Here is a 139,034-nt window from a genome sequence, read left to right as displayed (position 1 = left end):
GCCTCGCGGCAGGGAGCAGGGAGGAGAACCCGCCTGTACCCAATGCTGGCTCTCCGGGCCCCACCTGGACAAGGCGCTGGGTCTCTAAGCGGCCTCGGTTTCCCGCGTGGCCTCTTCGCTGGTCCCTTGCTCCCAGCTTTCCCCCATCGGAGTGAACTTTCTCCAAGTCCCTGTCCTCGTCTGTCTTCGGCCTCAGGTCTTTCATTGGCTCCTTGTCACCTGCCTGCCGCCGTAAGCCAAAGTTCAAGCTTCTTAATCTACCCCAAGGGTCCTCAAGACCTGACCCCCGGGGCCCATGAGCCGTTCCCTCCGGCTCCCGTCACACTCCACGTTCTGCCACCGCCACAGGCCCCTGCTGTCTCATGCCCCCACTCCTAAATATGCTAACCCTTCCTCCTGGGACTGTCCCCTCTTGCACCGCCATTGGATGGTGTGTATTCTACGGTTGTGCTCATCCCCTCGTGTTGTCATCTACTTGCTCTGCTCTGTCCTTCCACCGGGTTGTGGGCTGCTGGAGCGCAGACATGACGTAGCCATCTCGGGTCCCCGTACGGCACCTGGCACCCCAGAGGCGCTTGGCAGGTACTTGTGGGATGGATGCCCTCATGGGTGATGCTGGGTGACGGGAGTCCTACAGGAGAAACAGGGTAGCCCTGGGACAAGGTGGCTGAAGTGTCGCGTAACAGGCCCTGGAGGAGAGAACCAGCGGCCTCTTCCTGAGAGCCCAGGACGTCGCGGGGTGGGGAGGACGAGCTGTGGCTGAGGCCAGGCAAGGAGCCTAAGCCAGAAACGGGAATTTTGGGAAGCCACGACCACCTCTGTGGGGCCCTTTCCCGTTTCTTCTGGATAAGAGGCCCTCAGGGGGGCAGCCGGGGGAGCCCCTGTGCTCCGGGGGTGAGCACGCGGGATGAAGGCGGCCGAGAGCGAGGGTCCGGATGTGCACTTCGCGGTGGACAAGCAGAGCATCTCCCTGTGGCCCCGAGGCAAGAGCAGCCTCTGCTCCGGATCTGCCTCCCGCTCTGTCCTGCTGTCGGCGGCCCCAACAAACGCTGCTTCTTCTCCTGCAGAGCCTCGTCCCGACACAGGCCCGTGTCCCGTCCCGAGGACGCCGTTGGTGGTCCGGGCCTCGGCCGTCGTCCTCCTGCTGGGCCTCAGCGCATCCGTCCTGCTGCAGGCCGCTCTCTGTGAGTCCTTGGGGTTCACCGTCCCAGCTGGGGCCTTCTCCACAGCCAGCCAGCTCCCTCAACACCCTGACCCTCTCCTGCCTGCTGTCCAGGTGTCCCCCACCTCTGGCTTTTCCGTTGGTCTCATGTCTCCTCTTCCCAGGTGCAGTCACAGGGTCCCCTGTCCCCAGTGAGATGAGCTGCCGCTCTCTCCCTCCCGGTTGTGGGGACACCCTGATTGGGATCAGCACCTGCATGTTTGTGCTCAAGGAAATGCTCTTTTGTGCCCAGGCAACATTCACCCATTTCTTCATCTCACATGTCCGCCCGACCCTAGCTGTGCCCCTTTTATTTGGAGCCTCGTGGGCAGTCGCTAACAGTGAGTGAAGCGTTTCCTGGCCCCACCAAAGGACTCCTGCCTGCATCCTCAGCCTCAGCTGACGAGGTGGAGAATCTCCCAATGAGCTGACCGATGCCACCAGGACCTCCTCACGCTCTCTTCTTCCTTCTTCCCATTCCTGCAGAGGTCCCATCAGGGGAGACTTCCTGCTCGTTCACTGGACGTGTGGCTTCTCTCTCCTCCTCTTCTGCTTTGCCAGCCCCTCATGCTCTCTGCTCCCAGAGCCTGCTCCCTCCTACCAGGTCTCCAGAAAGCAGAGGGAGGGAACATCTGTCTTATCCCTTCAAGGCTTTGGGATGTATTTGGTCTCAGACCTGGAGCCTCTGAGCAGAGTTTCCTCTTGGGTTGTTGTTGGTCTCTCCTATCTGGCACCCAAGCCTGTGACCTAGCAGAATACGACGGTGGGTGGGACACGGGAAGGGAAGAAATGGTTTCCTAATTCCCTCTTTCCATATTCGCTGGAGAAGAAGCCACTTCCAGATTGGAAGTCCACATGGCTGGCCCCCATCGTGGCCACAAGGGGCCTGTGGGCAGATGTGGGAAGGGTGCGGCCTTAGCTGATGCCCCTGCAGGGCCTCTGAAAGGAGAGAGCTGGGCTGCAAGAGATGGAGCCCCCCGGGATGCAACCAGGGGGTATCTAGGGCACCCTCTGTGCCCTGAACATGCAAAGAAAACTTAGGACTGGGTACTAATTCCCACTTCTTCTCCCCTGGGAGGTCCTCCAAAGAGTCTTGTTTTAGTCGTCTCTGCATTATCTGCATCTGCAAGAGTTCTCAGCCAGGGCTGGGCGCCCATTCCATGTGTGTTGACATGAGCACATTATGAATGAATGCAGGGTGAGCAACAGGTCTTTGGGTAGCTTGAGCCTATCCCCTCCTTTCCCTTCCTTTTATCATCCTGACAACACCCCCAGTCCCTGGGAATCCCCTCGGCTGACCTCTTGACTTTCTCAAATCCAGATCCCTGGTTTATGTGCAGAATGTCAGACGTGAAGACCAATGCCCAGTTGCTCAGAGGCCGCGTGGACAACATCAGCGCTCTGGGTTCTGAGGTTAAGAGGAATAGAGGCGGCGTGGAGGCAACGCGCATTCAGGTCCAGATGGCGAATGCCAGCCTGGATCACGTGCGTTCTCAGGTCCGGAGGCTGGAAACCGGCGTGAAGGAAGCCAAAGCACAGATCCAGATGTTAGCAAGAAGACGGGAGGAGGTCAATGATTTAAATGCCCAAGTTCCAGAGTTAAAAAGAGAGTTGGACAAAGCCTGTTCTTTAAATGCAAAGGTCCGGGGACTCCAAAGCAGTTTGGAGAATATCAGCAAGTTGCTCAAACAGCAAAGTAAGTGACTCAGAAAAGCAGCTGAAAGCCGCCCCATGGCCGTGGAGACTCAGCAGCCTCCGCGAGGCCATCGGGTGGGCATTCGTGGAGGGAAGGGGTTGGGGCCGAACGGGCGGCCAGCACTCAACGGTGGGGTCGGAGGACGAGGGGTTGCTGGGCAGAGAAGGGCCAGGCACCAGCACGGCCCTCACACCAACGCGCTGGGGGTGAAAGCGTTAGGGAGTCTCTGTTCTGCCCCCAAACTGGCCATTTACCCGTTAAGTTCCTCCCCGAAGCTGGAGGCTCAGCCACGTGTGATGCCCTGCGGAGAACGGCTTCCCCTCGGGGGAGAGACAGACTCTCCATCAATGTTTCTACCTTTCCCTTACCGGAGCCCAGAGACTCGACTGCTCTCAGCCAGGCCTTCAGCAGGTGAGGCAGGGGCCCTGAGCCCGCACCCCAGGACCCCAGGACCCCAGGACCCCAGGGCCCCAGGGCCCCAGGGCCCAGCCCTATTCCCTGCTCCACTTGAGAGCCACCCCCAACACGGATGCCCGTGTTCACGTCTTGCCCTTATTCTCCAGATGACATTCTGCAGATGGTTTCCCAAGGCTGGAAATACTTCAAGGGGAACTTCTACTACTTTTCTCAAGTCTCAAAGACCTGGTACAGTGCCCAGCAGTTCTGTATGTCCAGGGATTCACAGCTGACCTCAGTGACCTCACAGAGTGAACAGGTGAGTGCTATTGCAACGGGCTCCGGGAAGGGGGCGCCTTAATAGCTGTATAAGCAGGATGGGCAAGATTAGGGTGCAGTGGCAGAATCCCCAAGTGTCAGCGACCTAGCAGTGGAGGCTTGCTGCTCAGTTCCACGGCTTGTCCAGCAGAGGCCTGCAAGGGGTTGTTCCCATGTGCTTCCCCACGGACCTATGCATCCCGAAAGGGACGTCATCCCAGCGCGTGTCCCCACGATTCCGAAGCAGGGAAAGGGAACGCGGCGAGCCCTGTGTCGGCTCTCAAGCTTCCGCCTGCAAATATCAGACACGTCTGCTCACAGCTCATCGGCCAGAGCGAATGATGCGGTAGTTCCAGCTTCGGGAGGGCGGGAGGGGCCATCTTCCCACGGGCCCAGGAAACAGACGCGTTTGTGAACGGGGTTAATAGCCCCACGCAAGCCAGGAAGTGTCCTGTGTGGCCAGCGGGACACTGAACCAGCCCCTTCATCGGGGAGGTGGGCTGGGAGAGCAGCAAAGAGGTGTGCTCTCGAGCCAGAATCTGGAGCCCAGCCCTGCCCACAGCTAGTCCTAGAGCCCCGGGCCGCTGACCTAACTTCCCGAGCTTCGCCTGTTAATCAGCGAGATGCACATGACACGTCCCTGCTTCCGAGGACCGCTGAGTAGGTGCCTACGCGCTCACAGCATTCAGGCGTCGTGATCTGGGCCCTTCTCCCGGGGCCCCTGCTCTGGGGTTCCGCTGAGTCCTCCTCGTGCTCTGGCACCTGTTTCCTGAGAAGAGCCTCAGTCTGTTACTTGTGGGGCCAAAACAAAGCAGGATTTGGAAGGTGGACTCTGGCTGGGGCTAGGAAGGGACTTGAGAGGGGTCAGTGTGTGGTGTGTGGGGCGGTCCCCGAGGACAGGCGGAGGAGCTCCAAGGGGCCGACGTGCCAGCTGAGCGGAGCGGCGCCTCCCCCTCTGCCCCCTGCAGGAGCTCCTGTACAGGACGGCAGGTGGACTTTCCTACTGGATTGGCCTGACCAAAGCTGGGAGCGAGGGGGACGGGTCCTGGGTAGATGATGCCCCATTTGACAAGGTCCAGAGTGCACGGTAAGCCCGGGGGCTCCTTCCCAGCCTGGCCTTCCTGGGCCGGGGCCAGGGCGCACAGGTGGGGTGACTCCGGGGCTTGTGGTCCTTCCCTGGCCTCGGGCGGCAGGAGCGCTAAGCTGAGATCCAGCGCACCTGTGCCACTCGTTGCCTGTGGGACTGGGGACGAATCCGTGGCCTCTCCGTGGCCTCCTCGGGAGTGGAGTGACCTCCCCTGGGGGAGTGACGACACATTTAGAGGTTGACAGCTCACCAGCCCCCTTCCTCTCAGGCATGTGTGCGAAAACGTGATGCTTCCCCCCAGGACCAGAGCTGGGACTGAGGTCCCTCATTTCTTCGTCGGAAACAAAATTGTTTTGTTTTTTTTTCCTCTGGCAGGTTCTGGATTCCAGGTGAGCCCAACAATTGTAAGAACAATGAACACTGTGCTGATATAAAGGTGTCCTCTCTTGAGTCATGGAATGACGTCCCTGTGACAGCACGCTCTTCTTCATCTGTAAACGGCCCTACAGCCCATCGGAACCATGACGGGCCTGGCCCCAAGCTCGCGTGTTCAGCTGCAATGCTTGTCAAACTCGAGAAAACGCCCCTCTTTCTTCCAATCCCAGGGGGACTTTGCACCTTCATCTTTCTGGCTTCGGAATTGTGCACAGAGGCGCCCTGGAGGTCACCGGCTGTGGCTGGGAGCTCTCCGGTCGGTGCCATCGAGGCAGCTGGCATAAAGGGCGAGGAGGGCGGAGAGGACTTAGAAGGTCACACTGCCCAGGACGGCCATCGGGGTCTTGGGTTCCAGGTCCCTTCAGAGAAGCCGCAGTTTTATCACATGAAAGTGGCTTCACAACATGCAAACAATGTCTAGGACTCTTCCAGTTCGTCCCACAGAGTTCCCAGCTGCGTGGGGGCCGTGCTGTTCTCAGCGGGAAGAGCTGTGCGCCCGGTGACCCCGTCCAGGCCCCATCCCCGTTGCCTCTGCATCCACGTCCCCTGACGTGTGAGCCCCTCTCTGAGCGGGGGCACCTGGTTCAGGTCGGGGGCTGGCGTGGGAAACAGGGCCCTTTGGAGCTGGACCAGTATCCACGCTCCTTCTCGCTCCCGCCCACTGGGCAAGCTCTGTGGCCCGGCCCTGTGTTCTGCGCCCCCCGTGCCCCCGCGCCCCTGTGCACCCCGAGCACCCCTCTGCATCAGCTCCCGACATCCCCTTCCCGTGGCATCTCGTCTCTGCCCCGCGGGTGCAGAGGAAGAGGTTCCCCGTCCCCAGAGGGCTCGCCTGGGAGCCGTATCAGAATCCAGCGTGTTGTCCCTGTGAGTGGGTCCCTGGCTGTCCGGGGAAGCGCGGGCAAGGCCACCGGCTCTGCGGGCATGAAGCTCTGGGGGACCCCCAGGAAGAGCTGGGAGCTCAAGGCGGACAGGCGGCAGCCAAATGCCCACACTATGACGGCGCGTCCCGAGGCTTTTACTGAAATAAAGGAGCGCGAGCCCTGCAGTGTCTCGACCCCCTCGGAGGTCTTCCGTCTGCGATGCTCCCTGGACCGTGTTCCGTGGCCTGGCTCTGCTCCGGGGAGGCCCGGCAGCGTTGCCCTCCTCACGAAGACCCTGCTCCCGGGCTTCGGGTCTACACCCGCTCTGCGGGTCGAGGTGGGGATGCAGGCGGGGCCGTAGCCGCCGGGGCGGGAGCGGAGGGGGCAGGAAGGACGGGGCGTGAGCACAGGGGTGGCTCCGCGGGGCGCCCCCGTCTCCCTAGGGCCTCGGCAAGCCCTCAGCAGGGCCCGGTCAGGACGTTTTTCTTTTACTGGGACCAACGGGCTGTGTCCTGGCTGCTAAGGGCTCAGGCTCAGGGCAGAGGCATTCGGAGGAAGCTTGAAGAAACACGGGCTAAATGGGATTTCTAAGATCCGGCCACGGATAAGGGATGGGCGGCGTGATCGTGTCCACGCAGGAGCTTTTGCGGGCGGTTCCAGAGACCGCTGGGGTCTGAGGGCCCGGGCCTGTCGCCAGGGAGGACGGGCGAGCCGAGGCGGCCACTGCGGGCGACAAAGAACCCTTGTGCGCGTTCACCAAGAACGATCTCGTTCCTCCTCGTGATTCCAAGTAGCCAGTCCGGGGAGCACCGAGTCCCCTCCCGGGGCGGCTCCGCGGCCGGAGCTCAAGCTGATGCGGAAGCCAAACAGCAGCTGCTGCCAGGAAGCTTTCCCGTTGTGTTTCCGCCGGCGCTGCCCTCGACGCCTTAGTCCTGAGGCCTGGGCTGCCGTGTGAGAAGCACGCGGCCCTACTGCGCGGCCCCTGTGCACCCCGAGGTGGCACCTGTCCCCGGGGCTGCCGGCTCAGAAGCTTGCGCCGTAGTGCCCGTCCTTCCCCTAACTAACCGAGAGCCCCCTGTTCTCACCCGACGTCACCCTGCCTCGCTACTGGGCCAGCGACATCCACCCAGCCTTCAGCCTAGTGGCTTCCCCTAACCCACCTGCCCACCCACCCAGGAAACCACCCCAACAGGCCAAACATATCCCCCTGCAGGAGTCAGGGCCACTGTGTCGTCTTGTCGCCACCACACCTGCCTCCACGGTCCTTGTGGGTCCACCGTGCTCGCAGGTGTAGCCCCGTGGGCCCCTCGGTGTGGGGTGGCCTTCTCCTCCCGCCTGCGAATCACAACTAAGAGACGACTGTCAGCCTCCCCGTTCGGTGTGAGACGTCGTCATCTGTTTCATCAGCTTCCTCTGTGTAGGGCAGGAGACCCCCCTCGATCCTATGGGCTGAACGCTTGTGTCCCCACAAAATTCATATGTTGAAATTCTAACCTCCAACATGATGGGGTGGCAGGTGGGGCCTGTAGGAGGTAATTAGATGATGGACTTCGGTGTCTGTCTCAGGTGTGGGTGGGCATCCTCAGCACCTGGCTCCTTGGCTCACGGACACCATAATACTCCTAATGAAATTCTAGGAATTTTCCTTTGTCAGATGGAAAGTTGGGAGCCAAGGACAGGTGAGACCTTTGTCACATCCAGCCTGTAGACTTTTTTTTTCAGATTTATTTATGTATTTATTCATAGAGATGCAGAGAGAGAGAGAGGCAGAGACACAGGCAGAGGGAGAAGCAGGCTCCATGCAGGGAGCCTGACGTGGGACTCGATCCCGGGTCTCTAGAATCACGCCACCCGGGCTGCCCCAGCTTGTAGACTTCTTGGATCTTGGTGATTTTTCTTCCTGAATCGGTAGGCACGGTCCTGGACACACCGTCCTGCGGTGTCCTTCCACGTGGGAAGAGGGACAAGCAAGTGCCTCTATCATAAGGGCACTAATCCCGCTTATGAGGGCCCCACCCTCGCAGCCTCATCCCTCCCAAAGGCCCCCCCCTCCTAACACCATCGGGTTGGGGGTTAGTGTTTCAACACACAGATGTTATCACTTCAACGCACAGACGTGCAGACCACAGCCATCCCCGTGGCAGCGCACGGCAGGAGTGGGGAGTTACGCTCCACTTTCCTGAAGATCGAGTATCTACATGAATTATTTGGAATTTTTTCTGCATGGGAGATATATGTAGTTGTCTATTTATCCGAATATTTATTTTGTCAGTATGGATTCATGGGGTTTTGTACTTTAGGTTATAGTGCAATACAACCTTATTCATTTTCTTGCTCAAATTGTCCCAGATTTGGCAAATAGGAGCGCTTCCAGATGGCTCCTGTGTGTTTTTTGATGTTCCTTCATCAGTTTTTAATTTTATTTATTTATTTATTTATTTTTTCTTCATCAGTTTTTTAAAAAGCATCTCTTGGGGATCCCTGGGTGGCTCAGAGGTTTAGCGCTGCCTTTGGCCCAGGGCCTGATCCTGGAGTCCCGGGATCGAGTCCCACGTCGGGCTCCCTGCATGGGGCCTGCTTTTCCCTCTGCCTGTGTCTCTGCCTCTCTCTCTCTCTCTACGTCTATCATAAATAAATAAATATTTAAAAAATAAAAATAAAATAAAAAGCGTCTCTTTACTTCCAGGAACAACATGATGCTCCAGGTTCATTTTGTGTATTTCTTGCCCTGGTCCTAGAATCAGCTATTTCTCCAAAAAGCCCTGGTTTCAACTTTTTTTCTTTCTCTTTTCTTTCTTTCTTTTTTCTTTCTTTCTTTCTTTCTTTCTTTCTTTCTTTCTTTCTTTCTCTTTCTTTCTTTCTTTCTTTCTTTCTTTTCTTTCCTTTTTTTTTCCTTTTTTTTCTTCTTTTTTTTATAATGATATTAGAAACCAAGGTCTGAACGCTATGTGTGGCCACTGCAGCTGGGATGTCGTTGCTTCCTCTTGGCTGGGGGAGCTAGGTAATGTGTATGTGGATACCTGATGTTTTAATTTTTATTTATTTATTTATTTATTTATTTATTTATTTATTTAAATTTTATTTCTTTATTTATTCATGAGAGACCCAGAGAGAGAGGCAGAGACACAGGCAGAGGGAGAAGCAGGCTCCATGCAGGGAGCCCGACACGGGACTCCATCCCAGGACCCCAGGGTCATGCCCTGGGCTGAAGGCGGCACTAACCACTGAGCTCCCCGGGCTGCCCTGATGTTTTTAAAGATCTTTCCGCCCGCCGTGTGGTGACAAGACTTGATGGGGGCAAGACTGGGGGCAGGGGGAATAGTTAGGAGACGAACTGGGTGAAAGCGGGTGAGACGGGGCCCTGGGGCTGCGACGGGAGGGACTGTCACTGTTGTTGGACCTGCTGTGGGATGCAGAGTTGGGACCCTTTGTGTGGCTGGCCGCTCACGTCATGCCCCGAAGCTGCCTGTCTCCGGCCCCTCGTGCCCATTGAGCCCAGCGGGAGGGCCGGGACCACCCTCCCCAGAGCCGCCTCAGCAGTTCCAGGCCTACAACCTCACAGCTTTGCAGCTTTGGAGGAGCGAAGTCCCTTTTCCGACGGTTCCCACAGAAGTCCAGCATTGGCTCACGTGCCCCGGCCTGAAGCGAGAACAGGCATCGGGGGGCTGGACTACGCTGATCCAGCCACGATCTCGTTCCTGGGGCTGGGGGTTGGGTGTGGCTTGGCCTCCCCTCTACTGGACAGACTGAGCAGGAGGGCAGGGTGGTTCTCAAGACGAAGGCCCAGAGAGGGATGCCGGGGAGCTGACCGGAGACCGAGCTCTCAGCTGCTGAGGCCCAGCGTGCAGGCTGCAGGCCTCCCCCTTCCACCCAAACTGCGGGATCTAGCTACGTCCTGGAGGACAGCTGGCCTCCCTGTGCCATTAGGGTTGACATGGGTGACTGAGAAGCTTCTGCACCAGGGGTCTGAGCCTCTAGGGGTGTGGCCCTGAGCCCTTCCATAGGTCAGGAGAAGCCAGCGTGCAAGAGGTGCCAGCGGACGGGTGGCTCTGGTAGTCACGTCTAACATGTCCGGAGAACGGAGCCTCTCGGCAAGGCTGTGGCCACCTCGGGTGTTTGCTGCCGGCAGACAGTGTTCTTGCAGCACAAAGAGGAGCCTGTGACCGGGAGGAGGACGAGGACAGAGAATTAGGGCAGGATCGGGAGCCCCACTGGTCACGCGCGAGGCCACCACCTCTGTGGGACCGTGTCCTCGCCCGGCCCAGGCTGCCCTTCCAGTTCTGCTTTACAGGCTCCCTCAGCTCTGAGGCCCCGGGAGGAGGCAGTTCCTGGGTGGGCCTGGCCTCGGCCCTTCCCCAGTGTGGGGAAATGGAAACCAAGGCAGGCTCCTGCTTTCCTTCTGTGACCCCAGGGCCTCTTCCCAGAGGCGAAGGGGCTCACTGGACTTCCGGGGCGTCCGGAGGGGCTGCTGACTGCTCCAGAAATGGGTGCCTTCACGTTCCTCCTGCGTCCTTTCGTCTCGGGTCAGATTTCAACGGACAGGAGGTAGCAGGCCAATGGGTGCTCACACACACACCCACACACACGCACACACACACCACTGCCGTGGCGTCATGAGCCGGGTGTAGGCAACCACCCCCTTCCTGCACAGTCAGCTGTGTACTCAGATGGTTGCTGGCTGAGTTGACGGTGGCATCCACCCGATGCGGGGCTCCAGGGTCATGACCTGAGCCAAGGCAGATGCTCCACCGCTGAGCCCCCAGGCGCCCCCCCCCCCGGGGAAGTATTGATTCCGTTCACCTTTTACCCCCTTGGGGGCTGGGGACTCTGGGCTCACATGGCTCCACCAGGACACCTCACTTCCCTATCTTCTAAGCCCAAGCCCACAAGCAGCAGGGAACCCCCATCCCCGCCCCGAAGCAGGGAAGTTACTCACTGCAAAGCAGCTCGGTGGCTTACCCCTCAGTTTCTTTTTAGTTAGTCCCAAAGCGGATCAACGGAAGGGAGCGTGGATCCAAGCAGCTAGGGGGGCTAAACTGCATCAAGTTGGGGCCTGTTTGCTGTTTTCTGACGCCAGTCACTTCTCTGACATCAACTGTGTGGTCTGCGCGTCAAGTCAAATCTCACAATGACTTTTGGAGTTAGCACAGACCCCCTAGGTTAGGAGCCCAAGCCCACGAGATCGCCCCCACTGCAGACGGCACCTGCGGGTGGGGTCTCCAGGCATCCCACACTTCTGCACAGCCAACCACAAGTCTGGGGGCTCCCATGAGCCCCCCTCGGCTTTGAAAATTCACTAGAATGACTCAAAGAACCCAGAAAAACACTATGCTCACTGTTACAGGTAATGATGCTAGGTCCTAGCAAGCCCTTCCTTTGGTCTGTAGATTCCTACTACGCTGACCTGGTTCCCCCCGCCCTGACCTCCTGTTAACTTGAGAGCGTCTGGGGCTGTGGTTAAGAGTCGGGCACGGGTCACACAGACTTTCTGCAGCGCTGAGGAGGACCCCACCGCCTCCCGAGTGGCTGCTGAAGTGTTTGTGCCCCGGGGCCGAGGCTGGCTTTGGGGCCGTGCTGAGCTGGTGACCAGGGAGTGGGGCCAGGACCGGGGCTGACCGGCGCCTGGGGACCCGGAAGGACAGGACCCTATTGGGGCCCTTCTGCAGAGTCAGCGTGGGGGAGGCCCTAAGTCCGGGGCGTATAAGTCCGGGGTGCCGCAGCCTCACTTCCCTGCCCCGGGCGCACCGCACAGCTTGCCCATGGGGGGTGCGTGGTGGGGAGCAGCGCCGGAGGCCGAGGAAGAGATGGGTGGTGACAGGGTGCACTTCTGCACAGGCAGCCAGAGGGTGTCCCTGCGCGCCCCAGGTGAGAGAACCGGGGCGTCAGTCAGCGCATCCTCATTGGGGCGGCGCGCTTGGGCCCCAGCCCTCAGCATCTCCGCCAGCCCCTGGCAGGCAGGGCTCGGCCCCTCCCCAGCCCAGCGTCCAGAATCATAGGCAGGGGCTGAAGGTGAATCCGGTGGGGGCAGAGAGCCTGGTGCACCCCCCGTCTCTGCGTGAGGCCTCCCCAGACCCTTTCCCTGGGGGTCAGCACGGACCCCGTAGGGTAAGGGCTCCATCCCACGAGGTGGCCCCCTGTTCCGGTGGCACCTGCAGGCAAGCCCCACTTCTGCACAGACGACTGCAAACCTGGGGGCTCCCAGGACCCCCCTCAGCCAAGGGACCGGGAGTCCTGCTCTGGTCACGGTTCGTGGGCAAGCCCGGGCCCGGGGCTCAGAGGTCGGGCCCCTGCTCTGTCCCTCCCGCATCCCCCCTTCCGTCTTCCATGCAAACTCCCTGCCCTTGCCTTCCTTGCCGCCCTGTGCCCCGCACCCTCCGCACCCTCCGCACCCTCCGCACCCTCCTCCGGGTTCTGTGACCTCCCATTGCCCTTGTGCTGCCACCACGCCACGTGCTTTACTCCCCATCTCCGCAGTAAGCGTGGCCGGAGTTCTCATCCGCACCAGATAGGCCAGGCCCTGAGCCCAAGGGCTGGCCCCGTGCACCCGCTCGGGGCGTCGGGGCGGACGCTGGCTTCTCTCGCAGGGCCGGACTCGGCGGCGGGGGCTCCCGCGGCCCCCAGGAAGCTAAGGCTCGCTCAGACCACCGTGGCAGTTATGGCCGTGACTCTTGTCTCCTCGCTGGTGGCTCTCGTTGTTGTGGGTAAGCTCCCAGGTGACCTGAACCCCACTGACTCTGTCTTCCTGCAAAGGGCCCCCCGTAGTCGCATACCCTCTGCATACAGGCTCCCTGGGGCCCCAGGCCTGACCCAGATCTACCTGGGACTCCGCCAAGGCCCCGTCCAAGGGGCGTCTCCCAAGAGCAGAGAGCCACGGAGTGAAGTCTGAAGGGGCCATCGCCCCGTCGGCAGCCTGACGGGGCTGGGGCAGCCTCTTCCGCAGCGGCGGGGAGTGCTGACCCAGCGATGGGGGTCCCAGTCCTGCAGAAGCCAGGATCCCCGCCCGAGCCCTTTCAGCAGTTTCAAGCCGGGACTCCGGGAGACACGGCCGCGGCCCAGCTACCCGCGGAGCCGCACGGTGAGTGCACAGGGCGGTCGGGCTCTCCCTGGCGCCTCCTTTGCCCCTGCACGGGTTCCAGTTTTCTCACAAGAAGATACAACCATTTTTTAAAAAACAGCCTTATTAAAAAAAATAAATAAATAAAAAACTGAGGTGTCCCTGGTACCTAATAAAGCACAGTATTTAATACACTCTGATGAGCTTTGCTTCCTGCATATACCGAAAGCCTCACACGGTCAAGGTAAATATGAGCATATTCGTCACCGCCCCGTAAAGTTTACTCGTGCCCTTTGTCCTCCTCCCCTCTCCCCGCCTCTCTTCATCCCCAGCCCACCACCTATCTACCTGCGGTAACAGAGATTAGTAGGCTTTTTCTGGAGTTTTATATTAAAGGGATCCCGTGCTATGTACACTTTTTGGCCCTTTATCAGTGTGTAATCTGCAAATATTTTCTCGCACTTAATGGTTTGTCTTTTCCTTCTCTGAACAAGATTTAAATCTAAATAAAGTCTAATTTATCTTTTTTTTTTTTTCTTTTATGGATTGTACCATTAGTTCCACACTGGAAACCTATCCCAAGGTCACAAAGACATTTACCTACGTTTCCTCCGGGAAGTTTTACACTTCTTGGTTTTTATGTTTCAGTCTATAATTAAATTTTGAGTTAAGCCTTATATGATGATGTGAAGCCTAAAGTTAATTTTTATTTCACCTGTGGATATAACAGTTGTTACGGCGCCATTTGTTGAAAAGATTATCATGAATTACTTTTGTGTCTTTGTTGAAAATCAGTTGTCCATTTATCTGTGAGTCTATTTCTGGATTCTTTATTCTGTTCCACTGATGTATTAGTCTATCTTTACAAGACAGAGTATTTGGATTTATCTTCAAGGGCCACCTGGCCCCACCTGGCCTTACCTCAGCATAGGGGCTGAGACCTCATACGTTTACTTAGGTAGGGCATGAGGAATGGGGCAGGAATCTTCCAGAAGGGGTCCCTGCCTACTTAGGTTCTTCTCCCCATCCCTGAGGGAAGGCTGGAATCAAGAGTCTTAGACCATAAATGTCCAAATTAAGGTCTCAGCTTGCGAGGTGAGCAAAGGGTGCTAGGCGGACCTGAGGCAGCTGCGGTGGGTCTCGGGGGGACAGTCAGGCAAGTGAAAGGAGCTACCAGTTCCCTGAACGACCCTAGTGACCAGGGCTTTCACTCAGGTCTCCATCCTCAAGCGACTGTGTCAGGCCCCTTGCTCTATGTGACACGGGATGTGCCAGCCCTTTAGAAGGCCCTTCGCTCAAGGTCTGGGGTCACCTGGAGGGCCTCCACCACAGCCCCGGGTGCAGACTGAGCTCAGTCCTTCCTCTGCAGGGACCTATTTGGTTTACTTTCTGGACTTTGTGATCAGAAAACTCCTTTTGTGGTCTACACGGTCCTCAGGAAGTGACGGTGGTGAATCAAGAGGCCTCGTGCTTGGTGTACGACTATAGGGGAGCACTAAACATGGGCTTTATTCATACCTGATTTTTTTTCACAATGGCCTATTTAATGGTGAAATGTCAGTGGAGTTCTACTCCAGTCGCTTTCAACGATGTAATAAATTACCTTCAAGTTCAATTACGATGGCAAAATAACAAGCCTGACCAGCGTGACTCTAGTGGGAGCTAGTTTACAGGAGGCAGGGATTTCAATCCTTCCATCCCTCAGTTCATGGGGGACAGTTAAGTAGACCTTTATTTATTTTATTTTTTGGCTCAAAATCTCCGGTGGCCATTCCCAGGGTCTGGGTGGCTGCAGTGAGCAGGAGGCTGCTTGATCACCAGGGCTGTGCCTTAGACGTTTCCCTTAGAAAATGTAAGAACACAATAGTTGGCCCATATAACAAATGCTTACCTGTGTAATAGGCCTCTGTGGCTGCCTTCTCCATTTCCTCCCTCCAGATCCCCACCGCTCTGACGCGCTGGCAGGGTTGCAAGAGACTATCCAGATGTTTAAAAGCCATGTGGAGAATTCCAACACCTGGAGCACAGAGATCCAGATGTTGACTTGCAGAGTGGACAATGTCAGTTCTCAGATCCAGGTGCTCAGTGGGCATCTGGAAGATGCCATTGCTGACATCCAGATGGTAAAAGGCATTCTACAGGATGCCAATACCTTGAGTTTCCAGACCCAGATGTTGAGGAGTTCGGTGGAAGGGGCCAGTGTGGAGATCCAGAAGCTAAAAGGAGATCTGGAAAATGCAAATGCTTTAAATTCCCAGACCCATAGCTTCTTAAAAAACAGTTTAGAAAATGCCAGCATTGGTCTCCACATGCTGAGTGGAGGCTTAGGAAACGCCAACACTGAAATTGCAATATTGAAGGCAGGGCTGAAAATGGCAAATGCCCAGGCCCAGTGGGCAAACAGTAGTCTAAAGGATGCTAATGCTCAGATCCATGTTTTGAGAGGCCAACTGGCTAGTGTTGATGAGTTAAGGGCTAAAAACCAGGTTTTAAGAAGCAGTTTGGAAGGAGCCAATGCTGAGATCCAGAGGGTCAAGGGAAGCGTGCAAAATGCCAATGCTTTAAACTCCCAGACCCAGACTTTTCTAAGAGGCAGTTTAGACAACACCAGCTCGGAGATTCAGTTATTAAGAGGTCATTTCAAAAGGACTGGTGATGAGATTCTCTTGTTAAAAAGAGATTTGGAAACAGTCACTGCCCAGACCCAGGTAACAAGCAACCATCTGGAGCGGACAGATGCTCAGATCCAATTATTAAAAACAGAGCTTGAAAATGCCAATGCCTTAGATCCCAAGATTCAGGTGTTAAGCAGTTATCTGAAAAATGCCAGCAGTGAGATACAGTCCCTAAAACAAAGAGTGGAAGCTGCTGCATCGTTAGTTTCCAAGACCCAGATGTTAGAGAGCAATCTGCAGAAGGCCAATGCCGAGAACCAGCAGTTAAAGTGGGATTTAGAGAACACCAAAACGCTAATTAAGAAAATCCAGGAGAAGCAGAACGGCCTGGAGACAATCCGTGAGGCCTTAGGTTCCCAGGAGCAGCTACAGAGGACCCAAAGTAAGTGGGATGGGAGAGTGTGGCTGGGGAGGTGGCCTCTGGGCGGGCACAGTCTTCTGTCCCTTCAGCCTTTCGCTTTACTTCATGCATTCTCCCCGGGAAGGAGGGTGGGTTCTGGAGAAGGGCTGAAGTCGCCTGAATAGGCTCAGAGTGCCTAGGCAGTGGTGGAAGCGGCATAAGGTAGTCATCCCTGCTCTCAAATGGCTTGTCATTTGGCCAGAGTGACAAAACAACACTCGAGAAACGAACGATGTGTGGGAGGCATGCAGGGAGGCGTAAGACGTGTTCTATAAGGGGCAGGTCTAAGAACTCGGGGCGGGGTGGGGGGGGGGGAAGCAAAAAGAAGGGAGAGAAAGGACCTTCCGAGGTTGACGTCCTCTGATAGAGAAAAGGGATCTTTGGAGTGGGGGAGAAAGGTTTTGGGGGAGGCAGGATCAAAAGATGCTTTGTGGAGAACCGAGTCCTGAAGGATTAGTAGGTGTTTGCCAAACAAGTAGGGTAAGAGGTTGGCAGGTACACAGGCCTGAAGATATGAAACCATGAGGTTCAGGAAACTTCCAGCAGTTCAGTCTGACTGGACTGTGGCCAAGAGGGCAGGTGATGATGAGGTGCAGGCTGAGAGGATAGCAGGCAGGGGCCAGAATGGTGGCTTTCAAACTGTTTTGAATAGAAACCCACAATTCATTTATACCGTGACCCAATATAATTTTGTGTCGCACACACACATTTCAAAGCCAAAGTTTTTACCACTCTGATATTTTATAATCTATTCTTTAATAAAAAAAACACACCTTGAAACTTCCCATGAATGGGTTCATGATTGTACTTTGAAAATCACTATGCTAGAAAGCTAGGTAGACTTGGAGAGACACCAGATGGATGTGGAAGGCCTCTGAGTTTGGGTTTTATCCTTTAGGAGATGAGGGTCTATTGGAGGGCTTCAAGAAGGCTGACCAGATGGGTCTCCATACTGAGAGGGGAGAAAAGAAGGGAGAAGAACAGTGAGATTTGGACATGCTGAGCCTGAGGTGCTTTGGGGATATTCAAGTGGCCGTCATCTGGAGGCTGTTTGGGGTGTAGGGGACGGGCGCTGGCTACAGACACAGCTGGGGGAGCCCTGGGTTCGTTGGTTCTGGTTATGGCAGTGGGAGTGGGGGGTTGTGCAGGAGACATATTGCTTTATGGGAAGAAAGCTGAGGGCAGAAACAGGAAGCCAAACTTCAGGTGGCAAGAAGGGAAAGCAGTGTTTTTTGAGGAGACTATCCGGGTAGGCAGTCTTAGAGGCAGAAGGAGAACCAGGGGGTGTGCAGTTGGGGAGGCTACGGAAAGAGAGAATTTTGAGAAGGAGGTGGCTAGTGCTGGTGAATGAGCTCATGTAAGATAACCCATATGTGCCCACTAACTCTGGGCAATTAATAAGTCATTGGGAATGAAGTTCCTGTGGGGAGCAGGGTGGGCCCTGGGGGCAGAGCACCCACAGCAGGGTGTGAATGAGAGGAACGTGATGAGGCTGAGGTGGGGCATGGCATGGCAGAGGGAGGGATTAAAATACACATATCATTGTTATTTACATCGTAAAAACTCCGTATTAACAATAGACAATGTGCAGAGATTGAAAAAGAAAATGATGAGAAAATAACCACTTGTATATCCATGAACATTTCTATATTTTTAAGAAGACTTCTTTATTTGAGAGAGAGAGAGAGGGAGCAGGGATGGGGCAGAGGGACAGGGAGAGACTGAGCACAGGGCTGAGGTGGGGCTCGATCTCATGCTCCTGAGATCAGAGCTGAAACCAGGAGTTGGAGGCTCAACCAATTGAGCCACCAGGTGCCCGTCTACACTTCCTGCATGAGTCCACCTCTGAAATGAGTAATACATTATATGTCAATTAAGTGAGTTTAAATAAAAAGTTTTTTAAAGCAGGGTGTTGTAGTGGGGAGGGAGGGACGAGCTGAGAGCGAAAGAGGCTTGTGCTCACGGGATGAGCTTTCAGAGCTTGAAATTGGGGGGGTCAGATAGAGCAGGCCAGAGTCGGTGCTGGTGTGGGCAGCCGCAGGGGATGGAGGTGAGTGAAGGGAGTGGGGGTGCAGCGGGAGGGCGGTGCTGCCTCTTAGGTAAGGGAGAGGAGGGGAGGTGCAGGGGTAAGGGTGCAGCGGGGGGGGGGGGGGGGCAGGGGAAGGTACTGCCTCTTAGGGAGGGGTGGGGGGGTGTGAGGTGCAGGGGGCTGCGCAGTGATGGCAGCGAGTGGTACGAGAGGGCGGCGGCCGGGGGAAGCAGTCTGGGCAGCGAGGCCATCAGGGCACCCCGGGGTGCAGCCCGGTGTCCGGCCAGGGACAGGGGTACTGGGCTGGGGCTGGGGGTGCAGCCTCCCCGCGGCGCCTCTGGGGCCCTGGGCCTAAGCACCGTGCCGGCGCCTGTCCCGGGAGAGGTGGTGGAGCTCCTGGCTTCCCCAACCAACCGACCGACTGGCGTCACCTCCGCTCCAGATCAGCTTCTTCACCTGATCCTGCAAGGCTGGGAGGCCCACGGCGCCAGCTTGTACTACTTCTCTCACGTCAAGAAGTCCTGGCACGAGGCGGAGCGCTTCTGTGTGTCACAGGGAGCCCACCTGGCCTCGGTGACGTCGGAGGAGGAGCAGGTCAGCTTCGGGGTGCAGCTGTCGGGTGAGGGTGGGGTGGGGGGGTTTCGGGGCTCCGGCTTTCTTCCCCTCCCAGAGCTGGTGCAAGGCCTGCGTGCCTCATGTCACTCAGGGGACTCCCGGTGACTCAGGTCCCAGGGGCATCTTGCTCTGGAGGTACAAGGACTGACAGCTGACCTTGCTGTCCTCGAGAATGAGGGAGGCACCCAGAGCCCGCAGGTGCCCACAGGGAGGGAGGGCATTGGGGACTGTCCTTGGTGTGTTGGGGGCATCCTTCCCTCCCTTCCCCCCTCTCCCTTTAGCTTCTGCTCGGGTGTCAGTCCTGATGTGACATCCGTTAAGGCAGTGGCCGTGGAAGGCCCAGGAGCAGGGGACCCAGCCCCTTGGGACAGCCGGACACAGAGTTTGAGGACCAGCAAAGGCAGCGTAGCTGTGGGCCCCGGGGCCCTCTGCCGACGGCCCTACCAGAGTTCTCTAGGCCCTAAGCTGTTTGGTCCATCTCTGGAGCTGCCCCCGCTGTGGTTCTCCGGAGACCCTCCTCGTACGTCTGTCGAAGGACATGCGATGTTTTTTCAAATAAAATGCTTCTGGGCCGCGGCCGGGTCAGCGCTGTCTGGTGAAGCCGTCCTCAGGGCCCCGTGGGGAGGCTGGGCCTGGCTGAGGGGACGGACCCCGGGGCCTGCAGGGCGGCGGGCCTCACGCGTCGCCAGGGAGGGGACAGCAAGTTCCCCTCCACAGGGCTGGGGACCGGCTCCTGGCCCGTGTCTCACGGCCCCGCCCTTTGTCACAGGCCTTTCTGACGCGGTTCACGAGCGCGTCCCACCACTGGATCGGCCTCACGGACCGGGGCCACGAGGGCGTCTGGCGCTGGGCAGACGGGACACCGTTCAGCTCTGGCCGGAGCCCGGCGTGAGTCTGGCAGCGACCCGGCGCTCGGGCCCGGCCGTCTACACGCCGCAGCGCTGTGCTGGGGGCACACCGTGGGTCCGACGCGGGCGGCCGTGCGTGTGTGGTGGCGTGATCGTGGTCCTCGCTTGGACACCTCCACGGAGGGGCCTCAGTGCGGGATGGGCCTGGGGCCGGCAGGCAGCCTATCAGCGGGTCTTCCTGTGTTTTCATTGCTGTTTGTTGTTTGCCTGTCCTTTTTTTTTTTTTTTTAAGATTTTATTTATTCACTTGAGAGAGATTCAGAGAGTGAGCACGAGCGGGGAGGGGGCAGAGGGGGAGGCCGAAGCAGACCCTCAGCTGAGCAGGAGCTCGATGTGGGACTCGATCCCGGGACCCTGAGATCATGACCCGAGCCAAAGGTGGACACTTCGCTGCCTGAGCCCCCAGCGCCCCTGCTCTTTCCCTCCTAAGCCCTTCGAAGGCCCTGCCTCGGGGCGGGGGCCTCACAGCTTCAGACACCCTCCCATCCCTTGCCCCCCGGTAACCACAGACCACCTCGGCAGGGCCACCCTTGGGCTCCCTTGGCCCGGCTGCGTCCCCACCCAGGGCTTCCACGAGACGAGGGACCCGTATCACCCCGGCTCCTTATGTTATGGTCGGGGCAAGGGGCCCTTTCTTCGTCTGGCCGAGCCAAGCCCTCTTACTTCCAGGTTTTGGGGAAGCCATCAGCCAGACAACTGGCAGCACCAGGACGGCCAGACGGAGGACTGCGTCCACATGCAGCACAAGTGGAACGACATGCTCTGCGACACCCCCTATCACTGGGTGTGCAAGAAGCCCATCGGCCAACTCGTGGCCTGAGACGGGCCAGGAGGGAGGGCCGCGGCCACTGCCAGCCCTGCCCCCCCCCCCCGATGCCCTGTGGAGACCGCTGCACCCAGCCCGCTCCCCGGGGCTCCCTGTTCGGCCCTCTGTGTCCCCTGCTCGCCCTTTCATTTAGTCCTGCACACCCGCTAACGTCGCGTGACCCTGGGGGACCCCAGGGCTCCTCCAGGCCAGGGATTGCTGTGCCCCTGCGTCCCCCTCAGCTGCCAGCGCGGGCCTGAGACAGCGGCTCCCCAATAAACACTGACTAGTGCACGAGGGCTCTGGCTCGTCTGGCGAGGGCCGCCGCACCCTCTCCCCCTGGCGCGCTTCTCCTCCCTCGATGTCCCTCCTGAGCACGAACCGGGTTTCTGGGTCTGGCTGGCCTGGGGAAGAGCTGCGGAGGCTCCCTGGCTGCAGGGGTGAGGGCATCCCGGGTACCGACACCTCCCCTGCGGCCGGGCGCTGGCGCCGGACTGTGCGAGGCCCTGGAGCCACTCCGCGTGGCTTCGTCCTGTGGTAGCCCCCCTCATTTCCCTGCTGCAAACCTCGGGTGCTCTCTGGCTTTGGCGTCTTCTTGGGGCCCTGCCCCATGGACTCACAGCCCGGGAGCCCAGGGCAGGCTTCTGGGGCCCCGGCCTTCACGACTCCCTCCCCTCCGTGCTCCTCCCCAAACCCTGGCAGCTTGGGATCCTGGGGAGCTCAGCCCGCATGGCCGCTCCTCCTGCACTGGGATATGGAAAGGGCCTCCACGAAGAATCCCAGGCAGCTGGAGGCTCAAGCTGTCTGCTTCCCCACTCGGGAGCTCGGATTTCAGTTGTTCGATGTCTGAAAGCAATTGTTTCATCAACGGTTTCATGAATTTTGTCCAGTGTTCCCATTGCTGACGGCAAAAGGACTGATCCCATTGCTCCACCGGGATCAGAAGTGGCCACCGGTCCTACCTGCTGTGGCACCTCTGGCTGAACAGGACTTTAACTCGTTTGTATTCACGTTTCCCTTTTGGCTCTTCTTTGGCCTTTTCTTTTATGGCTTCTTAGCTTTTCATCAATCTTAGAAACTCCTCCCCTACCGCAGGACTGAGATAACATTTCGCTGTATTTCTTCTAGTACGTTTACAGTTTTGTTTTTTTCTTAGACTTACATATGTTACTGGATCTGATTTCCTGAATCTCCTTGGTACTTTTTAGCTGTGGCAATGTAGATATTTACGGATAGGCTTATTGTTCTCTTTTTGTGTATTTCTATTCTTTGTCTTAGGGTTTTCCTTTTTTTTTTTTTTGAAGATTTTATTTATTCGTTCATGAGAGGCACAGAGAGACACAGGCAGAGACAGAAGCAGGCTCCCTGCAGGGAGCCTGACATGGGACTCGATCCCGGGACTCCAGGATCACGCCCTGGGCTGAAGGTGGTGCTAAACCGCTGAGCCCCCCCGGCTGCCCTCATGTCATATTTCTAATAGCTTTTAATTTGTGTATTTCAGTGTTACTTTAACGTCTAAAGCTTCATAACCATGAAGCCTCCTTGAAGATTTTCACTTTTTACCAATATCCATGCAATCCAGGATCATTTCCTGTGCCTCTCCCATGAACCAGGCACTTTAGCAGGTTTTCAAGATTCGAAAGTGAAGGAAACAGGGGCGCCTGGGTGGCTCAGGAGGTCGGGCATCCGTCTCTTGCTTTCAGCTCAGGTCGCGATCTCAGCGTCGTGAGACTGAGCTCCACGCTGGGCTCTGCTCGGCAGCGAGTCTGCTTGAGATTCTCTCCTCTGCCCTCTGACCAACCCCACTCTCTCTCTCTCTAATAAATAAATAATAAGATCTTAAAAAATAAACCCTCCCAAAGTGAACAACAGATAAAAGCCCCTCCCTGCTCCAAGCCAGCACTCCAGTAGGGAGGACAGGTGGTTGGGACACCCAGTCCCTGCTCACAGCCCCAGGAAGGGTCCCCTGGGGCCTGAAGCCTGGCAGTGACGCCACTCCAGAGTAGCGGCCAGCTGCTTGCTATCCGTCGAACCAACCTGGTCTGTGGCCTGGAGCTAATGGAACAGGGACGGGTAAACATCCTCACACTCTGGGGTCAATTCTCACGTCCGGGCTGGCCCGTTCTCTCTGCAGAGAAGGTACCGAAAGCTGCAGTTTCCGCAAGAGAGAGCCAGAAAGGCAGGGCAGTGGAGTTCTCTGCAGACTGAGCGGAGCCATCTGAGGAGACAGACTGAAGTGCTCCGCTGTCCTGGGGGAAGTGGTCAGCTCGTCCTGGAGTCCCTGCCCCACCCCGCCTCTGCTGTGGGGACGCTGTAGAGCCACCACCGCGGGTGACCGGGGATCGCACTGGTGAGAGACCTAGGCCGTGACAGTTGGCGCCACGTGGGGCGTGCTGTTGGCGCCCGGATGCCCACAGCCTTTCCTCCCAGCGCCGGACCCGGCCCAGTGGAGGCTGAGTCTGCGCAGGGTGGTTGGGGGAACCCCAACTCCAGCACACGGAGAAGAAGGCACAGACCCTCTGGCTGTCGTGCGACGACCTTCCAGACTTGGTTTTCTAGGCTCAGGGAACGATTTCTCAGTCAGGAGAAGGCACATTGTGGAAGCAGATGCCACAGCCTTTTGGGGATCACTACCTGCGCTGTAGTCAGCGACTCTGAGCATCCGCCGCCAGCCGATGCCCCCGAAACTCTGCAGGTCTTACAGCCCAGATTTGCGCCTGGGCCTCCCGACCTGCCTACGCCACGCCTCCGGGAAAGAGCCTCTCCCTTTGTGCTGCTCTCACATTTAAGGACCAGTTACAGGTGGCTCTACCGCCATCTGCCGCTACCAATTCCTACAGCTCAAAGCCACCCAAGACCAGGGACCCCAGTACCAGCATAGCCCCAGGCCCCAGTGAGAGTTATGGGAGAGTGAGGGGGCCTGGGCTGCTCTCAGGAGGGGTGGCTTAGGAGAGCAGAGGGTCTGCTGGCTGGGCCCCAAGAAAGCTTTGCCCTGCGGGACAGGCCCCGTGCAGCAGGGGGGCCACCACACAGCTGTGCCTCAGTGCCCCTCCCCTCCCCAACGCAGCCTGGAGCCTACTTCCCCTCGAATCTCCTCGAAGCCCTGCTTCTGTTGCAATCTTATCCTTCTTAGACCTGACAAGCATTTCTTGCTGCAGCCGGTCCCAGGACTGGGATTCCAGGCCCTCTTCAAGGGGGCCCCAATGAACCTTTCATGACATCCCTGCTACAGCATCACCAGAACCCGGCCCTGGACCTCAGTGTCTCCCCAACCAGTTCTGATCGCGGCTTCTGCACTTTTGCTCACGACACATCTGCCTGGGTCACCCATGACCTGTCTGCGTAATCGCCAAGTTTGTGGACATTGCATCTGGTTCGTACGTCATGACTGCTCTTGCAGCCGTCACTTACAGTGGGGTGGGCATCATGGGAGGCAGGAGAGATTGGTGCTTAGAGACCCAGGCTCCATGGCCAGACTGCCTGGGTCCAGTCCTAGCTCTGCCCCTGCCTCGCTGGGAAAGCTGGTTGCTTGATTTTTGTCTCTCAATTTCCTTTTCTGTGAAAAAAGTACAGGGCCCCTCTCTTGAGGCTCGTGTGCAGATTAAGAAAGTCAATCCATAAAATGAGCTTTCACCAGCTTCGTGGGGACAAAGCCTGTGAGTCTGTTCCCCTTCTGTTCTTGGTGGAGAAGCACATCTGACCCATGGTGAACTCTGCTGGTGATGTGGCCAAGACAGTAACCCCAGCTCGTGCCCAGTGGGAGTGGAGCAGGAGCTTCAAGGGAAGTCCAGGGCGTGGCAAGCAGGCAGGGCCCGTGTGCCCGCGGACAGGCCAGCTGGAGGTGACCCTGGGATATAGGGCGTTCAGATCTCGAGGAGAACCCAACCGGCTGTGCAGCCTTGCCTAGTCTCTCAACGTCCCCAGCGCTGGTTTTCTCCTCTGTACCGGGGGGTAAGGTCCAGCTCCCAGGAATATGGTGAAATAAGATAATACATAGTTTATTCTGTATGTTGGCAAATTGAACAATAAAAAATAAATTTATTATTAAAAAATTAAGATAACACATAGTATGTAACAATAATATGAATTTATATGAATATGAGTAATAAGAGGAAATTGCCAAATTGACTTAGATAGGACTTGTGGGCCATGTAGACGTGTTGCTTTATAGGCTTTGATCCCTTTTTCAGATGTCCCCCTTTGCCTTCCCTTATTAAGCTGTTTTTTAGCAGCTCTCTCATGTTCTGACTGAGCAAACTGAGATGACGGGGACTGTGAGCCACAAGCCAGGGAGTGTGACGAAGGGCTGTCCAGGCCCCGGGCAGATGTGGGGAACGTCCTCTTAGCTGGGCCCCGGGGTAGGAAGCAGGAAAGGCTGATGAGGTGAACGTGCTGGAGCCAAAGATGGAGCAAGAGCCAGTTTGGATGGCATCCTCCTGCTCCCATGCCCTCCCCCTGCACTTCCCGCCTGCTTCCCTTCCTTCGGGTGCCTCATGGCATCGCACAGGCAGGGGGGCTGAAATTCCATTTCCCAGAACCCCATATCCCCAGGGTTCCAGATGCCAATTAGGATGACCTCCTTAGAAACAGGTGTGTGGGGCAGCCTGGGTGGCTCGGCGGTTTAGCACTGCCTCCGGCCCAGGGCGTGATCCTGGAGTCCTGGGATTGAGTCCCCCATCAGGCTCCCTGCATGGAGCTTGCTCCTCCCTCTGCCTGTGTCTCTGTCTCTCATGAATAAATAAATAAAATCTTAAAAAAAAAAAAAGAAATAGGTGTGTCAGATGGTGAGCATGGACATCGGGCAGAGCTCAGGTCCCTGTCCTTCCATTGTGGACAAGCCAGGGAGTGGGGCCTGGGCATTTCTCTGCACCAGCATCCGGGCCCTCCCGCAGCTGCGGGGGCTGAGCAGCAGCTTCAGGGCTGTGTTCTCACACTGAGCCCCTCCTGCTCTGCCGGACCTCCCAGGGATTGTGTGAAGCACCTGGATCCCCAAATCAAATCACTTGGCATTTGCTTGGAATACCTGGAAGCGCTTCTGATCCTGCTCGGAATCGTGACTCGGGTGAATGGTCTGGGGCCTTTGCTGCTCGGGGCACCAGTGATGACACAGGCCTCTGACAGCACAGCTGCATTTTTGAAAATGACATTCGGGAGTGACGACGGGGCGGAGGGGGGTTGGCGGCAATGATCTGGAAGGAGCTCAAGTCCCCGGGTGACCACGAGAGCAGAGGTGCCCCGCTGAGCTACCCCTCTCACCGCCAGAGGAGAGAAACACTCACTGTTCCTGCTCACGAGGCCATTGCACCTCTGGGTAATGGCGAGGCAGAGGTACCAAGTCGCTGTCAGGTGTAACATCTTAGCTCAGGTGAGTCCACGTGATTGCTCTCCTTCAGAACACCTGGCTCAAGGTAGGAGTCTAACGGAGAAGATGCTAGAAAGCTACGGTTGGAGCTGACGGGAGCAAGTATGAAGGAGTAACTTCTGGGGCCTCACGCTGGGCTCCTGCTACACACCAGCTTGTCCACTCAAAGGCTTAGAATAAAATAGAAAATGTCAATAGTGTCCTTTCTGATGCTCAGGGAAATTTAAATAAACAGGCAAGTGAGCCCCATTTTAAGCTCTATTTCCACACATTTGGCTCTTTTGCCTTCTGTTTGCCAGCAGACAACACCAAATAAACTTAGGGCAAGCAAAATTATTTTTCTTCTTAAATTCGTGTATACATACGTGACCCCTGCTTATTGTGAAAAACGTAAGACACGGAGAAGGTAAGAGGCGCAGATCTTACCTCATGCCCAGGCCCCCTGCCCAAGCAACCCCAGTAATGCATTTGGTGCACCCTCTCCCCTTCCCTTGCCCCTCCCTGTAGGCAGTGCCACGGTGGAGCGGAGCACAGGTGAGGCCGAGGAGGTGGCCGGTGAGGCTAGGAAACTGGCTCTCTCTGGGACTTAAGTGAATAACTAAGTAAATACATTGAGGAAAACAGAAGTCAGGTTTCTTGCTGTTGGAGACGGGAGTTGGAAATTAAGGAGCAAAAAGAGACGAGAGAAATTTGAGCTATTGGATTGGAATTGGAGGTTTTAGTGTGAACTTATGCTTTTTAAATCTCCATTTATGCAGAAATATATACATATATATATATGGCTGTGTGTGTGCGTGCTCGTGTGTGTCCATACGGAGGTTTCCTACCCGCTAAAAGGGCTTAGAAGGATCATATCCCAAAAGGGATGAACAGTCAAGCACCCAAATCTTTGTTTCTAAATTCCATCTTCTACTAAAAGAATTGACTGATTCCACGGCTGGGCTGGGAAAATTCAAGATGAGCCTGGAACATGTTCCTTTTTGGCACAACTGAGAAAGCGCACCAAGAGCGACGGGGTCAGTCAGGAACGGAGAAGCCAGCGTGAAAGGACTCCTACGGGCCAAATCCGGGAACATTTGAGCATTGAAATAGTGATATGAATAAATTACATCTTATCAAATAAAATAGAAAGTCACGAGCTCATAGTGACATAAACACAAAATGAATAAATAAATGGGGGAGAAGGAAAAGCTCTTCCCTGTGACAGGATGTGACCATTTGGCCACAAAATGCCGGTCGAGGCAGGAGTCGGCAAAGGATGCTAAAGATACTGGTTTCTTCACAAGACATTCATCCATCAAAGGGAAAAATGAGTCCGTTTATGGTGAAGGAACTGGGCAGCCACCACCTCGACGGGGTCAAGGTTAACTTCCCAATGGTGGGACGGGGACAGGGATGGGGATGGGCAGCCTCACACGGGTCCTGCGAGGAGGTGCTGAGACTGGCCCGGCCCCAAGGGATTGCCCAGGGGGGCAGGAGGGAAGAGTGGGCAGCCCCCAGGGGCAGGGTGGCCTTAGAATGAAACACGTCAAGGCCATGAAGACAGGACAGGACTTAGGACATGTTTAGAAAAAGAGCCATGAAAATGCGAATATTCATAAAGAGAGAAAGGGAAACGGGGTAAAGGGGAAGACAGTTAACAGGCAGGGGGTGGAGGTGAAGGGGCTACGGGACCTCTTTGCTACTGTTCTTGCAACTTTGTTTCAAAATGAACTTTAAAAGTTTTCTGTGTAGCCATCGAATCTGGTCCGTGTACACGCGCACGTGCGAGCATTTGCCTCCAGGTGTCTCCCTGTAGCCAGGGGCGCAGCCCGCAACCTGCACTGACCGACGGACTTTTGGGGGATTGGTTCTACCAGGCGGGCGGGTGAGGCCAGGGTGCGGCCCAGTGTGAGAGCAGGTGACGTCCGCAAGCCCGTTCACCGACGTCACCTGCGGGGCTGCCCACCCCCTCCACGGCCCCCAGGGCCTGGCTTCTGGAGGGCGGCCCAGCCTCCCGCCCTGGGGGGGCCAAGGGGGGGCGCAGGTGGTCCAGGCCCCGCCCCCCGCGTGCCCAGGTGCCCAGGCCAAGCTCCACACCCTGCCCCTCCCCCGCCCGCGTGCCCAGGTGCAGAGGCCAGGCCCCGCCCCACGTGGCCCTGGTGCCCAAGCCAGGCCCCGCCCCCTGCCCCGCCCTGTGTGGAGCAGGTGCCGCCGCTAGGCCCCTCCCTCCCACTCCGCGTGGCACAGGTGCCGCCGCCAGGCCCGCCCCCGCCATGGAGCCCGAGCCCGCCGTCCTGGGCGTCGCGCCGGCCGAGGTGCTGGAGGACGTGCTGCGGGAGCAGTTCGGGCCGCTGCCCCAGCTGGCTGCCATCTGCCGGCTCAAGCGGCTGCCGTCGGGCGGCTACTCGTCCACCGAGGACCTGCAGCTGGTGCTCGAGCGGAGGCGCGTGGCCAACGCCAAGGAGCGCGAGCGGGTGAGCGTCCTGCCCCGGCCGCGACCTCGGAGGCCCGCGGGGACACGCAGCGCCCGCCCCCCCGCGACGGGCTCCACGGCGGCCACCCGCGCCACCTGTGCCCCCTGCGCCCCCCGTGCCCCCTGCGCCTCCCGCGCCACCTGTGCCACCTGCTCCACCTGTGCCACCTGCTCCACCCGCACCACCTGTGCGCCCCGCGACTCCCACGCCCCCCGCGCCACCTGCTCCACCCGCGCCTCCTGCGCCACCTGCGACCACGCCCACGACGTCTCCCCTCCGAGCTGTGCCTCAACCTCCCTCCCGGCCGCTCCGCCCGCTGGGGCGCACGGGGCTCTGGCGCCCCTTCCCTCCCCTCGGCGGCTCTGCCTGGACGCAGGGGTGGGGCGTGGGGTCCCCTCGGCACCTGTGCCTGGACGCAGGGGTGGGGCGAGGCGGCCTAGACGAAGCTCTTTTCTCTTGTCTGGAGGAAGGAGACACCAGGAAACTCCCGCTCCGGCCCGTGTCCCAGGGGCGGCGACAAGGCCCCAAGGTCCTGAGGCTGGAGCCCCCGGGGCATGTACTGGTGGTTTCAGTACTTCCCAGGGCAGCCGGGCCCCCAGGTCCACCCCCGCCGGCCTGGGCGCAGGGTCCCTGGGCGGGAGGCGGGAGGGGCCGAGCTAATGACCTTCATTCTTCTTGACAAGGATAGAATTAAAACACCTGAAAAACGGAGAAGCGACGGGGAACGGAGGGAACAGAGCACAGACCTAACCACCCTGAACTAAGTCTTGCGTAGAACCTCGCAGCCTCTTTTCCTAGCTCTGTGTGTGCGTGTTATATTTATATAATGAAATTGTGAGGGGGTACATAGTTTTCTAGGTTTTTTACTTAACAGTATCAAAAGCATTTCCTCATTTTTTTAAAAGATGGACATATAGTATATTATTAGTTTCAGAGGTAGAGATGAGCGATTCATCAGTCTTACACAATTGCTCATTACAGGGCTCGTCACACCACCTGCCCTCCTTAATGCCCGTCCCCCGGTGACCCCGTCCCCCTGCCCCCCACCCCCAGTGACCCTCAGTTTGTTTCCTGTGATTAAGAGTCTCTTATGGTTCGTCTCCTTCTCTGATGTTGTCATTTTATTCCCTCCTCCTCTGTTTTGTTTCTTAAATTCCACATATTAGCGACATCATATGATAATTGCCTTTCCCTGCCCTGTTTAACATGATCCCCTCTAGTTCCATCCGTGTCGTTGCAAATGGCAAGATTTCATTCTTTTTGATGACCGAGTAATGTTCCATTATATGTATGTCACCTCTTTATCCATGAGTCTGTTGATGGCCATGTGGGCCCTTTCCATAGTCTGGCTCTTGTGGACGTTGCTGCCGTGAACATTGGGGTGCAGGTGCCCCTTTGGGTCACTGCATCTGTATCTTTGGGGCAAATCCCCAGCAGTGCAGTTGCTGGGTCGTAGGGCAGCTCTATGTTCAACTTCTGGAGGCCCCTCCACACTGTTGTCCAGAGTGGCTGCACCAGCTCGCGTTCCCACCAAGAGTGTAAGAGGCTCCCCCTTCTCCACATCCTCCCCAACATCTGTCGTTTCCTGACTTGTTCATTTTCGCCGTTCTCACTGCTGTGAGGTGGGATCTCATTGTGGTTTTGATTTGGGATTTCCTCATTCTAAGAACGGCTTTTTACTATATAGTCTGTTATATAAACAGACCAAAAATATCCAGTCTTTGTGCTTTTTGCAGCTTTTTACTGGTCTTTATGTGCATGTCTGATAATTGATCTCAAATAGAACGCTAGAGATGGAATTACGGGGACAGAGGATGTGCACAACCTCACAACGTTTGATACCAGTTGCCCAACTGCTTTCTAGAGAAGTTTACTAATTTTCATCCCTTCTTACTGCATATAGAACTCCTTCCTTTGTCCGGCTCCAGTGCTAGGTATAAATAAGCAATATTACCAGCTTGGCGCATGAAAACTGATATCTAATTTCTATTTTGTAGTTCTTTTGTCAAAGTTCCACATTTTCATATATTTATTGGTCTTTTGTCCTGCTGTAATGGGAGGACTGTGTCCACTGTTCACTTTGATCTGGAGTGGGAGGGGGCTCTCACTCAATATATTGGCTTATGGTGAAAGGAAAAGGATGGGGTTCAGCAAGGACACAGACCCCCTTCCCCGCTTCCAGCCCGTGCACCCACACAGCTGAGCTCATGCCACCCCTTCCCGGTCACCAGGAACTGTGCTGCTGGTGCAGTAGCGGCCCAGGCCCAGACCCGCTTAGGTTCACCCCCCAGACAAGCCCTCACAACCCTCTTCTGGGGTTTGGGGGGAGATATTGTATCAATTAGCTTCTCTGCCTGTCACTCTGCTTTTTTGTTTTCCAGATAAAAAATCTCAACCGTGGTTTTGCCAAACTGAAGGCACTTGTGCCCTTTCTCCCCCAAAGCAGGAAGCCTAGCAAAGTTGACATCCTTAAAGGTGCAACCGAATACATACAAGTTCTCAGTGATGTCTTGGAAGGAGCCAAAGTCTCTGAGGTAATTGCCAATTTCTGTGTTCCAGCTGTTGGTTACAATACTGTGGGTTGTTTATGATCCGTGTCTTAGGGGAGAGGAAACCAAGATACAGGTAAAGGCCACACAGCTAAGAAATGTCAGGACTGGGCTTTGAACCCAGATCTGTGTGAGCTTTGGCGCAGAGTTCCTGATTACCTATCTCTCTACTTCTTTTTTTTTTTTTTTAATATTTTATTTATTTATTCATGAGAGACACAGAGAGGCAGAGACCCAGGCAGAGGGAGAAGCAGGCTCCATGCAGGGAGCCCGACATGGAACTCGATCCCGGGACTCCAGGATCACTCCCTGGGCCAAAGGCAGGTGCTAAACTGCTGAGCCACCCGGGCTGCTCCTCTCTCTACTTCTTGTCACCGTCCAGGGCACCTAGCTTCCTGATAGCTAGGGAGTGAGAGGAGGCTTCTGCAAGCCCACCCTGCAGTGTGGTTTTCCACTGGACAGGACTGAGGAAGGAAGAGACATTTTCCTTGGAGAGCCCGCCCCCTCCTCCGCCCCAGATAGACCACGCTGGTGGAATGCTCAGCAATGGTTGTGATGCCCGTCTCATGGGGTTTACAGTGATTCGATGCAAACCATTGGATGAAATCACTGAACTTAATAGAAAATATATTAAGTTTCCAAATGAACTGGCAAACTGTGAACACATAGTTGTCACCACTGTTATCCGGGTGCACAGCTGAGAAGTGTCTCTTGGGCAGTAGAAGCTGTGGGCTGGTTGTATGGACTTGCTGCATGGTCAGGCAGGCCGTGAAGACTTGCAAGTGGGTTGGTCACCGGAGGAGGTAAGATAGGAAGAGAGAAACGCCTTAGAAATACGCCCTAAGTGGCACCATTGGCCTGAGGGGAGAAGGAACCACGAGAGAAGGAAAGGTGGAGAAGCAAGATGGGACCTAAAGGCGGGTGGGGGAGACTCTTGGGAATCTGAGGGTGGGAAGCAGTGCAGGAAGCTATAGAAAGGCCCAGCATGTGAGATGTGGGCTAGAAGCCACTTACAGGGGGTTGCGTGTGTGTGTGAGTGTCCGAAGTCCAGGCAGAGCATGATGGCAAAGTCCATCAAACTTGGAAATCTGAGGTCGGAAAGAAGGAGCAAAAGGATGAAAGAAGAAAAGTGGTTAGATAGTGAAAGTCTTTCCTAAGTAGCAGAGTGACTGTGTTTAGGGACAGAAGAGGACAGGCCCTGGAGAGTAGAGGAACCCAATCGTTTTAGAGACTTAGGGCAGGAATCGCCAGGTATCTGATGTACCTAATTTTTTTCCCCTTGTGCCCTCGTCCCACATGGGTGACTCCTGAGGGGAAGCATTCTGCAGTCAGGAACGGATTGTCCTGTTAGCTAATTGGATGCTTGGCTCGTGGCGCGACCACGGGGTTTGCACACACAGACGGCTGCCTTGGCCTTTCCTTGCACACGTAGCAGACGTGCTCTGTTTGTGCTACATTCATTATAAGACACGGGACATGCTCCAGGGGATAATGGTTTTAATGCAGCTGCCAAGTGCACAACACGTTAAGGTCCTAGACGAATGGATACAGCCCGCTGAGCAATGATTTTCTCTCCACAATTAAGATTGCCTTTGTCGCTTAAGCCACATTGATTAAAATTCTTGGAATATATTAAGTCTTCGAAGTCTGATTGTCGTATTGCACCGTTTGACCGCTGAACATGGTTTCCAGAGACAGGATCCAGGTCACCAGAACTATAGCAACCACCCTCCTGAACCACCCGTAGCGCTGGCTGGAGATGTGCCGAGGAACCCCGGGCAGCACGCCGGCCGCCCTGTGGGCTTGAAGAGCGAGGAGGAGAGGCCCTGGGCGGACGGTGGCAGCGGTGAGTCGCGCGCTTGTCCCTGAGCCTGGCCTCTGCGACCGACCGCAGTTCTCTCCCCAGCCAGGAGCCCGGGGAAGTGTTTCTTCCTAAGTGGCCGCATAGGTGTCAAGACCTCAAAGTACTTTCCTTGAGGTGTGTGCAATTTTCCGTGCTAAAAGGGACCGGAGATAAGACCGTTTTGTGGAAGTGCCTCGGTGGGAAAGTGAAGGCTGGTCGTTTGGAAAAAATCTATTAAGTCTCAGCAACTCAAGGAGAAGGCACCCCCCCCCCCCGGAAGGACTCAGGACAGACCTGAGTTTGCTTTCTCATGACCCTAATTATTTCTCAAAAGTTTGACTCTGAGGTCTCCAGGAAAAGCAGCAGCTAGTACGTGCAGGCGCGCGCAGATACCAAATACGCGTGCACGCACGGTTTCTTTTCTTTGTTTTTTGTTTTTTTTTTTGAGTCGGCTTTGTTGGAAAGTAGCATTTTCTCTTTTTAAATTTTTATTTCATTTAAATTCAGTTAATTAACATATAGTGTATTATTAGTTTCGGAGGCACAGGTCAGTGATTCCCCAGTTGCAGGTGACACCCGGTGCCCTCGACGTCACGTGCCCTCCTTCCTTCATGCCCGTCCCCCAGGCACCATCGCCCCTCGCCTCTCCTTCAGCGCCCCTCTGTTTCCTATAGGAAGGCAGCATTTTCTAGGTAAAAACAAGAATTTATCAGAGTAGCTCTTATTACTTTGCCAAACCGGTGAAGCTGCCAGACAGGGGAGCAGCTGCTTCCCCGAGTCCTCAAGGGGACTCCTCGCCCCATGAGTGTCTTTGCTACTCTGATGAGCCCCCCCATCACCCCGCAGCACGACCGCGTGGAACCGGAGCCAGGCCCGCCGTGTCAAGGAAGGCGCCTGGTGCGACGTGAGGGGCCGCGCGAGCCGGGGACTCACGCATGATGCCCGCCAGTGGGGGCCGTTCAGATAGCAGCTGAGCGTGGGGTTCAAATGCCGGCGTCCCCCCTTGCTAGCTGTGTGACAGCCAGTGAGCTACCGAATCTCTCTAGTCCCCAGTTTTCCCGTCTGTGGAATGGGAACGGTGATCATACCTACCTTGTACATCAGGCCGTTGCGCGACTCAAGTGGCATCGTGTCACAGAGGTGTCTGGGGCAGTGGCTGGCCCGTCGGTGCTCACGTGCGCGTACACCTGCGCAATCAGCATCCTAGCTCTGCCTTGTAGCAAGTGCTCTGGTTTGTTCCCTTGGCCCCATAGCGCTCTCCTCGGGTGTGGGGTCCTGCAGGCTCCCTGCGGACCGGCTGGCCTTGGCTGCCACTTCTGACTTGATTACTGTGTCCTGAGGGTTGTACTTTTGCACACGCGCCTTTTCAGGTGTTCATGCTCCGGCCACCTGACCTCCCTACAACCAAGCCTTCCCTTCCAGCCAACGCTTGGGAAGCAGAATTCCTATTGCTACCACAGGAGCTCGCAGAGAATGGCCGAGAGCAAAAGTCAGGGTGAAGCTATGACCTAAGCTCAACCTCGAACCTGGCTCTCTGTTAGTGACGTCTTCATGGGTTCCAGGTGTTACGGCAAGACCCCTCCTTGCGGGTAGTCCTCGCCGATCCTTGGCGGGGAGATCTCCGCACGTCATCCTTGTGCCGAGCCGCCTGGCTGCACGGGCGTGAACTGGGCTGGGCGACGCCGGCAGCAAAGATCTATAGGGCGGCCTCATCTTCGAAGGGTTATTGATCCTGGAAATAGGCCATTGCTAGTAAGTAGGTTGAAAGTGGAGACTAACACTTTCTAGTAAGATGCAGAAAAGTCCTAACTGGAACTTTCTTTGAAAAGGGGAGAAACACACTTAAATTTTTGTCCTTTCTAGCAGAAGGTCCAGCTGGAAGCATGAGTTCATTTAGCTGTCACACCTCTATCCTCCATCCGTCTGGAACACTCCACTGGTCCTTCCATGGCTTTTATGACCTTGACGTGTTGGAGGATCATAGCCCAGTTTTGTCAGGTGTTTGATTTGGGTCTGTTTCCTCCTGATTAGATTCAGACATGAATCTTTGCGGGGGGTAGATCACCCCCTACTGGGTGGGGTGCATTCTGATTTGTTCTGTTACTAAGGACATTCGCTTCAGCCGTTCGCTTCCCGTGGTGAAGCCATCTCTACGTCTCGTTCTGCATCCAACATTCTGTATTTGTGAAACTTTCGATTTTGAAATAATTATAGATTCACAGGAAGTTACAAAGGTAATCCAGAGAAGTCCCGTGTACCCTTTAGGGTCTGGACTTTTACGTAGGGCAGTGCCCTTAAACCATCCCAGGGGTTGTATTGAAAGTCCAGGCCCCCTTCTCTCTGCTGAGTGTTAGTCCACGGGACGGATGTGTCGCAGTTTATATCATCATGATATCACAGCGTTTCATGACTTATTTTGTTACTCAAGTTGTCCTCATTGTGGCCAGTGAAAGCCCCTCAGATGGGCCACCTTTCTGCTTGACCTGTCACTCTCCTTCTTCGACCACTTCCTTTCGGGCAGAAGATGCTCTGAGCTTGAGCGTCATGCACTTTCCCATCCCCGGCCCTGAAACGGCTCTTTCATCAGGGACATCCCACGTGTGACTCACCTCTCCTCTCTCTCCACCGTCTCCCCCACGCGGTGGCTCTTCTCTTCACCCCTTTTGGGGTTTAGCACCCCAATGAGTTTGTGAGGGCTCCCATAACAAAATACACGGATTTTGGTTTAAGCAACAGAAATTTATTTCTCACAGTTGGAGGTCCAAGATCAAGACGGTGGCAAATTTGGTTTCTTCGGAGGCTTCTTTCCTTGGCTTGCAAATAGTCTCTCCTCTGCATATGTGTGCCTCGATTTTCTCTTATAAGAGACTAATCATCATGGATTGGTGCCCACCTTTCGTTACATTTTATTTTATTTTATTTTTTTAAAGATTTTATTTATTCATGAGAATACACAGAGAGGAGACAGAGAGAGGCAGAGACACAGGCAGAGGGAGAAGCAGGCTCCATGCAGGGAGCCTGACATGGGCCTGGATCCTGAGTCTCCAGGATCACGCCCTTGGCTGAAGGCAGCGCTAAACCGCTGAGCCACCCGGACTGCCCAGCACCAACATTCTTATGGATGTAAATTCTTTATGCACATAGCTCTTGAATGCTTCAGCATGTGAATTGTGAGGGGACATAATTCAGCCCGTGACAGCACCTGTGACAAGCTGCCCCTCTGTAAGGACCCTCTCCCTGGCGCTGACGGTCAGCTCAGGCCACCCCTCCCCCACACAGGGACGCCTCCTCACCTGCTTGGACTCTGGCTCACCACCTGAGGTCACCTAACGCACGCAGGCCTGCTGGCTTTGGCATGGGTGTCTTCTCCCCGTGCCCCTTACCCTTCTTACCCGGCTTGGGTCTGACCCTCCATGCCAGCTGCCCTTCAAGGCCCCTCTCCTGCTGATTGGACTTCACCTCTTTGCACTGGGCCGCCCCCCGCGCGGGCACGTCCCGTACCTGCTTGGTCTCTGACACCCTGGACTCGGCCATCTCCGTGTGTGGAGGCCATCCTCACTCTGCTTAGCCTCCAGCACTTAGGGCCACCATGGGTCCCCCTGCCTCACTGTGAGCTAAGCAGGTGGCTTGAGCAGGTATCCAAAATCATTGTTAAGAACTTTATAAAGGCCTGCACTTTACTATCAAGAACCAGGAAGGAGTGAGGGGGTCTAGAGAAACTAAGCTCAGCCTGGCCTTTGTTTGCCGAACAATTCTCACAAGGGTATGCCGCTTACCTGAAGAGGTGACTCTGCAGGGCTTCGGGGTCCTGGCCACACACCCTAACTGGGAACCTGGAGATAGCTGATGGGACTCATTGGACTGAAATGCTTAGGTACAGAGGGGCTTAGAGTCTGGGAGGCAGGCCACCTCCAGCTTCCGTTTGCAGGCATGGCACCCTTCCTCCTGCCCTTGGAGAGGATCCTGAGGAGTGGAATCCTGGTGCTGGCAGAGACGGGCATTTTTGGGGATTTGAGGTTGGGGTCAGAGCAGGCTGTGCAAGATCAACAACATTCCTGAGAGGCAAAAATCCCAAATGAAGTACATAAGAATCTGCTGATGGCAGGCATGGAGATTAACTTCTTGGGCCAGAGCAGCTTCACTTGGGGACTGAATCAGCAAGCGTGTCTGCAAATGGAGAGGGCCACAAGCTGCGTGAAGCCGCTGCACCTGCCGTGGCAGGAATAGGGGTCAGTGTCAAAGTCCTGGTGAGGCTCGTTTAGAATTGGACTTTCGGGACACCTGGGAGGCTCAGCGGTTGAGCATCTGCCTTCAGCTCAGGCCGTGACCCCGGGGTCCTGGGATCGAGTCCTGCATCGGGCTCCCTGCATGGAGCCTGCTTCTCCCCCTGCCTGTGTCTCTGCCTCTCTCTGTGTGTCTCTCATGAATAAAAAAAAAAAAAGATTTGGGCTTTCAAGGTATAGGATTTTGCTGTTTTGGAATCGGTCGGGGTGCCAGGATGTTCACTGACCCGCCATTGCTTATTTTGACACCTGTGTTGGTGGCTTGGGCATTTCATATCCTGCGAGGCTCTGACTTATGTTCAGAGTCGCTTGAGTTCCTACAGAGGCCGTTTCCCTGGACAAAGCCCGTCCTCATGTTGGGGTGAGACGCCAACTCTGCTGGGGTCAGAGGGCTCCGGAAGGGAGCTTGTGGATGAACGGGAGCACCTGTTAGGGCCCGGATGTGCTGGCCTGTCGTGGGAGTGCGCCTTGGAAGGGCTGGTGCGGGACGGAAGCCTCTGCGGGAGGTGATTTCCGCTACCAGGTTGTGGTTATCTGTGTGTGATGCTAATCCCCGGGGACATTGCCTCTGCTAGCACTTTAAGCTCTGAAACGTGGTGGTCTAGCCAGCTGGGATGTTCATCAGCCCCCTGGGAAGGTGCTGAGCACCTGTGCCCTGCCTCCCATCTCCCACTTCCCCCGGGCGCTGGTGTGTGATAGGAAACCTCCTTCGGAGCGGGGGTTCAGGCTTCTCCCTGGGAACCATAGGTCGCTGGTAGCCTACCGGGCATGTCCTGATGAGTTCACCCAGCAGAGTATTTTCAAAGCTTGAACTTTCTTTCGAGGGAGTGGGTGCTGTCTGGTCCATCAGCCCCTCCCCCCCTTGCTGCAGTACTGGTTTCGGCATTAAACTCTGCAAGCCTGGACCAAGGGTACCAGGACCCGGTGCAGGCCACTCTAGTGGTTGCATTGGCTCAGGGTGTTGCTGTGTCTTCTCAAGTCTGGGGGTTCAGGGATTGGTGCTGCGATGATACGGATGTCGGCTGTTCTCCCTGGAACTTGGGAAAGGTGAGATCTAGAGCAGACGGGACAGGATCCATCCAACCTGGGAGTGACGGCACCTCTATCGGAGGGTGCCTCGGGCTGCAGCTGCTCAGGAAGAGATGCGAGCGGCATTCAAGGAAGACTCTTGAGGCTCAGTCTGAGCGGGATGAGGAGAAAATGTTAGAGGAGAGATGAATTTCTTCATGAAAATAAGAGAGGGAGATTCCTTTGTTGTGACTCTCGGTCTTCCGTCCCCACAGAAAAACTAATCACAAAAGTGGGTTTGGTGAACGTGTGCGAAGTTGGGTGCGTTTCCTAAGATCTCTACCTACCATGTGCTCTGACTCTGTCCGTGAGCCGAGCACAACTCGACAGAGCCAATAATTTCTATTTCCCTGACATATGATGGGCCGGGTGGTTAAGTTAATGAAGTAAGTCCTAATCTATTCTAGCGGACTTCTGGAGGGAATATTTATAGGAGTTTTATAGAGGCCTATCTTGTTGGTTCCACATGGATACAGAGGAAAATCCCCCCTCAAAGGTCGAGGCAGGACTTCTCTGACGTGCTACCGATGTCCCTTACAGACGTCTCATTGGGTTCGCAGAAAGCCATCGAGTACTGGAACCACAGAAGCCAGCCCCTGAGGGGGGTCAGTGTGTCCTCCCACCCTCTACCTTCTCGGCCTGTTCTTATCTCTGGGCTATCCGGAATGGATTAGCAATCAGATGGGCTCTAACGACGTAGTGTTAACGGTAGATCTTCTGGTGGGAGGGTAGGGGCTATAAGTACGACTTGATTATTTTGGGGAATTCTTCCAGTCCTCTTTGGGTCACTCCCTTTTTGGAAGACGTTTGTCCCCAAGAATGTATCCTTCTGCAACACCAGTGAGGAAGATGGGCCTGGGGCACCTGCCTCGTGGGGGTGCTCTGAGGTGAGGAGAACATAGGAATAGAGTTTTCCTGCATCATACAATTTGGAACAGGTCCCCAAGGGAAAAGACAGGCCCAAGGGACTTGGTGGCCAAAGCCCTGCTCGTTATAAAGGAGCTCATTTGCTGGACGACCATCCGTGCGGCCCCCCTGGAGATGTACGACGGCAAGGCTAAGGTCGCAGTGCTGGGTTCTGATCTCCGGGTCCTCGCTGGGCTTTCACACACGAAAGCAGGATTGACGAATAATGAGCACAGTTTAGAGGGAAAGGAATGTAACTTTCTACACTGGCTTCTACCCGTTTTCGAGAACCCAGTAAGACCCATGGCTCAGGTGGTGGGAAGACTGGCTTACCCCATTAAGGGTAAATACTGTATCTGTTCAATGCTCAGATGCTCAGCCCTATGGGGCTCTTTGCCTCGTACGCCATCTCCCCTAGGAGATCTCTCGTCCTCCTCTAGGTGCAGCCAGGGCTGTCCGTCCGTACTACGGGGCTGGAGCGGGAGTGCTCATGTGCGCTATTCCTGGGCCCCATCCTGTTGAGCTGACATCTGCTTGGATGTCCATGGCCCCACTGTGGCTTCTCTTCTCCAGACCAGGCTTTCTGGGCCTTCTCCCTTCAGAACGCAGGCATCCTCTGGTCCCCTTGACTTTCCCACTGCCCTCAGGCACCTACTTGGTGATGTCCTTCAGCCACGTGGTCATAAACTCCCAAGAAGTGGGTACAAATCCTTGCTTTCCTTAGATCCTTCCTTACCTTTCTTGGGTTCTGTTCCCTCATGTAACTCCTCCCCATCCCCGGGTCGAGGCCCAGGATGACGTGGTACAGGGCTCCTCCCAGGGACGCGGCAGCTTCCACAAACTAGCTCTGTCCCCTCTGAATAACTACTTCCTGCTGTTTCAACTGTCATCTCCATTTTGGTTGTAGGAAGTCTTCCCCATCACACGCTTGCCTCCTCCCCGCTTGGTGACCACCTGAGCTGCCAGGTGAGCACCGGCCCACCAGAACGCACACGCTTATTCTCCCTTCCAACAAAGTCAGCCTCTTTCAAATGAGAGCCTTGCTTTTTCAGACTATTGTTGCCGAGAACTGAAATCTGAAGCTGAGCGAGGGCTTCTGGGTGGTATCTAGCTACGTCTTTCCTTGCCCCCACCCCAAGCCTTGGCTCAGCGGGGGGAGGGAAAGGCACATTGAACGATATGTCAAACCATACAGTTATACAGCCAACAACAGTCACATACCCACCTAATTAGGGGGACTGAGCAGCAAGCTAGTCTGTTTCTGAGACCACCCTCAGACCCTCAACTATTCAAATGAGGCCAACACGCATTTCAAAAAAAAAAAGAACTATAGCAACATCAATAATCTTCAGCAAGTTTCCATATTCTGATACTTATATACTTACATTCCTGGAATTTTCTAGCTAATGCTTAAAACCAAACTAAGGTGATGATCTTAGCTGGGTGATGGTACAACTCTAGGCTACAGGGTTAAATTATCCTTTAACTCTTTGGGTAAACCCAGTTATACTGGAGTTTGCCTTTTAGGTTTTAGCACACCCTGGATATGCGACAATTTTTTAAAAATCTAAATGAGACTTTTAAACCTAAATTTGAACTATTAATGTTCACTTAATCACATGTGTAGTGGAAAGACTTGAGTAAGATCAGAAGTTATTGATACTTATTTTGTGCTGGGCGCCATTCCTGGTGGTGTATATGTATTATTTAATTTTCATGACCACCCTGTGCTGTAAAATTATATCCACTTTACATATCAGGGAACTAGAAAACAGAAGTTAAGGAACTTGCCCAATATCCAGATGGGTCAGTGAAGGATGGAATCAGGGCATGTGACTATAGCACCTCATTATCCACAGTGATTGACTGCAGTGACTTTATTTTTCATCATGAGTTTTTTTTTTTTCAAGTTGAGATTTCAGAATATTAAGACCCAAAATGATCTTACCATCTTAGTGAAACCACTGATGAAAATATACCAAAGTGCTTCCGAAATTTTTCTTATACAACAGAATTAAGAAACTATCACAGCGTATACAACACCGTGTTTCTGTTTCTTCTTATTCTATCACTGACACATTTAAAGGCTACTACAAGTTTGAATGGTCCATTAAATGGAATGGTTTTCTAATTTTGGACATTTAAGTTTTCAGGCTTTCGTTGTCATAAATATGGCAAACAGCCTGATGTGTTTATGTCTTTCTGTCTTTTAGGGTAGGTTCCTAGAAGTGGAAGTCCTGAGTCACAGGTAGGTACAATCTATGGCTTGACGCATGGGGTCACTTTATAACCCATCCAGCTCTCAGTGCCGATTTCACCATATCCTTGCTAACAGTGGGATGTATTAAAATAATGAAATTTCAAAAGGTTAAAAAAATGCTATCTTTCAACTTATAAAGCTTTGATGACTAATGAAACATTTTTTATATAGTTCTTTTGGGAACGGTCTGTTCTTGGCGTTTAGCCACTTATAAGGGACTTTCTTCTCTATTACAGGCTCCCCCAAGTATGAAAAATGAACAGGCCCCGCCCAGGGCGATCTTCTAGAGACAAATAAATGCACTCTTGAAAGTTTTGGAGTCTCTTTAAAAATTGTGATATTTCAAAGTTTAACAATTACTCTTTAAATGGCCTTACTTGTCACACATCTACTCAACTCCTTTTCCTTAAATTCATGCTTTGAAGAAGTAGGCTTCAGGGTCTTCAGCCTTTTTGCTTACCCCTCAACCCCTATGCAGCTCCGATCCTCATCCTTTCAGGACTTCTGTATAATATCCTTCACTCTGTTTCCATCACTTGACGAATAAGTGCCTATTCCCCTTCTTGGGGGAAATTAACCTTTAGTAGGAATATAAACTTTTTTTAATGATTTATTTATTTATCCATGAGAGTCAGAGGAGAGAGAGAGAGAGAGAGAGAGAGGCAGAGATGCAAACAGAGGGAGAAGCAGGCTCCATGCAGGGAGCCTGACATGGGACTCAATCCTGGGACTCCAGGATCACACCCTGGGCCAAAGGCAGGCACCAAACCCCTGCGCCACTGGGGCTGCCTGGAATATAAACTTAAGCTAGAAGAGTGAGGAGTGGTAATCATCAGCCACTGGTGGTGACAATTTTCAAGGCTGTCTAGGTACCCAGCTCAGGCCAAAGGCACCTTCAGCATGGGGACAGTCTTCATCTTTATAACAACTGCTCACAAAGACGCAGCACTTATATATGCTGTATCTGTTCCTACGCTTCACACGTTACCTTGTTCTCACAACAATCCTGTGAAATAGGCATCAGGGTCCCTCCCTGCTCTACAGGTGGAGAAACCAAGGTGCAGAGGTTGCGTATCTGCGTGGGCCGCCACAACCTAAATCCTGTACTGGGTGCCTTACACAACAGAAATTTATTTCTCGCAGTTCTGGAGAAGTCCAAGGTCGAGGCCAGAAGGGTTTTGGTTTCTGGCGAGGTTGCTCTTCCGGCTTGCAGGCTTCTCTCCACGGCCTCGCACGGCAGGGGGCTGTGGGCATAAGGAGAGAACAGGCGGTGTGTGCGTGAGTGAGCAAACCCTTATCCCCTTTCCTCTTAGAAGGACACGGATCCTGTCAGATTAAGGGCCCCAACCTTATGACCTCATTTAACCCTAACAACCACCTAAAAGCCCTATCTCCAAGTACAGTCACGTTGCGGTTGGGGGTTAGGGCTTCAACCTACAAATTTCGGGGGCAGGGCACAGTCCCTGGCCTTTGGCCCCCAACTCCAAAAGTTCATGACCTTAACATATGCAAAATATGCTTCGTCTCAACGGCCCCCAAAGTCTTAACTTGTTCTAGCGTGAGTTCTAAAGTCTGAAGTTCAAGGTCTCCTCTAATATCCTCTAAATCACATACGGAGGAGACCTGAGTATGATTCATCCGGAGGTGAAATGCTCTTCCAGCCATGAGCCTGTGAGACCGGACAAGTTAGGTGCTTCCAAAATACAAGGGCAAGCAGGCGTAGGACAGACCTTCCCATTCCACAGGAGGAAATCAGAAGAAAGGGGCGGTGGGTTCCAAGCAAGCCCCAGACCCAGCGAGGCCAATTCCGTTATATGGTCAGCCTTTGTAGTACTCTGGCTCAGTACCCTACCTTCCAGGCCCACCGCGGTGGGAGCGTCACCCCAGGCAGCTCTGCGGTGGCCCTGCCCTCTGAAGCCCAGGAGGAAGCCAACTTGACCCCTAGGCCTGTGGTTGGGATGGCAGCCCTGATGATCCCTGAATCATCCTTGGGGTCGTTCTTCCCCTTCCTGGAAGAGCAGGGCACATCTGGACCCGAATAGCTTTGTGGTTTCGTCATGCAGGATCCAAGAAATTCGACAGTCTTCCTTCATCCTGTCCTGCTTTTTCTGCCCCCCCCCCCCCTTTGCAGCGTTGATGGGCTGAGACTTTTCCCAGTCTTCAAACTCTGGTTCCTTTGTGTTTCATGATTCTTCCTTTAATTCCTCGTTCCTCTTGTATTTTACTATTAGTAGTAAGAAGGACCCTCGTTGCCCTTTCACTATTTTGCTTAGAAATCTCCTCTGTTCAATATCTAATTTTATCGCTTGTAAGTTCTACCTTCTACAAAGCAGTAGGACACAATTTGGCCAAGTTCTCTGCCACTTTTATAGCCAGGACTGCCTTTCCCTGGAGTCTGGGGCGCTCCACCAGCTGCGGGTGCTGCTTCGCCACCCCACCCTGTGTGGCCAGAGTTATGGCTGCTGGTTGTCTCATTCTAATCAGTAATAAGGCTGTGAAGACTTACACCTGGTGTCCTGTTTTGTCTGCACAACAACCCTGGGTGGTAGGAGACTAGTAGCTTTGTACTGTTGCCATATCAAAGCAGCATAGAGTGGGTGGCTTGGGCAACAGAAGTTTACCAGAGATCAAGAAATCAGGGTGTCCAGAGGTTTGGTTTTCCTCTCTCCTTGGTCGTTGGCAGTTGACTTCTTCCCGTGTCTTCATATGATCTTCCCTCTGTGCCAGACTGTCTACGTTTCCTCTTATAAAGATACTTGTCCTATTGGATTAGGGCCTGCCCTTATCACCTACTTTTTTTAATCTTTTAATTATGTCATTCATTATCTCCATTATCTCTTTGAGGATCCCATATCCAAATAGCCACATTCTGAGGTTCTGGAAGTTAGGACTTCAGCATAGCAACTGGTGACAGCAGGTGGGTCGGGGGAGCACAGTTCAGCCCATAGCAGAGGGCCAGGGCTGTTACCCTTACTTTCCAGCTGGGAAGTGAGACCCCAGGGTCAGTTCTTCCTCAGTCCACACAGTCACCAGGACTGAGACTGGAGCCCTAGGACTCACACACTGGCGTTGGGAGGTCAGCCCAAAGGACTTACTAGGGACACTTGTTAAATACAAAATTCCTGGGCCCACTCAGAGTCTGGCTCTGCAGCAGCACTGGGTGGGGCCTGGTGATTTTATGCGAGTATCTAAAGGCCTCGGTGCCCACAACCAAGAGGAGCAGCGGGGCCCTGATCCGGGTGTGGGAAGTGACCACAGCTTTCCTGGAAGCCATCCTGGCCCTGCAATCCACGTTGAAAGAAAACAGAAGGAATGTTGATGTGGGGCCGCTGGAGCCTGTGGGGCCACCTCCAGGTACACGGTGCGCTCCCGGAGTAGGACGCCGCCGCCCAGAAGGGTTAAGTGACTTGGTCGAGGCCACACAGCTAGTTAGCGGCAGGTCCACGGCTGCAGTCAGGCGGTCCGGGTCTCCATCCGGCTGCCTGGTCCCTGAGCACCTGCCTCCTGGGATGGGAGGGGAGCGCGGAGGAGGCGAGCCTGGGCCCGACACCTGCTGTGGTTGAAGACGGAGCAGAGTTCACATGGTCAGCAATCGCCATTGCAATCCCGAGAGTTAATTTTCTAAAAGCAGGTCCCCTTCCTTCCCGGACCACAGACTTCTTCCCTTTTTAACCCCAGGGAGTGTCTATCCGTTAAGGAAGCTCAGTGTCAGACTTTCTCCAGTAGCAGGATCCTCCTGGTAGCTCCCGGCCCTTGCCCTTGCCCTTGCGGGACCCACGGAGTGGACGCGGGCGCGGGGAGGGTGGGGGGGTGCCCAGGCGGCGGGACTGCGGGGGCGCTGCGGGCCTGGGGGGGAGGGGGGAGGGGGTGCGGGGGCCTGGGGGCGGGGCCTGCAGGGGGCGGGGCCTGCGGCGCGGGGGCGGGGCGGGGCGCTGCGGGCCTGTGGGCAGGGCCTGCAGGGGGAGGGGCCTGTGGGCGGGGCCGCTGCGGGCCTGGGGGCGGGGCCTGGGTGGGGCGCTGCGGGTCTGCGGGCGGGGCCGCTGCGGGCCTGTGGGCGGGGCCGCTGCGGTCCTGGGGGCGGGGCCTGCGGGGCGCTGCGGTCCTGGGGCCGGGCCTGGGGGCGGGGCCGGGGCGGGGCCTGCGGGGGCGCTGCGTGCCTGGGGCCGGGCCTGTGGGCGGGGCCGCTGCGGACCTGGGGGCGGGGCCGGTCCTGGAGGCGGGGCCGCTGCGGGCCTGGGGGCGGGGCCTGCGGGGCGCTGCGGTCCTGGGGCCGGGCCTGTGGGCGGGGCCGCTGCGGACCTGGGGGCGGGGCCGGTCCTGGAGGCGGGGCCGCTGCAGGCCTGGGGGCGGGGCCTGCGGGGCGCGGCGGTCCTGGGGGCGGGTCCTGGGGCGGGGCCTGGGGGCGGGGCCGCTGCGGGCCTGCGGGGCGCTGCGGTCCTGGGGCCGGGCCTGTGGGCGGGGCCGCTGCGGACCTGGGGGCGGGGCCGGTCCTGGAGGCGGGGCCGCTGCGGGCCTGGGGGCGGGGCCTGCGGGGCGCGGCGGTCCTGGGGGCGGGGCCGGTCCTGGAGGCGGGGCCGCTGCGGGCCTGGGGGCGGGGCCTGCGGGGCGCGGCGGTCCTGGGGGCGGGTCCTGGGGCGGGGCCTGGGGGCGGGGCCGCTGCGGGCCTGCGGGGCGCTGCGGTCCTGGGGCCGGGCCTGTGGGCGGGGCCGCTGCGGACCTGGGGGCGGGGCCGGTCCTGGAGGCGGGGCCGCTGCGGGACTGGGGGCGGGGCCTGCGGGGCGCGGCGGTCCTGGGGGCGGGGCCTGGGGCGGGGCCTGGGGGCGGGGCCGCTGCGGGCCTGGGGGCGGGGCCTGGGGCCGGGGCCTGCGGGGGGCTGCGGTCCTGGGGCCGGGGACTGGGGCCGGGCCTGGGGGCGGGGCCGCTGCGGGCCTGGGGGCGGGGCCGGGGCGGGGCCTGCGGCGCGGGGGCGAGGCGGGGCGGGGCGCTGCGGCAGCGGGCCGGGGCGGCGGGGCCGTGCCCGCTGGAGGGGGCGCTGTGGGCGCCGCCGAGCGTCCCTTTGTCCCCGCGCCGCCAGGGGAGCTCTGCCTCCCTCCCGCCCCGTGCGGGAAGTGGATTCGATCGCGACGGCGGGGCGGCGAGGACGAGCGGGAGCGGCCGCCCTTTGTGGGGCTGGCGGAGCGGAGACGCGGCCCCGGCGGCGGGCAGCGCGCGGCTGCGGGATGGAGGGACGCGCGGTCCTGCGCTCCGGCGGGGGCGCCCGTTAGCAGAGCCCGAGGGGAGACGGCGGAGCGGGGCGGCGGCCCCGGGGAGAGCAGGGACCGGCGAGCGGCCGCGCACAGGTGAGCCCCGCGGGCGCCGCGGCTTCGGGTCGTTTCCCCGGAATCCGAGAGCCGCGCGGCAGGGCAGGTCCGCGCTGGGCCCGGCGCCCGCCGCCTCGGGGCTTCCGCGGATGATGCAACGCGCGGCCTCCGCGGGGCGAGGCGCGGGGCGCGGGGCGCGGGGCGAGGGGCGCGGGGCGAGGGGCGGGGGGCGGGGGGCGGGCGCGCTGGCTCCGGGCGCCACGCCTGACAGGTGCCGCTTCCTTCCCAGGGCTGCGGGGGCAGCGGGGTCGTCCCTGCCCCGCCCCGCCCCGCCGCGTCCCCCACTCCTCTCTCCTCCCCTCCGCTGCCTGGGGATGGGGGCCCCTGGCCCGCCGCATCCTCCCCTCCCCTCCCCTGCCTGGCGGGGGGCGCCCCGGCCCTGCCCCGCCGTGTCCCCCGTTCCCCTCCCCTGCCTGGAGATGGGCGCCCCGGTCCTGCCCGCCGCATCCTCCCCTCCCCTCCCCTCCCCTGCCTGGCTGGGGGCGCCCTGACCCTGCCCGCCGTGTCCCCCCTTCCCCTCCCCTTCCCTCCTCTCCCCTGCCTGGGGGTGGGCGCCCCTGCCGTGCCCCATCCTCTCCTCCCCTGTCCTCTCCTGCCCCGCCCTCCCCTCCCCTCCCCTGCGTGGGGTGGGCGCCCCTGCCCCGCCTTGTCCCCCCCGCCCGCCGTGGCCCCCCGCCTGCGGGATGCTCCGTGTCCCCCCTCCCCTCCCCTGCCCCGCCTTGTCCCCCTCCCCTGCCGTGCCCCACCTTGTCCCCCCCTGCCCGCCTTCTCCCCCCTGCCCGCCGTGCCCCCCGCCTGCGGGATGCTCCGTGTCCCCCTCCTGTCCCCTGTCCCCGCGGCGGCCCTGCCCAGGCAGACGCTGTGCAGCAGCTGCGGGGCAGGGGGGCGGCGTGGGCAGGGTCCGCCGCTGCAGCCGGGAGCCGGCACGTGAGCAAGTCCCCAGTGGATTTGGATTTTCCGCCGCCACCACTTTGGAGGGAAAACCGGCCGGTGTCCCCCAGAGGTCCGGCCAGCCGCTGCTGCCTCCGCTTTCACCCCCCTCCCCTGCCTCTCCCCTCCCCTCCCCTCCCCCTCCCCCCTCCGCCGGGGGGGGGGCCACCCTGCACCCTGCACCCTGCACCCTGCACCCTGCACCCTGCACCCTGCACCCGCAGGTGGGGGCGGGCGGCTGCTTTAGGATGCGGCTCAGGCTCAGGCGGCGGCCTGCCCATTGTCTTGCTTTCTCTCCCCCTTCCTTTTCCTCCGTAATCTCCACCCTTTGGCAGAGAGAGGGAGAGAGAAAGATGGAGAGAAAGACAGAAGGGAAGGGGGGGACCCAGCCCACACCCTATCAGATTCTTTTAAAAATTGTCATTTATCTGTGACACATGATTATTACCCATCTGTTTCCTCACACCCACTCTTGCCTCTCGCAGTTTGTTGTCGAAGGTTCCACGGACTCAAATGAGCCTTGTAAATAATAGAAACCAGTTCTCGGTTTGGTAAATGGACAGTTTGTGCTTTCTAAGCCCAAAGGTGGGGTTGGTCTCACATCCTGGCAGGAGCAGCGACAGGGGAGGGTGGAGCCACCTCCTTTCCCATCTAGCAGGGGGTCTAGCCGAGGGGCATGAGCTGCGTCTTTAACTTGTACAGTGAGGGGTGGCCTCCTTAAAGGGATTTAAAATTGGGCTTCATTTTATTTATTTTTATTTTTTTAAAGATTTTATTTATTTATTCATGAGAGATACAGAGAGGGAGAGAGAAGCAGAGACACAGGCAGAGGGAGAAGCAGGCTCCATGCAGGGAGCCTGACGTGGGACTCAATCCCGGGACCCCAGGATCACGCCCTGGGCCGAAGGCAGGAGCTAAACCGCTGAGCCACCCAGGGATCCCTGGGTTTCATTTTAAGAGAGAATTGGTAAATGTTTGAAATGAAATTGCTGTAAATGAGAGCAGTTAACTGAGGTTCAGACTTGCAAGTCACTCTGGCTGCTGGCATATGGATAGTATACAGTAGAGGTTTTACAGAGGGATTTAGACCATTTAACGTTTTTTGCTTCATGGTGCTCTCCCTTCATTCTGTAAGGTGATCAGACTTCTGTCAATGCCAATGGACCCGGATCTTGCCCAGCCCTGCTTGTCCCCTGACCCACCGCTTTTTCTCCGCATCCCCAATAGCTAACCTTCTATTATTATTGTTGTTGTAATTTCAATATATTTTGCAGAACCACAAAAGATAAATCATTCTTTGATCCCAAGTCCATACATTTTTGTGGCAAGCAGTATGTTCTTTCGTGTCCAGTTGCCCAACCTTATTAGAAATCTGCTCATTCCACACAAACTATACACCACTGCCTGAAATGATGCAGCATGTGTGGTTTCCGGGCTTTGGGTTGAATTTGCTTGAAATGTTAAGACGGTGTTGGAATTAGCAAATCACAGCTATTCTTAAGAGTTTACAGGTGATCGAATATGTTTGATGGGAGAAAGTTTAGCATTAAGGTTTTAAATATATCTTTAAAACCCTTTGATAGATATTTTATCACCAACCTTGTTCTACAAGGAATCTGAGACAGTTTATCGGGCTTCATAGAACATAGCAAGGGAGACTAACTTAGAAGTCAATGAGAAAGAAAGACTAAGGGTAGAGTTATAAAATGGCATTAAGACTGAAGCTAAAAAAAAAAAAGACTGAAGCTAATACAAAAATACACGTGTGAGACCCTCTATAGTTGGTATGAGGGTAAACAAATCCAGCTCTAAACTTTCTAGCATCTCACGGAAAAAGAAGAACTGACCAACCCATGGCTCATATATTTTATTTGTTCATTGACTCACTCACCCATTTGTTCATTTAACACTCAGTGAGGACCTGCTATGCTCCGGGTTCTGTGAAGGGTACAGCGACAGACATGGTCTCTGCCCCTACAGCCTTACAGACGAGTGCGAAAAGCCGACATTCATCAGGAAACCCCATAAGTGAGGGTACGATTTCGGGTATTGTTGAGCGCTGTGCAAAGTATGAGACACAAAACGTCACGTGTCCAGAACATAAAACACAAAATAAAAACATCTCAAGAGAAGCACAAGTCCTGATTCTAAGAGCAGCAGGGAACTCTGCAAATACCACAGTGTTTTGACCGATGTCTTCAGTCACGTCCTTGTCAGACGCAAGGAGGGTTTCGCGCCGCTGTTTTTATAGTGTGAGCTGCCATCACTCCCCGGGTCTCCCAGACCACCGAGGTGCTGAGGACGTACACATTTTGAGAGATCTGTATCTTCTCTAAAGTTAGCAGTTTTACTTCAGTGATAATCTTATTATTTAAAAAGATGTGTTCTGGATTATCTTTTTTTTTTTTTTTAAAGATTTTTTTCATGTATTCATGAGAGACACAGAGAGAGAGGCAGAGACACAGGCAGAGGGAGAAGCAGGCTCCATGCAGGGAGCCTGGCCTGGGACTCGATCCTGAGACCGTGGATCACGCCCTGGGCCGAAGGCGGCGCTAAACCGCTGAGCCACCCAGGGATCCCCCTGGATTATCTTTTTTTTTTTTTTTAAAGATTTTATTTATTTATTTGACAGAGAAAGAGAGAGAGAGTGCACACAAGCTGGGGGGGAGGAGAAGCAGACTCCCCTGCTGAGCAGGGAGCCCAACGTGGGGCTCCATCCCAGGACCTGAGCCAAAGGCAGATGCTTTAACCCACTGAGCCACCCAGGCGCCCCTATTCTGAATTGATGGCAACCCCAAAGCCAATGGGTGGGGCCTATATCTGCCTCTGTATCTTCCCCTGTGAGCCAGGGGCAGGTCTGGTTGCTTAGGTCATGAGGCAGAGAGGAGTCTAATTAGAGCATCCTGGCAAGAAGGCTGAGTCCACACAGGGCACAGGCTTGTCAGGCTCAAAAAGAACAATTCCTGGGATCAGCACCATATTGGCAAGGAGGGATGCTCTCATGCTAGTTCCCACAGTCACATGCACTGAGTTGCAGCGACTTAGCAGCAGGCGTTGTAGTGAAAACACAATGACAGACTTGCTGTTGCTGGTTTCAGCAATAATTGGATTAGGTCTACATTTAACGTAGATTTAGTAACCCCCGATTACTACCTTGTGTCCAAGGCAATGAGACAATTCGGTGTAATGACTGAGTGGAGCCAGGCTGTCTGACCTCAAATTCATTTTTCTACTCGCTAGCTGTGAAACTTGGGCAAGTTACTCAACCTCTCTGATCTCAGTTTCTTCTGCTTCTCTCTCTCTCTCTCTCTCTTTTTTTTAATGTCTTATGTATTTATTCATGAGAGACATAGAGAGAGAGGCAGAGACACAGGCAGAGGGAGAAGCAGGCTCCATGCAGGGAGCCCGACGTGGGACTCTATCCCGGGACTCCAGGATCATGCCCTGGGCCGAAGGCGGCGCTAAACCGCTGAGCCACCCAAGGATCCCAAATTTTTGGCATTTTAGTAACATAAAACTATAATGCCTGAGTGTTTAGAACTGGTCTTAATGAGTATGTGTATTTTAAGATACATTTTAATAAAAATGACTTAGGTCATCCCTGGGTCCGTGAGAAATTTTTTTTTTCTCCAAAAGCGATCTCTGTATAGTTTAAGCCTTTTGCACTGGGTACAAGGACACACCCAAGATTCTTGGAACAGAATTTTTAATCTCTGGAAGAGACATTACGCTCTAACATTTTATCTATATACTCGAGCACCATAGTTTTAACTTGAAGGAAATTTAAGGCCGTAACACCAAAAACTGCCTCTGTTTTCAACAACTCCGGCAAAGTCCCCCAGGCCCAGGGAGCACCCGCGGAGCGGCCCACTTCCAGGACAAGGACAGGTGCGTCCCGGCCTGATGCCCGCATAAGCCACAGGTGAGAGGCGCCCGCGTCACTGAACGCGGCAAAAAGAAAGCCTTTTCTCTGTGGACTACGGTGTTCGCTTGTGTAGGTTAAAGTCAGTGTATTGGTTGTAGCGTTCAAACCTGTTTTTAGGCTTTCTCTGCGCCGGAGTGATCTGTCAAGGATTAAGCAAAATAGGCGGGTCTCCGGTTAGTTGTGCTTCTGACGCTCTCCTTTCGCTGTGTGCCCACCCGAGACCGGGCAGTGTATGCCGCTGTATCACGCACGGGTTTTATGGGCGCTGGGTTCCTTCGGGCCCGGCTGCAAGGACTGAGGACTTTCCTGGGAGGGGGACATCGAGTGTGGAAGCCCGGACACAGCGGGCACAGGAAGAGATGTCTTTAGGTTGTCGAGAAGAGGGAGACGACAAACCTGGGCCCAGATTCGCCGAGGACGCCCTAGACGTGCGGCAGGGACGGTGTCAGCCTGCGCTGGCCAGCCGTGAGCAGCAAGGGTCGTCCCCGCAGAAGCAGGATGGGCCTCCCCGCTGGCTCCTGGAATCCTAGGCTCGCTGCAGCAGGCCCGGGTGGGCTGTGGCCTGATGAGGGGAGGGGTGGCGGCCCTGGGACCTTTATCAGCTCCTTGCACCTTGAGTGAGGCCCCCCGGGAACGCCGGCCGTTAGCAGGGCCCTGAACCAGGTCCGTTCTGATCAGCCCAATGGTCGTGGCTGAAAATAGAGATAAGGACGGAAAAAAGTGTCCCTGGGCCCAGGCGTCTGCGCCTCTGGTGTCTGGCAGCGGCAGCTCCAGGGCCCGTGGACGCTCCCACCCCGACTCCCCCCCCCCCCCACACCCCCAAGCAGCTGACAGAGGGGACGGTGAGGACCTGGGGCCTCGGGCTGGTGGCCGCACTGGGCCACGCAGGGAACAGAGGCTGCGCAGACACCAAACAAGAGCCAAACAACAGACGCGGGGCAGTGACAGGTGTCCCCTGCTGCGCCAGCCAACTCCGGAGGTGGCCGAGTGATGGCAGTTCCAGCAGCTCCCGTGGGGCTCAGCTGGACCCCGCGGGGACGAGCTGGCCTCCGTCTTGCCTGCGCTGTTCCACCTGGTCACCCCGAGCCTCCCCTTCCCCTGCCTGCCCTGAACTTGAGCCCCCCTTGGCCCACCCCCCGCAACGATCTTTCCGAAACAGAACTTGAATCTCCACCTGCCCCTGCTCCCAGGATGAAAGCCAGGCTCCTCCCTTGGCCTCTGCTGCTTTCCGTGCTCCCCCACCCCGCCTCTCTCTCTGCCTCTCAGCAATCAATAAACAAAATCTTTAAAAAAAAAATCTTTCTTTCTGGAAGAGGAAATGATACTATTAGACTTTGAAACGCGTGAGGACTTTATGAAGACAGTTTCTTTTGCCAGTGAACTCGGTTTTCAGCCTAAATTATTTTATCGAGCCTGAGTTTCATTATGTTTGCTTCCTTTATTCGGCGTGGAGCCCATATAAGGTCTCTTGACTTCTGCTTTAAAAAAAAAATTGATGGTGAAGGGGCACTGGGTTGGCTCAGTCGGTTCAGCATCTGACTCTTGATTTCAGCTCAGGTTATGATCTCGGGGTAATGAGATCGAGCCCCACGTCCATGCTCGGCGTGGAGCCCCCTGGGGTTCTCTCTCCCTGTCCCGCTCCCCCACATCATATGCACTCCCCCCCCCAAATGAATAAATAAATAAAATCTCTCCGAAAATGGACGGTGAAAAGACACCCAAAAGAGAGGGTGCATTTGGTTCTTTCCTTCCGTGACTGTGTCAGATGCCAGAGCATCCTTACTGATTGTCTCAACATCCCTTTATTTAGAATTTATCCTTCTTCCCTCCTAGCACCACATTTCTCTTAGATCCTTCCAACACCCTCATTTGTGTCCCAAATTAGCTACATCTGTTACCATAGTTATGCAGTTTCCAGCTTAACCCCTTGCCTGCTTGTTCCTGCCCTACTGTGCCTGACGCATCCTTTCTTGCATTTCCATCAGACCTATCGTTTTTCTTTCGTTTTTCTTTCTTTTTCTCCCTCCCCCTCTGCACCACCCCGCCACCGCCTCAGGTTTTTTGCTGGCTTTAAGGTAATGCATGTGCACAGTTAATACCCCAGTAGGCTGGAGGGCTTCTAACAGAAAGCAGCAGTCTGCCCAGCCCAGGCCTCGGCCGGTCAACCGCGTTCGGCGGTTCCCCCCGGCTGTAGTTCCCTTCCTATCGCGAAATCCTATGCTCACGGTAACAGTAACGTCTGTGAATTCATCAGCTTCGATCCCACCTAGTGACCTGCTGTGAAAGCCAAGGACGTCGTTTGGTTACATCATCCCTGCATCTCCTCATTCTCTCTGGTCATCCCCGCAGCTCCACACAATGCATTTGTTAAAACCAGGTTTCTCCCTCCGCGGCCTGTTGACTGGGTCCCTCGACCCCCCCCCGCTCCGCGTAGGACAAGGCGATCAGCACCCCTCCTTACCCCGCTTCCTCTTCCCTCCAGCCTCGCTTTACTTTTGCATTATCGAACTCGGTAAAATATTCATTCTGTTCCATTGGCTGTAGTTGATTCCTATGATTTGTCTGTAATTCTAGTGATGTTAAAAGCTGGAAAGTTCTGACCTGTCCATTATCTGGGTTGATACGTTCACAAGTAACACATGCTAGGGTTTCATACCCTGGGCGGCTCCCGGCTCTCCACCCTCGGCCCTAGGTCGGAAGTGCTCGTGCGGTGGCCCAGGGCCCCAGCACCGTCACGCCTGCCCCGGCCCACCCGGCGGGGTGTGCGGCTCCTCGAGGACCCCTCCACTGGCCACGCCGGCGGGCTGCGCAGCGGCCGAGGCCCCACTACCGGACCTGCAGGTGGCCGCAGCCCGGTGCCAGGCCGGGGCCAAGCGGTGTCCTCTGCTCAGCCCCTCCCTCCTGCCGTCCACGGTGCCTGCCGGCCCGCCGGGCGCTGCTCCTTGGCTCCCGCATCCTCCGCCTCGAGTCTGGGCTGACGCCACTTGGGCCCCAGACATTCGTCACCAGTTCTCACCTGCTTTTGGTCCTGCAGAAACTCTCTGAACCCTGCTCCGCTGACGGCCTGCTCTATGCACGTTTACTCCCCGATGACCCGCGGCATGAGGTCTAAGGAGAGAGCGGGAGGTGGGCGGTGGGACCGGGACGCCCGTGGCCACGCAGTCCCAGGATCTTCTCCCCGACGGTGCGGTCGCTGCGAATGCCTTGCGGCTTACATGCAATCCAACCAACTCCGCCGTTTCTCTTCAGGAAGGTGCAAGCTGGCAAATCAGAAGAGTTTGGTTAATAGTGTGCAGGAGCCCAGGATGAGATGAGGGGTTAAGGGAAAAGAGAAACTTCTCCGGGGAACCTGGGCCGCAGTGACTGGCCGTGCGCCACGGAGATCATGGGTCAGCGTTGCCGGCGCTTGACTTAGATCCAGAACGGAGCAGCCAACAGAGACAGTTAGTGGGTTCACACCCTGCGTCCCCGGAGGCAGGGGGGCTCCCGGATAAGGAGGCAGGATTCGTGGGCGCCCGTGGAGCTCTGTTCAGCAATAAATCTGGAGATACGGACGTAACATAAGAAATTCCAGTTGCCTCTACGTTTCCATCTAATTTACAGGTTATTGCTTCATTTTCGGCCTTAACAATGGTCACCAAGACAGAAGAGAGTTCTGGGGCTCCTGTTTTATGTATCTTAACTGTAAAAGGCTGGAAAAACTGTGGCCAGCTTTGAAGACTGTACCTGTTATACTTGGTTCTGAACTGAAGACGTATCAGGTTCTAGGACGTTGAAGAATTAAAATCTGCTTTTCAAAACCTATTCTATTTATGGGTGAAATGATACAGAATCTTTTTCTGTTGGGGATGAATGGGGTTGAAGTGAATTGAGATGGACTACAAGTTGGTAATTGTTGAGATTGGGTATAACATCTAAACTGGCACTTTTTAGAGGGAAAGGAGGTACTATGAATAATTGCATTGGAACAAGAGGCATGACCCCAGCCCTCTGGGGGAAAATTGCAGTCTGTTCTGAACTAGATGATGGGTACTTGGGGGTCATTATATGGTAGGCTCCTAATTTTGCATATTTGCAAATTTTTCCATCATTAAATTGTCTGCTGTTTTATCCTGTTTGCTATTTTGTTAAAATTGGAGACTTTCACCTTAACATGATGTTAGGCATTAGTCAACTTCAAATACAAAATGAAAATAGCAAGAGAATATTGTCAAAGAACAAATCTATTAAGTTAATTTATACTAATGGGACAAAAATCCATGGACTCTGCAACTGGGACACCCAGGAAGCAATATTTAATTAAGTCGACAATGTTATAAAGCAGATCTCTAGCGTTAGTTATGCAAAAGGGCCTTGTTTTTATCTCTGTGGATTGGGTTCATCAGGCTTTTACGGGTGGGCGGGTGCATCCCCACAAAGGTCGAGTCTGCTGGGAAATGGAGCGCATTTCCCAAGAAAGCAGGATTTCTATTTGCAGAGCAAGTCAGCAATAATAACTACCGATCGGTAATTATCTTTGCGTCTCTCCTATGTGAGATTCTTCATTACCTCTTACCTGCTAAAATAGTCTTTCAAAGCTGCCCAGAAGTTGAGAAAGAAGGTCTCCTTTCTTGCTCTCTAATTACCATGCTGTGTCGTCCCATGGCTTAGTGGAGTTTTTTGCTTCTGGGCCCGTAAGGAGGTATGGCCGGGGTGCGTGCATGAGGTGGCAGGGGTGGGCTCCGTCTTTTAGGATGTCAGGCATCTTGCTTCTGCCGATCAGAGGGCTCACGTGGTTGTGGATTTGGAGTGAGGGTCTTGGTGCCCTGTTCAGAGAGGGGCTGAGATGAATGCCCAGCTGCCAGGAGCCTGGGAGTGTCACGCAAGGGACTGTATCAGATGTGGGCTCTCCAAGGCTGGAGTGCCGCTTCTGTAGGATCAGAAGCCCGTTTTTTGAAAGTTATTTGTTCTGCTGCTGTTGTGTCACTGGTGTGATTTAGTATCATGTCCCCTGTATTATGCAAAAAAGGCCACTTTCTATTTGCTTGTGGTTCTTGAAGTCAAGCTTACCGAGATATAGCACACACATAGTACAGTTCGCCTTTCGTAAGTATGTTGTTCTGTGATTTTTGACAGATACATACACTCACGTGACCACTACCGCAGTCAAGATAGGAGGCTCCCTGTGTCCCTTTGTAGTGAATCTCTCCCATATCCACCCACAGCCCGTGACAACCGCCCATCTGCTTTTGCCTTTTCCAGAATGTCCTATAAATGAGACCATACAGTGTAGTCTTTTGTGTCCGACGTCTTTCATTTCGTATAATGTTTTTGAGATTAATCCACGTCGCTACAAATATTAGTAGTTGGTTTCTTTTGATTGCTGAGTAATATTTCTCTGGATGACTGTCCCAGTGGGTTCAGCTATCCACCATTAAAGGATATTTGGGCTGTTTCCAGTTTTTGATGATTATAACTAAAGCCACTGTACGTAATGACATACAGATTTTTGTGTATTTTGGTTCTCTTGGGTAAATAAATGCCTAGGAGTGGGGTTGCCTTATGGTGTGTGTATTCTTAATTTTATAAGAAACTGCCGGAGTGTTCTCGGAACGGCTCCATTTTGCATCCCCGCCAGCAATGTATTAGTCTTCTAGTTGCACTGAACTTGGTATTGCTAGTTTGTTTGCTTGTTTTGATTCTAGCCGTTATGATAGGTGTGGGGTAGTACCTCACTGTGGTTTTAACTTGCACTTCCTTAATGTCAATGACCCTGAGCATCTTTTCAGGAGCTTGAATGCCACCATATCTCTTTTTTGGTGGTTTCTTGTCTTTGAAATGTCTGCAAGTTTCTGCCATCCTAAGGCAGACCGCAGAAGGAGTATTTCCTTAGTCTCAGATAGTCTCAGAGGGGGAGCAGAAGCGTAATGGGGGTGCGGGGAGCTCTATAGGGGGATGTAGGGAGAGTTGCCTAAGAGGAAGATAACATGGGAAGGGTGGAGGGGGTGAAGTCAGGAGCTGGGGTATCTCATCCTTCCCTCCTGCCCAGGCTACTTCTGGAGCTTTTTTTTCTGGAGGATTGTGTGGTTTATATTATGAGGAGCTACTCCCTTAGGAAGTAAGAGAGGGATGGAACAGGACAGCTATAATATTGATTCATTTTTTTTTTAATGTGCTTACTCCAAATTCTGGTCTTTACATCCTTAGCTCAATAAGTATCTCTTTAAATTAGATATTTGGCTCAGATAACTCCTTCTGTTAATTTTTGGGTGGAAGAGAAAGGAGCGTTACATAAACAAATATTCAGGAAAATGTATATTTAAATTTGATTGATGTAGGGACTCAAAGAGATATTTGAATAACCCATGTTCATAGCTGCATTATTCACAATGGCTAAAACGGAGAAGCAACTCAGGTGGCCCATCAATGGATGGGATATACATTCAGGTGGTGTATGTCATATGGGATAATGGTCAGTCTTAAAAAGGAAGAAAATTCTGACATATATTACAACATGGATGAGCCTTGAGGACATACACTGCGTGAAATAAACCAGTCACAGAAAGACAAGTACTGTATGATTTACTTACATGAGGGGCATAGTGACAGGAAGTAGCACGGTGGTGGCCAGGGGCTGGGGTGGGAAAATTGTTTAATGTTTAATGGGCATAGTGTTCCAGTTTTTTTTTTCTTTTTTTAAAAGATTTTATTTATTTATTCATGAGAGATACACAGGAGAGAGAGAGAGGCAGAGACACAGGCAGAGGGAGAAGCAGGCTCCCTGCAGGGAGCCCGATATGGGACTCGATCCCGGGTCCCCAGGATCATGCCCTGGGCTGAAGGTGGCCTAAACCATTGAGCCACCCGGGCTGCCCCATAGTGTTCCAGTTTTACAAGATGAAAAGAGTTCTGGAGATGGATGCTGGTGATGGTTACACAACATTACGAATGGTGCACTTAAAAAGGGCTAAGATGATAAATTTTATTCTATGTGCATTTTATAGCAATAAAAGTTTAATGTGATTGAGGTGTGCTAGCAACAGTGAATAATGTATCGTGATGGTAGGTAAGTTTGTGACGTTTGACTATGTCAATCGGTGTTAACCGAACACCTCTACACGCAGCTACTGTTCCAGGTCCTGGGGGTGCCTTGGTGAACTAGGAGATCACACTCTAGTGAGGAGAAAAGGAGGGTGTGGGGATTTGAGGAGAGAGTGAGGAGGTGGGAAATGATTCTCTCAAAGAGCCTACACCAAGGAAGGTTGCTTGGTAATGTTCAGAAATAATTTGGAGAGAGTTTTGAAATAGGTCCAGTTTGCACAGCTGTGTGCAAGCGTCAAGTACTCAGTGGTACACCGGGAGCAAGGTCTTATAGTGTTTGGCCAAAGGTGGGAGTGGTGACAACAGTAGAGGAGAGAGAAACAGAGAAGTTAGAGGTACTTCATGAGGGGATTGTTACCCAGCTGGACTACAAGCCAGGTAAGGAGGGATGTGAAGAGTGGACTTTGGTGGTAGATAGTGAAAAGTGAGTAAAAGGTCTCGGAGACATTGGGGAATTAGAGTAGGTAGGCTGGAAGGGGCTGGCCAAGGAAGAGGATGGGGAATGCAGATGTTGGAGGTGGTAATCGTATTGGTGACGGCGAGGTCCAGGGCATATGACTATGGGTGCGGGCGACTGAGCCTGGGTGTTGGGTGGATCACCCCGTGGGTGTGAATGTTGATGTCATCAGGAATGAGAAAGGAGAGCAAGACGGTCAAGTCATCGGTGAGTGAGGGGAATGACCAGCAGAGTGGTGGGGGATAGCCACAGCGGGGCTGACGGGACGTCTGTCTAGTCGGGAGCCTTGGGCCCTCAAGGCAATGGGTTGTTTTGAAGCAGTGGAAGTAGATGGACATGTCTGTGGGGCACACGGAGGCTATCGACATGGTGCCAATGCCCCAACTCTAGGAGATGTGTGCTCTGAGAGAACAATGAGCTCAGGAGAGTGAGGCTTTAGATTTTTTTTTATTCTTGGATCACAGAAATGGGCTTTATGTAGCAGGATTAGGGAATCCTGCGAAGATTTATGGGATTGTTGATGAGATCGGCTTCTAAGCAGGAAGGAGGGTAACCAAGGAGGCGTTATTGACTTTGGGCTTATTCAAAACTCAATTAAAGGCAATTAACAGTATCTGGTGTTGTTTACAAGAGTACCGGTCTCATGAGAGACCTCCTTGCAGTCTGGTGCATTGTGAGAAGAGAAGGAAAGCTTCCTCTCCTGCGGCATCTTGTCTTTATGTCATTAATGCCCGCGTCACCCCCAGCCATAAATCTCATGGAGGGGACAGGAGGTTTCTGTGCCTCCATATCACTGTCTTGCTGTGGCTCTGAGATGACTCGCTTGCCTAGCCTGGCTCTGCTGGTGGTAACCTTTAACAAAATAAACTGTGACATGAAAAATAAAGATTTTTCGGAGAAGATGCGCTTTCTCAAAATCCATGTTCGTGCATTAGAACAGGACACTGTGGAGGAATGAAGCATGTTACGGGGAAGTGGGGGTTTCTTAAATGCCTGGCCCCAAATCTCAAGGAAGCAATCTGCACCACGTGGCAGTCCTGAAGCATTTACTCTCCCACTCTCCAAAATAAGTATTTGACTCCTCTTTTTTTTTTTTTTTAAACAATCCCCTTTCCTCCCACTCCCACCCACCTTACCGGGTGCCTCCAATTTCATTGAGAGACGGAAGCAATAAGCAGAGCGGGCCTGCTTTTGTCGGGGGCCACCCTTTCTCTGGGATCTGGGCCGCGTTGCCTCTCACCTCCTCAGAATGACCACGCCAGCAGTTGGTCATTGTCTTCTCTGCTCGCCGGCCCCGGCCCCATCTCTTTCCTCCGTCTCCACCTCCGTCTCCTACCGCAGCGTTCCCCTTGCCATCCCGGCATCCTCTAGGGTCTCCTCTCTAGCGACTGCCCCCGGCTCTCCGGGTTCTCAGCAAAACTCCTTGCAAGGATGGCCTTGCTCGCGGTCTCACTTTCTCTCCTCCGTGGTCTGTACGTGGGCTTCTGTCCTCTCTATGCTACGGAGACTGCTCTTGTCAAGGTCACTAATGACCTCCTTGCCGCTAAATCTAATGGTGTCTTCCCTGTTTTTATCTCACCCATCAGCAGCTTTCAACACGTGGGCCTCTTCTCGAAATAACCTATTGTCTGGCCTTCTGAGCCCCTTCACTCTCCTGGTTTTCCCTTGCCTCACTGGCTGTTCCTCTTCTTCCTCTGTGAGGTTCTACTCACCTACCAGACTTCTCAATGTGGGAGAGGCCCGTGGCTCTACCCTGGGCCACCTAGTCTCCTTTACACACTCCCCCAGGGGAGCTCATCCAGGCCTTAGCTTTGGACTCTGTTTATATGCCAATGTGTCTAGTCTCTCTTTTTCTCAGAACTCTAGCTTAGTGCTACTCAAACCGTATTGTGCATATGGATCACGGGGATCTTGCTAAAAATGCACATTCTGGTTCCATTGATCTGAGGTGGGGCCTAAGATTCTACATTTCCAACAAGCTCCTAGGTGATGCTGAGGCTACGGGCCTGGAATCATATTTAGAGTAGTGTTGAGCACTGGGGCTACTGACTTGTATTCCCAAATGCCTCCTTGACATTTCTGCATGGATGTCTCCTAGATAATTCAGACCAAGCCCAACATGACCCTAGTAGAGTCTTGATTTCTTTCCTCAGACCAGCTCTCTGTATTACATCATCCTCCCAGTTGCTCAAACCAAAAGTCTTGGAATTGTCCTTGGTTTCTTCGCTTTCCCATCCAACCTATCAGCAAATTCTGTTGGCTTAATCCTCTAAAACGTATCCCAAATATTTCACTTGGCTCCATCATAATAGTAGTAGCTGACGTTTATTGAGCACTTTCTACATACCAGGCTGTGTTAATCATTTACTATAGACCAAATATTTATGTCTCCCCAGAATTCATATGTTGAAGCCTAATCCCTAATACGATCGTATTCGGAGGTCGAGGACTTTGGAGATGATGAGGTCATGAGGGCTCTGCAATAATGGGATTAATGACCTTATAAAAGAGACCTCAGAGGGCTTCCTTGTCTCTTCTGCTATGTGAGGACAGTGAGAAGACAGCTCTCTATGAACTAGAAAGCAGGCGCTCAGCATATACCAGATCCCCTGGTGTCTTGATCTTGGACGTCTCAGCCTTCAGAACTGTGAGAAATAAGTTTCTGTTGTTTATAAGCTACCCAGTTGATAATATTTTGTTATGGTAGCTTGAGCTAACACATATAGGTACGTTTATATTTATATGTATTAAAAGTCTAGTGATCACAACAACCCTGTAAGGTGGATGGTAGTATTAATCTCATTATTTAGATGAGGAAAACTTATTTCTAGGCAATGCTATGTAAATGATCAGTTTATGACTTTAAAAACCCAATTCATTCTTTTGGTTTACTTTTCTCCTCCTTTGCAAATATGGTAGTCAACAGGGCTATTGATATACTTGGAGAGCTAGGGAGGTACGATCTTAAGTGTCTGTGTCCTTGCTAAGTACAGATTACATTGCAGATATCCATAGGCAAATGTCCAAAGGGTGTGCATGTCACAGGATTTATAGTCTCTTTAGCTTTCTCAAACCATTTTTGGCAAGAGCTATACGCACTTAAAACATTAAAAATATTTACGTCTGAAAATAATACGGTGATGCACCTTACAAAGACATTGTATCGTGTGCGTCCTTGTACAAAGCAGGGATTCTTCTGTTTTCACTCCTGCATTTCCCGTAACCTATAGGATGCACAGAGAACACGACCTTAAGCTCCAAGATGTGCTCCTTGGCTAAGCTTCATCGGCGTCGGGCAGTTTCAAGAGCGTGAGGCTCCGTGTTGGTTATCACAAAACCTGCGAGAGGGAGCGGCCGGGGTTCAGGAGAAGAAGGCAACCTACGAGGTCTAATAGATGGAAAGTAGTTCAGATGAAGAAAAATCTCAAGGATTTGGGGTTGTTTAGATTAGAAAACAGGTTGAGCCACTACTTGGCTACACTGTTCATTTTAAAGGAAATCTTTAGTCATCTTGTTGGTAAAATAAAGGCATCTTTTTTTTTTTAAAGATTTATTTTATTGGTGGGGGGGAGAGGTTAGAGGGAGAGAATCTTCAAGCGGACTCCCCAGTGAGCATGGAGCCCAACACCCGACTCTCCCGTGACTCTGAGCCAAAACCAAGAGTTGGATGCTTTACCGACTGAGCCACCCAGGTGCTGCCCCATAAAGACATCTTTTGTAATGTGAGTAATTTACTTGGCTTTGTCAGTGTGGGTTTGTCAGGTGGGAAAAGGAGGCACACATTCATCATCATGCTAGTGATTTCTATCACACCCGTCTCTAAAGAACCATTCCTCTCTCTCAGAACTTACGATACGCCGAGGCAAACATTACACCAAACATGACACTGCAGTTCTTTCTCTGGTTCAGTTCAAATATCCTAGGAAGCAAGATTCTTGCCTATAAATGAACTCAGGAAAGCTCAAAAGGAGCCCCGACCATTAGCAAGGGCCTGCCATTCTCTATGTCTCTGAGGAGCCTGTGTCCCACATGTGGAACACTCACTGGAATTCCAGCATGTCGGAGTGCAAGGGGCCATGCAGACCTTCCAGTCCACCCCCGGGGTTACAGACAGCAGACAGGTGAAGCCAAGAGAGGACAGACACCCCAGGCAAGGCCATGATTACTGGCAAATCTAGGGTTCCTGAAAAGCTATTCTTTAGGACATTTCTTTCTAAACGTCAACCTCTCCCTTTTTTAATGTCACAGTTTTCAAGATGCAATTTGGTTTCAAGGAAAAGAGATGGGAAGAATAGAAGTTTGCTTACAAGAATCTTAAATATGGTAGAAGAGACAGATGGGGCTGAGCCAGGCCTCCACCCATGATGATCCTTAATCCTCATCCTGGATGCGGGGGGAAAAACTTATAATGACTTACACTTCATTACAATGTCCCGAAGTACGTTGGGTCCCTAGGGCTGCCTTAATAAAATACGACCGACTGGATGGCTTGCAACAGGAGATTTATTTCTCCATAGTTCTGGAGGGTAGACGTCCGGAATCAAGGTGTTGGTAGGGCCACGCTCCTCCGGAGGCTCTAAGGGAACAACCCCTCCTTGCCTGGTCCTGCCTTTGGGTTACCAGCATCCTCGGAGTCCTTGGCTTGTAGCCGCATCAGTCCAGTCGCTGCGTCCATTGTCGCATGGGCTTCTCCTCTGCGTCTCTTTATATCTAAAGCTCCTTCTCCTTATGAGGACCCCCCACCAGTGGAATTGGGGCCCATCCTATTCCACTATGACTTCTTAATTTTCTACAAACACCCTATTTCTAAAGAAGGTCACATTCACAGGTTCCAGTTAGACATGAATTTTGGGGAGATACCGTTCAATCCAGTATGCAGAGTCACGGTGCTTTTATGTTTCATCTTTTGCTAAGAACGTCTATTTGTATGCTGTGGAGAGGCACGTGTGTTCTTAGTCCAGAGAGAGAGAGAGAGACAGAGAGAGAGAGTACCTGAAACATTACTTTCCGAACTGTGTCTGGTAGGACAATATCCTCAAGAAATGTAACATGAAACATAAAAGTCTTGATGGTCAAGAGAATTTGGGAGACACCGTATTCCTCCCTCCTCTCGAAGCATCTTGGAGACTCTGGGATATAAAGGGCTGAGGAAGTCCTTAGGAGGACCTGTGTTTATCCTACCAATTCCAGAGTTTATTGGATAGAGAGTACTGTTGTCTCTGGCTCTATATTGACTAAGGGTCGCCTCCACTTCATGAGACAGAAACCCGACCACAGTACCTTAGCCCAATAGGGATTTATTTTCCTCACTTAGGAAGTTCAGAGGTGACGGGCACTGAGGGGGGCACTTGAGGAGATGAGCATTGGGTGTTATTCTACATGTTGGCAAACTGAACACCAATAAAAAATAAATTTATTTTAAAAAATGAAAAATAAAATAAAATAAAAAAGAAAGTCCAGAGGTCAGAGTCTGGGCTGACCCGGTGGCCCACTGTGGCCCCCACGTATCAGGCTCCTTCTAGCTCTCTGCTGTGTCATGCTCAACAGGTGGTATTCTTTCTCCTGAAAGTTTGCAAACCAGAAACTCCATTTCCAATCTTTCAACTACCTTCCAGCCAGAGAGGAGGAGGAGGAAGGAGTGATGGAGACGGGGTAGCATTTCTGTTAGGAAATCCAGCTTTCCCAGAAATTCCCAACAGATTTCTGTTTGCACATGATCAACAAGGACTGTATCCTAGAGTTGCTTCCAGCTTCAGGGAAGCCTAACGAGTGCAGGGTTTTTGTTGGGGACATTGGACACAATTGAGGTTCAGTTAGGAAGGAAGAAAGGGATGGCCACACGTAACTTCCCAGGGCATTAGTGACCGAGAGATCACCTGTGAAAGATGTGTCCACGTCGTGCTCCGCAAGAGAGTGTTTCCTTTAGAGTGCCAGGTTTTCCTCACCAGCCTCCAAGTGTAATCCTACCAAACACCTTTTTAAAGATTTTATTTATTTGAGAGACAGTAAATGAAAGCACACGAGCAGGGGCAGAGGGAGAGGGAGAAGTAGGCTCCCCTGCTGAGCAGAGAGCCCGATGCGGGCTCCACCCCAGGACCCTGAGCCCGTGACCGGAGCTGAAGGCAGGTGTTTAGCCGACCACTGGGCCACCCGGGCGCCCCGCCCAAACATTTAGCTCAGTTCACTCAAGAAGTTTGAAGTGCCCATGCTTGAATGGCTCCATGCTACCCTAAGTGCTTTTTAAATTATTTAATGGCTTGATGTGTGCTTGCATTCCTAAGCTAATTTCATCTTCTTTAATGTGCTCTAATGGAATTTGGAGCTTCCCTGACTCCAAATCCCTTAAATATATAGCTGCCATGTTTGGAGTAACACATTTGGAGTGCATTATGGAAGCATTGCCGCTTCTTCCGGCCAACGTTTAAAGCAGCGGAAAGACAAACTGCCACCTTCTCAAAGACCACCGAGGTCACCTTGTGACTTAGGAGACTTGATAAATGCCAGGGTCCTCAATGATCACTGTTGTGGTCACTTATCTAATCACCAGGGGCTCCAACGTGCAAGCCTCCATCCCCAGGTGGGACCTGCAACGTGAAGCACATTGCAGGAGGAGCCGAAAGGGTCTGCTGCTCTTTTTGGTTTCCCCTGCCGTCACGTCGTGTGGTCAGAGAGCAGAGGCCAGGAGAAAGGAGGCTGGTCGGCGCGGCGCCGCGCGGTGGTAGCGTCAAAGAGAAAGGTACAGAGACATTCGACAGATTCCGTAAAAGATCTCCTTTTGATCTCCGTCCGGATATGTGGTGTTTCTAATCTTGCCTTTGGAGAGCGGTGAGGAGGAGGAAAGGGCCACAGGGTGAGGCAACCAGGTTATCAAACCTGAGAGCAGGAATGTTCTCCGCAAGTGGGGCCTAATGCCTTGGGGACAACAGCCACAGACACTGGGCCAGTCTCCACTTCCTCGTTCGTACACAAGCTCTTTCCCTCATTCCGGGTGCAGGCAACCCAACTGCTCCGGGATGTCAAAACACCTGTTTTTCCTTTCAGCAAAAACATGTCACAATTTCTCAAAAACGATTAAACTTTATGCCATTATTATGCATTCCAAAAGACCCACAAGTTACACGGGCCTCCTATCCAAAGGCACGAGTGCCCTTGTACTATTTTGGTAGTTGACATGCTCGTCAGAGAAAATTTTTTTCAATTTGTAACCCCCACCCCCACCCCCAAGTGCAAAGGAAATGATTTATCACAGAATAATGTCTCAGAAAGGTCACTAAAAATTGTAAGTGGTTCCCAAGCCACTGACCCATGGATCTTGTCCCTGGAGTATGCAAGGGGTCTAGAAGGCTCTAGGAGGGGGCAATGTAGCAGAAGCCAGGATGAGTTTCTCCCGCCCGGGTGACTGCTGGGGCGTGCTGGGTGCGCACCTGCCCTGCAGCTCTGGATTATACCCCAAGACGTGGCTCCTTGTTTGACTCCATTGCTGGACTCTGCGTTCTGGGGTGCAGGAACCTTTTGCTAAACCTTTTTTTTGTTTGTTTGGGAATTTTATGGTCTTATTAACACAAATACGATATGTGCGTACGCTGTCTCTTCATCTTCTCTGCTGTGCAGCCTGGCGTTGGGGTTGGTGACCCTCAGGGCTGGCTCGGCTGCTCTTTCCACCACGACTTCGTGGTTCTTGGAGGAGACACTGTGAGCAGTCTCTGCTCACATTCATTGCGCATCAGCAGGGCTTCAAGCTCCTTGACATTGTGGACTAGGAACTTCTGGAAACCACGGGGCAGCATGTGATGTGTTTTCTTGTGGCTCCCGTAGCCAGTGTTGGGCACCAAGATGTGGCTCTTGAATGCTCTGTGCTCTCTATTGTCCATGCCTCTGGGTCTCTGCCTGTTGAGCTTAATGTTGACGTATCAGTCCGACTGGTGCCAGGTGAAGTTCTCGCTCCTCTAACAGTCTAGGGCTTCACCAGAGGTCGGAGACTGGCCGTGGTGCCGCGTGGGAGATGGCTGCCACCTTGCAAGTAGGGCCTCCTTGCTAAACCGTTGCTGTCTCCCCGCACTTCGGCCAAAAGCTGTGGGATGGGGAAGGACACCCGGAAAGGAAGGATGCCCCATAAATCCATCCAAAAACATTTGTCTCAGCAAAAGCTTTTGGGTCAGATGCTAATCCCGTAGCTACAGGTTGTGTTCGGTGGTGGGAAGCGCAGCCGCGAAGGGGACAGTCGCTGTCTTAGAGGGGAGAGTGGAGGAGACTGAACTCTGGGCTTGCAGGGAAATCTGCCGGCGGGGGAGCTCGGTGAACATCCTAGGACGACACAGCAAGGGGACACCGCATAAGGCCTTGACCCCAAGTATTGGACTCCCAGGCCAGTGGTTTTCCCCCGCCCCAGTCTGTGGGGTGGAAGAATTGGAGACCTGCTTGTCCTCCCTTAGGTGCTGTGTGACTGAGGACACACCCTTTTACCTCTGCTGCTCCGTTTGCTCACCCCGGGGGGACCGACTTCGTGAGGGTCCCGGTGGGCATGAGAGGAGCCACCGCGCAGTCAGCACCCCCCGGGACCCTGGCGTGGGCACCCGCCCCACAGCTCCTCTAAGGCCCGGGTGGGAAGCGGGCGGGGCCCTGGAGCGGAAGAGAGCCCCAGGGACTCCCCCCACGGAGAGTGGGACAGTCGCGCCGCCTGCGACAGGGGCCGCGGGGGCCGGGACATCACGCTGACCTTGGAGCTTGGCCTTACAAAGCAAGTTAGGGGGCTCCCGTTTGATTCGATTCCTTCCTGAAAGAATCCTTGCCGGCGCCAGAACCCGATCTACCGGGGGCTGTCTTGGGAGCTCGTTCCCCTTGAGTTCTGACGAGGGGTATTTATTGTTTACGACTTTCCCCGGCTATTTGCATAACCTATAGATTTAAAAAGCAGATTTGCCTCACAGTGAATTTAGATCAGATTAGTCCTTGTTTTGGCAATAGTCTCCTCCGAGAGGGATTCGCGCAGTGTATACGGTTAATTGTTTCTCTCCTGGCTACAGATGCTGGCCTCGTTTCTCTCCGCTCTGCAGGGTCTTCTGTTGCCCTTGAATATCCGTCTCACATATGTCCCTGAGTGTGTGCAACTGATTAATCATAAATATGATGACATTCCTTGGAGTAATTGGACATTATATAAAAAGCATCTGCTGTGCTTTCTCAAGAGGGAGGGGCAGGCGATCTCCCAGGCAGCAAGACAGCTGCTCCTCTGGGGGGATGTGTCCTGAGGCCATAGGCTGGCAGTGGGGCGGTGGCGGGGGGGGGGGGGCTCACCACATGGCATTTCCCTGCCTTGTGCTGGGATGCTAGCAGTGCCGAGCTAACCTCCGGGTGTGGCCTGTGCCCCAGGAGGAGACCAGACCCCAGGACATTGAAGCGTCATTTCCATTCCCTGAGGACCTTCTCCCCACGGCATGTAATTGCTCGCTCTCTGGTTCCGTACTTGGTGGCACTGCCTGGAAAATGGTGTGGGAATAAGAAGCAAAACAAAACCCAAATCTATGGCAGGGGTAGGGAGGGACCCCTAATAGTTCACCTTGGAATCTTAGGTTCAGTCCCATTAAGATCCAAAGCTTGAAAGGAGGGAGGCAGAGGCACACCCAGGTCACTATCAAGTCCTGTTTGATTTCTATTTTTTTTTTTTTTTGTCTCCTAAACATTCTCAAACCCTTGCACTTCTCACCGCCTCCCCACGCCCGAGTCCAAGCCCCTTGCTCCTCATCACGCCGTCTGGACGTCTGGACGGGGCAGTGGCCTCTAGCCTCCCCACTCCTGCTGTGCCCTGGCCCCAGGCTCTGTGGTTCATTCTCTTCTCCTTTCTTCATTGTTTACTCTTTCTCTTCCTTGGAGGATCAGTCCAAGTGTCGTCCCCCGCAGGCTGGCTCAGGCCTGTTTACTCACGGGTGAATCCTCCCCGCGTGGGTATTCCCGGCAGGATTGTCTCTCCTCAAAAGCAGTGATCGCAGGTACACATGCAGTGGTTTCCGTGTGGCTGGCCAGTGCCCGTTTCTTGCACCAAACTGTGATTTCCGTATTTGCTAGGATGGGGCCTGGCTTTGCTCACCAGCCTACCTTCTGCACAGCGTTTGCCGGATGTGCTGTTTTCCCTCAATTGAATCACCGACAACATCTAACCGCAGCGCTCATCTCTTTCCTCCAAGCGTTCGGTTTGGATGGAGTTGATTGAACAAGCCACTCAGCCAATTTAAATCTTTAGTGTTTCGTAGAAAAGTCTTTTCAGTGTGTTTTTATTACTGCAAAATGTCCAACAATTCTATTAAATTTTTCTTCAGCTATTACTTCTATCAGGTGTTTACTCAGAGTTTTCGAATACACACATGCTTTCATTTTCAACGCTGAATGATGTGTAAGCAGGTGATATTGTGACCCTATATTGCCAAATTAAATTCAGCTGATTTATTAAAAATATCACCAAGATGGGCAAGCCGGGGTATTCTTGTTGTGTTTCAGAGGTATCTAGTGAGCTTCTCGTCAGAAAAACGCAGAATGATTTCTTGCTTCGTTTGAAATACTTATATCGGCACCTTGCCTTGGAACAGGTAATAAACTTTGCAGTGGAAGACTAATATTCTGGAATGCATGCCCCAAAATATTACAAGGAATTCTGAGAAGGGAATGTTTAAAGACAAGGTCTTAATTTGCTTGGCACATTAAAACCTTGATTTGAAAGGGATTCCTGCTTCTTAATAGCTTGTGCGTATTTTTGCCATGTACAAGGATGGCTTTAAGTAAGCTACAACCAAAAAAAAAATAAAAAAAGCTACAACCATGCTTTTGGGAGGTCTCTACTCCTGGGTTCTCAAAACCAGGTTTATTTAAGGGGCACCTGGGTGGTGCAGTTGGCTACATGTCTGACTCTCGGTTTTGGCCAGGTCGTGATCTCAGGGTCATGAGATGGAGCACCCTGTTGGGCTCTGTGCTGAGCTCAGAGCCTGCTTGAGATTCTCTCTTTCTTTCCCTCTGTCCCTCCTGCTCCTTCTCTCTCTCAAACAAATAAATTAAAAACAAACAAACAAACAACAAAAAAAAAAAACAGGGGATCCCTGGGTGGCTCAGCAGTTTGGCATCTGCCTTTGGCCCAGGATGCGATCCTGGAGTCTCGGGATCGAGCCCTACATTGGGCTCCCAGCATGGAGCCTGCTTCTCTCTCCTCCTGTGTCTCTGCCTCTCTCTCTCTGTGTCGATCATAAATAAATAAATAGATAGATAGATAGATAGATAGATAAATCTTTTTAAAAAATCTTTAAAAAACCCCAACAGATTTATTTAAAAATTAAACCTGACAAGTCTTTCCAAATTTCACAAATGTGCTTGAGGTTTTACATACTTACTGAGAAGAGAGGACATTTCTCCTCTTCCCGTGTCAGTGTTAAGTGTGCCAAGAGCATCCATTCTCCTTATTAATTACCGGAGGGATTATAATGTCCAAGAAGCAGCATAAGGAGAACCACAAGTTCCTGCCTTTCTATCAGTGAAACTCCGAACGTTTCCTGTAGAGCAGAAGTTCCTCGCGCTCACCTGTATTTCAGTAATCCAGCTCCCAGAGAAACCGTAAGAAGGCCGACCAGGTTACATTCTGCGTGGATTCTTCTGTGAGTCGGACATCACAATGCACATGTTACTTACTTGCACATGCACATTACTGTGTGGGGCGACACATCGACCATCGTGCTCTATTGCTCTATTTTTCCTGGCCATTTAGATGTCCAGGGATAATTTTGACTTTAACCAATTTCGGCCTTATTAATGGACTTTGGAACCTAATCCATCACAAGATGTAACTTTGTGGTGATGACTTTGACCTATTTACTTAAGTCATTAAATGCACAGTCTTGGGGTGCGGGGGGGACTGTGCTGACAGCAGTACCATATTTTTGAAGTAGGCTTTTCGGTTGATGCATATGTAACAAGGTCTACAGCGTAAGATTTAATAAGCTTTTACAGGAGAGCATGTGTTCTTCCCTCCTGGGCGATGTTAAACGTGCACTGTCAGACTTCAATATTGCATAACCTGAAAAAACACGTTGGGATGTTTGTCTTATACTGAGTGTAGCCAAGGACCTCATTTTTAGGCTCACTAGGTACATGTTCTATGGCAGACACCCCCAAAGCTCATTTTGCCAGAGCTGGCTACAGAGCACATCAAGAGCTTGAATGGATCTTGTCCTGAAAGGTGAGTGCTGAAGACAGGTAATAGCTACTGCATTGTCTTGTCTTTCCTGGTCTTCCTCCTGTTTCACGCACTGCGGTTCTGTAGCCAAAAAGTGGAAGGATCAGTAGGTGCCGGCTGAGTCTGGCTTGGCGGTTCGCCTTGAATTTAATCACTTTGGTCACAGGCATCATCATGTTTTCTTTTTAAATTCTCTGTCTTCAAACCAGCAGTCCCGTTTCTCTTTTTAAATTTAACTATTCCACTTCCCCTAAAAGAAACTACGTATAAGTAAAGTTAGATGGGGTTACCCAAAACTTAGTCTTGCCGCATCAAGAGCTGGCTCCCAGCACAGGTGGAGCTGAGCTGCCCGTGGCGTCTCCTTGGGCCGGGTGCACATGGTCTTGGGTGATGCACTTGATGGCACATTTTCGTGTGAGCAGACATGCCTAGGCGTTAGCTCTCAAAAACATCACAAGCTCAGAAATAGAACTTTCTTGTCCCAGGACAAGTTTTAGGCAGCTCTCCAGTCTGCAGAAGGAAAAGCAGTTATGGAAAAGAAGAACTGGCACAAGGGATCGGTAGTCTGAGACATATTTATATTAGTGATATTAAAGGCCTGGTTTATTATAGTCTTTCCAGAAGAACAGATGGAATCAGATGCTTACAGAATGCCTGATGCATTTCTCTAGAACCTTGAGCGTTCTCAGGATACTTTGAAAACGTCTTCCTTTTATTGCTGATTGGAGAGATGTCAAAACTGGTTGATTGATTTGCCTGCAAGTCCACAGCTGGGAGGAGTTGGGATTATGACCCTGGCCCCCTGGCTCCAGGGCGGTCAGATGGTCTGAAGTGGGAGAAGGAGAAGAGAAAGAGAAGAGAGAGAGAGAGAGAAAAGCAAGGAAATGCCAAAGAAGGGCGATAAGTGGTGGTTGCCTAGTCAGAGCTGCAAACGGTACTTGGATTTTTGTAAAAGGATTTTTTTTTAGAGCATTTTTAGGTTCATAGCAAAACTGAGCAGAAGCTACAGAGGTTTCCATATACTCCCTGCCCCCACACCTGCTTAGCCTCCTCCGCCGTGCGCACCCTGCGAGCATGGTATGTGGGTTATAATGGAGGCACCTACGCTGGCACACGACCACCCAAGGTCCGTAGTTTACATTAGGGCCCACCCTCACCAAGCAGAAGTAAGTAGGGGCCCAGGCTGGAGGAGGGGCTTGGCCCGGGCCTCGAAGGAGAGGGAAGGCCTTGACCGTCACCACCCTCAGAAGCCTAGACACACCTCTTGTACCCCATGTTGGCGTCAGCTTGTTCTCCTGGTGGACTTGGCTCCCTCCTATGTCTCCAGTAACTGGGGGTACTTTGTGAGCCGGTCCTAGGGGGAGGCACCCATCCGGATCCAGGGCAGTATGAAATGTGAAGAGGCACCATGGACTAGTCATGAGGATGTCCCCTCCCTCCCAACACCCGCAAAGCAGAATTGGATTGTTCTCTATGCTGCGAATTGTGCTTCTTGTAACTCACGCATGGAGCTTGTTGCAAATACGGCTCTCCCTGGAAGTTGCCAGATCAAATGGTAACACTCGACACAATTAGGCAGCCGTTTTCCAAAGCAGGGTCATTGCTGAGTAACATCACACAGTCCTTCCTCCCCTCGTACCTCCCCAGCCCCCCTGGCTGGGCTTCCTGTGCTCCTGTCCTCATAGATGGTCATTCTACCTCTATAAAGTGGTATGTTCCCATTCCCAGTTTCATGTATTAGCCACTTCTTTATTGAGTTGCCAAGAATATACCTATTTATAGCCACCTCTTGGATTAGTTGTTTCGCTGATTTTTGTTATCTTCATTCCCTTCTTCTCTCCTTAAACTTACTCTGTTTTTCTTTTTCTTTCTTTTTTTTTTTTTTTTTTTTAAGATTTCATTTATTTGCGAGAGAGAAAGTGAGTGAGAGGGAGAGAGAGCGTACACGCACACAGCAGGCGGAGGGCCAGCGGGAGAAGCAGAGTCCCTGCTGAGCGGGGAGCCCGTTTGGGGCCTTGACCCCGAACCCTGGGATCGTGACTTGAGCCAAAGACAGATGCTGAACCCGCTGGGCCACCAGGAGCCCCCGTCTTTCTAACCTTTAAAGTTGAGTGCTTAGATATTTTGCTTTCAGTCTTGTTAATAAAAACCTCAAAGGCTGTAAGACTTATTTTGTTTCTAAATGTGGCTCTGGCTGCAGCCACCGATGGTTGGCATATAGCGTTCTTTCTGTAATTTTCTAAATAATATGCGATTACAGTTTAGATTTCCTTTGTGAACAAATGTTATTTAGGGGAGAGTTTTAAGATTTCTAGGTGGTGGTTGTTTTTTGTTTTGTTTTTAAGTGGCGGTTTTCTGTTGTTAAAAATGTGTTGCCTAGTTTTAATGTTTTGTGGTCAGATATGTCTTTCTCAATCTTTAGGGTTTGTTGGAGATCACTTTCTGTCCTGATTTGTAGTAAATTTTTATGAATGTTCCATCAATGTGTTATCCAAATGTCTCTAAGATCTCTAGTCCCTTTTTGATACACAGTTTACCTTTCTTTTGACACATAACCAAAATGGCTCAAACCTCTATTCCACAAACTGTAGGAAGGTCCATGCCTTTCACAGATTCCCTAAGACATTTTAAAAGAATGTGTTTTATTTATTTATTCCTGAGAGACCCAGAGAGAGAGGCAGAGACACAGGCAGAGGGAGAAGCAGGCTCCCTGCGAGGAGCCGGACGTGGGACTCAATCCCGGGACCCAGGGTCATGCCCTGAGCCTCCCAGGTGCCCCTACTTGGGACATTTTGGGTGGAGGAAGTTACACTTCTTGGTCTACTTCTTAGTCTACACTACAGACCAGGACCTTATTCAGACCGTGTTGTGACCGACCTGCCATGCTGCAGCATCAAACCCCTCCGTGACTCAGGGGCTGAGCACAAGAGAGATCTCGCGCTGGCTCCTGCTGCAGGTCTCCTACTTTCCGGAGGGGGGCCCTGTCCCACGCCTCCCTTACTTAGAGACTTAAGCTGATGGATTTGTCACCATCTGGAAAGTGCGGGTGGCTGCAGCAGGGGGATGGGCTCTAAAACGCTTCTTCCCGGAGGAGCTTCTGTTCATAGTTCATTGATCACAAGAAGACACAGGCAGTACCGAGCCGGACGCGGGTGGGAAAGGATCACCCTCCTCTGTACCCGGAAGTGGAGAGGACGCAGATCCTGGGGAGCAGGCGTGGCCGTCCTGCCCAAGGAGCTCCCTGTGCGTCATGCATTTGCCCTCACCAAACGCTGTCCTCTCGCCTTCCTCCTCCCAGAGCGCCAGTAGCGCCAGGCTCTGTGCTTGTCAGGCTGCGGACCAAAGGATCAGGCTCACAGAAGGTATTTACAGCAACGGGCTGGAAACGACTTTGAAATTTAGTTCAGCATTGACGACTCTTGAGATTTATCGGCCGTTCTCCATCACGGCTAATTCCCGCCTGTGTGTTTCCGTAGGCCCCTGGTGCGGCCGTGTTCCCGTCCAGGGCACCTGCCTACTCCTGCATCCCCCCACCTTTCCCCATTTGCTGCTGGTGTCCACTTCTGATTCCCTGGTTACTGCCGATCCCCTCGTTCCCCATCTTCACCCACATCAAGGCTGGTAGGCGTTGGCAGGTAAAAGGGACTTGTTTCCTTTGCCCACAGTGTTTCTGACATGAAATGTGTGAGTTTTTTTTGTTTTTGTTTTTGTTTTTATACACTGACCAATTCCATAATGCCAGAATTCAATTCAATCCTGACACAACCTAGCAGGAGTTGGCATCAGATACAACAGGTTAAGGGCTCAGCCTCACAAGACTACACTCACTTCAGAAGCCACTTGCAAGCCCAGGTCTCTGCACACTTCTGATTGTGAATCAGGAGTTCCCCAACCCCTCTTATTTGCGAGAACAGCCCACAGAATTTAGGGAATTGCTTACGTCTCCTGGTTTATTATATAATAAATGATAAAGGATACAGATGAACAGTCAGATGAAGAGGTAGAGACGGTGAGGTCTGGAAGGGTCTCAAGCAAAGGGCTTCTGTCCCTGTGGAGTTGGGGTGGGCCACCCTCCTCCCATGTGGATTCGTTCACCAACCTGGAGGCTCCCCAAATCCTGCATCGTAGAGATTTTTATGCAGCTTCATCACAGAGACATGATCGATTATTATTAGCTCAGTTCCCAGCCCCCCTCGCCGTGCTAGAAGATGGGAGATAGGGTTGAAAGTTCCAGGCTCCTGATCATACCTTGGTCTTTCTGGTGACCCGCCTCTATCCTAAAGCCCAACAAGAGTCACTTCTTTAAAACAAAAGATGCTCCTATAATCCAGAAAGCTCCAATGGATTTAAGAACTCTGTATAAGACACGCCTATCCTCCCTGTCATCCAGAAAATTCCAAGGGTTTTAGGAGCTCTGTGTCAGGAACCGGGGGCAGAGACCAGTATATATATATTTATCATTTCACAGCAAGGGAGGCAGGAACTCACTTTCCTTTTTGTAAGAGGCCCATCAAAAAAGTTCTTAGACCCGAAAAATAGAACAAAACAAAAAACATAAAAACCGCACTATTTCCCTCAAGATAAATGATGCTTCTAGAATGAAGACATGCCTTGCTGGACTGTTTAACAGGCATTTTGCCCTGCTCTCAATGTGTGCAGTGAAACTGCTTTCTATAAGTTTATGTTCAATATATACCTTGTCATCCAAACCTACTGGTTCCTGAGTTTGTATTGTGAGTTGTGGGTGTCGAGGGATACATTTAAGCCTAACTGATCGACCTGTTCCGGCTTTTGTACCCTCTCCCCTCACTTTTTAACCTTTTTAATTTGTTATGAACTGAGAAGTGCATTAATGTCATCCATTATTTTTTGGATCCCGTTCTTTTCTTTTCTTTTTTTTTTTTTAAAGATTTTATTTATTCATAGAGACACACACAGAGAGAGAGAGAGAGAGAGGCAGAGACACAGGCAGAGGGAGAAGCAGGCTCCATGCACGGAGCCCGACATGGGACTTGATCCCGGGTCTCCAGGATCACGACCTGGGCTGAAGGCGGCGCTAAACCACTGTGCCACTGGGGCTGCCTGATCCCGTTATTTTCTAACTAATTTGCATTTGCTTTTGATTATACGTGTATGTGTATGTAGCCTATATGTATCTATAACAAATATGTGTGTATACATATACATCAAAATATATATAGTTTAACACTATGTTACTTGATGCATAACATCAGCCCTTCAATATGATATTTTCATTGTGGGAATTACTCTTTTCAAATATAAAAACAATCTTTGCCTTGTCTAGAGGTTTTTACTGTGACTCTTGTTGTCTTTGGTATGAATGTTGTTTGTTTACATTTATTTTTTCCTAGATAGCTAATAATTTCTCCTTTTTTGATAGCTAATAATTTCTAATCATGTTGAATGACATACACATATCTTTGTATAAGCAGCCTAAAGGTGGATTTTTTTATTTTTATTTTATTTTTTATTTATTCATGACAGACATAGAGAGAGAGAGAGAGAGAGAGAGAGAGAGAGGCAAAGACACAGGCAGAGGGAGAAGCAGGCTCCAGGCAGGGAGCCCGACGCGGGACTCGATCCCGGGTCTCCAGGATCGCGCCCTGGGTCGAAGGCAAGCGCTAAACCGCTGAGCCACCAGGGATCCCCCCCCCAGAGGTGGATTCTGTTTGGTTCCCACACACCTCCTGTGATCGTCACTTCTTATTTGTGTCTTCCAGTCCCTCGCTGCAGCGTGGGATTGGAGTCCGTCCTGCCCCTGGCTGCACTGCCGTCCTGGTGCAGGTGCTGCACGTGGCAGGAGATGCTCACGAGAGGTGCAGAGCGGCTCTGGCCTCTCAAGGAACCGCTTCCATGTGCTGGTGGGAAGGTTGCTGAAGTTTCTGGGGAGGACAGAGCCGGGAGGCAGGCAATGGGGGAGGAAGAAGGTGTCACCGCCATCTACTGAGCTTGGTCTCCTACAAGTGACAAAGAAAGGTGCCTGTCAGTCACCACCTGGGCCTCTCCTTCTAATCTCTTAGGTCTCGTGATGAATAAACGCCCATCGTTGCTCTGGCTCTAGTCTAATAGTCTTTGTGAGTCTTGATCTGATTTAACGTGTGACTCAACATGGGATTTTAATGAAAAGTCGAGGGAGAGTGAGTAAATGGATCATTAGGTAGACACCATCCTCAACTGGCGTTTCTTATATTTGTCATCATTTACAACACTTTTGGTCACCCATGACCAGATTTTTGTTTGCATTTATAAATAAGTCTCTCAACTAGTGTTTAATTTTCTTTTTAAATAAACCAGCTATAGAAACAATTGCTATGCCTCTTGGTTTCCTGGGCTTTGGAATCGGATGAGCCCACGGCGAGTGTTCAGCTCAGCCACTTATTAGCTGTGTTTCTGAGAAACGTAAATGCCACGGGCCTCAGTTTCCCGTCTGTAAGATGGGAATAACAATTTCCGCTCTAAAGAGCGGTGGCGAAGATGGGAGGCAATCTATGGCATGTTTGCCAGAACTTGCTGTCTTTAGGCCTCACATGGAGGTGAGAAGCTGAACCACAGAAGAATTCTCAGGGAGGTGGAATCAGAACATCGCTTGGATGAATTAAACGTCTCAAAACAGTACGAAGCCCCAAGTGTCCGTTTGATGACAGGGGTGGCCTTCCTCCCCTGACGGAGCCCTTGGAGCGTACCGGCTGGGCTGTGTTTCCGCCGCCCTCCAGGCTGCTATGATTCGAGTATTTCATTCAACTTTTGTGTGTTTGTTTAAATCAAGTATGGAAAGAACTAGATCCTTTACAGATCTTAATAAGATTTTCTGAACTGGGCAGCTTCTTGAAAGGCACAGGAGCAAATCTAGATGTTCCCAACAGACTAAATAGCTTCTCCCAGTCCCTAGCTCTCTGTCTCGTCTTCTTTGTTTAGAAATTTCGGCTGAACCTGGGGACCGACCTCAGGGGACTGCTATGCTTGCATCATGAGGCCCAGAGGGGATTTTGCAAAACCACCTGAATGTTGTGGGTCAGCACAGTCAAGGAGCTGTCACCAGTTTTCTGTGGCACAGAAAGCAGTTTGTTTATTTTATTTTTTTTAAAGATTTTATTTATTTATTCATGATAGACACAGAGAGGGAGAGAGAGGCAGAGACCCAGGCAGAGGGAGAAGCAGGCTCCCTGCAAGGAGCCCGACGCAGGACTCCATCCCGGGACCCTGGGGTCACACCCTGGGCTGAAGGCGGCGCTAACCACGGAGCCACCCGGGCTGCCCAGTTTAAATTTCACCATAATGTGAGGAGTCTTCTCTAGAAATGTCAGCCAGCCCGTGTCGTTTCTATGAAAATGTGGTTGCCTGACCCTATATTTCTCCAGAAACTAGCGTTAGGACGACGTGGTGGGCAGCGCTCCGACTCCGGCCGGCTGGCCCACCCCGGGCTGCTCCGTGAGCCTCGGTTGTGCCTTCGTGCCGGCCTGGCTCTCCTTCCTCTGACACAGTCCTTCTGCAGGGGATGCAGCAGACGTCATCGCCGTCCAGCTGACTGTTCTCGGTGTTTCTGTTCTGCTCCCTGGACGCTTGAGGACGACTCCGGTTTGTGTACACGGCTTCTTCCCTTGCCCTGTGGGGCCCTCCCGAGGGGGAAGGCAGGCCGGGATAATGAAGCCTGTTCCGCGGCTCCTGGGGTGCACGGTGGGGGAAGAGGGACGGGGCCTGGAGGGAGACGTGGGCAGGGCAGGAGAAAGGGAAGACAAATTGAGTGAGGTTTCTGCATGATGGAGGTGAAGCTGTGGGGGGGGGGTGAGGAGAAAGAAGGGGGCCAAGGGTAGACTAGGCTGAGCCGAAGGGGAAAGGCCTGTCTAGCTCCCTTAGGCGAGTGCCGTGCATCGGGGAGGAGAAGGGAGATTTTAAGGACTGCCGGGCGAAGGACGGAGGATGGAAAACTGTGTCTGAAACTAGTGATGATCTCTATGTTGCCTAATTGACTTCAAATAAAAAATAAAATTAAGAATTAAAAGTACTGGGATCCCTGGGTGGCGCAGCGGTTTGGCGCCTGCCTTTGGCCCAGGGCGCGATCCTGGAGACCCAGGATCAAATCCCACATCAGGCTCCCAGTGCATGGAGCCTGCTTCTCCCTCTGCCTGTGTCTCTGCCTCTCTCTCTCTCTCTCTCTCTCTCTCTCTGTGACTATCATAAATAAATAAAAAAAAATTAAAAAAAAAAAAAGAATTAAAAGTACTGCTGGAGACTCTATTCTTACCAGCGCTTGAGAAATCCAGGCGAAGGATTTGGGATATTTTAAACTTTGTGTTGCATGAACCGTGTCCCAGGACTGGCCCCCTCCCCCCATAAGGACTCAGTTCCTCTATCGTTACTCATCCCCCACACTCCATGCCCTCTTAGCGTTGAATCCCGGGAGTGCCCTTCGTTCCCTATTTCCCTGCTCCCGCGTCTCACTGTGGCTTCCTGTGACGAGGCTCGTCCTCATCAGTGGTGTTATCGGTCGTAATGAGGCAATCGCGATAATTGGGAGAGTCGGAGAAAGCACCGCAGGGGCTGAAAACCCAACCACCACTCTTTGAACTCGAGAGTCGAAAATCTTAAAATTCTTTCTTCTAATCGACTTCAAAAATGTGAGCACTTTCTGTGGGTGATGTCCCAGTGTCTAGAAGAAGCCTTCGTTCACGAACACTCCGCAGAGCCACGCCTAGGCCTCGTACCTGCAAGGGGTCCTTCCGGGGCTGCGGAGGACAGAGATGGGTCGGGATTGCATCTGCAGGACTCTTGGGTTTTCTTTTTCTTTTTTTTTAAAGATTTTATTTATTTATTCATGAGAGACACAGAGAGAGGCAGAGACACAGGCCAAGGGAGAAGCAGGCTCCATGCAGGGAGCCCGACGCAGGACTCGATCCCGGGACTCCAGGATCACACCCCGGGCTGTAGGCAGCGCTACACCGCTGGGCCACTGGGGCTGCCCGGACTGTTGGTTTATAAGGACGGATAAAGCACGTGTCCACATAGGGTGATGCAAGGTAAAGGGCGCTCACTTCTGACAACGTGGCTCAGGGAGTTCAGAGCATCAAGCACAGTGGCTATTTTCTGGGCAGGACCGACCCTAACGTGTATCCCTTCAGGCCCCCGTTGCCCGCGCTCGGGTGTCGCAGAGCGTATCCCGGGAGGTACCAGCCATCGTCTCCCCTCCCCTCGGTCTTTCCCTGTCTCTGACCCCACTTCCCTGGTGGTTATAATACTGGGGTTCCCTACCTCTGACTCTCCAGTGCCCCCTCCCCAACAGGGGGATATTTACCCAGACCCTTCACCCCCGAAAGGCTCCCCTGGGCCCCACTCCCCGCCTCGCACCAGGTTTGAGCCCTTGGTAGATGCCAGTGGGCTGACTCTCCCGTTTGGAGAAATGCGAGGGTGGGTGTTTTGGAGAAAAAAGTGCTGGGTGGCATTGGAGGGTTAATCCTACTTCCCTAAGCCATTCCCAGTCACGTGGGTCAGTCGCTTGTCCCTCGTCAACTGTTCTCTCCCTTTACGGATGAACTCATCTCCCCCGGTGCACTTGTTCGTGTGGGCTGTGCACCCGTCAGCTGCGTTGGTTCGGGCCGTGCGAGGGGCCCCTGCTCCACCGGCCGGTGCTCCTGGCGCTGTGATGCTCTCGGGGTCCCCAGTGGGGAGGAGGTGGCGGGCCCTGTGGAGAAGTGGGCAGAAGGCGGTGCTGAGGCTGGGCCCCGGCTTTCTAATTCTGGAGCTGAGAACAGACTGGTTTCCTTGACAACAGAGATGAAGTCTGCTCGCCGGCCTCTGGGGGTGGGCTTTGTGTGTCTGCGGAGAGCGGGGACTCGGCGACAAGAAAGAAGATCCTTTCTTTATCCATGCAGCAGCCCGGTCCTGAAAACTCGCCAACTCTTACTGTATTTTAAAAATATCATAAACGTCCCAGGTGGCACGGCGACATCAGTTACGCCGTCTACGCTGGCATCCAAGCATCGCGTCCTCCCTTGCTTCCCGCCGCATTGTTTCTGCTCCTTGACGTATTTTACCAGCAACACCTTGATCACACGTTTAAGGCGTCAGTAGGTAGGTTCTCACCCGGCGCCCTGGACGGCCGCATGAAAAGCATCTTTTCCTCCTTTAGCTAGAAGTGATCCGCGTGGCCAGGCAGCTGGGCGGTTGGGGAGTCCGCGCCCGACAGGCTGACGCTGGCTCACAGGGCATCCTCCGGACAGGCTTTGGGACCCAGGCCCTTCCCTGATGCGAGCCCGCAGGTTCAGCTTGCTTGGCCCCTGGGCCGACGGCAGGGCAGCCTGTCTTGGGGCGGCGGCTGTTTAATTCGTGCGCCACCCCCCTTCCTCCAAGAGCGGCCTGCAGGTGGCAGGGGAGAAGGCAGGCCAGGGCCATCTCACGCCTCCCGCAAGCGGCAACATCTGCTGCCGGGAAAATGCGGGGAAAGGATCTGCAGCATCGTAGCCCGAGGCAGATGCGACACACGTGGCCGCGGGACCCTGAGCTCACACGAGCAGCGCGTCTGTTCCAATCCACCTTACTCTGCGCGTGTCGTGTCGGTGCACAGCACTCGGGTGCCGGCTGGGTTAGATGGGAGACTGAGCAGCACCCGTGGGCCAAGGGTGTCGGATGGGATGGGAGCTAATTAGCAGAGGAAGGCCCCTCGGACAGGTGCACGGACGGGCAGCGGGGGCCACGACCCGGTACCTCCCGGGGATATTTCTGGGCAAGTCCTTCCTCTTGTGGCTCAAACTTCGCTCTCACCTGCCCCCCTCTCCCGGTAGGCAAAGGGCGAGCTGTAGCCTCCTGGAGCCGCCCGCGAGGCCCTCTGATCTATCATCCTCCGAAGGGGGGACCCCGACCCCCCAGGCAGGCCGGGGGCCCCCCTCACAGGAGCATCCTCGGCTCGGCTTTTTACATGGAGGCGTCCTCCCCGCCCCAGGACCTTGCTACCCTATGGGTCCCGGCAGACCCTGTCCCGCATCCACGCTCCTGGCACGTCTGAGGGCCAGCAGGATGGCCAGGGAGATGGCGAGCCCGCCTCTGACCCACGGGGCACCGCCGGGCGCCAGGTCGCAGGGCGTCTCGGAGGCTGCCCACGGGGGCCCAGAGGCCCAAGGACGTCCAGGGCTTGTTCTCATCGCGGAGCAGGTCGGTGCGAGATGCAGGACCAGGCCCCCGGCTCTTCCCGCGGGACCGCTTCCGACGGAGTCGCAGCAGCCTCCTTGCCGGCGGGGCCTCAAGATGCGGGGCACGGAGTCCCCAGAGCCTCCGTCAGGGTCCTGGGTGGCACAGCTGCCCTCTCGTAGGGCGAGTGTGGCTGAGAGAAACGCGAGGTCTCGCGGTGCCGCCTCTACCCCGTAGCACGCACTGGGTTGGGGGGGGCACCCTCCTCGCAAGCGAGGTGCCGGCGAGCTCCAGGCATCCCCCACCCGGGCCGCAGCCCTCCGCCGCACGAGGGTCGCAGGTGGCACTCCTGAGAAACCGCGAGGCGTTAATTAGCAGAAGCGCCGCGTGTTTAAGACGCGAGGTTTTAAATAACTATTAAATCAAGCCTGCTTCGCGGAGCTGAGACTCCGTCTGCTCCAAAATCTAAGGGGCTGAGTTTTGCTTCATGCACTGAGAGAACCGCTTAAATGCCTCTGGAAGTGATGGTTTGGGGTCACTTTGGTTCCCTTGGACATAGAAACTGAGGCACAGGGATCCCTGGGTGGCACAGCGGTTTGGCGCCTGCCTTTGGCCCAGGGCGCGATCCTGGAGACCCGGGATCGAATCCCACATCGGGCTCCCGGTGCATGGAGCCTGCTTCTCCCTCTGTCTGTGTCTCTGCCTCTCTCTTTCTCTCTCTGTATGACTATCATAAATAAATAAAAATTAAAAAAAAAAAAAAAAAAGAAACTGAGGCACAGAGGCCCACGGGGCTGGCTGTGCTCGGGGCCGGCTACGCTAAGGCACGAGCGTGCACCTCGCGGAGCAAAGGCCTGAGTGGCTCCTGGCGTCCAGCGGGCACGTGAGGGGACGGGGCTTGGGCCCCCGAAGCCGCACGACGGGGCTCAAATGCAAAGACCAAGCCCTCCGGCTTTCCGCAGGGGTGAGGCAGGCAGAGCCAGGGAGCCCAGGCCGCCGGGCCAGGCTATCCCCGGGTCCCTCCTTGCACAAGTCACACGCCCTCGGCCTCCGTCTTCTCAGGGTTCGGTGAAGGGAGCGGGGAGCTGGGCTGTGTGTCCGTCGGGCGCTCGCGAGGACGGACGTTCCTCGGCGGAGGGCGTTCACCGCAGGCCGTCTGCGCAGGCGACAGGAGGCGACAGGGTCCCGGGGCCGCCCAGGGCCCGCCCAGCGGGAGGCCACTCTGCCGGGGAGGGGGGAGGCTGGAGGGAGGCTGGGGACGGTGGGGGGGGTCCGCCTGCCCTGGGGCCAGGGCCCCTCCCGCGGGAAGCTGCACGGAGGTGGGCAGCCCGGGAGGGAACAGGCGAGGAGGACAGGCCGCAGGAAGCCGAGGCGGGGAGGGAAGGCGGGTGGCGGGAGCAGCCCCGTCGCTGGGCCGGTCGCTCTGGACTCTGTGTCCTTGAGGCCAGAGGAGCCTTGACTGAGACGCGCGGCTCGGCCGCCAGGAGCCCGCGGGCATCCCGAGGGGCGCTGAGCGCCTTCTGCGCCGGACTCGCCCCGGACGGACACGAGGCCTTCGGGGAAGGGAAGGAGGTCACGGGGTCGCGCCCGTGACCTGGAGGACCCCCGCGTCCACACGGGGCTTCTGCCGTGAACAGTTCGCAGCGGGCCGGTGTCCGTGGCAGGCTTTTCGAGAACGCCGCCTGGATCGTCACACGAAGCACCTGCTCGGAGCGGGTGTCGGGTCAGCACCGGGCAGACGGGATGGGTTTGCTGTCCCCTCACCTAAGGGAAGGAGGGGGCACGGCGGTCACACGGCGTCGTCAGGCCGCGCCGCGCACACAGGCGCTCTCGCCGCAGACCCCTCCCGGGCGTCAGGCTCCTCGTCGGGGGTACCCCAGCCCGCTCGGCCCTGCCACCGTGGGCTCCCCGGCCCGGCCGACGGGTGCGGGAATGACCCCGCAGGCCATCGCGGAGGAGAGCTCGGAGGCGTAGATGGTTCCTCCCGCAGCCACGTCCCTGACGTCCACACCGCGTGCCGTGCTGTGACCTCATGGACGCGCTTCAGTGACCGGAAGCCCTTCGCGATGACTCGAGGTTGTGCGTGTCCTGACTGTGAGACGGGGAGTGGGTGGCCCCACAGCTCCTGAGCCCCCTTCTCCGCTGCTGCTGCCCTCGCACCTCACGTTGCTGCTCCTCTCCCAACACGGTGCCTCAGACTCGCCTTCCCCGACGGTCCCCCTGGTTCTCTCTCAGCTCCCTTCCCCTCCATCCTACCCCACAAAGCACGGAAGAGCCCCTGAGGCCAGGGGGCTCCTCCTGGAGGTCAGGGAGGCGAGGCTGCGGGGCGGAGAGCTGGGGACACTCACGCAGTAGTCGTCTTTGCCCCGACTCACGTGCAGGGGTGAGTAATAGCAGGAAAAGACGCCAGCCTGGTGGCAAACGCCAGGTGCCAGAGCCACAAAGCACCAGAGAACCAGGCGCTGGGGAATGGGAGGGCCTTGGCCAGGGGAGGGGAGAGCTGGGCCCAGGCGGGCTGGGGGGTGGCCCTGTGTCTGGGCCGGGCGTTCCCTGCAGACACACTGGCCGAGGCGTGAAGGCCGAGAGGACTTGGTCCTGTTCCCCGGGAAGACGTGGCCGGTGGCCCTGCCCTGCCCTGAGCCCACGCTGACCCCGGAAGCCGCCTCCCCTCCTGCTGACCGAGCGCAGAGGGCGTCTGTCTGCAGCCTCCAGAACGCGGGAGCTGCCGCGTGATCCGAGGGCACGGCCATCGTGGCTCCGGACGCGGGTGATGCCGCGGGTTTGTGACCCGCTCTAGGGACAAAACCGTCTATGTGGATTGGATCGCAGGCGGGCACTGGAGAGGGATCCGTGGGAAACGAACGTAGTGAGGTTGTTAAAGACAAAATTTGTCTGAGAAGTTTGAAGGCCAGTTGGCTTTTATTCAGTAATTCACGGATCGGGGAGCATTGGGCGAGCTGGGAGGAGCTGACGGAAGGGAAGGGCTGCACAGGCAGGACCTGGCTGGACACTTAGCAAAGGAATGGACAGGAACGTTCCGGGAGAGGCCACGTGCCCTTAGGGGACAGCGCGGGCGGTCTTGGTGGTGGATGGCCTCCTCGTCCTCGGGGTGGGGGGTCTTGGTGGTGGATGGCCTCCTCGTCAGGGACCAGGACAGGTTCTGTGTGACCCCTGATTCCTACAGGCCACTCAAGATGACATTTGGCGGGGGGGCTTGGACTGCAGTCACGTTAGACAGTGAGCCCCGGTTTGGTGACTTGGCCTAGTGTCACGACTCCATTTGGGGCTGCTGGTTTTCTCTTTAACTAGGCCAATGGGGCATTGGCCTCTTCTGCCCATGCCTACGTTGCCCTTGGCAGACCAGCTTTTTTTTGTTTTTTAGCCCCAGGCTGTTTTAGTGGGTGAGCTACCCCACTCCTGCCCCCACCTGAGACGTGCCGGTGGCCTCTGCTCTGTCGTTGACCAGCCTGAGCTTCTCAACACCCTCTCCCACGTCGAAGAGCCCAGGCTACACGACAGGCGAGTTCTCGTTGCCTCTTGGACCAAGCATTTTCCACTCCGTAAAAACAAAAGGGAAGGGCTGCCTGGTTGGCTCAGTTAAATGTCTGACTCTTGATTTCGGGTCATGATCTCAGGGTCATGTGGGGCTGCGCGCTCAGCATGGAATTGCTTGTCCCTCTCCTTCTGCTCCTCCTCCTCCTCCTCTCTCTCAAAATAAATAAATGAATAAAATCTTTAAAAAAACACAAGTGCTGATGCATAAGTCTCCGTCAGGTTCACCGAAGGTGGGAAACGGGGACTCGATCACCAGCGTTTCCATTCTCCTAGGAATTATTCGGGGCCCTCGTAAGCCGGGGTAAGGAGATCTTATTTCGTTTTTGTTACTGTTGGGGTTTTTTTTTTTTTTTTCCAACCAAAAGGATGAGACCACTTCTTGGTTGACCCTGTTAGAGAGTGATGAACAGGAGCCGTCGGAACCCATTAGTACCGCCCCAGTGAGCTGCTGTTCAATTCAGAAGCATCGACCGGGCCTGGGGAGCTGCGCCGCCCCAGCCCGCGCCCCGCTTCTGCTCTCTGTCCTCCAGCCCTTCGCTGTCACGGTGGCCAAGTGTAGCAGTTGACTGGATCTGCGACCTCCGGCCCTTTGTTCCACGCGTCCCCTTTATCATCACGGGCTGCCGGTGACAATATGCTCTTACGCGCTCACCACTCAGAGCGCGGTCTATGGGCCGTGAAGATGGCATCACTTAGGATCGTTGGAGAAGTGCGGCGTCTCCGGCCTCGCCCCAGGCGACTGAACCAGAGCCTGTAGGTTGGTAGATCCCTCGGCAGGTTGTGTGCGCGTGAAGGTTAAAGTAGCGCCCAGATGCTCTGGAGGCCAGAAGTGCACAACCGAGGCTGCGCGGCCTGCAAAGGCTCCAGGGGAAGAATCCTGCCTTCCTCCAGCCGCTGGGCGCTGGTGTTCCTGGCCTTGCAGCTGCGTCACGCCCGTAGCTGCCCGTCTTCCTGGGGCCGTCTTGTCCGTGCGTCCCGTCAGGAATGTGTGCTGGGATTCGGGGCACACTTGGATACTCTAGGACGATTTCAGCGCGAGATTCTTAAATTAGTCTCATCGTTCAGGATCCATTTTCCAAATAAGCCCCAATTCTCAGGTTCTGGGAGTTAGGTCATGGACGTATTTTTTTTGCGGTGCCACTGTGCGACCTACTACAGACCCCCTCGGACACGTCCGTGCTTCCAAGCCGCATGCCAGTGCCCCCCCCCCCCCCCCCCCCCCCCCGCCTCACGGGTCCAGCCTGGAGTTTGGGTTCACTCGCGCCGCTGACCGTCGCCAAATGATCGCAGCATTCTTGAATGTGTTTTCCGTGACAGATCGCGTCCTATGCGTTTTCCAGGGATGAATCCTTTTGGCTGCGACAACCCTTTGGGGTTGCTATCATAATCACCACCCCCCTTTACAGATGGGGAAACGGAGGCATGGGATGGCTCAGTAACTCACCTAAAATCTCACAGCTAGCAGAGCTGAGCCTTGGGCACAAACCAGTCTGCGCCAGAATCTGTGTGCTTTGTCATATGATGATGCTTCTGAAATTATGTAATATGTTTCTGGAATTATACAGGGTTCAAAGGTGTAGGAGGGAGATGGCATCACGGCCCTTTGTCCCACTTCCCAGGGAGGCTGGGCACAAAGAAGGCAAAGATGCAGTGTGGGCAGCTATCCCACCCCCACCCTATAGTGTTTGGAGGTTGGGGGGCCTCCAGGTATTATTTATTCCACCCCAAGGCATTTTCATTTAGTATTGGATACGTGCACTTTCCCACGACACAGCTTGTCCTGGCTAAATGCCTTATGGCTGTTTATTATCAAAGAGCTCTTTAGGGGGGTGTTTAGGCCTTTGGGGGGATGTTTAGGCCTTTGGGGGGATGTTTAGGCCTTTTGGGGGATGTTTAGGCCTTTTGGGGATGTTTAGGCCTTTGAGGGGATGTTTAGGTCTTTGGGGGATGCTTACGGCTTTAGGGGGATGTTTCAGGCTTTTGGGGATGTTTAGGCCTTTAGGGGGATGTTTAGGCCTCTAGGGGGATGTTTAGGCCTTTAGGGGGATGTTTAGGCCCTTGGGGGATGTTTAGGCCCTTGGGGGACTGTTTAGGCCTTTGGGGGAATGCTTAGGCCTTTAGGGGGATGTTTAGGCCTCTAGGGGGATGTTTAGGCCCTTGGGGGGATGTTAAGGCCTTTTGGGGATGTTTAGGCCTTTGGGGGATGTTTCAGCATGTATCCTATCTTGCTTACTAACCAGGTGCAAAACTTCATTTAATTTACTTTAAATGCCTCTGTTTTTCAGGTGAGAAAGGGGGGGCCTCCCCCTGTATTCACTCACTTTGTAACCCTCCGTGATTTTCTGCCTTGGTTTGCAGCCCTTTGCCACTTGTATTTTTCCCAGACTGAAAACCTCACCCCTTTCTTCTAATCCCAAGCTCGACTGCCGGGAAGGGCCAGCAGTCCTCCAAGGCACAAGGCATGTCAGATGTCTGGGCACAGCTTTCTGTGTCTGTAATAAATAGCCAGGTCAGGGGGGTCAGGGAATTAGCTGGAAAAACCTGTAAGCAGTCCAGGCATTCTCATCAGGGATGCAAGGAGAACAGGGTAACCGCACTGGAATCTCTAGATTATCTGCTCGGATGGAAAAGAGAAACCCGCCATTTAGAACCGCCTACGGACCAAAAATCTACCTGAGTCTTTAGTACAGAAATTCAGCAGCAAACATAATCTGCCTAATGTTTTTAAGCCGAGTTTCACGGATGCGTTGACGTTCCCTTGAGAACATCTGATGGGACGGTGAGCCCAGATGTATGCTTGCTGGCAAGGTGGAATCCAGGCTGCAGTTTTAAGAAATCCAATTGTTACGACGTCAATAGGCCACAGGAAGAGTGATTCGATAGTAGCACCTAACGTGTATTGAGCCCATATCGATTACTAGGCCCTGTGCTTTCATGTATTATTTCGCATAATCATCTAAGGAGGTTCTGTTCCTGTGTCCATTGTACAGGCCAAGAAACTGAGGTTTAGAGAAATTAATTGATTTGCCCAAATACACGAAGCTAGACAGATGCAGAGCTGGGTTTGATCCCGGGCCCCTGATGCTTTCCGGAGTTCTTAGCCGCAAGGCCGTAGGGTGGGGCCGCCTCCCTGAGTGCAGGGAGACAGCCTGGACTTCTACTGAGTTACTTGCCACCCCCCAGTCCCCTCAGTAGTATCATCTTCCCTCTGTTTGCCTCAAATCTGTCTTCTCCCAAAATTGGGGAAAAGCAGGCAGATCTGGGAAGGTTCTGAAAGAGAGGACATGGGAGATGGGAACTAGCAGCTGTTGAGCACCCGGTATGTGCGAGGCCCTCTGGAGAGCACTCCCAGCCAGGGTGGTTTTCAACCACTCAGGTCATGGATCCATCTCCATTTTTTTGTCTCATCTTGTCTTTTTTTTTTTTTTTAAGATTTTATTTATTTATTCATGAGAGACCCAGAGAGAGAGGCAGAGACACAAGCAGAGGAAGAAGCAGGCTCCATGCGGGTCTCCAGGATCACACCCCGGGCTGCAGGCGGTGCTAAACCGCTGTGCCACCGGGGCTGCCTTTTTTTTTAATAAATTTATTTTTTATTGGTGTTCGATTTGCCGGCACATAGAATGACACTTCTTCAAGCGGATGTCCTGGAGGCGAAGCTGCCTGAGTCTCCAGCGTCTCCCGCAAGTTGCTGCCGTGCCGCTTATCTTCCACTTCCTTCTTCCCGAGTTTTATCGGTGACTTTATGGGATCTCAGGAGCCCCTGAAGTGGGAGGTCCTGTCTTACGATCTGCGGATTCAGCTAAGTATTCATGTCAAGTATGGACAAGGGGTGACCCTGATCAAGTCGACGGGAAAGCATCTCGAGGTCAGACCGCAGAGCATGGCTGTGTCGTTCGGGGTGGGCCGTGAGCCGTAACAGCAGTGGCCCAGTCGCTCGGGGCCGCCTGCAGTGACACCGCAGCCCCCTGCAGTCGATGGCCACGATATCCCCGAGGCCCCAGAATTTCTCCCGGATCCTCTGCATCCAGCAGGGAGGCAAGAGGACAAAGCGTGTGGAGCAGGCGCCTCTGCTCCTAGTCACCTGGGCGCCGGGCCATGCGCATCACCTCCGCTCAGAGCCTCGCCAGGCCGGGAGGCCGGGGAATGGGCGCCAGGAAGACGACGACGTGGGTTCGGTGAGCGCGCGGTTGACCCCGATGCACCCGCACGCAGAGACGGAGAGAAGCTGAAATAGTTCCTCCCTTAGCACCGTCACAATAAAATCCAGGCCGTAAAGAGCCGCGGGGAGGATCACTGGGAGGAGAAGCAAGTCCGGCAGGTGCCTCCTGTTGCCCCTGAGAGGACGAGGGACTCCGTGGCAGCCTGAGCCTCCCTTCCCAGGCTCTGGGGATGTCTCTGCCTTGAGACTGCAGAGCCCAGCACGATTTCCATGCAAGCCTTTAGACCCTCCCACCCTTTAGCCCCGTTTCCTCACCATCCCCTCTCCCCGGGCCCGTGGGGTCTTCATCCCACGCCCCAGCTCGGCAAGGCCTGGGTGTCACTGCAGCCGTGAATTTTTACCGCATCCTTCGTCTAGAGGCTTCGGATGGAGTCCGAGCCCGCTCTCGTCCTAGATGTGAGGTCCTCTTAGAATTTCCTTTTGTGCCTAGCAGGTAGGAAAGCCCTCCCCAAAAAACCAATGGGGAAAAAAAAACAGCAAAACAGTTCTGACCTGAACGTGCTCAATAAAAGAGCATCTGTTTCCACCCCCGTGGCCTAGGACGCCCTTTAGCCTAGTGGACATGGCAGGGCAGGTCCTCACTAGCTGTCTCCGGGTTTCCGGGCTGGAACTGGGAATGGCGAGCGACGAAGTCTCGCCGCGTGATTCAGCGGGTCACGTTTCACTCTCCTGCCCAAGAGCAAATGACCGCAGTTGAGGCCAAAAAGCAGAACCGACTGTTCCGCGTCTGACCTTGACCGAGGGGACGCTTTTCAAAATAGAGCTCCGTGGTCTCGGGTCCGGTTCGGCCGGAAGTGAAAGGTGGACAAGACGACGGCTCGGGGGTGTCCGTGCCCGGATTCGAGGGCGGCCGGAGGCGCGGAGCAGGGAATCACAGGACGTGTCAGATCAATTAGGCCGTCCCCTTGACGAGCTTTCATCCACACAGTGTGCACGTTCCGCTGACCTTTTCACTGAGGGGACTGAGCATTTGAAGGCTGGGCCCAGGCTTCCTGCTAGCTCAGCGCTGTCCCTCTGTCACCGGGGCGTCCGGAGCCCCCCTTCGTCCCCCTCACGGAAGGCGGGAAGCCCGCACAGTTTTGCAGTTGGTGGCGGAGATGCCTGACAAGTGGATTAAAGCCGAGGGCCGGAGACTCAAGGTTGGGGCCTCCCTGGGGCCCCCTGGCTCGCGAGGCTCTGCAGCAGCTCTGCCCCCAGGACTGCCGTGATCCCTCCACGAGCCACCCCTGCCCCCAACTCCATCGCAGGCGATTGTGAATCATCCCCTCTGGGTCCCCATGCCAGAAATAGGGACCGAATCATCCTTTACGGGGCTTCTCTGAAGCGTAGGAAGCCTGGGCCTCGGGCTTTAGCTGTTTGCTGACCTGCTGCCCTTCCCACCGGGCCCCTTGCATCACCTTCACGTGGAGGAGAAGGACGCGTGGTGAAGTGCAAGGGGCCGACAGGCTCTGGAACCAGATGGGTTCAAGCAAGGCTCTGCCCTTGGATGGTCTGTGGCTGCGACCAGGTCACCCCCTGCCCTGGAGCCTCCAGGTCCACCCCTGAGAGCTGGGGGCGGGGGCCGCCCTGCGCTTCGGCGCCGATGAGAAGGGCCCAGCAGGCCCCTCCCCATCTGGGTGTAACAGCCCGAATCTTGTTGAGGGAATAACGTCTTCCTTCAAGATCTGAAAACTTGCGTCCTCGTAAACGTGGGCCTCGGGCTTCCAGTCCCCTCTTCCAAAACAGCGTTGAAAACAAACATTTATCTCCAGTTCCCCATGTGTGTGTGTGTGTGTGTGTGTGTGTGTGTGTGTGTGTGCAGAGAGACGCGATCATCTCAGAGGCGGCCTGCAAGGGGTGTGCTCGGTGCTTGTTGCACACACGCGGTTGTATCCGTGCTCGTATTTTTCACCTTAAAATGACGGCGGGTCTGTGGCAGGCGGGGACCAGGTCTCCTTTCTTTTGGAGACATCTCTTCTGCCCAGTCCCAGTTCTCGCTCACTCTTGGCCACCAGTAGGTACAGAGCAAATAATCGCGCTTGTCCCGTGAGAGGGAGTGGGGCCGAGTTCGAGTGGTGACAAAGGAGGCCAGGTCGGCTCGTCGCCCAGCAGTGCGACTTCTGGGTGATGGGGGGGGGGACGTGCCCACCCACCGGTAGGCCTGGGGCCCGTTACTAGAAGGGCTTTAAAATGCCGCGGACGTGGCTGGAAGGGGGCGTCGGGGATGCTCGGCCGCGCGAGGCTTCTGGACGTGCAGGGGTCCGCGGAGGGGCCTCCGGAGACGGACGCGGACGCTTCACCGTCTCTCTCCTTCCTCCCTTTCTTCCCTTAAACTATTTTTGTCCTACGTAGTCACAGCAGCTGATACCTACGTGGAACTCGGGGGCTCAGGACCGGGTGGAGCCGGGGACAGGCCTCAGCCGCGCCCGCGGAGGCGCCCTCCCTCTATCTGCGGGGCCAGGCAGGGCGTGGCCGGGCCCAAGGGAGCAGCGGGGCGAGGCCCTGGCCTCCACCGCCTCCCGGAGGCCCCGGGGCTCAGTCGGTGAGCTCGGGCTCCGACTTCAGGTCCGAGGCTTGGCCGGGAGGCTGTGCTGTGGGGCCGGGGCAGCCGGGCACCGCCGTGCGCCACACCTTTGCACCCGGGCTCGGGGCGCTCGGGCCCGTCCTGTTTGGGCAGCTCCCGCTGAAGGGGGAGACGGGCCTGCCTGCCCCAGCTCCTCGCACAACGTGGGCCCCCGTGCTCCCCTTCCAGACCTTCCGCTCCTCGGGAGCCGCCAGGAGTGACCCGTAGGAGCGCGAGTTCCCACTCCTGTGATCCGTGGCCTGGTCTGCGGGGGACACGGAGGAGAACAGCGCGGTGTGCCCGTGTGGGTGCCGTTCCTGGCTGCTCTCCCGGGAGGGCGACAGTGGGACACGCGAGGCGGAGCCTCAGGACGCTGCTGGGCGAAGAGTCGAGGGTCCCAGGCAGCGGAGGGGCTGCTGGAGGGGGAGGTAAGAGCCCGGCCAGGGGCTGCAGCGACGCCCTGTGGCACCTGTTGTGGCCCCCGCTCTGTCCCCCTTCGCCCCTTTCTCCCTGTAACCAGTGCGACCCCGTGACCTTGGATCTGCCCGTCGAGCAGCAGTGGGTCACGGCACTTCTGCTTCTCAGCAGCCAAGAAGAGGGGCTTGTCGCCGAGCAGGAGGCCCGTGCACCAGGGGGGCTGCCACGGGCCCTCCGTTAATGCCCATGGCTCCCTGTGAGGCCACTGGTCCCCAGCACCTACCATGAGCCCCCCAGGGACGCCTGGGACCCCAGGGCCCTGCAGTGCGGCCTCAGGAACCGTCAGCGGAGTTCCAGCTTGACTGACATCAGGGCAGCAGGGGCACCGGGTCTGGAAGCAGCTGGGGCACAGGTGCAGCCCCCCCCCACCCGCCCTCCCGCCCACACCGGGACGTAGCCTGGTGCCGTCAGATAGCGGGTGCAGGGAAGCGGGGAGTAGAGGCGCCGGGAGCTAAGAGACCGGGTTGGGGTGGGGGAGGACCTGCTGACCCGAAGGAGAAGGAAACGAGGACAGTTCTCCGGGCAGAGGTGAGCTTGGACAAGGCAGGGAGGCAGCCACCGGGTGTGGGCGGTGGGAGGCACCCACGGGAGGCGGCTGGGGTTGGGCAGGCCCCGGGAGACCTACGGGGTGAGGGCCTGGGTCCCGCTCTGCTGGGTGGCAGCCTCAAGGGAAGGACAAAAGCAAGGTCCCCCAGTCGTCCGGTTGGCGATGGGGGGCCTTGGGTCTCCGGCACGCAGCATGTGTTGGTTCGAAAAGGCAAATTCAGAATTAAACCTTTATGTTTGGTGGCTGTAAAAAGGATCCATGTTACAATCTAAATTTGGCTGAATTTTGGCCAGAAGAGCAAGCATCAGCGGGAAGGAAGCACAGGAACGCTGCCCCAGGCGGCGGGAGCCCGGGTGGGCGCGTGGCAGGGCGGTGACAGCACGGTGGCCCTTCCGGATGGTGACGCGGTCGCAGTGGGGTGCGCAAGCGCAGGAGGAGGCGCCAGCTGTGGAGGGGGCCCCGGCGCTGGGTCAGGGCTGGCCGCCCGCACAGGCCCACCCGCAGTGGCCGGGCGGCACCTGAGTGAGCAAGGGCTCTGAGCGTCGCAGCGCAGTGGGCCACCACCTAGGGCAGCGACCCTGAGCCCGAGCCGCCTGGCAGCCCCGCCTGACGGGACGTGGGAGCGGGGGCCTTGCAGGTCCTGCCCCGGGGAGGTGCCGGGCACCCTGGGCGGGGTGCTGCTTTCTCATGACCTGGGCGCCTTGCCTCTTGGCTCTGCCGCAGGTGCATGAACAGCTGGGCACTAAGCCTGCAGAGCGCGGGGACCTGGGGACGTGGAGGGTGATGTGGCCGCTGTGGTCCTGGGGCCCCGCCCCGCCTGGCCGAGCAAGCAGACCCCGATGGTCAGGGCTCCATGGGGGGGTTACGTTTGCCTGATAACCCTCAGGCCTATTTTCGTTTTAATCAGGGGGTAACGCTACAACCCAAGGAATGAACTTCTAATAGCAGAATTTTAACAGCAGCCGAGGTCGGGATAGGAGTTAGGGTCCAGTGCATACTGACCTGGGGGACAGGTGCCCGTCTCCGTATGCAGGTGGTGCGGGTCGCTCCTGGAGGCAAAAAAATGAGTTCTTTCAGTGGACACAAGAAATAGCTCAGACTCTGAGAATCCAGGTCTTGGCAGGTTATGGCCACAGACCTCGCACCCCTGTGGCAGGGGCCGCTGCGGAAGGGCAGGAGCTCGCGCCTCAGCTCACGAGGCTGCAGGGGCAGTTGGAGGACACGCCTGGCCGCCTCGCAACAGACTGGCATCCAGAGGGCCTGCGCCGGAGCGAGCCAGCCTGGAAACGGGGGTGGGCGTGGGACAGAAGCAGCCCTGGGTGGCCGTGACCCCGTTCTAGCTGAAACAGGCCCGTGGGAGGGGGACCCCCGCCGGCAGCGGGCCCAGCCAAGCGCGGAGAAGAGTCACAGAAGCAACGGCCAGGACCCGGAGAGCCGCGAGCCCAGGACCGGGTCCAGGGGAGCCCAGTGTGCGCCGGCCGGCCGGGCGGACTCGGGGGCCCCCGCGGGTGCGCAGAGCCTAGCCCCTCGCACACGCCACAGCTACCGAGACCGGCTCTCCCGGCGCCCGGCGGTCGGCGAGTCTGCCCAGAGTGGGGGACGCAGCTGAAGTGGCCGTGAGGAAGGACGGCCGGGGAGCGCCCCGGGGCCGTGTGGGCAGGAGCTGGGGGGCCGCCAGCCGGGGACACAGGCCTCCTCACTGAGCCCGCGCGCCCGGCCGAAAGCGCAGAACCATGGCTCGTGTTCCGTGTGTCTGAATGTTCTGATGACGAACGTCGTGACGGGCCGGCCCCGCAGCGTGTGTCCAGCAGTGGCTCATCTCTGCGAACCCCCCGCCCGTGGCCTTGCCCGTGAAGCCCCCGCGCTGTCCTGCGGCGTGCTGTGCCCCAGGCCGCTCCCGCTTCCTCGGCTGCAGCCGAAATTCTCTCCCACCAGCGGCTGTGCGCTGAGGCTCCTCGTGAAGGGCTGGGGTGCGGAATGGGGCGCCCTGTGCCTCCCAGCCTGGCAGCCGTGGGCCTCCGCGCCAAGTGGGATTGTGCATTGTGCTCCCTCGGCCGCGTGGAGAGAGGCCAAGGCTCAGGGGAGGGCTCTCCCAGTTCCTCTCCGAAAAGAACGTCGGCCCCACCTGGGAAGATAATGAAGCCGCCCGTGCCGCTCCTGCTCCGTAGACGGGACGGGCTTTGACATCAAATTCCACTTCACGCTCATCTTTAAGAATCTCTCAGCAGCTGATGGGTGAGGAGTGCAAGACCCTGATACGTGCGCTTGTGTTTTTCAGCCTCCACCCGGATGTTTGAGGTCCTGTAGATGCGGTCGGTGCCCCGAGAGTGAAGCGGGTGCACGGGCCGAGCCCTGAGAAGCCGCAGCCTGGGACAGTGCCGGTCCAGCCTCCTGGTAATTGGTTGGCAGTTTTGGTGGTGATGGGACGTGAGGCACACTTCTCGGTTGGGTCCGTCTCACCAGGACGAGCCTCCAGGCGCCAGCGGGATTGGGGGACTCGTTGCCGTGAGTCTGAAGGACCTTAGAAGGCACAAACACCCCCCCCGCCGGCAGGGGCCAAAGTCCTCACACAGCCCCCTTAGTCACCTTCCTCCAAGGAGACTTGGAGGAAGGCGCACCGCCTGCAAGGTGCCTGCCTGCAAGGTGCCCACCTGCAAGGTGCCCGCCTGCAAGGTGCCCGCCTTCCGTCCTGAGCAGCTGCCACGGGTGCGCCTGTGTGTGGCCCCTCAGCTAAAATCCCTGCCTCCCGCGGCCCTGCAGGCCCTAGGGAACCAGTTAGGGAACCAGGCTTAGGGCACCGTGGGAGCCCAACGGACGTCCGGGGACAAGCAGGATCTGGGGCCGGTCAGTCCTGGCGGAGACCCTGACCCCACGTTACCCACTCGTTACTCCGCTCGTGTCGGGCAAGTTAGTGTCTCTCCCTGAGACCCAGTGTGCCTGTGCCTGTGGACAGTGACAGGGATGCCCGCCCGTGGAGCGCCCCGGGAGTGACAGTAATCACGGAGACGGTTGCTCGGCGCCCTTGTGTCTCCCGTCCTCTGACGCAAACCGGGCGTCCTGCAGCTCAGCTCAATTCTGACACCCCGCCGCGCGGAGGGCGCACAGCTAACTACGCTGGTTAGCTACGGGCACAGTTAACTACCACTGGTTAGAGTTACGGGCGCACAGTTAACTACCACTAGTTAGCTACAGGTGCACAGTTAACTACCACTGGTTAGCTACGGGCACAGTTAACTACCACTAGTTAGCTATGGGCACAGTTAACTACCACTGGTTAGAGTTATGGGTGCACAGTTAACTACCACTAGTTAGCTACGGGCGCACAGTTAACTACGCTGGTTGTAGGCAAAGTCACCAGTGGGAACTGCCCCTGCCTCAGGAGCCACGAGCAGGATCCCCAGGCCACGGCACTTCTCTCTCTCTTGGCTGTGAAGGTAAGGGCTTCCGTGCCGCCCTCCGTCTCTAATTCGCTACAACTCCAGAACTCAGGAGGGACTGCAGTTGTGATTCCAGTTGTACGATGGAGGGGTCAAGTCAGGAACAGCCCATGGAGACAACGCAAAGGGCAGGGCGTGGGCAGGGAGGGGGATTGGTGCGGAGCTTGTGCGTCCCCTCCTTCCAGAATCTGGGTGTATCACTATCCCAGCTGCCACAGGAAGCTCCTTCCAGCCTTGATGTCCAGAGATTTTTAATGGGGAGCTTTATTACTAGTAGGCACAGTTGTTTAAATCATCTGCCACTTGATTTAAAAAAAAATTAATCATGAGAAACAGAGAGGCAGAGACCCAGGCAGAGGGAGGAGCAGGCTCCCTGCGGGGAGCCCGATGTGGGACTCGATCCCGGGACCCCGGGGTCACGCCTTAGGCCGAAGGCGGACGCTCCAGCCCTGAGCCCCCCAGGGACCCCCCTCTGCCATCTGACTGAACTCAACTTCCAACCCCTCCCCCTCTGTCCTCCGTGGCTGGGATGCGGCTAACGTTCCAACCTTCTAACCCTGTGCTTGGCCTTTCTTGGTAGCCAGTCTCTCCCTTGAACCATCGAAGGGCCCACCGGAAGTCGCCTCGTGGGCGTAAATTCAGGTTCGATGCAATGGGCTCATCATGAATAACCAAAGACCCTCCCGATGTCCTTAGGTATTTTAGAAATCCCAAGGCTTTTGGAAGCTCTGCTAGGAGCTGGGGACGAAGGCCAGATACATTCTTTATGATGTCCCACCTGGCCCACCGAGCACTGGCCTCTGATGGTCACCACCCTGCTCGTCCTCTTTTTTGTGATCTCCGGGTTGACGTGTTCCCAGTATCTAATCAGAGAACTAATCATTCTCGTCGGTCTTTTTCTAGATGTTCTTTTTGTTAATATAGCTCAAGATTGAATTGGGTTTTGGGGCTACAACATATAATTACAGTTACTCAGTATGCACCTGTTTACAGTTGAATCACGAGCCTCTTATCGCTCGAGTTCCTAATGCTATGATGATTTTAGCCCCTAAATGACACATAATAAGAGCAAATGCTTAATAGCACTGTTTTGAATACTTCACATACATTAACTCATCTAAATCCTCAGAAGAGCCTAACGAGGTAGCTAAACAGTCCAACCCCCATTTCATACACGGGGGAACCGAGCCACGGAGAGGTTAGGTGACTTGTGCAACGGGATCACATAGCTGCTACGCCGCGTGGTTAAGACTGGAACTCGTCCTCTTCTTGGTCCGGAGTCCATGCTTTCAACCACAAAGCCGCACGGCACAGAACTCTGGTCACCTGTGCAACATTTTGGAAGGAAAGGGAGAAGCCCAAAGGGATGCCTCTGGCTCGTAAAGTCGAAGGCTGCTTTTCTGTGGCCGCCGTTGTCATGCTGAGGGGGTCAGGGCTTCCATCTCCTGCCCCCTACCCATTGGAGCATCTCTGGAGTGACCTGCTTGGGATGGACTCTAAGAAGCGAAGGCAGGCCTGGGGGCCTGGGGGCATGGGCTCCTGTCCAGCAGGACCTGAACTTCCTTGTAGGACCCTTGTGCTTCAGGGAGGGGAATGCTACTTCAGCCTCCACGGACCCATTCCTGAGAATGCAGCCATTCCAGGGGGAAGGAAAGAGGGCGGCCTTCTCCACCTGAATAGAAAGGATTTAGGCCAGGAAGGCTCAGTACCGGGCTGTGCTGGCCAAAATGATCCGAGCCCCAGAGACTCGGGGGGTTCAGGTGGCTCTGGAGCTGGTGGGACCTGAGTCGTAAGGAACACAGGGAGCTCATCCCCATGTGTGTATCCATCGTACCTCCTGGGAGAGGCTGCCTGCCTGTTTAAAAAAAAAAAACATTGAAGATTGGGGCTACAGAAGTGATATAATTAAAATGTGGGGGGAGGGCAGTGCCCCTGGGAAAATGTCCGCGGGGCTCTCTGCCCAGGAGATCTGGATGGAGACTGCATGTCTGCGCAGCTCTGATGCCGTCCCATCGTTTTTGTCCTTGCAACCCCTTGTTGCCTCTCGTTGCGGGAGCAGGCTGGGGGCATGGTGGAGGAGAAGGATTCGTGACTCACTCCACACACGTGGGCCTGACTTGAACCTGCAAGGCAAATGTTAGGGGGTCGTGTGTGTCCTTGGCAGCTGCCCAGTCGGCATCTGGCTCGAGGGAGAGGCCCTGGGGGTGGGAGGCGAGGATGCAGGAAGAAGGTCTCTGGCTCTGGGCAGCCTAGATCCTCCATCCTTTGCATTTCCACGTGAATCTGTCTCTCTCCGTAGAGTGTAGAGCTGGGAGGGGTCCCAGAGTTTATTCTGTTCTTTCCCTCATTTAGGGATGGAAAAATGAGACCCACAGAGGGAAATTACCACTTGCTCAAGGCCGTGCAGCTAGAGAATGAGCGAGTGAGGGTGACAGTGTAGACTCGGACTTCTAGTCCGGAGCTAATTGCCCTGGGAACATCCCTGATGGACTCAGTGATTCTCTCCACTGGGATGAAGAATCTGCCTTGAATGTCACTAAGTACGTCTTCAGCCATTCTAGCAACCTGCCGTATCTGCTTTATACTTTTCTTTAGAGAATTTTTTTTGCTTTTGGGGTTTTTTGGCTGCCACTTCCTGAAGCTGCCTCCCCCACACTCCACCCCTCACAGGCAAATATTTCGTCTGCAGGAGCAGTAGGCAGGGCGCCGGGTAGGGGAGAGCCGGTGAGGGCATCCATAAGGACGTGAGACGTCATGGCTCGGCAAACTCGCAAAAGCAGGTTGTGGTGGCATTTGGGGAACGCGTGCTGTCCCAGGATAAGTGTGTGGTGGCAGGTGGTCACTGGAGTCGGACGACAGGGCCGGGACAGCCATGAGAAGTGGCACCTGCCAGTGGAATTAGAAGGTGACGTTTGTGCCGTCTCTGGCTGGCTCGCTAATGGCCAACACCCGGCCTGGGTGCCTCCCGTCGCGCGGCACAGCTACTAACGTCTGGCCAGGGGTATTTCAACTCTGGCTGCCTCTTGGAATCACCCAGGGGGCTTTTAAAAATCCTGATGTCCAGGTCACACCCCCGGCTAGTAACATGAAAATCCGTGATATCAGTATCTTGAACCCTTCCCCAGTGGATTCCAACATGCTCCTCGGTGTAAGAACCACTGCTCCAGGCCAAGGGTTCGGGCCATTAGCTGAGGGATCTGTACGTGCTCCCTCCCTGGACTTTGCTATTTGCTCTTCCCCGAAAGGGGCAAATAGGAAGGAAGGAAAGAAGGAAGGAGGGAGGGAGGGAGGGAGGGAGGAAAAATGAAAGGAGAGGGAAAGGAGGAAAGGTCATCTGAGTGTTCTGGGCCGGTGGGGGGTGGACCCCCAGCTCTCCTGTCACCTGGCGCTTCGCCCCAGCTGCCCCACTCAGAGGAGCTGTAAGGTGGAGGGAGGGCAGAGCCCCCTGCCCCGGGGGGTGCTTTCCTGGCTGCCGCAAGGCCTCCTGCGTGATGACCTGCTGCCAGCAATGAAGGTCAAGGTTTGGGCGAACAGGATGGGCCGAGGGAGAAGAGCAGGTCGGGACGGGAGGCGGCAGTCGGCAGGCGGCAGTGCTCCAGCAGGACAGGAGAGCACCCCGCCTCCTGTGGAGTGAAGGGGGGAGGGCAGGGTGAGGACGGGAGCCAGGTGTGCCAGCCCCCGACGCCCTCGCTGGCATCTCCACTCGTCCTCAAAAGCTCATCCTCGTTCAGTCAAGAACTGCTTGTCGTCCCCTGAGAGGGGATCACGCAGCAGGAAGGAGGCCGGTGCCCTGGAAGGTCTAGCGGGGCCCACACGACAGGACAGGACACAGGAAGGGAGCGGGTGTGGCCCGAGCCGCAGCCGGGAGGTGGAGGCTGGACGTGCAACTTCTCCAACGGGCTCCCGTAGAGTCCGAGAACATTCCTTCCCTCGCCAGCAGGCCCTGAAAGGAGCACGCTTGCGAGGGAAAACCTAGGGGTCCCGGCCGCGTCCGCAAGGCCGCCCTGGCCCTCACCTGGATCCGGCGATTGTCCCTGTGTGCGTGCTGACCCCCGGGGCACAGCCTCGCACTCCGGGCACGCGTCACGGGCGTGTTCCACTCGGTGTGCACTCGCTTGCACAGGGTGGTGGGCAGTAGGGCAGGGGTGATGGGCAGCAGGGCAGGGGGTGGCTGGGCAGCAGGGCAGGGGGTGGCGGGCAGCAGGGCAGGGGTGATGGGCAGCAGGGCAGTGGTGTCCCCAGCAGCAGGGCAGGGGTGATGGGCAGCAGGGCAGGGGGTGGCCCTGGCAGGTGCTAGCGCCCGCTGGACGCTCCGGGCCCACAGGGGTGCAGCGCTGCTGCAGGTGCCGGGCGGACCAGGAGCAGCCTCCGGCCTCCTCCACAGGCTTCCAGGCTTCGGCTCGCACGCCAGGACCATGAGTGAGGACGCCGTCCCCGATGCCGCGTCCCCGCCGCCCCCGCAGGGCCCGCAGTACTTCGACCGCTTTCCCGACGATGACCCCGAGTACCTGCGCCTCCGCAGCCGCGCCGCAGACCTGCGGCAGGACTTCAGCCTGATGGAGCAGAAGAAGCGAGTCACCATGATCCTGCAGAGCCCGGTGAGTGGGGCGGCCCGGGGTTGGGGGGCAGGGGAGCGGCCGGCCCTCTGGCTGACCCTGCAGGGTCTCCCCCTTCCACTGGTCCCCGTCTGGCCGTTCTGAGCCCGGGAGCAGGCCGGGCCTGGCCCCGTGGGTGTTTGGCTCGCTCCCTAGTCGGCGGGACGGCAAAAACCTGGTTTCTGCGCAGGCAGCTGGGCCAGGTGCCGGAGGGGTGGGTCTGACAGGGCCCTGCCTCTGTTTCCCGCTTTCCCCGAGTTAGCAGCGAGCCGACAGGGATGTTGGGTACCCGGGGCCCACGGGGCGCAGGGGGGAAGCTGGGAGCCTGCGTGTTCCATCACCACGAGGACCTCCCGGCGGGGCAGTAAGGTTGATGCGTGGGGGCAGAGGTCAAAGGCGTCAAAGGGGTCCGGAAGCACCTAGACGCTGAGAGTGGGGGGCAGGGGGCCATGGGCCAGGGAAAGGGGGGCAAGCAGTTGCCCTGCCAGGGCTCACCCCTGCCTGCGATCCGTGGGCACCTGCGCGGCGCGAACACAGAGCTCGTCCTCGAGCAGGTGGTGCCCCGGGAGCAAAGCAGGGGCTCAGTGGATCAGGCGGCCGGTGACCGGGCCGGGTGGGGACAGGAGGGGCGGGGTGGAGCCGGTCCCCAGGCACTGCGCGGTCCTCGGCCCGGGGCGCTCAGGGTGGAGCAGGCGTCTCTGTCCCCACTGGGCCTCGGGAGACAGGACCGTGGGCGGGCTGGGTGTGACCGTGGTCAGGGCTCCCAGTGAGCGCGAGGCCCAGGCCTTGGTGGCAGGGGGCCTGCGAGGAGCGGGGCACGCGGTACTGAAGGCGGCGATGCCAGGGCGGGAGGAGAGGGCGCCCAGCTGGTACCGACCGGGTCTCGGCGCTTGGCCCCGTCCTTCCTCGGCCCCGTGTGGCTCCGCCGGGTGGGCAGGAGGCGCAGCCTTAGGGCAGCAGGACGTGGGGGCGCGGGAGCCGTGGGGAGCACAGCGAATCCTTCCGTGTCCTGGGAGCCTGGGGTCCTGAGAGCCCGGGCAGAGCTGACGCCGGGGCCGCACGCCGTTCCGTTCAGCTCTGCCGTCTAACACGGCTCTCGGTGACTGAAGCGAGGCCCTGCGCGTCTGATGGCGGAGGCGTGGGGGGTGTGGGGGGCGGTTGGGTGGGCGGGACCCGGGAAGGACCTGGAGCCTGAATTTCTGGACGGAGGGAGCAACAGGGGCCTTCCCCGACAGCAGCTGGGGGGCTCCTGAGGTCCCCGTGGGTTCCCGGTGCCGTCTGAGGCCCAGGGGCCCTGTGAGCCCTGGTCCAGTTGACCTGGGGCAGGGGCGGCTCCTGGAGGGGTCGGGAGCCTCCGCAGGAGAGCCACCGGGGGACCAGCGCCTCCGCCCGCCTCAGTCTTTCAGGGAGGAGCTGGAAGGCCTCATCCAGGAGCAGATGAAGAAGGGCAACAACTCCTCCAACATCTGGGCCCTGCGGCAGATCGCGGACTTCATGGCCAGCACCTCGCACGCCGTCTTCCCGGCATCTTCCATGAGTACGTGGGGAGCTGGGGAGCTGCCAGGAGCAGGGGTGGAGGAAGCGAGGTGGGGAAGAGCGGGTGGGTGGCCAGGGGCCAGGGCATGGGAAGACCCACAGGGGAGTCACCCCTGATGCCCAGAAGTCGGGGAGGGGGGGCGGCTCACGGGGAAGTCTCTAGTTCTGTTGGGGGAGGGGGCAGGACGACTTGGTGCCACTGTTCGGAGAGGCAGAGCAGCCCAAGTGTGACTCCGCGTCCCCCTTTGTCCGTGGGTCGCGTGAAAGGGGGCGCTTTGCAGCTAGAAGTCTCTTACGGGGCCTCTGCTTGAGGACCGGGGTGCAGAGAGGGTCCGGCCGCCGGCCCCCGCCGTGCATGCAGAACCGAAGGAGGGTCCTCGCCTGCTAGCGGCAGCCCCTGACTCACGCCCCTTCCTCGGTGCCTGGGAGCTGCTGCCCAGCAGGTGGCAGGTGGGGGGCGGGTCGCAACCCCCTGGACAGGCCAGCCGGACTCCGCAGCCAGGCCCGGGCATGACACCCTCTTCTTGGGTCCGAAGCTCTGCCCACAGCCTTGAAGGAACAAACACACTATCCTGCGATCGCACAGATACAGGATTGCGACCAGAAATCAGGAAAATAATGAGGAAAAAGGGGAAATTACCATCAGGGTCCTGTGTTCTTACAACCAAGAAATGACTATTTTCAATATTTTGGTGCGTATCCTTCCCGCCTTTTTCTCTTAACACGCATAGATGAGGAAAACAAGAATGGAATCACATTGCTCACGTAGGCCGGAGAGCTGTAGCGCACCTCGGGGCTTTTCCACACACGGCAGAGCATCGTCCTGTAATAAAGGGCTGGTGACGCTGCGCGGTCCTGCGCGAGTGGAACGTGCGCAGCTTATCTGACCGGCTTCCCGTTTGTAGGCTTTTAGGTTATTGACAGCTTTTTGCTCTTACGAACGATACAGTAAATCCTCTCGTTTATTCTATGATCGTTTTCTAAAGACCAATTACTGGAAGTAGAATCGTTGCATTCAAGTATTCGCATGTTTTAAAGATGTGGACGCGTCATGCCAGATCACCCCGGAGAAGCGCGGATCCAGCTCACGCTCCCACCAGCGCCGCGCAGCGCCCTTTCCTCCATCTTCACTGCAGTACGAATTATACTATTCGGTTCATCCTCCCGATTTGATAGGCGAAAAATAGTACTTTTTAATGTGCATTTATTTGATCACTAATGAGATTAGATACATTTTCACACTGGGATGATTTTTTTTTTGTAGTAAATTGCCTTATCGCTTTCCTTGCTAGTTTTTCTACTTGCATATTCTTTTCTTATGCGTTTTCAAATCTTTATAAAGTGGAACTAGTTCCCTATTACCTGTCAAATATATTGCAATTTTTTTCCAGTTCCTCCTTTGCCTTTTTTGTTCATGTTTTTATATTGTAGAACTCTTTAATTTCCATAGAGCTGAATCCTTGGTTACTTTTGATTGTGCACTCGGAAGCACCTTCCCCAAGTTTTATAATCTCATGGGACAAATAGCCTTATTTATTTTTTAAAAGATTTATTTATTTATTCATGAGAGACACAGAGAGAGGCAGAGACACAGGCAGAGGGAGAAGCAGGCTCCATGCAGGGAGCCCGATGCAGGACTCGATCCCAGGACCCCGGGGTCACGACCTGAGCTGAAGGCAGATGCTCAACCGCTGAGCCCCCCGGGGTCCCTGCCTTAATTATTCTTAAAAATAACTTAAGAATGATTTTGTTAAGTCCCCTCCCCACCCCCCGTATACCTCAAAAATTCCATTTCGGGATTTTGATTGGGATTACTTTAAATAAATAGATTAATTTGGTGGAGGATTTATAAATTTATAATTTTATATTAGAATATAAGCTCCATGGGGAAAAGATACTTGTATGTTCTGTTCATTGCTATATCCTAGAATTGTGTCCTGGACTTAGAAAAGTAGCTGGCACAGAGTAGGGGTTTTAAAAATGTTTGCATAAATAAATTTTAAGTCTGTTCAGAAATGATGTATGTCCTCTATTTATTTGCCTTTTTAAAAAATGTCCATTTAGAAAAGGTTAGTTGTTATTTTTTTCTTATTTTCTTATTTTCTATTTTATTTTATTTTTATTATTTTATTATTTTCTATTTTATTTCTATTTTACTCTATTTTCTATTTTATTATTTTATTTTCTTATTTATATTAGAAAAGGTTAGCCGTTATTTTCTTATGGTCTCTACTGATTTCTTATTAAGTTTATCCTGGAAATTTTATATAACTTTGTTATTTTAAATGATTTTTTTCCTCCATTCAGCTTTCTTTCTGGTTATTGCTGTCTTCCAGGGAAAGTAGGTTCTTGTTGCACTCTTAAGTTCTCATAGCTTCTCTTGGGTATTGTATCTCGAAAAATCACATGACCTGCAAATAATGGTCATTTTCAATCCTTTATTCCAGCATTCACCCTTTGGTTTCTTTTTCTGCTTTTCTCACTGCATCCATTACAACTCTCAGAACAACGTTTAATAATAGATTAGAGAGTAATCATCCTTGTCTGGTTTCTGACTTTAATAGAAATCCTTTATCACAAGAGCTTGAGTTCGTTATCATATTGAGGAAGTATCTTTTCATTCCGGTTCAATATGAGTTCTTCTCAGAAATGGATGTTGAATTTTATAAAATGCATTTTGGGCGTTTATAGATTTTTCTTTCTTTGCACTATTGATATGATGAATTATATTAATAGATTTCTGAATATTGAACTCTTTTTTTCATTCTGAAATCAATCATTCCTGTCTTGATGCATTCTTTTGAAAATACTCTTCTAGATTTGGTTTGCTAGGCGTTTATTCAGGATTTTGCATATTCACGAATGAGATTGGTCAGAAATTCACTTTTTTGTGCAGTCTTCATTTAGTATTGGTATTTGGGCTGTAACTTCATAAGATAAGTCAGAGTGGTCCCCACCCTTCTCTTTGTCCTGATGGATTTTAAATAAGGTAGGAAGTCTCTCTTCCTTGGAGATTTATTATTTACTTGTAAAACCATCCAGATCTGGAACATTTTTTATAACATTATTTTTCTCAGTTTCGTCTAGGGTTTTTAAAAAACTTATTTTGCTGCTGCTTGAGTAAATTTTGACTATATGTTTTAAATAATCCATTTCATGGAGATTTTCAAAACTATTAGAGTGATTTACAATATTCTACCATTTAAACTTTGTGCTGTAAACGAGATGACGTCCTCTTCTCATCCCTGGTGTTGTGTGTTCCTTCGTTCTTTTATGGCCAATCCAGATGTTGGTTTATTCATAGATGTTCTCACTTAAGCCAATTCTTGGATTTCTATATTAGTTCTACTAATTTTCTAGTTTCCCAAATTCACTGATTTTGTTTTTTTCTATTCACTAATTCTTTTCCATAACTTTTCTTTGGTTTATTTTTAGTTTTTATAGGGTAGAATAAAATGGATGCTTTATTTTCATTTTTAATTCAATAATAAAGACATTTTAGGCCATGGATTTTTTTCTCTGAGTGTAAGTTTGGTCTTGTCCCAGGCACCTTGACACAATATTTCCTTTAGTGTTGATTTCTAGATAGCTTGCAGTTGCTGTTTTGATTTTATTTTGTTCTAAGAACTCTCTGAGAATGAGTTTTCTCATTTCCCAGTGGTTGAATTTGTATTTTTTTAAGGGCCTGTTGATAACATCTATCTTTATTGCATTGTGTTTGGAAAATGTGGTCTATTTAATGTCTGTGTTGGGGACTTATTGAGATTTTTCTCTGTAGCCTAATAATATCATTTTTAAATGATATGTAAATACAGACTCTATCTCCAGGGCATAATATTTCCTCTGTATCTTCGTTTTTTTTTTTTTTATTTTATAAAAAATGAGAGTTGTGTTTCTTCCACTGCATATTTAATTACTGTTCGTTTCTCTTTGTATTTCTAGTAGCTTTTGCTTTGTATCTTGATGAAATTACTTATATATGTGAGTGGTCTTTATAGCTATAGCTTCTTTATGGATCAACGTTTAGTTCCTGTAAAACACCCGGCGCGGCGGCCCTCCCGCCATGGGCTTCGCTGCCTGGCTTTGTCTGGGGGGCGTTTGCCTTCGCTCTTCCTCCCTTCTTGCTACCAAGGGTGAATATTCCAGAAGGAAATGGCTTTCCCTCATTTCCACTTTGATAATAATATTGTAACCTCTGTTTATTTTTTGGGCCTACTTTTGATGCTTCTTTTCCATTTACCTGCCTCGTGTCACTTTAGTCTCCTCCGTTGGCAGACCTCCAACAGCGTTGCCTCCTGGCATTTATTTCCATATCAGAGAAATCTGAAACAGCCTATTTTTTTGTTGTTGTTCCTTTGTAGGTAACCAACATTCTTTTGGCAGATGTTGGTGCGTTTTCCCCTTTATCCTCGTATTTCAGAAATGTGCCGGGAAGCATATAATTGCAAGCCTTTTCTCTTGTGGACGCTCCCCTCCGGAACGTAGTAAATCCTTATGATTTACGCAGGGCAGGTCTGTTTCCAGCTCACAAGTCGTTCCGTGCGGCCGGGGCGGGATCTGAACGTGTCTCCCTCCGGCCTGTCTCCCGCCGCGCTCCCTTTCTTCCTCATCGTTTTCATGTCTCTGCCTTTATGCTCTTTCTTCTGAGAGAGAAGCGGAGCCGAGCAGCATCCCCACTGCCCCGACCAGCTCTGGCGGGAAGACAGTGGGGTGCCTGGACGTGGAATGAGCCCTGGGGGCGTCTGAACCGGAGGCTAAGCAGGGAAGGTCCAAGAGTCAGGGGTTCAAGCACAGAGAGGTTGTTCTTTGTTCAGCTCCGTTTGCCTTAGGATTTTGCGGCCGTTTTGTGTTTTTATTTGGGTTTCTCTTTTGCAATAGTGTGTCCTTCAGTCTTAGCGCTCTTTGGGGTGGTTAGGGAGTTTTCAGCTTTTTCTGTGTTTTCCTGGATCCCTTGAGTAAATGGCTTGGTGGGCTCCGAGTCATCAGCCTGCGCTCAGTCTCAGTCGGCTTGGCTTTTGTGAGGCCGCTCAGAATAAGCTTCTCTCTCTCAAAACCCCGAGAGCAGGGGCTTGGGGAGGCCTGTGGAGCCTTCTGGTCTCTCCTCCCACCTGGGTGTGCGGGGGGCAGGGGGACACCGACAGGGGACGTGGGACACGATGATGGGGCTTTGGACCCATCCTGGCTTCCTGGCGCCCTGGGCCTCCACAGCTATTTGTAAGAGAAGGACTTGAAGCAGTCGGGTCCGAAGACCCTCCCAAGGACAGCTCCCCAGCCTGGCTGTGTCGGGGGTCGCGCTCCCGTACACCTGCCTGTGGCTGCGAGGGGGGCCAAGGGCCCAAGCAAAGAGCCCACCGGAGCCGGGGCAGAGAGGAGGGAGGGATCCCGCCCTGGCCGGTTCCAGCTGGAAAGTGTTGACTTTGGAATTCCGTTGTTGTTATTTTTGCCGGTTCAGCTGAGCCTCTGGACCACTTGTCTCTCTTTCCCGTCAACCATGGTCAGTAGGCGCGTCCCTGGAGGTGTCCCTCCGCCGCGGGCACGGGCTCAGTGGCGACATGCCCGCCCTGCACGCGCCTCCCCCGTGTGGCAGGGAGCTCACTGGGGCAGTAGAAGCTCGAAAGGGGCACTTAATCCCTTAGGGTTTGGGTGGGTGTCGGGAGAGGCAGCATCAGCGGCTGCCAGCCCGGCGTCATCTTAAGCCAGAACCGTTTCCTGCTGGTGCTTTCACTGGTTTCTAGACACTGACTAGAGGGAAGTGCGGGGCTCAGACACCAGACACCTCTCGCGCCTTCCAGGGGCCCGCGCGGGGCCAGCGTCGTTTGAGAAGTCACGCTGCGTGGTCTAGTTCTTTTTTTTTTTTTCGGCCGATAAGCAGGCCTACTGCTTGGCGGCATCTTCACCAAAACCGGCTTCTGAAACGTACCCGCACCTCCGCGCGGGCACCTACTCTTGCCTTTCTTCGGGCCCATCTTTATCGGGAGCTTGGCCTTCCGAGAACGCTCCATTCGGTGCTTTGAATCTGGCCATGATTTTTGACCAAAAGCAACGCCGTTTTTCTCTGAATAAGCAGAAGACTTTCTTGGGCACAATACCCCCGGGAGGAGGGTCAGAGAATATTTAATCCCCCGCCTGCAGACGCCTCTTGTGCAGTGGACATGCCAGCGAGAATTCAGAGAGGGCGAGGGCGAGGAGGGACGGGGCACACGGCAGCCCTGGCCCGAGCGGCCCCGTCCCCACCCTGTTTCCCCGCAGACTTCTCCATGATGACGCCCATCAATGACCTCCACACGGCCGACTCCTTGAACCTGGCCAAGGGGGAGCGGCTCATGCGGTGCAAGATCAGCAGCGTCTACCGTCTCCTCGACCTCTACGGCTGGGCCCAGCTGAGTGACACCTATGTCACGGTGAGCACAGCATCTGGGCGGGGTGGGCACCACCCGCGGCCCTGACAAAACTCCCAGGGAGAGCTCCCGCCCACTGCGTGGCCACGCACTGGGCCTCCCAAGGTTTCTAACCGGTGCTCACCCTTCTGGGGCCCCCCGCCCTGGATAAGGAGCTGGGAACCCCTGGATCCTATTCCTGGGGCCACCCTTGACCATTGGGGAGTCCTCGTGTCGTCCGTTGCCACGGTTCCAAATGAAGGCTAGGTCCTCTCCATCTCTCCGGTGCTGGGGGAAGATGAGGGTTCTTGTGAGTGAATTTTGGGTGCCATGGATTCAGGGGAGGAGGGTATTCAGGCAGAGTGTCCCGGGAATGACCCCTCCCCCTCCTTGCCACTGAGAACGCGTGTTTTCCCTCCAGCTGAGAGTCAGCAAGGAGCAAGATCACTTCCTCATTAGCCCCAAGGGAGTTTCTTGCAGTGAGGTCACCGCGTCCAGCCTGGTACGTATAGTCCAGCGTCGCGCGGTCCGTTCCCTACACGAAAGCAGCCTCCGATGACGGGTCATTTCCAGATCGGCCACTGCCCTCCTGCTCCTCGTGGAGCTCGCGCTCTGGTCTCGCACGTCGTCCCAAAGCATAGCACACCCCAACCGTGAGGCCAAGTGTGAGGTGCAGGTAGCACGTCGCAGTAGGGAGGAGGAGGAGGAGATGGGCCTGGGGTCGGACCCCAAAGTCTGGGAGTTGGGGAATAAAGTCTGCAAAATACTGGAAAGTCTGCAAAGTCTGCATCGGGGAATACCTTAGGACAACAGCCAGTGCTTTGTCTCCAAGCAGATCAAGAGTCGCCTAGTGCCGGTGCCATTAGCAATAGTTTCTGGGGTCCCTTTGGGTTCTCTTGCTCCTTTTAGGTACAGTAGGAAGAAGCTTCCAGATCAGGAAAGATTCCTGGGTGGAAGGAGGAAAGCAGTGGGAAGGACTGTCCTACCAGCAGAAGAGGCCCGGTGGCCCTTAGATGCCGAGGCTCTGCTGCTGTGCGTACGCCGGGGGGCAGAGGGTGCCCCCGGGGCCCCCCCCCCCAAGCTTGAGGCATACAGGTTGAGCCCAGGTGTGCAGCAGGAGAGCCAGCTGACCAAGTCACAGAGCATCTGGGCAGGGTGGGACTCTGACTGCCCAGGCCGCTTTACAGGCAGAAGGGGACACTGAGCCCAGGGAGGTGAGTGTCCTGCACACGGCCACCCGTGTCAGGAGGTCAGGGCCGAGGCACACTGGGACCAGACGCAAGGAGGCACACGCTCCGCCTTGAAGGCATTTGTGGCCTCGCTGGGGAGGCAGATAAGGCAGGCGATGACTGAGTCAGAGTGAAGAAGGCTCCCCTAGAGCAGGACACTTGGGGAGCCCTGCAAGAGTGCAGGGGCCCAACAGGAGGGGCAAGGCAGGAGCGTGTGGGCTGGCCCGATGCTGAAGGAGCTGAGCTCCAGGAGCCACAGGATAAGGAAATGTAGACCAGGGCGGGGGGCAGAGACAGGGCAGAGAGGCCTGTGTCCCCGGCAGGAGGGCAGCTACACCCAGCCAGGCGCCGGCCAGACCCTGGCGGACCTGGGAGGACAGTGGGCGGCTGCGTGTGCTCACGGACCCAGTGGGTGGGGGGAGGCTGGGAAGGGGATAGGGACCTGATGGTAAGTGTCCCCGAAGGCGTTGTTGGGGCTCGTCTGCTGGGCAGGTGGTGAGCCGCTGAGCCAACAGCCAGGTTCCCAGGTAGCTCCCGGCCTCCGCCAGCTGTGTGCGGGAGGACCGGCAGCTGGACGGCTGGTTGGTCCCCCGAAGGGGTGCTGGATGGTCCCGGGAAGAGCTGCAGGCTGGCTCCTGGAACGGGTGCAGGCTGGTCCCCGGAAGGGGTGCTGTACCGGCTCGTGCGCCGAGGCGGGAGCGGGGCTTGGAGCAAGGCTGAAGCTCGTGGTTGGTAGGAAGCCCCGGGGTTCCCGTTAGCTGGAGGGGCTGCTGGACATTTCCGTGCTTACACGGTGTCAGTTGTCTCCGCCTACACATGTACCTGGGGCGACCCGCTCTGAGTGCAGGGTTACGGCCCAGCCGCGGGGAAGGCCGTGAGGTCTGCCTCCCCAGGGGCCCTAACTTTCTCTTCCCTGGCCCAGATCAAGGTGAATATCCTGGGAGAGGTGGTGGAGAAAGGCAGCAGCTGCTTCCCGGTGGACACCACGGGCTTCTGTCTGCATTCGGCCGTCTACGCAGCCCGACCGGACGTGCGCTGCATCATCCACCTGCACACGCCAGCCACGGCAGCCGTGAGTGTCGCGTGCGGCCGGCGTCTCAGCCCCTGAGCCCCCGGGCCAAGCTGAGGAGGGGGAGCACTCAGTGTCCCGACCCTAATCCTCTCCGCTTGTCCAAGCTGGGGAGTCTTGGTTAGGGGACCCCAGGGGGCCGCGCGGAGGGTGCTTTACTGCCCCCCACCCCCCTGCGGCACACACGCAGACGCGCCCTCGCCCAAGTGCTGGCCCCTCTGGACCTTGCGCTCCGGTCGGAGCTGGTGGGCTGAGGGCTGGCACCCGCCGCACCCCCGCCCCCGGCCCAGGTCTGGTGAAAGGTCTCGATAGACGGTGGGACGGTGGGAATCTGGCCTGGGCCGCGTCTCATCGCTCAGGGCGGGCGGAGCGCTGGGGACCCGAGCAAGGAAACTCAGAGCAGAAGGAAGACCCTGGAGCATCAGGTTGTCCCCTGGGGCCCTAGCCACTGCCCATGTGTCCCTGAGGCACAGCCACCAGCGCGGGGTGTCCCCTCCAGCTTCAGCCCCTCCTACTGACCTCCAGGCCGCAAGCCTAGAGGAGCCGAGCGGCCTTGTCACTGGCCTGGGGCTTCTTCCGCAAGGCACAGCAGTTACGAGCGCTCAGACTTTCCAGATTTGGGGCCAAGACTGATGTATTTGTGCTGAGCGTCCGCTGCTGCAGGGCCCGGCTTATGCGTGGGGCAGAGCGAGCGGACAAAGCCAGACGGCTCTCCGCCAGCTCTCCGTGCTCCTTCTAGTAAAAGGCAGGGCGTGGGGATGGATCGTGACCGTCCCCTGCAGCTCCCACTGCCCTGCTGCCAGTAAAACGGGGCCTCCGTGTTCGTGCCCTGACCTCAAGGCGGAGGACGTCCGCCCATGCAGCCCGGAGGGCCGGTGCCACCTGCACTGCTGCTGCCCCTGAGAGTCTAGGTGGAGGCACGGGGCGGGCGGCGGGGGCAGCAGCCCTCCTTCCCACGGGCCCTCCCAGGAGCAGTCAGGGAGACGCGCAGGGAGCCGTGTGCTGACGTGGCTGCCGCAGGGATCAGAGGAGGCGGCCGAGGGCCAGGCCCCGCCAGGCGCCACGGTCACAGGGCAGGGGCAGGTGTGGGACCTGGCCGTGCCCCTCGGAGCCCGCCGTGAGGACAGGGGCTGGTCGCTGCAGGTGCTCACCCTCCTCCCGTCCCCCGGCAGGTGTCAGCCATGAAGTGCGGCCTCCTGCCCGTGTCCCACAACGCCCTGCTGGTGGGGGACATGGCCTACTACGACTTCAACGGCGGGATGGAGCAGGAGGAGGACCGGGTCAGCCTGCAGAAGTGCCTTGGACCCACCTGCAAGGTTCGCTCGCTGTTCCCCGGAGACACGCTGGGGCGGGAGCCTCAAGAGCCGACAGCGTGAGAGACGTGTGTGTGCTCGGGGACGTGTGTCGAAGTCGCACGTGAACAAAATAGTGGGATGGAATTCCCTCTGCCCCGTTGTCCTGAGGTTCTGGGGCACGCTCCGCGGTGGTGTTCACCTGAGCTTCCTGAGCTAGGATCCTAAACACCTTCTCCTTTTTCCCTTAGCAATATCCAGGAAGCACCTTTGTGTGGTTCTGAATATTCTCGAAGTCACTGCCTTTAAATTAGTAGATTGTACCTCGCGGTATGAATGGCTGTGCCACCAGCCACCCTAGCGGTGCTGTGACTGGACGATGGAGGACTGCCCCCCTCTGGCTCCCCTGAGTAGATAACAAGCGATGAAAACCCTTTGGGTTCCACCCCTGTATATGCCTCAGGTCATCGCCTTAGGATAAGTTCCTGCGGACACACATCCCAGGGCTCTTAGGTCACACCCCAGGGCTCTTACGTCACACCCCAGGGCTCTTATGTCACATCCAGGGGCTCTTACGTCACATCCTGGAGCTCTTACGTCACACCCCAGGGCTCTTACGTCACATCCTGGAGCTCTTATGTCACACCCAGGGCTCTTACGTCACATCCAGGGGCTCTTACATCACATACTGGGGCTCTTACGTCACACCCCAATGGCTCTTACATCACACCCCAGGGCTCTTACGTCACACCCCGAGGGCTCTTATGTCACACCCCGAGGGCTCTTATGTCACAGGGGCATGTTGCCCCCTCCCTCCGCAGGATCTAGTGTGTGAGAAGGCTGTTTCCCTGCGATCTCCCCAAATTTGAGTGTTTTATCACTTCTTTTTTTTTTTTTTTTTTTTTTTGCTAACTTGATACAGAAAAACAATCTCACATGATTTGGTTTAAATCTAAAGACCTATTTTTAAAAAATATTTTATTTATTCGTGAGACCCGGAGAGAGGCAGAGACCCAGGCAGAGGGAGAAGCAGGCTCCGTGCAGGGAGCCCGACGTGGGACTCGATCCCGGGACCCCGGGGTCACGGCCTGAGCCCAAGGCAGGCGCTCCACCGCTGGGCCCCCCAGGTGCCCCTAAACACCTATTTTTTAACAGCGGGATTAGGCACAGCTGGCTTAGCACGGGACATTCTGGCGCTGAGCCTGGGTTGACGGGCGCCTGTTCCTGGCCTCCAAAGGCAGTCGCTGCCTGAGCCATTTCCAGCCTGAGTCCCGTCTTCCCGTGTCACACACGGAGGAGAAACCCCGTCCGTCTGATGATCCCTAAGTCAACTACGTCACAGGAGCAAGAGGTTGCTTCTGGGGTCAGACCCTCGTATTGAGTGTGACGTAATTTCATCCACCAGTTTTCCAGACGTCCGAGCGCCCCGAGACCTAAAACCCCAGGCGTTGCCCAAAGAAACGGGCCAAGCTCTCCGGTCTCGGTTTTAAGATGCGTCTCCTGTCTCCCGGGGAGGGGGCTTCGGGTTAAGATCACACGTGGGCCGACACGGGGTGTCGGTATGGGGGCAGTGAGTGAGGAGTTGGGGCCGTGCTTTGGGACTGGTGTGGAAACTGGCCTGGAATAAATGCAAAATCTCTCCTGAACTCCCGTTTGAAAGGCTCGGAGCTTTAATGGGCCGTGTGCTCCTCTGCAGATCCTGGTGCTAAGGAACCACGGGGTGGTTGCCCTGGGGGACACCGTGGAGGAGGCGTTCTACAAGATTTTCCACCTGCAGGCTGCGTGTGAGATACAGGTGAGCAGGGCCCTCGGGGTGGGCCTGGCCTGGCCCTACGGAGGCCCCGGCTGTGGCCGCAGGGGTCCTGGGACCCAGCACGGAAAAGCCTCCCCTGTTTCTCCGCCTTGGCGCCACCTTATCCTTCGAAAGTTCCACACTCAGTCGGTTTTGTGGCTCTAGAACATCTCTCAGTGTCAGACGTGTGCCCCTCTTGGGGGCCGGGGCCCAGGGCGGGGAGCCCATCAGTCGGGCCGCGGAGAAACCATAACAGGGGCATCGAAGGCCTCACCCTGCACCCGTCCGGGTGTAAGGGTCACGCCTGGCGACGCCCAACAGGCGCCACGTAGGCGGGTCTCTCTCTGCCTGGAGGGCACAGTTGGCAAAGCCCGTGAACGTGGTCCAGCCCGGGAGAGGTGGACAGCAGGCCCGGGTGGCGCTTGACACGGGAGCCCGGACACGGGAGCCGCCGAGATGATGGGGACCCCACGGTCAGGTTCCCCCGACAGTCGGGGATAGGAGACGGGCGGCTGGGGGTCGCCCGTGATCTGGGGCCCCTGGAGGGGCTGCTGGGAGAGCAGTAGGAAAACGCAGATCCCGCGGTTTAGCCAGGTCGCACCTGCTCCCTTTGGGGTGCCCGGGGGGCCACGCAAGCTGAAAGGACCGGGCCCTCCCCAGCTGGGATCGGCGCCCCCACCGCTTCTTTCCGCAGCCTGGCTTCCTCGGGGCGCACGGGGCTGTGGTCCCTGTGGGTCCCTGTGAGGATGGCGCCTCCGACGGGAGGGTGCCCTCTCCTGGCTGCTCAGGGCGGAGCGCGCCGGTGCGGGACCCGCCGTCCGCCTGGGGTCCGCCGGGGCTGGGATGCTCCCGAGTGGCGGTGGGGATGCGGCAGGTGGCGCCCTTCTGAGCGATTTTTTTAAGATTTTCCGTATTCAGTTGTGAGACCCAGAGAGAAGCAGAGCCGCAGGTAGAGGGAGACGCAGGCTCCCCGCGGGGACCCGATGAGGACGCGGTCCTGGGACCCGGGGTCACAGCCTGGGCCGAAGGCGGCGCTCCACCGCGGAGCCCCCAGGGCCCTTCCTCGCGGTCGCCTGTGCCGGGGGACAGGTGTGAGGACGGTGAGGAAGACGCGTGGGGAAGGTGCGCAGCCGCCCCCCGGCCCGGGAGCTGCAGCCCCTGGCGGAGGCCCCACAGCCCTCGCCTCCCCATCCGGGCTCCTGCGAGCTCCCCCACTTACTTAAGAAGAGGCTTCCGTCGCTCGGCAGGCAGCCGGCCCTGAGCGGATGGGGGAGATGCCCGTGTGCCCCCCACGAGGCACCGACGTGCCCCCGGCCCTGCACCGACGCCTGTGCCAGCGGGCGAGCCGGGCAGGTGGGAGCACAGAGCCCCAGGCCCCGGCCCCTCTCGGCTGCACCTGCTGCCACATTCTCTGCAGTTGGGACTGGCTCCAGGCCACCTCGTCCCAGTGCGTCGGGTGACGGAGGCAGCTGGCCCCCGGGAAGGCTCCGGTGCCTTCCTTGTGGCTCCTGGGGCAGGGAGGCGTCGGAGGAAGCTGGAAGGGGCGGAGGCGGCAAGGCAGGCTCAGGCCTGAGGACGGCCCCCAGCTCGGTGCCCAGGTCGTGCTGTGTCGCGGGCCCACCTTCCGTGCTGGGGGTGGGGCCTGGCCGGGCAAGCACGCGGCCGTGGCCATCTCCATGGCTCAGGCCCGGGGCCCGGCCCATCCTCCCGGGACAGTGTTCCCACTGCTCCCCATTGGTTTGGGGTCCTGGGCACTGGGTCACCCCAGCTGAGACAGGCGCCCAGCTCTGCCTGCAGCAGATGGGAGGAGGCCCGGACGGTCCCCTCCCCATGCTCCATGGCTGCGGAGATGGGGGACGCGGGGCCCTGGCCAGCCCTGTCCTCCTCTGGGACCGGCAGGTCCCGGGGCCTGTGGCCTCTCCTATGGGCGAGATTATTGCTCATAAACGTGGACGTGCCCCTCCTTCCGCCCGGGCATTCTTGGTGCCTAATGGTATCAGCTTAGGTGACGCTCTCGAGGCTCGAGCGCCTCTGGCCTTCGTCTTACAGAGGGGGAGGCAGGCACGGGAGGCCAGGGAGCAGCCCGAGTGCCAGGGCGAGGACGCGGCCGGCCAGGACTCGCACCGGGAGCCCGCCTCCAGGTCCCTGGCCGGCCCCTAGTGCTGCACGGCCTCGCGGCCCAGGGTCTGTGCCGGGCCCAGGGCCCCGGGGAGCACCGCCCGGCCACAGGGTCCGCCCGGCGCGGTAACGGGCCTCGGGCTTCGATGCGCGGCCCCGAGGGGGCTCCCCAGCCGGCAGCAGAGAAGCTGGGCGCGGCGGTGGAAGCAGGACTCGTGAGGGCACGTAACAGGCAGTAGGCGTGGACTCGGGGCGACCGGCACCCCCTGCCGCCCCTGCTGAGGTCTGCCCCCCGGACGCCGGGCCCCCGGCTCTGGGGCTGGAATGAACCACGGGGAGTCCCCATTTTCACCAGGTGTGGAGTCATGGGTCCAAGATGAGGCTTCCGCGGGCACGCGTCCCGGATGCGGAGGGCGAGGAAAGTGAGGGCTGTGGCCCCTCGTCTTCACAGGGTCCCGGGTCACCTCGCGGGGACGGCCTGGCTGACCTCCAGGATGCCCCTGGGCACTTGTCACACTGCCGGAGCCCGCGCGGGCCGGGGCGTGTTCCCACCCGTGGGCTCAGACACGCGGGCTCACCCGCAGGCCGAAGCGCAGCCTTTGGTCCTCGGCAGAGACTGGAGCGCTGGGGCTCGTGTGATCGGCGTCCCCTTCCGACGAGGAGCTGACAGGCTGGCACGAGGCGACCAGGGGCGCAGCTCAGCCCCAGGCGCACGACCCGGAGCCCCCGGAGCCGCCGCGCTCCTGCTGCCGGAGTCAGCCGGACGCCCGGTCGTGACCTGTCATATCTGAGCGCTGGACCCGGGGAGGGACCAGGAGGCAAGGAGATGGTCAGGCTCGTGCACCCGGCCGCTGGGATCGCACGGCTCTCGCCCTCAAACCTGAAGCCCGCGGCCCGCAGCCACGTGTCATAGCCCCTGGCCGCAGGGCCCGGACGGTGCGGTGGTCACCCCAGGTCCAGGGGTCCAGGCGTCGTGTGGCCCTGTCTGGGCTTCCCGGACGCGCTCACTGCTGCGAACGAGGAGTCTCCGTCAGGCCCGGTCAAGCCGCGCCGTGCTTCGAGGGCCAGGACGCCAGCCTGCTTCCTTCGAGCGGCTCTTCCTAAACAAGGAAAAGGCAGGGAGGGAGATTTTAGACGAACAGAAAGATGAAGAAGGAGAACACGGTGCGCACCCACTGCCCACCACCCAGGCCGAGGAAGTTAAAGCCGCCCGACGCCAGACGTCTTCCTCCCCGGGGAAGGAGCCGGTGCCCACAGGCGCTGACGGCCGCTCGGGAGCTGACCTCCCACCTTCCCCAGAAATGACCACAGGTTGAGGTTGGCCTGTAGCCCAGGTAACGCTTCGGCCTTCTGTATTGCTTTAGTGTTTAGTATTCTAGAGGGATGTTGCTTAGTTATTCGTGAGACACGGAGAGAGAGAGAGGCAGAGACCCAGGCAGCGGGAGAAGCAGGCTCCATGCGGGGAGCCCGACGCGGGACTCGATCCCGGGACCCCGGGGTCACACTCCGCCGCTGAGCCCCCCGGGCGTCCCCGTACTGCGTTATTCCTAAGGCTTCACACTTGCGGTTTCTTCCTCTTCTGGTCTCCAAGGGCTGGAGCGGCGTTTCCTCCGGGAGGAAAACCCCAACCACCGCTCACACCTCCAGGCGCGTGCACACATGCAGGCTGAGCCTTCTGCTCCTCCCCGCAGGTGTCCGCCCTGTCCAGTGCTGGGGGCGTGGAGAACCTCATCCTCCTGAAGCAGGAGAAGCACCGACCCCACGAGGTCGGCTCCGTGCAGTGGGCAGGGAGCACCTTCGGGCCCATGCAGAAGAGCCGGCTGGGGGAGCACGAGTTCGAGGCCCTCATGAGGATGCTGGACAACCTGGTGAGTCCCCTGCCGCTGCCCTTCCCGGCCGGTCCGCTGAGACAGTCGGGGGGACGCAGGAGGCGGGCACGAGAGGGGCAGCACCCGGGTTAAGCTGTCAAGGCCTCGTCGGTTGGAGACTGACTCACAGTTTGGAGTCATTCTAGTAGGAGTTGAGTTTTTTTAGACGATGGCCGAGCGCCCCCAGTTCTGGGGCTGCAGACGCCGTCTTATGTTGTGGCTCAGCTCTCTCTCAGGCAGTTATTTCTGCTTCTCTTATCTCATGACTTGAATGTAGCAACCACGTGATACACGGACTGCCCTACAGTGTCCTGCGTAACAGCTGCGTGAGTCCATCGTGGAGGGGGTCACCCGGACGTGTTGGCTTTAAAGGATATGGGGTGTAGAGTTTATTTTTTAATTATTTTTTAAAATTTATTTATTCATGAGAGACACAGAGAGAGAGAGAGAGAGAGAGACGCAGGCAGAGGGAGAAGCAGGCTCCACGCAGGGAGCCCGATGCAGGACTCGATCCCGAGTCTCCAGGATCATGCCCCAGGCTGCAGGCAGATGCTCAACCGCTGAGCCACCCAGGTGTCAGGGTGTAGAGTTTAGTTGGTGACGTGACATAACTGGGGGGCAGCTGGGAGGCGAGGAGAGCGCACGACGAGGAGCTGGGTGCGGGAAGAGACTGTGGCTTCTCTGATTGGTCGGAGAAGTGAAGGACGAAACCCATCCCTGGACCGTTTCCGTACCTGACTCGTGTTCCCGTCCTCACTGCCACCGCCGTGGACCCTCTTTATCATGACCAGGTCGTTGCCGTGCTTGATCTTTTTCTCCTTGCCCCCGGTCCGTCCAAACCATCCCTACCTTATCGCCAGGCTGACCATGAGGGTCACTTTGTAAAGATGGAAAATACAATCTGCCTGGAAACTACAATTCCCATTAACACTCATGTGCCGAGTAACCGACGCCTAGACAAAGCACCAGGGCAAGGGAGTTTCCTACAGAAATTCTATCAAATCTTTAAGAAACAGATAATTCTTCTGCCATTTAAACTGTTTCAGAAAAATAAATAAATAAATAAATAAATAAATAAATAAATAAATAAATAAATAAATAAATAAACTGTTTCAGAGAGTGAAAGTAGGACGTGGAACATCACATAATTCTAACAGGTGCGGGGCAGTCTCGCTTTGAGTGGATGGCGAGTGCTGCGCGAAGACCGGCAGGTGGTGTCCAGCGGGACGTTAGTCAGAACACGCGATAACCCCGGGACGGCTCATCCCTAGTATTCCAGGAGGGCCTGATGTTACAAATCTTCTAAGTATGTTCCATGATCTTAGTGAATCAAAGGATAAAAGCCTTTTGGTCTTTTAAATAAATATCAAAAGTTATCTGCGGGGTGCCCGGGTGGCTCAGTCGGTAGGGGTCTGCCTTCGGCTCTGGTCATGATCTCAGGGTCCCGGGATCGAGTCCTGCATCGGGCTTCCTGCTTATGGAGCCAGCTTCTCTCCCTCTCCCGCTGTCTCTGCTCCCCCCCACCACACTCATGCTTGCTCTCTCTCACTCTCGCGAATAAATAAAATCTAAAAAAAAAAGTTATTTGGGGGACCCCTGGGTGGCTCAGGGGTTTGGCACCTGCCTTTGGCTCAGGGCATGATCCTGGAGACCTGGGATCGAGTCCCGTGTCAGGCTCCCTGCATGGAGCCTGCTTCTCCCTCGGCCTGTGTCTCTGCCTGTCTCTGTGTGTCTCATGAATAAATAAATAAAACCTTAAAAAAAAAAAAAGGTTATTTGATGAAAATGTGTCCATTTATAAAAAAAAATAATAGCTGTTAAGAGAGGAGGGCACTTACTTAACATGATTAAAATATTTTTTTTTTCTCGGAACAAGAGCCAATATCTTGGTGAAACACTAGAAGTATTTCCACTAATTTTGAAACAAAATAATGATTCTTGCTGTCAGCACTTTTAATATTGTTCTAGAATAATACTGGAACACGATCTGAAATAGTGAAGCATCAAAATAAAATAAATATTGAAAAGGAAACAAAGTTACTTGTCTGTATAGGTATTATGGTTACATGCCTATAAAGTCCCAAAGAGTCAACGGAGACAAAAACATTAGAAATAACAAGTGCAGGGGATCCCTGGGTGGCGCAGCGGTTTGGCGCCTGCCTTTGGCCCAGGGCGCGATCCTGGAGACCCGGGATCGAATCCCACATCGGGCTCCCGGTGCATGGAGCCTGCTTCTCCCTCTGCGTATGTCTCTGCCTCTCTCTCTCTCTGACTATCATAAATAAATAAATAAACAAATAAATTTTTAAAAAAAGAAATAACAAGTGCATTTTAAAGTAGTCAGTTAAGAAAATGCATTTTAAAAAGTGGTCGTTTTTTTGCATCTTAACATATAATAATATATTTGAAAATACAGTAATGGGAGGAAATAGCCCTATTTGCAAATGCAGAAAAACCATAAAACATTGAGCAGAATTGATTTAAAGGAAACCATAAAATTTTACCAGTAGATGTCAGAGGAAGCCTGAATTCAGTGAAGAGACACAGTTTCCTCTTGGTTAGAAAATTCCATAAGGTGGGGACACCCGGTGGCTCAGTGGTGGAGCATCTGCCTTGGGCTCAGGTCGTGACTCAAGGTCCCGGGATCGAATCCCACGTCGGGCTCCCTGCATGGAGCCTGCTTCTCCCTCTGCCTGTGTCTCTGCCTCTCTCTGTCTCTCATGAATAAATAAATAAAATCTGAAAAAAATAATTCCATAGGGTTAAGAGGTCCCCTTTCCAAATCAATGACCTCAATGTAACCCTTCAATGATAGGGGAGCACAGAAGGACTTTGCAAACATGTTTTTCCAAGTGGAACTCAGGGTGGCCAGGAAAACCCTATGAAAAGAAGAGTAATTGAGGATACTTGTCCCATCACATGGTAAAGCGTGAAAAAGTTTTAGCAACTAAAGAGCAGAGCCCCAGTGCAGGATGGACAGGCGAAGCAGTGGGACAGAGAATCAGAACGGATCCTAAATATATGGGGGCTTAACACAGGGCAAGTAGGCATCTTATGAAGCAGGAGGAGGAGGATTGACTGCTAGCCCTTTGGGAAATAAATAAGATAAATCATTTATTTCAACCAGAAGAATTCCTGATTTATCAAACATTTATAACATAAAATAGACCCCTAGATATTTAAAAACGGATTTATACGTTTGATGCTCTTTTGTTGGGAAACAACTTACCGAGCAGGGTGGGAAAGTCTGAAACCATGATGACGAGCATTGACAGATATGATATTAAAATTGAAAATGTATATTTTTATACACTCTCCCTCCCTCTCATCCTAACGCTGGGAGGCACGCCCAGTGGGGAGCGCTGACCCGGGGAGCCCCCCACGCAGAGCACCGCCCCAGGACTCTGGGATCATGACCCGAACCAAAGGCCGAGGCTTGACTCACTGAGCCACCCTAGCAGCCCAACCGCAGAGATTTTTAGTGCTCGTCCCTGGGGATGAGATTTTTGTGTAAAACCCACTTTTTTCTTATGTTTTTCCATATTGCCTGGTTTTTGTAGATAGGTCTGTATTTTCTTTATAATCAGAAACATATTTTAATGCCTCCTTAATCCAAAAAAAAAAAAAAAGGCAAAGCCAAGGAGGACGGGTCAGGAGCTGTCCAGATGACCATGCCCAGTGCGCAGCGGCCCCCCTCGCTCAGGGGCGGGGGTTCCTGAGCCGGACCTTCGGCTTCGGAGAAGGAAACGGCTTAGAGACCTGGGAGTCGGGAAAACGAGGGCTGACTGTTGGAATCAACTGGAAACTCTTAAAAATCCTGCAGCGCAGAGCACGTGGGAGCTCTGAGGGCCGGGCACAGCCTTGGGAAGCCCCCCGGTGAAGGAGGAAGGAGGTTGGGGCCGGGGCACAGACTGGGATGGAGACCGAGTCCTGGAGAAGGGGGGGGCGCGGCGTGTGGGAGCCGTGCACGGGGGGACGGTTCTCCCCACGGTAAGTGGCCGCGCCCCCGTCCCTTCTAGGGTTACAGAACAGGCTACACCTACCGCTACCCCTTTGTTCAAGAGAAAACCAAACACAAGAGCGAGGTGGAAATCCCAGCCACCGTCACGGCCTTCGTGTTTGAGGAGGACGGTGCCCCGGTGCCCGCCCTGCGGCAGCACGCCCAGAAGCAGCAGAAGGAGAAGACCCGTTGGCTCAACACGCCCAACACCTACCTGCGGGTCAACGTGGCTGATGAGGTGCAGAGGAGCATGGGCAGCCCGCGGCCCAAGACCACAGTAAGGGGGATGGCGGGCGGACGGGGGGGCCTGGCCCCGCCTCTGGTTAAGCCTGGGGCTGGGGTCAGATTCCCATGGGGCTTCCCACTGGGCTCACGCCCCCGGGGCTCTGTCCCTGTTCCCACACCTCTGCGCTGGGCCGGGGTCCTGGGGAGCAGCTCCCTCCGGGGCCGCCCGGCCCTCGCTCCCTACTGCACACCACCCGGGAGCACGTGGCTTTTGCTTCCTGCCCCCACCCACGGGGCTTCTGGGGAGGTCCCGGGCGTCCAGCATTTGGACTGCGGGTGCAAACCCAGGAGGTGGGCGGGATGCTGCGGTCTCCTGCGTAGTCTCCCGCTCACGCCCCTTCTCCATCTCGGGCTCTCGCACACTCACGGACACGTTGGTTCTTCATCTGATGTTTTGTTGACACTAAAGTAGCTAGGAGCCAAAGAGAATAGGCTTTTGTTAAAAAGAAAGAAAGAAAAAAAAAAAAAGCAGCCCTGCAAAGTGCAATCATAAGTCAGGGCCCCCGGGTGGCTCCGACCGTCAGGCTCCCAGCTGGCGACCACAGCGCAGGTCGCGACCTCAGGGTTGAGGGACCCAGCCCCGTGTCGGGCTCTGCGTGCTCAGCGCGGACTCCGCTTGGGACCCTCTCTCCCTCTGCCCCCCCCCCCGCCCCGCTCTGAGCAAGTACATAGAACCTGAAGCCGGTAAGTCACCGGACACTGCGCTTGGGCGGCTGCCTGCCCGTCACGCCGGGGGTCAGGGTGCGGAGCCGGCTCTCCAGCTGCCACCGACCGCTGGCCGGGCCCTTTGGCCCCCGGGCCCCGATGCCCATCTCCGCTCCGGGAGGCGGCCAGCCCTGCAGGAGGCCCAGGCGGGGAGCGTCCGTGCACGGGCCTGCTGACCATCCCCGTGGGCTGCCCAGCCAGACCTCGGGTGGGCCGTGGGGCGGCGTGCGGACCTTACGCCTCTGCCTCACCCCCGGTTTCGTGTGTCTGCAGTGGATGAAGGCCGACGAGGTGGACAAGTCCAGCAGCGGCATGCCCATACGGATCGAGAACCCCAACCAGTTTGTGCCTCTCTATACCGACCCCCAGGAGGTTCTGGACATGCGGAACAAGGTAAGGGCAGCTGCCCAGCCCGCCGCCCCTCGCCCGAGCCGCGCTGCCTGAGGCCCCGCAGGTACCAGGATGTGCCCAGGCCCTCTGACGAGAAAGAACCCTCCGGGCGGTGGTAGCCAGCGACCCCGGCCCTAGAGATGCTGCCTGAGCCCAACTCGAGTCCACGTGGACCTTATGCCTGTTCCCTTTGGGCTCATCCTCGAAGTGCCACGGTCCTTTGTATTTATTTCTCGCCCAACACGAGTCGCTCGCTACGTTTCTCGTGTTAAAGACTCCGGGCGTAGCCGAGCCCACGCGAGGTCGACACGCCCGTGGAGCGGGGATGCGACGGTGGTCGGTGGTCCGAGGACCGTGTGCGGGGCTTGGGTGACAGGCGCCTCCCCAGGGAGAGACCCAGGCTCCAGAGTTGTGGCTCCCGGAAGCCGGCGCAGTGAGGAGACCCCTCGGGGGCTTCGGTAGACCGAGCCCCCCAGGGTGCACCTCGCCTCGGCCTGCACCCCTGCGGCGGCTCCCGGCGCTCGTGGGCTCCGCTCGCCGACAGGGCCTCCCGGGGGACACGGGCCTCCAGCCCCGGGGGACGGCGGTAGCCCTGGGCCCCAGCGCCCTCGACGGCGCCCCCGACGCGCAGCCGCTAGCTCGCTCTCTCTTCCCTGCCCGCAGATTCGAGAACAAAACCGACAGGACGTGAAGTCAGCGGGGCCTCAGTCCCAGCTCCTGGCGAGCGTCATTGCCGAGAAGAGCCGAAGCCCGGTACAGCAGAAGCCGCCCCTGCCCGGAGGGGAAGCGTGCTCGCCTTCGGGGCCTTCGGGGCCCGAGGCCGGGCAGCGGGACCCCTGAGTCCTCAGGCCCACCCTTGTCCGTGATCTTGGGCGCTGCCGCTCTTGCTGCAGGACGGACGCTGTGAGGACCAGGGACGGCGTGGGGCCGGGGCGGGGAGCAGCGCCCGCCCGCCCCGCAGTGACGCTGACTTCCAAGCTTGGCCCAGGGAACCCCGCTCGGCCCCCACGGCTCCTGCCCAGTGGGCGTCGCGGGAGCGCGGCTGGCGGTTCCAGGGGCTCCCGGCCGGCCTGCCCTCGGTGCTCCTGGCCTCTGCGCGTGGACATGGCAGCTGCCGGCCGTGGCGCTGGGGGACGTCCACGTGCTCGCAGAGGAGGGGCATGTGTGTGAGGACGGTGCACGCTCAGGCCGGCCGGGAGCCCCCACACCCACGTAGAGTAGGACGTAGGGAGTCGCTCCGGGCCGAGATGGGGCCGCCCAGGTCTAGTGCATAGGGAAGGGCAGGAGGTCAGAGGCGCAGCTTGTGTCGCAAGCCATTGCCCCGAGGGCGGCCAGGAGGGAGGGACACAGGACCGGCTCCGCCCGTGGAGCAGATGGAGGCCGCTGAGCTCAGGCTGCAGCCACAGGGAGGGGCCGTGCAGGCGCCGTGAGGGTCACCGGCCGCCAGGCGCCAGGGTGGGGAGTCGGAGTTCCCGCGACCCCGGGGCGGGGCGGTGAGTCCTCAACATGGGCCTGTGTGCGGGTCCCTTGGGGGCACCGCGGCGTCGTCAGGGGAAGGTGGCCGGAGGCCGGCGCAGGCCCTGCCGGGGCTCGCGTCCCTTGAGCGCCGGCTCTTTGGCTGCTCCTCGGCTTCCGAGCACGGCGCCCTCGAAGGCCAGCATGAGGCCCACATTAGAAGGGGCCGAGGGGTCAGAGGACTGCGGAGGCTCCCGCGAGGCCCGGCTGTGAGCTCCCCCGAGCCGGGGCTCCGCAGTGCCCCCAGGGACCCGCGACGCCGGCCCCGAAGATCCAGGACTCAGGACCTTGGCTGGCTTGTGACTTACGGCCGTGCGCGGAGCAGGACTAACCGCCGGACCGACGCTGAAGCCGCTGTGTCTTGCGCTGACCTCGTGCCTGTGCTGTGGCTCGTGCTGCCGTGGGCGGGGGGGGGGGGGGGGGCGCTGGCCGGCGGGGCTGCGGGGCTGCGGGGCTGCGGGGCTGTGGGGCTGTGGGGCTGCGGCTGTGCATGCGGACGGCGTGGGCGACCCGCGGGGCTGCAATAAACGCGTCTTCTTCTGCTTGGGCGCATCCTTCGCCTTTCTTTCCGGGGCACAGGGCGGGCTCCCTGCATCCAGGGCACGGCAGAGACCCCAGGGCAGGGGGAGGCAGCGGAGGGAGCGGACGCCCCGAGGCCCAGGGCCGTGCCGTTTCCAGGAGCGAGAGCGCCGGCAGCTGCGGGAGGGACAGAAGCTTGGGCCCGGGCCCGCGGCGGCGCTCAGGGGGCGACACGCGCTCTGTGGTTGACTTTCAGTCCACGGAGAGCCAGCTGGCGGCCCAGGGCGACGCGGACACCAAAGACGACGCGGAGGAGACGGCGCCCAACCCCTTCAGCCAGCTCACGGACCAGGACCTGGAGGAGTACAAGAAGGAGGTGGAGCGGAAGACGCTGGAGCTGGACGGTGAGGGGCCCCCGGGGTGACGGGTGCGGCCCCTCCGGGCCTGCTGGGTGTGCGACGGGGCCGCAGGGCGCTTGGGGGGTGACTGGGTGACAGGAGGGGAGCCCACGGCGGACCCGTTGCATTGGGCACCAGCCGGCCCGCCTGCAGGGGGACGCCCGCCAGCGGCCTCCCGTCTCCCCCTCACCCCTCCTTCGCTGCGGGATCTGCAGCCCGGCCCATGTCTCAGGTCGACCCCACACGTGCCATCACGGCGGCTGCGTGCTCGCGGTCACGCCTGTGTCCCCACCTGGCACGGCTTCCCCCCAGGCTCCAGCCCCAGAACTGCCGTCTCAGCCCCGTCCCTCCTCACCGCCCCCCCCCCCCCCGCCCCGTGTTTCAAGAGCACGTGGGGCCGAGGCACGGAGACGTCAGCTCCCGACCGGCTTGCGTCCTCCCAGGCGCAGCCCTGGTCACGCCCCCTCCCCACGCGGGCTCGGCACCTTCCGGGCACCCAGCAGGCCCTGCCCGGCGGGCTCGGGGTGCTCGTGTGACGGTTGAAAAAGTGGGGAGAAAACAGGTGCTTTGTATCCCCGGGGGGTTATTGGGCCGAACGTGAAGTCAGATAAAGAAGCTCCGAGCACCCAGACCGTGGGCGGGAAGCCTGCGGCCCCGTGGTCCCGTTGGGGTGACGCCGCCCTGGGAGACCTGCGGGGACCCCGACTCCCTCCTCCGTCTGCCTCCCCCGGGATGTAGGACAGACTCCCAGAGGCTTGTGGGGTCAGCGAGGAGGAAGAAGCACCCGTGGGTGTCCCGTCTGCCCTCCTCTCCTCCGCTCGAGCCCACCCCGAGGCGGCTTTCTGTGCTTTCAGGGGAGAAGGAGACCCCGGCGGAGGGGCCGGGCTCTCCGGGGTCGGCTCCAGCTTCCGCAGCCCAGAGCCCAGCGCGGTCGGAGACGAAGAGCCCCGCGGTGTCTCCCTCCAGGTCTGCAGACGGTGAGCGGAGGGGACCAGGCGCCTCCACGGCCGGGCGGGCTCCGCGGGGGGCCCGGGGGCTTTCTGGGATCTGAGACCGGGGCCACCAAAGTTAAGCTTCTTTCCTTCACGAGCCGGGACATCGCGGCCTAACACTTGCGTCTCCGCCTGCGGGATGATGAGGAAGCTGACGGCTGGCGCGCGGCCTCCCGACCCCTGACCCCGACGAGGCTGCTGGTGGTCCCTCTAGGGGCACCGGCCCGGGGCTCAGGCTTCACTGCGGGTGGGGGTCCCCGGGATCTCGCGAAGACGAAGGTCCTGGGCGGAAGGTCTGAGGTGGGAGCTGAGCTGTTTCCAGAAGCTCCCAGGTTAGGCTGGCGATGTCCTGCGCAGCCCTGGGACCTCGGCAGGTGGAGCCACCTGGGGGGCTTCCCACCCCCGACAGCGGCCTGGGCCCCAGCACGGCAGCCCCGTGGTCCCTGCCAGCGGTCCGGGCCGGGGCAGAGGAGAACGTGCCGGGCCCGCTCCCTCCCGGGCTGAGAACCGCTGCGCACGTGCTGGCCCAGAGCGTTTAGGTCCAGGCCCGACTGGAGATCGGAGCATCTTTGTGCCTCAGTTTCCTTGTCTGTCAAGGTATTCTCCCTTCCCAGGGTCCTTAGAGGGAAGCTGTCCTTGAGAGCGTAACAAATAGAATCTAAAAATACAATGAAAGAAAGAATAAAAACACTTAAGGGTAAGATCCAGCCGGGGTCACGATCCACGCTGCACACGGCGGGTACCGGCCCCGCTGCAGCCTGTGCCCCCGAGATTACCCAAGGGTCTCGACCGAGCTCTGGAGCCCCCGGAGCGGGGGCCGTCCTCCCCGGGGCCCCGGACTCGGCGCTGGGCTGCCCAGCAGGGCTGGTGGCCCGATGACATCTTCCGTGTCCGGGACGGGGTGACCGCCGTGCGCCCTGCAGCCCCCCGGCCCCCTCCACAGCTGGGTCGCCGCCTCGAGCGCAGTCCCGGTGCCGCCCGAGGACACCGTCTGCTCGGGGCCAGGGCTCCAAGCGACGTGCCCCGGCCGCTGCGCTCCCCGGCCTCACCGAGCGTCGGGACCGTCTCCTGTCGCCCGATCGCTGCCCCTTTGTGCTTCATCAACGGAGGGTCCCCGATTCTGAGCACCTGTCTCCGTAGTGAGTGAGGCGGGCGGCTTCCTCACCCCAACACTTGCTGCGGGGGGGCGGGGAAGGGCTTCGTCAAACCGAGTGGATCTCCGCCAGCTTTTGCTTGGGCAGCCGGGGCTTCGGGGGTGTCCTGCTGTAAAACCCACGACCTGCACCGCCACTGCCCTGCGCAAGTCGGCTCCCCCGGGTGCACACGCGTGGGACGGGCCCTGGGCCATGCTGCTCCGGCAGGCGATGCACTGCAGGTGGGGGGCCTCCTCCCTGCCCTGGGCTGACCCCTCAGTGCCCCCCGTCTGTGTCTCCCCAGCTGACCCCTCAGTGCCCCCCATCTGTGTCCTCTGCAGCTGACCCCTCAGTGTCCCCCGTCTGTGTCCCCCCAGCTGACCCCTAAGTGTCCCCCATCTTTGTCCCCCCAGCTAACCCCTCAGTGTCCCCCATCTCTGTCCCCTGCAGCTGACGCCTCACTGTCCCCCGTCTGTGTCCCCCCAGCTGACCCCTAAGTGTCCCCCATCTCTGTCCCCCCAGCTGACCCCTCAGTGTCCCCCATCTGTGTCCCCCAGCTGACCCCTCAGTGTCCCCCATCTCTGTCCCCCCAGCTGACCCCTCAGTGTCCCCCATCTGTGTCCCCCAGCTGACCCCTCAGTGTCCCCCATCTGTGTCCCCCCAGCTGACCCCTCAGTGTCCCCCGTCTGTGTCCCCCCAGCTGACCCCTCACTGTCCCCCTGTGTCCCCCAGCTGACCCCTCAGTGTCCCCCGTCTGTGTCCCCCCAGCTGACCCCTCAGTGTCCCCCGTCTGTGTCCCCCCAGCTGACCCCTCAGTGTCCCCGTCTGTGTCCCCCCAGCTGACCCCTCAGTGTCCCCCATCTGTGTCCCCCCAGCTGACCCCTCACTGTCCCCCTGTCTGTGTCCCCAAGCTGACCCCTCATTGTCCCCTGTCTGTGTCCCCCAGCTGACCCCTCATTGTCCCCCGTCTGTGTCCCCCCAGCTGACCCCTCACTGTCCCCCTGTGTCCCCCAGCTGACCCCTCAGTGTCCCCTGTCTGTGTCCCCCCAGCTGACCCCTCACTGTCCCCCTGTCTGTGTCCCCCCAGCTGACCCCTCATTGTCCCCCGTCTGTGTCCCCCCAGCTGACCCCTCAGTGTCCCCCCAGCTGACCCCTCAGTGTCCCCCGTCTGTGTCCCCCGCAACAGACCCCTCAGTGTCCCCCATCTGTGTCCCCCCCAGCTGACCCCTCACTGTCCCCCTGTCTGTGTCCCCCCAGCTGACCCCTCAGTGTCCCCGTCTGTGTCCCCCCAGCTGACCCCTCAGTGTCCCCCATCTGTGTCCCCCCAGCTGACCCCTCACTGTCCCCCTGTCTGTGTCCCCAAACTGACGCCTCATTGTCCCCCGTCTGTGTCCCCCAGCTGACCCCTCAGTGTCCCCCATCTGTGTCCCCCCCAGCTGACCCCTCACTGTCCCCCTGTCTGTGTCCCCCCAGCTGACCCCGCACTGTCCCCCTGTCTGTGTCCCCCCAGCTGACCCCTCAGTGTCCCCCGTCTGTGTCCCCCCAGCTGACCCCTCACTGTCCCCCTGTCTGTGTCCCCCCAGCTGACCCCTCAGTGTCCCCTGTCTGTGTCCCCCCAGCTGACCCCTCAGTGTCCTCCCATCTCTATCCCCCACAGCTGACCCTCAGTGTCCCCCATCTGTGTCCCCCCAGCTGACCCCTCACTGTCCCCCTGTCTGTCCCCCCAGCTGATCCCTCAGTGTCCCCCGTCTGTGTCCCCCCAGCTGACCCCTCGGTGTCCCCCATCTGTGTCCCCCCAGCTGACCCCTCAGTATCCCCCGTCTGTGTCCCCCCAGCTGACCCCTCACTGTCCCCCTGTCTGTGTCCCCCCAGCTGACCCCTCATTGTCCCCCTGTCTGTGTCCCCCCAGCTGACCCCTCAGTGTCCCCCCGTCTGTGTCCTGCCCCTCGGCCTCCGTGAAGGACCCTCTGTCCCAGCCTCTTCCTCCGTGTCGGGGTGTCCACCCCCCCTCCCCCCACCTGCCGGCCGCCCCTGTCCTGCTGACCCTCTGTCCCCGTGGCCCGTCCGGAGCACGTCCTGTGCCTCCCGAGGGTTAGCCCAGCATCAGCGTCACACGGGCTCCGTCGCCTACTATTTTGCCGTCACAGATGAGTCACCTAGAGAGCCTGCGGCGTGGGGGCCGCCACCCCAGGTCCTCGCGGGCCCGTCCAGAGCGTTGTCCCTGGGCTCAGCGGAGCCATGAGCCCGGAATGCCCTGGCCCCGTGAGTGTGTCGCCCTCCCAGGCTGCTCCGGCGTGAGAGGCTACGGGCCCACGTCACGCAGCAGGCGTGGGTCGCTCTGCAGCATGGATGACGCTGGGTCCCAGGGCGCGGGGGAGCTGCTCCCCAGACCTCTGCGCCCTGGGCCGCGGGGTCCGCTGGGTGGCCGTGCCCGGCCCGGAGCGTCCAAGGTGACGTGCTCGGCAGGTGCCCGGCAGGTGCCCGGCAGGGAGGCTGCGGGCCCCTGGGACACGGGGTGGCAGAGTCACTCCCTGTCCCCACGTCCACGTGGCTGGAGCACCGCTCGTGTGTGCCGCCGTCCAGGGCGCAGGGGTGCGGCTCCCCAGACCTTTGGAGCAGAAGCTCCTGGGCCTCCTCCAGCGCCCCCGCCTGCGGCCACTCCGTGGACTTCCTCGGAGCCGCGGGGGACCACAAACAGCTGTGTCCTCTTAAAAAAAATGACACATGAAAGTGAAAAATGGGTAAATTGGCAGTAGATTTAGGGCCGGTCAAGCTCAGGGTCTGCTTGGGGCCGACCGGAGGGCTGCTGAGGACAGCCGGCGGGTGGGGGCGTGGGAGCCCACGGTGGGAAGGGCAGGGACGCGGCCGCTGGCATCCGGGGCCTGGAGGGCGCGGCTGGGGTCGACCCCACAGGGGCCAGGACCCGTGTCGGTGCTGAGAGGGAGCCATCGGGGGCGCTGGCTTTCACCGGGTGGGGGGGGCCGTACCAGTCAAACTAGCCCATCCCACCTGCCCCCAGACGGACCCTCGTCGCCCCGCGTCCCAGGTAACCACACGTTTCTCCAGCCTTTACCCCTGAGAATCCTGATTTTCCTGGAAGTCCTCCCGTCTCCCCTTCATTCCTCCTGCGTCATATCTCATCCAGTGCCCCCACCCCAGGGGCGCAGCGGGTGCACCCCCACCCCATGCTGTCAGGCAGCTCCTCTGCTCGTGCACCCCCACACTCCCTCCCCACCCAGACACTTCAAAGCTCTAGGGAAGCAGAGTGAGGGGACACTGGGAACGGGGAGGGCGGGCGGGAGCTCCATTTCGGGTCTGAGCAGCTCCGGCTCTGAGCACGGCCGCGATCCCGGAGCCGCCAGGCAGCTGCTGGGGTGGGCCGACCGGCATCTTCCCTTCGGGACGTGGGTCCACGTCGTGGGGACTCCCGTCCTCCCTCTGCCTTCCCCTCTGGGCCACCTGGGGAGACGCTCTCCATTTGTCCAAAAGTCCCTCCCTGGCCTAGGATGTGAAACGGGTACAAAAACCCGGCGTTTTCATTTCAACTAACTGGAATTTAAGCGAAAGCTTTTTAAAAATGCCATTTCCGTATTTTCACTGGTGAACGTGAACCGGTCACAGCGATTCTTAGATGCTCTCCGCGGTCCTGGGGCCTCTCTCCTCACCTGGGTCTGTCCCCTCGCTTTGTGCCTAGGGAAGCGGGGCCCCCGTCACCTCTGGACCCTGTTACCTGTGTCCGTTTGTAGACGCGACCCCAGAGTGTCAGAGCTGCCCGGGACCCGGGGGTGGGCGAGAACCCTGCCCAGCCCTCGGCCCTACGGCGTTGGCCCGTCCCTCCCGTGGCTCTAGACTTATTTTATAGAGTCGCCTAGAAATGCTTCTGTTAACCCCGCGTGGAAACTCCCGCCCGATCGAACTCTCATGGGTCGTATCTTTTGGTCTTTTTCTAGAAGGTGCTAAGACGGAAACAAGCAAAGGCACCGCAGAGCCTGAAGCAACGCAGCCGGAAGGAGTGGTGGTCAACGGCAGGGAGGACGAGCCAACCCCAGAGGACATCCTCAGCAAGGGCTTGAGCCAGATGACCACCACGGCCGACACGGATGTCGACACCTCTAAGGACAAAACCGAGTCGGTCACCAGCGGCCCCATGTCCCCGGAGGGCTCACCCTCCAAGTCTCCCTCCAAAAAGAAGAAGAAATTCCGAACCCCGTCCTTCCTGAAAAAGAGCAAAAAGAAGGAGAAGGTGGAGTCCTGATTGGTAGCAGCTTCGGCTCCCATCCGCACCCTCTCCCCTCACCCCTTCCCTTCTCCCATCTCTGTCCCCGGAGGCAGGCGCAGGGCCAAGGAGGGGTAGGCCAGGACCCTGGACCACCCTCTGAGGGCGAACTTGGAGATCGCACGACCAAGCCCTCCGTCTAGGGCTGCTCCGGAGAAATCAGGAGACTCCCCCCGGCCGCGCGGCTCGCTGGTGGCGAAGCCTGCGCCGGAGCGTGGGTCTGCTGGGCGCCCGCCCGGCCCAGTGCTCTCGCCACCGCCACTGCCTGGCTGCGCGCTGCCCCCGTGGGGACGCCGTGCACCGCGCCGAGCCCCGGGCGGAAGGCCGGAGGGGGCTGCAGGCGCCCACAACCTCGGACCAACCCAGGCAGGGCCCGACTCTCCCGAGGAGCCAGGTCCTCCCCGCAGGCATGTGGCCTCCCGCCCACGGAGCTGCCCCAGCCAGGAATCTCTCCCCGTGGGGTCCCCGCCCGCCGCGCACACTCAGCAGACACATTGCCACCCCCCCCCCAGCAGAAGTTAATCTTTGTTCCCAAGGGCTGATGGCTTCGCTTGCGCTTCCCCAGCCGCTAACCCCGAGCTGTCTTCACGGGCCCTGGACGGCGGACGACGAAGGACCCGGGGAGCGGGCTGGCGGGAGGGTTTGCTGGGTGTCAGCAGCCAGGAACCGGCCCGTTTGAGTCGTGCATTCAAAACTGAAACCAAATTTAGCTTAGGGTAAACGTGGTCTCACGCTCAGGGCAGAAATCGGGGGGTTAGATCCTCTTGTCGGCCTTGGGTTGCGCGAGAGGATCAACGTGAGACGGGAAGCGCCGTGCCTCCCGGGCTTTGCATGACGCGGGAGCGATGAGGCTGCACCTGTTTCGCTCCCGTGTGGTCAGGTGTCCCCGGCCCGTCCTCCAGACCGACGGGAACCGGCAGCGAACCCGTGGCCGCTTTGGGGTCCGGCCCTCACTCGGGGTCCAGCAGAGGAGAATGAGGTGAGCCCTCGGGGATCAGTGCTCTCGGGCCAGGGTCAGATGGAGCCTGAGCACCCTTGCCCGTCACTGTGTGTCCGTCTGGGGCTTCGTGACGGCCGCAGCCGTCGTCGCAGGTGCCGGCACCGTCGTCACGTCCTCCCACGGGGCATCAACTAATGAGCGTTGCTGGCTCCTGAGAAGCAGACAATCCACGCTCTTCACAGCACAGCGTCTTCAAAGAGTATTTTTCCTCCGTGTCCTGATGATCGTGAAAGCACTTGTGAAAGTTCTCGATCCCCGTGTCCCCCGCGTGAGCCCTCACTTTCCACGTGGACACCCTGCAGCTTTCCGTGCGTCGCACCCTCGGGCGTCATGCCAACCCTGCCGTGCGGGTGAGATGCTCCTGCCCGACACGTACGGAAGCCGAGCCCCAGAAGGACAATCGACTTGTTCCAGGAAGGTCCGGAGCCTTTGTTCTTCAGTTACGATGACAAGACGACGAGCAAATCCCCGAGGAGGGTGGTTTCAGCCCAGGACCTCGCCGGCGCCCGGTCTGCACCGTGGAGTGAAGGCGGGAGCCCCCGTGTGCTCCCCCGTCCGTGCACGTGAAGGTCTTGAGGACCAGGGACCGGGGTGGGGCCAGGCTGCCCTGTGACGAGGGCGCCGCGGGCCGGGCCGGAGCGCGGGCTGCCCCCGGGGACGGACCGTGACCGTCCTGCCCACCCTCCCTGCCGCCCCCGCCCCGCCCCGCTCTTCCCTGTGATGGCCACCCGGCGGCCGGGGGCATCGCTGCCTCAGAAAAAAAAAAAAATCTGTGATGTGGGAAATGCCTTGAAAAGCCGATCCTTTGATGCCTTCTCTGAAAAAATAGATCTCACGTTCATTCTTTGGTCCCCGCCGTGTTTGTCAAGCGCCCCGGGGCGGCGGGCATTGCCTCGCTGTGGCTGGAGCGACCGGGACACAGGAGGACGCGGCTGCCCATGCCGGTGGCTGCAGCTCCGAGGGGACGTCGACGGGCTCTGCGCTCAGCAAATTCTCTTTATTCCCTTCCCAACCTTGAGGCCTCGTGGGGTGCAAATGCCAGAGCCTTCTAGGGCATCGTCCCGGGACCTCACGCCACGGGTCCGCCGTGTGTGTCCCTGTGCTCCTGCCACGCGGTCCAACAAGCGGCCGCCACGGCAAACCCCGAGAGCTGGGTCGCGGGGCAGCAGGCGGTCCCTGCCCACACGGGTGTCCAAGGACAGGGGGCGCCTAGACGCGTTGCCAGGAGGGCAAGGAGCGGGGTCAACAGGGACGTAAGGGCTTCCTGTCCTCTGGGCCGGAGGGACTCTCCTGGAGGACGTGACGATGGAGTTAGGTTTGCAGGCAAACAGGGACCCTCCAGGAGGACGGGGTCGGTGGGTGTCCGCGCTGAGGGCAGGGTGCACAGAGGCCCCGAGGCACCGGGACGGGCCAGGAGGCAGGCACAGGGCACGGGGCTCCAGTTCCCTAAGGCGCTTCCGGCGGGCGGGGGGTGAACCCCTTTGCCGTTTCCAGGTCTGTGCGTCCATCCGCAGAGGGGCCGCCGGGCTGCCGAGGCCCCGGCCAGGCCCTTCCCCGCCCGCATGCAGGGTGGCACCTCAGAGACCACCACCGGGTGCTGGGGGGGATGGTCCACGCGAGAGCACAGGCTCGGGGGCTGGGGCTTCTCCTCGGGGTCCGGGTGGAGGGGGCTGCGGACCTCAGCCGGTGTCCGCGGGGAGGAGGGGGCTGCGCAGAGCTGGGCACGTGAGCTCCCAGGGACGGAGCTCGGGGCCAGCCTGCGGTCACAGGGCGGGGGGGGCGGGGGGCACAGAGCCGTCCCTCCCTGTCACCTGCTCTGCAGCTCCGCCGAGCTCTGCGCTGGCCCAAGTCCCCGGCCTCCCGCCGGGTCCCACGCAGGCAGCGGCGACCGCCCTCCAGGGCCACAGCGTGGTTTCCGCTCAGCTCGTGGCCTGGGGTCCGGGTCGAGCCGCGCCTCGGGCTCCCTGCTCAGAGAGTCTGCTTGAGAGCCTCCCCCCTCCCTCTGCGCCCCTCGTGCTCGCCCGCCCTCCCGCCCTCCCTCTCTCTAAAATAAATAAATCCTTGAAGAATCAGCCTCCCCCAACAGTCCGGAGTGAAGATGGGGATCTTCCTCCGCAGACAGAGGTTCTTGCTTTAAGATCTTATTTACCCGACGGAGCGCGAGGGGGCCGCGTGCAGGGAGAGGGAGGGACAGGCAGGACCCTGCTGAGCCGAGGGCAGGCGCCCACCGAGCCCCGGGCACCCCCGGGTCCTTCCTCAGAGGCCTGCAGGGTTAGGGAAGGACCCGGTGTAGTCAGGGCCACGCCGGGAACAGCTGAGCCAGCCCTCGCCCGGCGTCCGGAGGTGGCGGGGCCATCGGGCAGTCCGCGCCGTCCCCACCCTGCGCCCACCACCCCCCCCCCGAGGCCGCCCCGCCACTGACCCTGGGGCTGAGCGAACCACCCCGGCGGCGTGACTCACTCCCGGACACCAAAGAGATCAATCCCGAGCGTGGGTTGCTGCGCGAGGCTTGCGGGGGTCGCCCGGTCGGCCCGCCGTGGCTCCGGGTCGGGGGTGCGCCGTCCTCCACTGCTGAGCACCTGGGAGAACACGCGGCCCCGCTCGCGTCCCGCACACGCACCAGCCCGTGAGCCGCCCGCAAGCACTGGGGACGCAGCTGTCGTGCCCCCGAGTCTCAGCAGCCCCGCAGAGGCCAAGCAGCGTCAGGTGGCGGAGACGCTCGCTTTCCACCCCACGGGGGGACGGGGCCCCACGGTTGTTCGCCGTCTGCTCCAAAAGCCACGCGTGAGCCCGATACCCGGGGCCCTGAGCAGCCCCGAAGGAGCGTGCGGTCGGCTACTTACCCGTTCCAGCTGTCGCGGGAGGCGAGCCGGACACCGGCCGGCCAACCCCCCCAGGGCGTGCGGGCGCCGTGTTGGCCGTGAGCACCGTCCCGCGGGCCGTGTGGACACGGGGGGTGTCCCCTGCTGGAGAGCCCTGGTCGCTCCCCCCGGGGGCCGGCCGCGTCCCCGCCGAGGATTGCCTTGGGGTGCGGGACTGATGGCTTGTACCGGCCTGCATGGGGGTTCGTCAGGTCGGCGTTCGGCGCCATGAGGACATCCCCGAGGCCGGGCCGGCGTGGAGGGAACGGGGCCTGCGTGTGGGGCAGACGGCGCCGTCGTGAGCGGGCCGGGCTGGCTCCACGCTGTCCTCGCCTGGCGGCCCCCAGGGGGCAGGAGGAGTGTGGGGGCTGGGGCGGCGGGAGAAGAGCTCAGAGGGGCCCCGCGGCCTCCAGACCTCGTTCTGAGGGAGTCGGCCCGGCGGCAGCACTTGCACCCGGGAGCAGGGGCCCGTCGGCGAACATCAGAGCTCTCGCAGCCGGGACCGCGTGGGGGGATCCCTTGCAGCCATGCCCGGGGGCCAACGTCGGGGTGGCAGCTTGACCTCTGAGGCCGGAGCTCCCGGAGTCCCTGGTGTCCGTGCCGCAGCCGCTGGGGCCCCCGCCGCGCTCCCGTCCCCCGAGGGCACGTGTGCAGGGGTGCAAGGCCGGGACCGGCAGGCAGGGGGCGGTGACACGTGTCCCCTGGGCGCCCCGTCCATGCAGTCCCCGGGGTGCCAGCCCCAGGCCTCGCCGTCCCCTCAGAGGGGAGCTTCCCGAGCCGCTGACATGCAGACTGATGGTCCACTTCCTGGGCTCTTATCTTGCGACTTTACGCTCAAACACACACAAGCACACGCACACACACGCACACACACATCTATCATATATATTTACGGGGTGGTTTTGTGCATTTCTGTTTGAACCTCTGAGCACCAAAGCTGCCCTTGGATTTTCAGAACTTTCCGAAGCCACGTGCCCCCCACCCCCGGGTCTGTGGGGCGGGTGGACCTCTGTCCCTGCTGTTGTCTCACCTGCGGACTTGCCCTGGTAAATGCTCCCGGTGTGCGACCATGGCCCGGCCCCTGACCTCCCTGCCCCCGGGGCGGCTCGTGTAGAGACTTCCAGCCACATGGGGACGTCCTGCCTTTGAGACCAGCCCTTGCACGGGGGGAGCCGAGCGTGTGCCTGAGCTCAGGCGGGGCCGGGAGGTGGCGAGCACAGGGACCCCGGGAGGTGGCGAGCATGGGGACCCCGGGAGGTGACAGGCGCGGGGACCCCGGGAGGCAACAGCCACATGCACCTGCACGCAGCTTGTCAAGGAAGATCAGCCTGGACGCACGGGGCGGGGAGGGGCCGCGAGAACACACACAGGTGGTGCCCACGGGGCAGCAGGGGCGGAGGCCACGGGGTGAAGGGGGCAGGGGCGCTGGGGGGGGCGAGAGGACGAAGGAGCCCCCCATCCTGAGCTTCACGAGGGACAGCCCAGGAGCTGCTGAGCATCCACCTGCGCATGTCGGGCCTCATGTCCCCTCCGCGGCACCTCGGGTAAACCCCACAGACCCCCACGGTGCTCCCGTCATCACCCACACAGAGGAGGAAGCCGGCTCTAGGTCAGCGGGGGAGCCCTGCCTCACAGGGGACCCCACCCCCATCACCCCATCTGGCCCACAGCCCCCTCGTTCCACTCCGCGTGGGGTGCACAGAGGCGGCAGCTGAGGGCCGTGCACCCTCTAGAAATGCTGAGGCCGCTTGGCGCAGACACCAGGCCAGGGCCCCGCAGTGCCCCGCGGGGAAGGGGGGTGGCCAGGCCCGAAGCAGGGGCCTGGCAGCGGGTGCAGCTTCCCCCAGAGCGCACTGAGCACCCCCGGGAGTGGGCGCGGGGCACGGGCGGGCCACGGTGCCAGGGTGCTGTTGGCAGCCCTGTTTGCAAGGTGCAGGGGGGGGGGATGCCTCGGCACCAGGAGCCGGCCAGGCATCGGGGAGGGACCCTAGAGCCC

At 56.7% G+C, this 139,034-nt stretch overlaps 3 protein-coding genes across 10 annotated transcripts; all 3 read left to right on the top strand.

Annotated features, from left to right (window-relative positions):
* The first annotated feature begins 825 nt into the window (after window positions 1-825).
* On the top strand, window positions 826-5,223 carry CD207 (CD207 molecule). Its single transcript, XM_041754311.1, is given in 7 exon segments — window positions 826-983; window positions 1,068-1,184; window positions 2,523-2,897; window positions 3,461-3,612; window positions 4,580-4,698; window positions 5,074-5,159; window positions 5,162-5,223. Coding segments are annotated over 7 exon segments (987 nt in total). The 5' UTR covers window positions 826-907.
* A 6,491-nt stretch (window positions 5,224-11,714) lies between these two features.
* Window positions 11,715-20,773, top strand: CLEC4F (C-type lectin domain family 4 member F). Of its 7 annotated transcripts, none has more exons than XM_041754098.1 (8): window positions 11,719-11,858; window positions 12,149-12,238; window positions 12,578-12,694; window positions 12,922-13,068; window positions 14,950-16,104; window positions 18,594-18,745; window positions 19,536-19,654; window positions 20,344-20,773. In XM_041754098.1, exons 1-8 carry the CDS (start codon window positions 11,753-11,755, stop codon window positions 20,492-20,494), a joined length of 2,037 nt encoding a protein of 678 aa, XP_041610032.1. In that variant the 5' UTR covers window positions 11,719-11,752; the 3' UTR covers window positions 20,495-20,773. The 7 variants fall into 7 exon arrangements, with proteins under 7 accessions (XP_041610037.1, XP_041610036.1, XP_041610032.1 ...); XM_041754101.1 differs by having other exon boundaries at window positions 11,720-11,858; window positions 12,970-13,068; window positions 14,986-16,104; XM_041754100.1 differs by having other exon boundaries at window positions 11,720-11,858; window positions 12,970-13,068.
* A 25,437-nt stretch (window positions 20,774-46,210) lies between these two features.
* On the top strand, window positions 46,211-135,018 carry ADD2 (adducin 2). 2 transcript variants are annotated; one of them, XM_041753981.1, is made up of 16 exons: window positions 46,211-46,545; window positions 95,930-96,045; window positions 101,473-101,686; window positions 103,082-103,220; window positions 109,469-109,620; window positions 110,018-110,098; window positions 111,748-111,897; window positions 113,067-113,210; window positions 114,883-114,981; window positions 118,788-118,964; window positions 122,984-123,241; window positions 124,228-124,347; window positions 125,008-125,097; window positions 126,635-126,782; window positions 127,631-127,753; window positions 132,852-135,018. In XM_041753981.1, exons 3-16 carry the CDS (start codon window positions 101,504-101,506, stop codon window positions 133,154-133,156), a joined length of 2,169 nt encoding a protein of 722 aa, XP_041609915.1. In that variant the 5' UTR covers window positions 46,211-46,545; window positions 95,930-96,045; window positions 101,473-101,503; the 3' UTR covers window positions 133,157-135,018. The 2 variants fall into 2 exon arrangements, with proteins under 2 accessions (XP_041609915.1, XP_041609916.1); XM_041753982.1 differs by lacking the exon at window positions 95,930-96,045.
* The last annotated feature ends 4,016 nt before the right edge of the window (window positions 135,019-139,034 follow it).

Source organism: Vulpes lagopus, chromosome 5 (genome assembly GCF_018345385.1).
Source record: "Vulpes lagopus strain Blue_001 chromosome 5, ASM1834538v1, whole genome shotgun sequence".
NCBI classification, from domain to species: Eukaryota; Metazoa; Chordata; class Mammalia; order Carnivora; family Canidae; genus Vulpes; species Vulpes lagopus.
The sequence above is the reverse complement of the archived record's forward strand: the minus strand, read 5'-3'. Positions and strand labels throughout refer to the sequence as shown.

Bases quoted from the DNA above. Each gene is read 5' to 3' on its own strand.
- CLEC4F (XM_041754098.1), top strand. From the start codon at position 11,753: ATGGGGGGTGCGTGGTGGGGAGCAGCGCCGGAGGCCGAGGAAGAGATG. The intron at 16,105-18,593 runs GTAAGTGGGATG...CCTCCGCTCCAG, and splicing joins GCAGCTACAGAGGACCCAAA to ATCAGCTTCTTCACCTGATC. The intron at 18,746-19,535 runs GTCAGCTTCGGG...CCTTTGTCACAG, and splicing joins TGACGTCGGAGGAGGAGCAG to GCCTTTCTGACGCGGTTCAC.
- ADD2 (XM_041753982.1), top strand. From the start codon at position 101,504: ATGAGTGAGGACGCCGTCCCCGATGCCGCGTCCCCGCCGCCCCCGCAG. The intron at 103,221-109,468 runs GTACGTGGGGAG...GTTTCCCCGCAG, and splicing joins CTTCCCGGCATCTTCCATGA to ACTTCTCCATGATGACGCCC. The intron at 111,898-113,066 runs GTGAGTGTCGCG...GTCCCCCGGCAG, and splicing joins ACACGCCAGCCACGGCAGCC to GTGTCAGCCATGAAGTGCGG.